The sequence below is a fragment of the Amblyomma maculatum genome, chromosome 6, assembly GCF_055883805.1.
Source record: "Amblyomma maculatum isolate TAMU_Amacu chromosome 6, ASM5588380v1, whole genome shotgun sequence".
Lineage (NCBI taxonomy): Eukaryota > Metazoa > Arthropoda > Arachnida > Ixodida > Ixodidae > Amblyomma > Amblyomma maculatum.
The window spans coordinates 149,106,277-149,228,172 of record NC_139349.1 but is presented as its reverse complement, the minus strand read 5'-3'; the positions used below and the strand labels follow the sequence as shown (position 1 = coordinate 149,228,172).

The 121,896-nt window shown below is 45.9% G+C and overlaps 2 protein-coding genes across 2 annotated transcripts; one reads left to right on the top strand and one right to left on the bottom strand.

The window, feature by feature from the left end:
* Positions 1-13,260: 13,260 nt before the first annotated feature.
* Positions 13,261-25,287, bottom strand: LOC146187001 (uncharacterized). Its single transcript, XM_084607540.1, has 2 exons — positions 24,840-25,287; positions 13,261-19,643 (listed from the first exon to the last, which is right to left on the bottom strand). Exons 1-2 carry the CDS (start codon positions 25,260-25,262, stop codon positions 19,164-19,166), a joined length of 903 nt encoding a protein of 300 aa, XP_084463666.1. The 5' UTR covers positions 25,263-25,287; the 3' UTR covers positions 13,261-19,163.
* Positions 25,288-25,406: 119 nt separating this feature from the next.
* LOC146187000 (endoplasmic reticulum aminopeptidase 1-like) lies at positions 25,407-98,207 on the top strand. The gene is made up of 14 exons (XM_084607539.1): positions 25,407-25,721; positions 43,494-43,939; positions 44,768-45,175; positions 46,881-47,001; positions 49,632-50,035; positions 56,092-56,223; positions 65,416-65,647; positions 71,724-72,058; positions 80,262-80,335; positions 85,480-85,584; positions 90,712-90,882; positions 94,931-95,071; positions 95,167-95,248; positions 95,779-98,207. Exons 1-14 carry the CDS (start codon positions 25,682-25,684, stop codon positions 95,941-95,943), a joined length of 2,856 nt encoding a protein of 951 aa, XP_084463665.1. The 5' UTR covers positions 25,407-25,681; the 3' UTR covers positions 95,944-98,207.
* The last annotated feature ends 23,689 nt before the right edge of the window (positions 98,208-121,896 follow it).

Genomic DNA, 121,896 nt, shown 5'->3' with positions numbered 1-121,896 from the left:
GCAAAATTGTAGAAAATGTTTTCTTAATTTCTCGCGTCTGGTGCATATGAAAGTAACATATGGTTTATTGCTAGTTATTGCTTTCTTTATTGCTTTCTATGGTTTATTGCTTTCATAACTATGAAGCTCTGTGTCAGGTGTGGGTGTGTCTTTTGCGAAGACGACCTAAAATGTCCTCCATGATGTGTTTTTGATGACAGCATGATTTCCATTCCTCGATGATAGGTTTGACAAAGTTTAGTTTGTTGTTTATTTCAATGTTCCAATCATTCTGCAATTTCACTCTCAAATTTCTTTGTAAAAGCTTCTTGGTATTTTTACGCAGTATATTCAACCTCTGTAATTTAGCATTGCAGCTAGGTTAACCGGTTATTTCTCTTCAGCACCTTTGAAGACAGCTGTCCAGCGTTCATAAAGTGTACGGCTTCTGACGACAGGAACTTCTTTCAAGTCATAGAAATAAATGAGACTCACAACCATTAGCTATCTAAGGTATGCATATATATATATATTGATCGCACAGTGGAATGGTGTCAGCACACTGTTAGAAGAGGTCTTGTAACAACAATCGCTCCCTGAGGTAGTCGTGCCATGTAACCACAAGCACTGACAGAACTCTTGATCATGTTATGTGATGATGCTGCCCTTGCAAAAATAAAGGTACACATTTAAAAACATCCAGTGCACCACTTGACTATTTGCCACCAATGTTTGTGCAAAAATGTCTTTTTCATGCATGCTAACCAGCATAATTAACAAACAGACCTTGTGCACAAGCCAAAAGTGCCACGAGGCCACACAATATGGCAGGAGCTGCTAACTCGAGCTTGCAAAGTTACATCTTGAAATTTGTTCTGAGACGTTTCAGCTCCAAGTAAGAAAGGTTACTCCTAGGCCATGTAGGCATATTTGTACAGTTTGGTTAACACAAGCCTTACAGAGGTCTCCGTCAAGTTGTCTTTCACATAACATGGCAGCCTATGACTGCATGCTAATGAGTATGTGTGAGATAACAGAGACATGAATTAAGGAATTAGTGATTAAGTGTGTAGCAAAGGGCATATACAGTTGTGAGCAAAAGTGGTATACTCCACACGCTGCAAGAAAACTGCCCACCAGATTTTTCCGACAGAGAAGCAGTTATTTCTGAGATATGCATTACGTATCCTCCTTGATATACTTGCCATCTTGCCCAAGCAATTTTGTGTGGCACATTTTGTTATACTGAAAAAAATGAATCGTTACGGTTTGCGTGGAGTATACCACTTTTGCTCACGGGTGTACATTAATAGGAATCCACAGTGGCATCCGCAGACAAGAGTCATTAACACTGGCACATCATACCCTTACAGGTGGAGGTTAGGAATCTCCCTAATTTTTGTCTACTCAAAGCTTAAGTCATTTTCTTCGTTCTTCTAGGTAAGGAGGATGTCAAAATAATAGCATCAAGAATGCCTAAGACCATCAATTACGAGGAGGTTGATCTCGTAAATAAATATTTCACAAAATATGGGTGACTAGCAGTGCTAGCAAAAGTCGAATCTTAGCGGAAAGGCATGAAATTGAAATGCAACGAATGCAGGGATGTGTTGCGAGACGATAAGCTGTCGTGTGCGACATCTGTCTCCGTTAGTTTGATCAAGTGATTGGCCAAAGTTGATGGAGCTTGTGGTCTTGTGAGAAGTGCAGTGTAGTAGCATAGATGCAACCTTGCCCATTAACAATTTGAGTGCCGTAAGTGCATCATATTGCTTTTGTAAGATGTTCATAGTTTCCATGCAAACATTGTGAGAAATTTCCTTTTAGTGAATGTTTGCTGAAATGTGAATATAATGTGCAATAAAACTAGTGTTTTTTTGCTATTTCCTTTTTCATGTATACATTAGTTCTGTAAAGAACTCCACAGGCTTGAAGGAAATGTAATGGCATGCTTTTTGTTACTAGACCCCATCTTGTTGGCTCAGTAGTTAAGAGCGCTCGGCTGTTGAACCCATGGATGCAGATTTGATTCCAGCCGCAGTAGGCATTTCCGTAGAGGCAAAACAATAGGCTATCATGCACCGTGTGGTGCCATTGCTTGTAAAAGAACCCCAGGTGGTTAAAATTATACCTGAGCCCTCAAATATTGCGTCCCTTATAGCCATAGTTGTTTTGGGATGCTAAACCATATATTATATATTACATCACTGTCTGAGTAAGACGCTATTCATAGTCAATTAATCATACACAAAACGACCAGTTTTTTCTGCATGGGACCATGGGACAGCATGTGTTCTACAATTTTATTTTAGCCTTCATGAAGAATGCCACATTGGCTCCACACGGCCTTCTTGGCCTTCTGTCAACCCTTGGTATGTGTCACAATCCCACGCCCGATTATGTATTTGTCTAAGGGCACCTATGCATGCATGGAGGGGACCATTATATGTTCCATTTGTCAGAACTGAAATACATCCTTTACATCACTCCTGTAATTCAACTGCTTGCTATTTGAACTGTCCAGCATTGATGCAAGCTTCAAAGAAGTGCTATTAGCAAATTAATCCAAGAACTGCTTCGGTTTTATCTTCAACAACTGTTCCAGAACCATAATTAGCCAAATGTTGCACAACATGAATGAGAGGTTACAAAACCTAAATAAATGCACATCCTACAAATGGTATGGGTGTCACATCCTAAAGTGACATATATGAAGAATACTGCAGTGGAGGGTTCCAGATTAACTGCTTGGGCTTTGTACCTTGCATTGACATATCGCAGCAAATAGATGTGTTTGCATTTCGCCTCCACCAAAGTGCGGCTGCCATCACTGGGGTTAAATATCACGATGTTGGGGTAAGAACGCAATGCTAAGACGTCGCAGCATGTAACCTTTCCAGCATTACAGCTGTCACATGCAAGGCAGATATTCATGTTCATCTTTGGACTGACAAGCGTAAACGTGTACCATTTGCGTTTGCCTAGCTTGACAAAGCAAGAAAAAAAAATTAAGGAAAAGCTAAAAAAAAAAAAAAACACAATACAGGACTAGTCATTAACACATATAAAGCACATTTGTTCCTTTATTAATGATGAAGTGGCCTTCAATAACAGCACAAAGCCTGAAGGAAGGTGCTGTGCCTGGCAGGTAATATTTTCACCTGTAGTAATGCGCATCTTGGGGGTGCTGAGCACTTATTTTTCTGTCCACTCCAACATGCGAAAACTACATCATGTGCATTCCCAACTTTGTGCAACGCCAGGTTAAAGTATTGCCGTTCAATGCTTTTTGCAAGCTTCAAAACAATAGGCGTGTACTTTGTAGAAATAGCCCATTTTCCGAGTTTTAAGCTCCGTAGTGCAGTCTGATAAATTGTCGATCACTTATTTTGGTCTGACTGTTGCACAGCGCGCGTCAATAAGTTTACGACGCTCTCTTTACGCGACATTTTCGGACTTACCACTGAATAAACACTGACATGCACGTGGAACATCGGCGATCATAAGTGAACACCATCTATGTGAATACCACGACCTACTGTATAATACAGTAGGTCGTGGTGAATACGCTCAGCGCACGTTCATCACAGCACTCTCGCAGGACGTAGTCCGGACCGTGGTCCGAACATCACGCATCTCACGAAAAGCACAAACCGGCGCCTATACCTCCAGCCATACAGCAAACAAAAATGACGCGATGCTTGTATTAGATCACGGTGGACTAGAGACAAGCAGGCGGTACCCAGCAGCTTTTTCAGCGCCGCGCTTGTCTGTAACAACTTGCAGCACCGCAAAGCATCAGCAGCATTTGATCACTGATGGAAATGAGGAAACTTTGAAGAATCGAAACTACAAAACTACCATTGTAGAATCCACAGGATAACCAACCAAATGAGCAGGCGTGCGGGTCTCGGGCTGGGCCGTCATCGATACCATATAGCCTCAACGATTACATATGCGCTTGTGCTTCTCTGCCACGGCCCAAAACACGTAAACCTATCAGGCCATCACGTATATCACCCATTGCTACAATCACACATCCGAGGACCTCGGATCCGTCCTGGTTTTCCGACGTATCTCGGAGAAAAAACGCATCGTGTCCGCCGGACGTAAACACCACCGATCGGGTCCGTGAGATATATTTCCCGGATCTGTCAGGCTTTTCCGACGATCCCGAAGAAAAAAACACCGAGTACGTCGGATGTAGTACCTTTAAAGCCATTGATCGGGTCCGTCCGACGTACCTTTAGCCACAGCCTTTTTATATTGACTGCACAGCTACAGCAAATGTATGTTGAATCTGTTTGAGGTCTAGAGAATTCCCCGCCCGTCGCGCCTGCCGAGGCAAAGGTGTGCTCCGCTGCAACAGGGATGTTTGAGGAAGACTAGATAACTACCGAGCCTGAATTTCTCCTTACGAGAGTACTTTCGTGAGTTCTAGATTAGCGCCAAGAGTGCGGGCACTTCTATAAGCGGTCACCATGTGCAAACAGATGCGAACCAGAAATGAACCTGAAAAAATTCTGTCATTTCACGGTCAGTGTCAATATATGGTTCACGTGTACATAATCATATTTATTTTTTCAAGTGTCACCATAAATCTACTTAGTACCACGCAAACAGGGCTTTGCTTGGTAAACCTCAGCCTCACAGCTGTGCATCAGTACAAGGCACAACCATATCCACACTGGCAGTGCTGCTTCCAATGTGCAGGTCCTGATAATTAAACAGCAAATTATTATTCCACGCCCACTATTCTGATTTTCACTATGATATGCATGAGATAATTACAAGGGCTCTGTAGGCTCTTGTTCAAAAGAGAAGTTTGAGCCAGAAAACCATTGACAGATTTCATTGAAAACATCAAAGAATAACTGCTTTCAGATGTAGATAAATGCTGCACTCAACATTAATCACCATTACTCTGTCAGGCAGCATCTCCAGTGTATAATTATTCTAGTAGCATTTTGTAGGAAAGCAAGCAATCATTAGCATTCATCCATTAATTCACTTCTCAAAGCAAAGAAAAAAAAAATCTTTGGACACCACCGAACCTAAATTACATGTCGACTTTGTTATTCGAGATGGTTTGATTTGTAGCACTGCACTGCTAACCTATGGAAATATTGTATAATGCAGAAATACCTCCTCCCTCTAGCAATGCACCACATGGATAAAGCAGAAGCATAAGAACAGCAATGGAACAGCCATTAGCAAGATAAAAAATAGAACTGCTGCCAATTGTAGATGCAGTTTCAGCTTGAATTGTCTAGGTACTGCATAAAGGATTGTAACTGTTAATAATTTCACAATTAAGAAATAAAATCTGCACCTGTTTCAAACCAAAACTTTTTGTGCATAAATTGAATGCACTGCATAGAGAAAAGGTGTACCAACTAAGTTTGTTCTACGGCATGAACAGCTTCTTTGTTTCAAAACAGAAAATCTTACAAAACATACTGCACAACTCCTGAAAGAATGCTTGTGTCCAGGACTTAATTTAGAGTGGTTAGGGTGCTCGACTTCTGTGGCCAAGGATGCAGGATCAAATCACAGCCACGGCGGCCCCTTTTCGAGAGGCAAAAAGCAAGGCGCCCATAGGCTGTGTGATGTCAGTGACGCTAAAAAACCCCAAATGGTCTAAATTTTCTGATTCCTCCACTACAGCATCTTGTACAGCTTGAGTCGCTTTGGGACGTTAAATCCCACAAACCAACCAACAAACTCAGAAAGCACACAATTAAATGTGGTGCAAACCGTAAACAGCATGGTTTTGTGATTTGCATTCTGGCACAAAAAGGAATTTTCCCCTTAATAATATCAGGGTATACAAATAAAATGGTCTATTTAATTAGCTGATATGGATTAGAAACATTATACTGTTTGATTTTAATGAGTGCCAAAAAACTTATGGTCATGAAATTCAGTAGCTTTAAAAGCTCCATGATAAAATCTTACCTACAGACATTGCGTTTCAAAAGAAGCAGAGTTTTTATGTGCTGCAAAATGCTAGTAACACATATTCAAAAACCCTAGATGGTCGAAATTATTTCGAATCAAACACAAACTGCGTCGCAAAACCTGTATGCAAGTTATAGAGATAAGTGCGACATGCCGTGTTGTCCCATATCATTTCATATTGCTCTGTTTCAACATGAAAAAGTAGACCAAAAGTTAGAAAGAGAAGGCGTGTCCCTGTGATCATTTAAATTGGCTTGCTGCATTACAAAAAGTCACCCTGTGTACCAAGCTTCTGCAACTTAGTAGCAAAACTGCAAATACTCTTCCAAGGATGCCAAGCTGGATGCACTTCACAAAAAACTAACCAGCAATTCTCGCACCTAGTTTGTGCACACCACTGCATGTGTTGTACATAGGTGCACTCTTTGACACGGTCAATATACCTTCAGAGCCAATTTACTGCTGTGTGCCCAGGATAACGCAACCTTTACATTCACCACTGTTCCCAAGTTTGGACATCGGTCATAATCATCATAATTAGCCAGACTATACCCACTGCAGGGCGAAGACCTCTCCCCTATTCCTCCAATTTACCCGGTCATGTGCTAACTGCATCCACTTAACCCATGCGAACTTCCTTAACCACTTCCACCCACCAAACTTCCTGTTGCCACCTGCTACGCTTTCTTTCCCTTGGAATCCAATCTGTTACCCTCAACGACCATCGGTTATCCTCTTTTAGCACAACCTGCCCTGCCCATGCTCTTTTCTTCATTACTTCCTCTAGAATGTCATTAACTCGAGTTATTTCTCTGACCCACTGTACGTGCTTCCTTTCTCTTAACGTTACACCTATCATTTTTCGTTCCATAGCCCCCTGCGTTGTCCTCAACTTAAGAAGAAGCTTTTTACAGGGTATTCTGTGCAACACAAACACACACAAGAAAGAGGACACCATGGGCGCCCATGTTGAACTCTTTCTTGTGTGTATTTGTATTGCACTCGATACCTTGTAATTATGTGTGACAGCCAACTAGCTCAGCAGTTAACTCTCTTAAAGAACCCTTTTCATTAGCCTCCACATTTCAGCCGCAAAAGTGAGTAAGGTAAAATGCAGCTGTTGTATACTTCCTGGGTGATACCGCGGTAAGCTGCTAGTCATAATCTGCGAATATTTGCCAAATGCGCTCCATCCCAATCTTATTCTCCTAGTTATTTCCCTTCCATGGTCTGGATGCGGTTACTACCTGTCCTAAGTAGATATATTTCAGAAGGGTAGATACTTGGGCTTGTTGGTACATGATCGAAGGGAACAAAATGTAGCGCACCAAGACAAGGACAGCGCTGCGTGTGTCTTCTTTCTCTGTCCTTGTCTTGGTGCGCTACATTTTGTTCCCTTAGATATATTTGCCTACTACTTCCAGTGCTTCGCTACCTATTGTGAACCTACCTTCCCGAGGCTGTTGAACATTACCTTAGTCTTCTGCATATTGATTTTGAAGCCTACCTTTCTGCTTTTCCTGTCTCGGTCATCATCCTTCTTTGCAGTTCATCCCGTGAGCTACTTCGCAGATTACCGAGATTCGAGAATTGCAGATTACTGACATCCGCCCTTATCAACTGCTCCCATTCCAAATCTCTGAATACTTCCTCTTAGTAAGCTGTGAAAAGTACTGGGTAGGTCGTGTCTCTTGCGTAGTACCTTTTTATATGGGAATTTTGTTACTTTTTTTTATGCAGAACTATGGTTACTGATTGAACAGGTAAAACTGCGTCTGCGCCTGTCCCGGAAGTTTGACAAATTAACCTCCTCGGGTTTATGGCTCACATTCTTTTTTTTCTTAGTGTGATAGCATGCCTTGCAATACAAAATGCTTACTTACAAAAATAGGTACATGCCAGATTTTTAAAAGAAATATACTAAGTGCCGGTGATAGATGGCCCTTTGTGAATTTCCTTTGGATCACATTCATACTGTCGATGTTCACATCTTTTCATTTTTTTGTGCCGAGAGTAATGTTTCCTCCCTGTTTAATGGCTCCAAAACTTCATGCTGCTGCTAAGTGCAGTTTATTTCCGTTCAGCTGCTCCAAATATGGATATTACTACTCCAAAAATTAAGATTTTGCTGCTCTTAAAATTGTTACAAATCCTATTTCAGCTGTTACATCCCTGCATTTCTGTACTCTATTCTTAATTTTTACCCAAAATTAATTTTTCTCCAAAAAAGGCACACTTCACTATGTAGTGAATAAAGGGGGACGGAATGGAATCCAGTCTTCAGGCCACGAAACGCTTGTAATTGTTTCAAGATTTTTTTTTTGTCTTCCTCCACTTGCGAATGCACAACTCTTCGACGTCATTTTGTTTTGCTGCAGCTTTGTTGCAAATTTCCAGTGGCTATAGACCAGATTTATAGCTGCTTCCGGGCGCGGCCATTTTTTGCCGGCGCGCCGCCACGTGGACACTTCCTTGGGGACTGCGGGACCGTGCCTGTTCAGTAGCCACGTTCAGCTAGCGTTCGGGAGCTAGACAAAATTGCCAAAAATATTTTCATGGCATGATTGTGTTGGAGCAAGTTTATTTTCATTGTCGTAGAGTTAAAATCGACTAGTTATTAGTGGGATTTAGTACTACATTCACGTTAACTGTGTTTGATGCTCAGCATGCAACTGTGCTATAATGCTGTCATTTTGGTGCTTTACTGATGACAAAATGTCTGAACAATTGCAAGCATTACTCTTGCACCCCGCTGGGGTGGCGCAGTGGTTATGGCGCTCGAATACTGTTCCCAAGGATGCGAGATCGTATCCCGGCCGTCAACGGCCGCTTTTCGATAGAGGCGAAAAGCAAGGCGCCCGTTGTGCTGTGCGATGTCAGTGCACGTTAAAGAACCTTTAGGTGCTCTAAATTTCCGGAGTACTCCACTGCGGCGTCTCTCATAGCCTGAGTCGCTTTGGGACGTTAAACCCCACGAACCAAACCAAACCATTACTCTTGCGTAAGAATCGCATATAATTTCACTTCCAGTGAGCTCTTCCTTCATACCAAGAATTTCGAACCTCACCAATTGCGCTGTGCTGTTGTTAGCGCGGTGTGTGCCATTAACACCAACAAATTATCGCGGTGTGCGCATCTGAGTCGACAGGCTAACAGCAGGCAAGTTTTTTTGTGCTTTATACATACCACCACATTAGGATCGTTTCATTTTATCCCTGGAAAACCTAGTGCCTATCAAACCATAATGCCTGCGTTTCAAGCATTTTTGTACATGCCAAAGGAAGAAACTGCAGCAAAGAAATGCTAGCTGGAGCATGAACTCGGTTATCAGTGGTATATGGAGTTTAGCATCCAAAAGTGGCATCGGCAATGAGGTATGCCGTAGTGAAGTGCTCCGGAAATTTAGCAAATACCTGGGGTTCTTTCACACATCACATGACATCACAAGCGCCTTCATCTTCATCGAAGAGCGGCCATAGCTTCCGTGATCGAACCCATGTCTTCTGGCTCGGCAGTGAAGAGCCCTATCCACAGAGCCACCGCTAGAGGACACAACACAGTTTCTCTATTTCTTTCAAGTTTTGAACAAATATTAACACAGTAGCAGCTGAATACAAGTATATTCTATTTCAGTGCTTTCAGTGTGTGTGAAAGAGCTGTTTAGCCATTTGGGCCAGGTCAAAGCATGTAATGAAATTGTGTTGTGTCTCGGGCAGATGCTGACAGCAAAAAGCTATTGCGCTCAAATGTTTTGCACGCATACTTTTCTCTGTAATAAGGAAATGACAATTTGTATTGCTTACAGTCAAATTGCACACAGCACCATAAAAAAAAAAATCTTTTGTGCTAGTATTTTTTTTTTTTTTTTGTGCTGTCTGCACTCTCTTGGATTACCAACTCGCCCATGGTCAGACTTACACTGCTGTTAAGGTACGGCAAACGAAAGCCAAAGACAAACCACTGGTGGCCGAAAACATGCGTTTTGCTTAAGCAACCTTCAGCGCGAAGCTCTCAGATCTGGTTACATCTCACATCATGGAGTCCGGTCCGAAATTTTACATTCTCATTCGCAGAACCAAAAAAGTAAAAAGCGAAACATGTGAATTATGCGAAGGGCAGTCTCAGAAAAAAACGCCGCCACTGCGCATAAACGGCGATTTACAGTTTTCAACCTGCATGGTCGACTACCTTCGTATATTGCTTCAAAAAAAGAACAGTGCGCTTTAAAATGCTGTTGTACTCTCTGGAACAGGGACAGGTATGAGTAGCGAGACACAGCATACACCTCCATGCATAAGCGGTACAGTGCGTTGACAGCATTGAAGAATGATCGCTCACAAACACTTATTCAACGCGGGGCATCCGCATGGCCCACAGTCCTGCAGTCCCCTGTCACGCGCGCCTGACAGATGTTGCCTAGTGTCGAGAGCAGGAGCGCGCTAGCAGTCTGCGCGTGAGGGTTAAAAAAAACTGGTTCGTAACCTTTAGCTTGTTTTTCGCTGTGAAAGACTGCTGACGAGTCGCACTCATGGCACCAAAACAAAGGCTATCAGTGCAAACTGTGTTGATAGGGTGTTGAAACAGCACCTTGCAAAAGGCCTAACAACTGCTGGCAGAACAAAGCGACCAATGGCATGGAGAATAAAGACTATGCTATGGATGTGGATTTGCCTCTGCCTTCTGTTGGCTCCTTATCTGTTTGACAAGCGTTGATGGCTATGGGAATGGCGGACTACATGGGGAGACTGCGCATTGTTGTGCAGTGACCACTGCCTCCTCCTTCCCCCTGGAAAAAATTTGCAGTTAACCTGCACCCCCAAACCTACTTTATAGTTAAGGTAGGTTCTAGAGCTGTGCACGGGCTGGGGCTGCTCAGAAGCCCTTGGGCTTGGTCTGGGCCCAGGTATATTTATCTTGGGTGGGCCGGGCCGGATACCCTGATCACGAACACATGCAACATCTGCAAAAGTGCGAATACAGCCATAGTGCGATAAGTGTCTAGAATGCACAGCATTTTCCCGTGCCAAGCTGGATGGGGAATGTTATTGAAGCAATATTAAGCCATTTAAAGGAGCTAACATTTAAGTCGTAACCATGTGAAGCGACAATCCTTGGCGATGCGTCGTGCCATCACTACGCTAACTCCTGTCGTTGCCACTGGTGCACACCGCACAAACAACGGGACTGCAACAGAGCAGCGCATTTTCAGCGTTGCTCTGTTACTGCTGCCTCGCGGTTTGGTCTAGGGAAGTACAGTTAGGCTAATACTCCATTTCTAACACTTAACAGCATGAAGTACGATATAACACTGATGAAATTTAATGTAACACATCTGGTTTCTAATGGAAACACCACATTGGTGTGTGGCGTGCTCCTGCACATCGATGCAGACTTCCATTGCAAGCAGTGACTTCCTCCAGCTCCTTTCGAAAGTAAACAATATCTAGCCACTCTATAACCTTTGTTTTCCCTTATTACTCTATCAATCAACCGACTCGATGCCCTCGTATGCGCATGGACGAAATGAAGTGATCTTCCTTCGTCCAAAACGGATTATAGAAAAACTTGTCGCAAAAAAGGCCAAAACGGAAGTTGAATACCTCAAAGCCTTCTGCAATTGGCTGTCCGCGATCTGATTCCGGGCAACGACTGCTGAACTCAAGGATGCAGGATCGAATTCTGGCGGCAGTGGGCACTTTTCAAAGTTCGTGAAAAGGAAGGCGCCACTGTGCTGTTGCGATGCCTTGCATGTGGAAGAACCCTAGGTGGTATAAATTTCTGGAGCCTTCCACTGTGGCGTCTCTTATAGCCTGAGTCATTTTGTGATGTTAAACCACATAAATAACCACTGAAGTACTTTTTGAACTCATCTTAGTGTTGCAAATTCTCATTATGGATGACTGTGCCTCTTTTTTCCACCCTCTATATATACATATTTTATGTGTGCCAATTTTGTGCTTGCAGGTTCACTTTGGGTCGAATCTGTACATCAACGAGAGAAAAGTTCAATTTATCACAAGCAAGGAAAATGAGACAAAAGTGGAGCGGGAATTGGTGATGGTATTTCTGGACACCTGCGGAGTTGAGAGAGAAGCCTCACGGGCCAGCATTGCAGAAGGACTGCAGGCAGTGTTCCAGAGATGCCGGCAACCCCTGAGAAAGTGATGGTAATCATGACTAGGTTTCGTTTTATGCTTGTTGCTGAAATCAATGCTGCAACAGCTGTGCCAATTGTGCCATTTTGATACAGCAGCATAATTCTGCGTGCGCAAAACTTGCTGAATTTGCACCAAAATGCGCCGAACGGCCGCAAAAATTTGCCATGCTCGGAGACAACTTTCTGCGACCGTGATATAGCCAGTCGTGACGTTTAAGACACTCCAGCATGTCACTGGCCTTTTATTTTTATTTTGAGATGGCTTCATGCCGTTCTAACGCCTACCCATGTTTTCCTTTCTAGCATTCACGTGCTTCCTCCACTTTGAGTACGCTGAACTGTTGCGGTTTGAGGATGCTTCAACGCACGGGTCACAGTTCGTGCGGTGAAGTATCCTTTTAATGCATAGAGGCCATTTGTAACGAGGCACCACTGCTACTGCGTTGCACTGCTAAAAGGGGCGTGGTAGTATTTTTGATTTTGCAGTAATACTTCCATGCTTTGTTTTAAGCACCGCATGCTTTTAATGGGTGTATCTAGCATTTTTTTATGTCGCTTCTGGAAGTTTTCTGTATTTTGTTGGGCTATTCATGTGCAGTAAGGTTGTTTTTATGCAGTCTAGTTGATAGACTCAAGACTCACTTTCCCGTCAGATAGTGTAGGAGATGCATCAGTTATGGCTTCTGTTGGTGATAATAAATTGGGGGGGGGGGGGGGGGGGGGGGGGGGTGGAGGTGGAGGGGAGAGGCATCGGCATGTCGGGAAATGCGCAGCAGCCAAATTTTGAATTCCATAACACCACAATGTAGCCCAAGACTGTCAGAATTAACATTTATGTATGCCGGAACATCTAAATTGCTCTGTGCACAAAATATATAGCCTTGCTTATACGAATATATACGACTTGCTTTCCTATCTGCTTTTGGCATTTGCCCTTTCGCCTTTGGGTTGCTTTTTTCTTTTTTTTGCTTTTGAATGAAGATTTTTGTTTTTGGCACTGCGCTCGCATTTAAGCACAGGCTGATAGCAGGCTGATGGCTTTGAATCTCGACTGGAGCTGTCGTCGCGCGACACAAGCTATGAATTTTGCAGACAGTAAAATATTGTTTTAAGAGTCTTGCAAGCAAGAATCTCTGAATGAGATTGTCAAACCGCGCTAGATGCAAAAAAAGCACATTCTTTAGCTTTTTGTATCTTTTTTTTTTTTTGAAAAATTAACCTTGGTTGTATGGCTAACATTCTTTTTTTGTTTGATGCCACGCCTTGCGATACAAAATGCTTACAGAAAGAGGTGCACGCCAGATTCCAGAACGAAATATGCCAAGCGCCTGTAATAGGTGGCCCTTGCTAGATTTCCTTTGGATCACATCCATACGGTCCGATATTCACATATTTTTTGTTTGTTTGCCCCGAAGGTAAGGTTTCTTCTCTGGTTAATGGCTTCAAAATTTAAATTCATTCTGCAAAGCGCAGGTTTTTTTTTCTCCTGTGAGCTGCTTCAAATATGGATTTTGCTGCTCCAAAAATTGCTACAAATCCTATTTCTTCTATTGCACCCCTCTGAAATGAATGTTAAAATTAGTGGCAGATCAACAGTGTAATTCTGAACCATGACCTTAAACACCATTTTTCTTCCGTTACTTATGCATATCTTCTCTTTTTTTTTAGATCTAATACAAAAGGTGGTCACTGAAAACCCAAGTGACGTCGACTGCCAAAAGGATCTCGGACCGAAAGGCCATTGATGATATGTTTGCAGAAGTCAGTCGTGTGGGCCGTCAGAAGGAAATGTGTGAAAATAAAATTGCATATATCATGCGAAGCTCTACGTTACAGTCAATGGGAACAGGGCATCACCCGCTTCTGTGCAGGGTGTATTCTGTCCTGCATGCTAGTATCACGTGTGGTCTGTATGCTGGCTAGCTACTGCCAGTGTGCCAGCACAGTGTCACCCAGTGCGCCAGTGTAGGTCAGCATGCCAGTGTAGTCCAGCATGCCAGTGTAGTCCATAGTCCAGCATGCCAGTGTAGGCCAGTGTGCCAGTATGCAGTGCCACACTGGTCCGATAATCAGGTGTGGCACTGGCCCAGTGTCTCCCAGTGGCACTGCGTTTTCCAATAGGGATAGTCTAGCCTTTGACATTCTAAGATCGTCTGCTGCGCAAAATCCGTCCCGCAAGTGAAGCTGATTTGGGTGCCGGTGCACTCCGGGAACCCCGGAAAGGAGGCTGCCAACTTTTTAGCCCGAGGCACCATACACCGGGCACAGGAAGCCTCCGACCTGGGATTCACGAGGGAGCGCATGCACACTTTCAGCGAGCTGACCGAAGCCTATAGAGCTACTCGGCGGCTATACCCTCCGCCTCACTCATCCCTAGATAATAGACGTGCCACTCTTTGGAGACAACGCACACCTTAACATCCCCTCAATCTCTTTCTTACTATCATCCCCTCTATCCTACACTCGCATGCCCCCTCTGTCCCGAATCACACGCTAACGCCCTTCACACCTTAACTCTCTGCCCGGCGGACCCTCCCCCGCGGGGAGGACTGGGAGATGACCAAGCGTTCTTCTTATTCTTCCTCAGCCCATATATAAAGCCCCGCTTTAACCAAGCCCTATGAACGTGCCTTAGTGGCCTATAAGGGTAACGTGAATGCCAGGGTCCTAGCAGGCTGATTCCGACATAACCGTCCCATGTGAAACGAGAGACCCAAGTTGGCAGCTCCTGCCGACCGCTTGAATTGGTAGCCCAACTCTCACCCTAGTGTCACGTGGGGTGTGACGTCACAGCGCCCCGTGGGTAAGACGTGACTACCGGCCGCGCTACGCTGAAGGCTCGAAACCTAGAGTAGTATTGCTTTCGCAATACTATGGAGAACTGAGCCGGATTGGCAGGGTGACACTTTTGTGACCATAGTGTGGGACCAGTCTTTGATTTATATTTCTTGCCTTGCACAACGTAAGAGTTAAGAGGATGCAGAGGCCATTTTTAACCAACAATATCCCTGATGCCACGTATCGGAAATTATGGAAGGTTGATAGGCTATTCCATATCTGCCTGCATTTTGGATTTCCTTATCCTCAATGGACACCATTTCAGTGCCCCTTTAAAAGGAGAGCTCTACCAGAATTTCAATGTCAGCAAAATCCAATAGTACGCATTTTGTGACTTCATTGCCACTTGTCTGGAAGCAAAATATGCATTTATAGTTGAGATTTCTGTTTTAAGGTTTTTTTTCCCACCAGTGATTCAAGCTGTTTTCTTATTGCATAAATGGGAAAAATGATGCCCCTTAAGTGTGAACTCTGTGATTGGAGAGCTGAAATTAAACCAACCTCTGGCCGGATTCGTCGTTTTTTTGCGTCAGCCATAGGTCCCGTTCCTGAGCTTGACCTCGACAATGAAGTTCTCGCATGAAATGTCGGCCCACATTTCAGCGACCTAGGCACCCGCAATGTGTGCAATGCTTTTTATAGCCGAGGCAGCTCGGCTAGCAGGATATCAAGGAAGTCCAGTACTAAAGAGGTGGCAGTGTAAACAGCAAACGAATCTGTGGCTGCAGCAACTGACATCGTCAAGCAACCGTCACAACTAATGAGAAAAGATTGCTACATACAGATGTTTTTGTATAGTAGCAAGGGGCAAACCATGCATTGTGACAGAAAATAACACAGAGCCTGTTCTGTGCAATTTCTTCATTTCCTTTGCTGTTGTACAGTCGAACCCGGATATATCGAATTTTGGTTATATTGAACTCACAGAATATCCCCTTGAATATCCCATGTAAAAGTATAGGAAAGCCGCGTCATATATCGAACTCAATTTCCCTGGTCGTTCGATATATTGAACTCCGCACCATGCCCTGGAAAGTGTGCCTTCTCCAAAGACGATCGCATCACCCTCGGCCGTTTGCCGAGTGAACTTCAGGTTCCTGAATGGGGGTGGGGGAATTTAAGAAATGTGAAGAATTGGAGGGCACAGCCTATGTCTCCTAGTAGAACTTAGGGACCACCGCAACGGGGCTGTGCAGGGGAGGAGTAAGTGGGGAGAAGTGAAAAATAGTGTGGGAGGAGGGAGGGATGGGCAGGTAGGGGGATGAGATGTCGCGGTGACGCCGGAAGTACACACCCGCGGTGTTTAGAGGCGGGGCGGAGACGGGAGTCCTCCAGAAACCCCAGGAGCCCGAGGGCGGCAGTTGGCTGGTCTAGGCAGCGTCGCCCGCGCCCATTCCCTAAAGGTGCGCGCATCTGCCGTTATCGTTTCCCGCGCGCCAGCACGTGACGTTTGCAAGCCATGTGCGTGAATGAATCAGAGAACCGATGGGAACGAGAAGGGAAAAACGCAATAGAGCAAAGCGCAAGGGTGTGCCCATTATTTTGCCGAGCTATCTCCTTCCTCTCTCCCGGCCTTCGTTCGCAATAGCACGAGCTACGCATGCGCCAAGCCAGCTCACCCAGTTTTCAGACAGAACGTCGGACGCTTTCTCCAGCCTGTGTTGCGAACCATCTGCACGAGGCGGCTGGCGTGGCTATGGCACCTGCGGACGTTAAGAAGCGGCAGAAGTTTTTTTTTTTGCTAGTCGTTCATTTTTATCGTCGTGCTGTACGCGCGGCGTAGCGTAAGATATGGCGGCTGCGGACGTTAAGAAGCGGCAGTTTTTTTTTTTTGCGGGAGTCGTTTATTCTTGCACTTAAGATTCGACGAAAGCACGCGGTCAGCTGCGATCATGACACCGGCATTTAGCATTTTTCGCTTCAAACAGCATTTGCAGCTATCACGCTTTCCAATGATTTTGTGGCAGTGGACTACGCCAGTCCCAAGCACGGCGAGATAAATCGAACCAGGCTTGTGCAATCAAGCCATAACTACTCCTGCATCATCACTCTGCCAAGTTCGCTCCCCGCCACCGCAGGAGCTATCAAAAGATAAACACACCGCGATGTTATCGCTGCGCAGCATCTTGGCACGCTGCCAAGAAATGAGCTGTGGATGAGACGACCGAAACGGAGTGGCGCGTGCCATCGACATGTAAGCGAAAACGCTCGCGATTTCTGCCGCGGCGACGCGGAAACCTTGTTTTGAGCTGCCGCAGTGGCTCGAGCAGCAAGAGGGACCCAGTTCCAACAAGTTTGAAATTTTTCGCTCTGTCGCTGCCGCTCGTCGCTGAGATCGCTCAATCGCTTCCATGTAAGCGAGCTGGCCTTAATGCTTTTTTTTTTTTTAAATTCTCTGGTGCAAACGTGGAGGGTGGTTTCATTATGCGGGTGGGTTGATTAGGCGACAAATACGGTATCGCTTTTTCGCATCGTAAGTGCCGTCACAAGCCAATTTCTGTATATCAAATTATCGATATATCGAACTATTTCGCGATCCCCTTCGAGTTCGATATATCCGGCATCGACTGTATATCTTTTAATATTAACCAACCAAGCTGCCCTTTTTTCAATGCTTCCTTGGTGTTTACCATTTAAGTGGCTTACTCAAAAGTTGTCAGCGTTACTGCTTTGCTGGGCACACGTGAAGTTGAAGTACATGTCATGACAAAAACTGATGCACCAGAAGCTCTGTGCATGCGTTCCGAGACGACAACAGAACAGTGAGCATTGAGATATTAAAATATTCTGAAATACATCACCAAGCTCCAATGCTTATTATATATCCGGTACATCGATGCCACCATCTAACAACCAGCCATAATATTCAGCACGTTTAGGATGCAATCATTTAACAGCAATGGCAATTTTCACACCAGAGAAAAATATGCAAAAAAAAAAAAAAAATGCATCATGCTACAATGATAACAATGCGAAACATCTTTGCAGGAGCATGGAAAAATTGTTAAGGCACTCAGGTAGAGCTCTGAAGAGCTTAGGTTCAATTCCTAATTGGTGCAAGTTTTATTCTGCCCAATAAGGCAATGCACACACTTCTGCATACATTTCTTGCCAGATTTTTCATTGGGGAAGTGCTTGCCCAGGCATAAACTTCAACAAGTTCCTTTGCTGCCCCGTGCTTAACTGTAAATTGAGGAACACCAAAAAAGAAACCACAGGGGCATGCAAAGTGCACAGCCATGATTGTGAAGTGTCAAAACTGAAACGTACCGAAATGAAACTAGCTGCCTCGGGTATCACGAATTTGGCCTGCCATTTTTAGTTTTCTTTGCGAGATAAAAGCAAACATGCAGTTTGAAAACAACAGTAACTTAACAATTCAGACATGAAATTGTAGTTTGTATTAGTTGGCCTGTAAGACTCCTTGCGCATCATGGTATTTTTACTTGGGAGAATGGGCTGTGGCGGTGATACCTGTGCTTCTGTTCTCACTTTTTTCTACCTTATAAGAGCTTTGTCTTCAGTAAAAGTTGTGTTTTTGTGATAAGGAGCTATTACTCTATTGATACAGGTCAGGTTCATTATTCTCTCCAGTGTCCATTTAAGACTAGGATGCCAATTTTGTGAGAAATGCAAATAGAAAAGGTAGAAATAGAAAGTATTTTCTGAACAGACCTTTGAGACAAGCATTTAACGTTTATAAAAGTTGGGTCTTGCGACAAAAATAAGGCACAGTAGGTGCTTCGCGATCTTTTGCTTAGCAGCCACAATTGACGAGAGCATGCTGAGCTCCCAATCCGCCTCAACACTCATTCAGTGGGAGCACTTGAGAATCTCAATACAGAGCATTATGCGGTATTCTCACAGTAGCATAGGAAAACTTGTACTCCATTTCACTCTTGCTATGCAACACTCTATAGGCAAAAAAAGTGTAGGTTCGCTGCCACTGGAAACATAACCTGAGGGTTTGGTGACTGACTGCCTTGACTGCGACTTCTGATGTCTGGCATGTCGTTCCGCGTTTTCGTCCAAACCCAACGAATGCAATTGAGTGATATGCTCTTGCAAGCGCAGTACTTGTATACTTTAACAGCACTGCACGGTAAGCGTGAAACACAGCACAGAAAGGCCAGGAACGACATTTCCCTCAGCATGAGGCTAAGGCACTTGGCTTGGGCACTTGACACACACAAAGCATCACAGATGTTGCAAGACGATTTCATGCAGCTCAGTCCAGGCCAAAAATGCTGAGCGCTGTGTAGGTGGTGCGCAGCGCCAGCTCCTGGGCGCCCAGCGGTAGCACGGCTGCCGTTAGCTGCAGCACAGCAGGCAGGCAGCATGGCTCATTGCGCTGGAAGGAGCAGTAGCGCTCAAGGAGCCGCACGGCACTGGGCAGCAGCGCAGAGCGCAGGGCAGCTGGCAGTGCGCGTGCATTGGGCCACAGGAAGGGACTGTCGCTCTCGAGCAGCAGCCGGTCGGCTGGCAGACCCCGTAGCACCTCTGGCTCCTTCCACAGATGGCCACCCACACCCAGGTAGCAGCCACGCTCCACGTACGCGGCCGCCTGCTCGGCGCTGCCCGCAAAGCAATGAAGGACTACATGTGCCGGCAGCCGTCCCGCATGACGCGACAGCACCTCCGCCATGGTGTCGAAGGCGGCACGCTCTCGCAGCACCAGCGGCTTCTGCAGCTCATACGCTAAGGCGATCTGAAAACAAGAGCATCATGGAGCACAGGGACACTCAATAAATGTCCATGGTTGGCACACCAAGAAAAAGAACAAGGAAGCGACAGAGGCGAGGACTGGCTAGCAACCAACTTTTAAGGTGAAGCTGCCGGGGACTCACTTGTGGCATGTGCGGCGGTGGTGTTGGCATTATACATCGAACAAAGATGAAGACGCCCTCATGTAACTTATGATGTCACTACTAGCCCACTCCACTCAGGAGGAGACTTCTTGCTGCATCGTGAATAGCAAAGGCCCCAACAGTTGCATTGGTGAAAAGCAATAATGAGAAAGCATAATCTCTGGGGCATTCTCAATCAAGAAAAATTTGCATATATATGTGTTCTCTACTAACAATTCAGTTGCAGGTCAGTGCTCATCGGTGGTGCCTCCTTGTCCTTTCTTTTGGTTCATACTGTTTAGTCCAGGTGCAACCACAAGGACTGCTCTTGCACAAAGTAATGCCTGCACATGAAATATGGTAAAGGGCTTGTTGTGACTGAAGGAAGAATGGAAATGAATGGGCCTGTTCACTAGTGCCAGTTGAACTACCACCACTGCACAGGCAAATAAATCAGAGATGCGACAGAAAAGATTCAAAGACAAGATGTGCGCTCATCCTCGCACCAAACACGAATACAATGACCTTAGCAAGAGGTACCAGGGCCCGTATTCAGAGTTTGCGTCATTATCGTGAGTGTCGCTATCTCCCTGACCTCGAGTCACCTGATTGGTCGAAACGCTAAAAAATGATGTTGACTCCTCTTCCGGTTCAGCAGTGGCAACACCCAGTTCTGGCGTTTCAACCAATCAGATGACTCGAGGTCACATGAGATAGCGACAATTCGATAACGATGCAAATTTGAAACACTGGCCCAGAGTGACAAGGAGCCTCCAGTACAGCTGGCAAAAGCCTTTATCTCCCTGCCCCTAAGGTCCAGTCAGGTAGCGAAATGCCTAAATGGGCACAGGCCGGAAAAAAATAACTTTAGAGGTATATTGAAGAAGTCACAGAATTCAGCAGCACCTACATGTTGGCTTCTGTCATCACTGCACATCTATGTGGCTTGGCTTTGATACTTTGCAGTTCCAATACCTTAATGAGTGGCAATACACATCTGCTGCAAGCCACTGGTGCTTACCGAGCCTATTTCCAAACATCACCAAAGGTGCAATAGTCACTCAGTCAGTGACTTGGGACCAAAATAATTATGTGTCATGAGGTGCACTCAGCGGGAAGTACACAACAGGTAGAGCTGTGACAGTGATTCCTTGCAGTGCACTCTAAACAGGGACAGGGAGCGAGTGATTGGAAACTGTGACCACTCCACACAGCATTCAGCAAGCCTCCTATATAGGCCAGAACTGGGCATCACTTTCAAATGGTGGCAAGTGCTGACCCCTCAAACTGCTCTTTTCGTCACACTACTGAGAATGCTGTGGACCATGTAATTGTGGTATGCCTGATAGATGCACAAGAAAGACTGGTGATAGAAGCTTCATAGGTAAGTTTTGAGGGAAGGCTACTCTTGAAGCCCTTTGCACACGGCACACTTCAGTGGAGACTTTGAAAGCACTATAGGCAATGTGGTGCGCTCTTTTCTCTTTTACTCAAAACGAGTCTCAACTTGTGACTGTGATTAGGTGTGTATTTGTAGTTATTGATTTTTCCCTCACGCTAAAACCCACATAGTCCCCCTCTTCAGTTTTTCCAGCATGAAGTAGCAGGCCTGATAATGATAACTTTTCTCTTGGTAACATCTCATTACTGAACAGATCTCAATACAAAGGGCAGAAAGTACCGCCCTACCTGTTCACCTTATTTTGTATGTGCACAGTCCTTTGTCCACATTATGATGCTAGTGACCAAGCTCCACTGCCCAACTGTTGGCCCAGCTCACACTTCCTCTACCACATCTTCCCTCAACCGCACCCATCATTCAAACTGGAACAATCACATATCTTCTGTAAAATTCGCCCTAACACTCTCCTCACCCAAATGTAATGCTCTGGTTTCTGGTTTGGTTTATGTAGTTTAAAAGTCCCAAAGTGACTCAGGTTATGAGAGGCACCGCAGTGGAGAGCTCCGGAAAGTTCGGCCACCTGGGGTTCTTTGATGTGCACTGAAAACGCACAGCACACGGGCGCCATGCTTTTCGATAGAGCCCCCACAATTCGATCCCGCATCTTCCGGCACATTAGTCGAGCGGCCTAGCCACTGAACCACTGCAGTGGGCAATTCCCTTTTCTCCTAGAGTTCTTGGCTTCTCTCAGACTTGGTCGATGAGCAATGGGCCTCAGCAGAGCAAGCACATCTTTTCTTCCATGGGGATTTAGTGCTGCCCCTAAAGTTTCTTCCTCCTGGACAAAACAGCGCTGACAGACAGGATGGGAGAGAAAACAGACATGTACGCTGGCTAACAACCAAATTATTTGTAGCGAAATACAGGGCAGCAGTATAAAGAAGCAGGGCAAGCAGAAGCACAATGAGGGAGAAGTCAGTTCAAGCACAATCATGACTGGGACATCAACTGCGAGCTATCACAAACTTCAGCTGATTGACCGTTTCACTGCAGAAATTTTTTTCTGACTGCCCTTCATTCCTTGCCGGTTTTCTTTCTTTTATTTGCATGCTAGTTACATGCAACTCTCATGCTAGTAATGCACTACAATGGTCTGGACGACATGTAAATATTCTTAAACATTCTTAGTCCACTCATTAGGTTTCAGATTTCTTGCTTGGGTTCTTAGGCGGCAGAAGCTCTTCCGAGCTGTCTTTGCTCGATAAGCCATTTAGTTGGGCTGCTTTATCATTGTCACTTCCATTTGAGTCAAAATTCATCAGCAGGCCCTGAATCTCTTTGCTCGTCACAGTGGGGACGCACATTGCAAACTACCCCGCCATGGCCATGCTGCTCAGATGCGCTGCATTGCACTGATTTTGATGTGGACATCGAAACGACCACTCCATTTGTTGTTTAAAACTTACCCTACAAGTTCTAAGTGTTTATGTGGCACAAAAACATCCACTGTATCTGTTGTCTAAAACTTACCCTACAAGTGTTAAGTGTTTATGTGGCCTCTCTATAGGTGATGCGACATGCCCACATTATCTTTTTAGACGAGCAGTATCAGGAGCAGCAGGGAGTGAGTTAAAAAAAACAACACGAGTATACTTGGTAGAAGCAGGGGATCTGTGCGTGTGGTCTCCCAAATAATCTCTGGAGCAGCAGTGAAAGGGTTAACAAAAGCCAGTTCCAGTGGGGTTAGAGCCATCGTTGGCAGGATAATGTATCAGTCACTGGAGCCCTTTATTTCGTAATAAACCATTTCCCTGCTAGTTAGCACATGCACCTGTTTTCTTTCCCTTCCCATGTGTCAGCACTGTTTTGTCATTCTACCCAAGATGAACCACGACTCAGCCGTCCTTTTCTTCCATCTTTCCTTCCTCCTCCTCTGTCTGCTCCAGCACAGCACTGTTGTGAACGGGTACCAGTAAACGAGACAGTGGCAGAAAGTGTTATCAAGGCACACGCGTATGCATTCGGTGAATTTCGCATCACTGCTGAATCCAGTCGGAGGTTTAACATTCTCTTCAGGTGTTGCAATGAAAAAGGTTTGTGTACTGGTTTAGTTTTGGGGTTTAACGTCCAAAGTGACTGAGGCTATGAGAGACGCTGTAGTGAAGGACGCCGGTAATTTCGACGACCTGGGGTTCTTTAGCGTGCACTGATATCCCACAGTACATGGGTGCCTAGCTTTTCGCCTCCATCAAAGAGCGGCCAGCGAGGCTGGGATTTGATCCCGCATCCTTGGGCACAGTAGTCAAGCGCCCTAACCAATGCGCCACTTCGGCGGAGTAAAAGTGTGACTACTGAGTTCAGAACTACGACGCTGTGCAGCTAAAAACCAAGCATAGGCATGCACAAATCTGAGTGTCCAAATTAACTTTTAACACGCTCAGCAATTTCAGAGAACAAAATTAATGTCAGGGTAACAACAACACATAAGTAATTGGGAATTCATCTACAGTTGTGCACAACTCGAAAGTCCTGATGCTTGGAAATCCTCTCGCAGAGCAGAAAATAGTAATGCTACGAGATCATTGCAGAACATCAGATAATCACGCACAGAGCAAGTACAAAGAAATGGATGGTCCTAGAATGACTTGTGCAATACCTTCGTGGCATTCAATCTTGGCTGCCACTTTCTTATGACACCTTGTTATAGCTTGAGCGGTGCACACTGTGGGGCCTTGATGGTGAAGCCGCCTCGCCTCTATCACCATTGGTGGCATGCAGTGTGGAGTCCTGACGTGTTAGCAGCTTTCCCTGGATTGAGCATGTTGCAATACTTTTCTGTAGCAGGAAATCATGGAAAAGGGAAAGGCGTTGTAAACCTATTTTGATGCACTTTATATCGACCGACGTACTGACTGAGATAAAAGTAAGGGAGGGGACTGTGTGGGTGGTGGTCCCTATGGTCTAAGACTAACAGCTGCCGCTGCTGTCGCTGCTCGAATTACAACGGTCCTTTGATCCTAGCATCCACTGGGCTACCAGATTGAAAAGGCTGGAATTCGCAAGCGCCGGCCAAGGGGAAACGTTTTTCCCTTTCCTCTCCCAACCGCGCGCGTTTTTCCTAGAAAAACTGGCGATGGTCTGTTCGCGCAAGATATCTGAAGCACTGCGAAGGGCAGAGGAGCCCTTGCAATTGTGCTCCTAAGTGCCTCTCACCCCTGAGCACTATAATAGAGAATTGTGCTCCTACTGTCACCACCGCCAATTTGGGGGTGAGAGGCGCGTAGGAGCACAACTGCCTAAGTGCGCGTGATCCTGATTGGACCGGGGTGCCCCTGCCTTTCGCAGTGCTGCTAACATCTTGTGAGACGAAGTATACAGCATTTGCGTTACGACCTTGGTGTGCGACAGGCGGAATGCTGGAAGAGAGGGCAACAAAGTTGGTGACTTTGCAGGGCAACATGCTGCAACGACGTCAGTGGATTTGCGTGCATGGACCCCGCAGGCGTGACCTCCACGAACTAACTATTTTATTATTAAACTCTAGACGGTGCGGCACACTGGACGGAACTATTCAGGAAACTGCGTACTACAAGCGTGGAGCACCTGTGAGTGGACACCGAGCGCAAGAACTAAATCAACAACAGCGTAGTGGTACCTGTTTCTCCAGCACCTCGACCTGGCACTCCGGGGTGGAGAAGTTCTTGCTGAAGTCGAGACCACACTCGCCGATGCCGACGCACTCGGGATTGGAAGCGACGGTGCGCAGAACGTCCAGTGTGTCCTCGTCCCATGACTTGGCGTCATGTGGGTGGATGCCCGCGGTGCAGTACACGGTGCCCGGGTGCATCCGCGTCAGACGCAGGGCCTCTTTGGTCGTGTGCGCCGACGTGCCCAACACTATCATCTTCTTGACGCCTGCGTCTTTCGCCCGCTGGATTACGCTGTCCAGATCTCTGCTGAACTTCTTGTTGACAAGGTTGGCGCATATGTCCACCAATATGTAATTCTCATCGTCTTTCCACTCATTTTTCGTTCCCAATCCCAACAGCTGATCGCATCCTGCATTGCCCGACGCCATGTTACTGACGTCACGAAATGTATCATTGTATTATTAGATTTGATTTTAACAAACAGGAATGTGGCACCCTATTATACGATTTAAAAAAAGTAACATATATTTTAAATGCTTAAGTTTATTTTATCCTCGTTCGAATAATTTAAAAACCACGTGATCGACCGATCCCGATGCCGGTCCCATCGTCTTTCCCATCATCAGCTGGAAGAAGAGAAGGGTAGCTTTGCGCTCGCAGGTCAGATTAGATTAGGAACATATTCATTAGTACTGTACTGTTATCCCCGTCCGCCCTGAGGACTGCAGAGGTTACAAGTTGTGGAACGTTCGCTGCGCGCGCACTCGTGTGGGACGAGCGCGTGAGCTGTTGCGCGCGCGACATCTTCCTCCATCCGCATCAGTAAGCGCGGGGAGCGCGGGCGACGATGAAGGAGGGAGACGTCGACTACGTCGCATTCCTCACCGGTGAGGGTCGTCTCCTTGCTGTTGGACTCATTGTGCACTTGCACTGCATTCATGCCCGAACAGAGGACGACGGGAAGCTAATAATCAGTACAAAAATAAGTCCTAAACTGTTTTGAATAATAATAATATTTGGTTCGCAGGAAGGGAAAGGCGCAGTATCTGTCTCACTTGCTCTGTGGACACCTGACCCGCACCGTAAAGGAAGATAGGAAGGTGGGAGTGAAAGTGGAAAGAGAGATAGGGGAGCCGTAGTGGAGGGCTTCGGAGTAATTTCGACCACCTGGGGATCTTTAACGTCTACTGACATCGCACAGAACAGGGACGCCAGTTCGTTTCTCGTCCATCGAAACGCACCCGCCGTGGTCGGGTTCAAACCCGGGAACTCCGGCACAGTAGTCGGGCGTCTTACCACACCACCCCGGTTTCGCACTAAACGAAAATTGCACACTATGCATTCTGTGCACTGCCTACCTGAGGAAAAAAAAAAAAGAAAAGAAACCTGTTGTGCATACCTCTATGTGCCAAAAGTTTATTCACACTGAAATGAAAATCTGCTCTAGCGATTAATTAATTTATCAGCGCACATTATCTCAATGTTTTCGAGATTTCCGGTGTTCTACTAATGCAGAGATAATCAAATATTGCATAGTGCAATTGCCATGCAGTGGTCAATTAAAGGCGTGATAGTTGACACTGTTTTCTTTTAGCGTGATCAATTAATTCCGTGTGCAATTCCTTTCCCTTAGCACGGCAGCAGTACGTATTTTCCATCTCGTGATCGCAGTTGTAATTGCAGTCCACTGAAACTGTTGTCAACAGGGCGTTCATCAGTGTGCCATTTAGCAGCTCTTCACAGTTGTGAATGGTGTGCTCTAATTTACAAAACTCGGGTTACTGTATCTGGTTTGTATTAGGTTTTGGTTTCCCACTACTTAGGTGATATTGCATTATTTAACAATGCTTGTCTTGGTTTTCAGCAATGGGACACAGAAAAACAGCCACATCCATTGACTAAAAAAAAAAAAAAAAAAAAAAAAAAAAAAAAAAAAAAAAAAAAAAACTTTTAAAAATGTGGGGCTTCTAATGAAACCGCTGTTGAATTCAGCACTTACGATGCAAAGCTTATTTCCATCACGGAAACGATATACTTGAGTTCTCAAAACTCAGTTGTCAGTCCCTTTAACAATAGAATGGGATTCATCAGCCAAGCTCTGTGACAGTTTGCAATGAAGTCGATATATATGATGCATTCTTTGTTTTTACATGCTAGAAATATAACATATTAATCGTGCTTGAATGTGTGTCTAGCTGACATTTGTTCTACCCGTAGTACAAAAATGAAGAAATGGCTGGTATTGTTAATAGGACAAGTGGAATCATCACTTGTGTTGCTGTGCAACCACTGCATCATATCTTGAGCATTTAAGGAACCAAGCACTGGATTTTAAGCATGAAAATTTTTTTGCAAACAAGAATGCTGGGCACTTAAGGAAGTCGATAATATTTTAGCAAGGTTGTGTGGGAAGCTGCATTGATAGTAATTTTTTATCTCAAGACAGCAGTTCAGTTTGTTTTATGGAACTTTCAGTGCCAGATTAGAATTATAAATTCTAATTTTTTAGATATTACAGTGCTCACTCTGTACAGACTGAAGCAGCTTGTATTAGATATATGAGCACTATATATATTGGTCAATGTTTGGTCCCTTTCAAAAAAGTGGCTTCCAGCCAACTTTTATGAACAGGGTATCTCTTGGCAAAACTTTGTTTAATCAGTGACAACAAATTATTGGCTATACACTTGCTGCATTTGAGTTGTTATCAATGCAAAAGTGTTAATTGTGGTGTCAAGATTTGGATTTGTCGTAAAAGTGGAAAAAATGGAGTGCTGTTATGCTTTCATCAATCATGCTGTTCTGAATGGCAGTAATGTGAAAGAAGTTAGGCAAGCAGGGGTTAAGGCGCTGCTCCAATTGCTCCAAACTCCTCTCCCTGCTCCGTCCTGCTCCAAGGCATGATATTGCTCCAAAACTGCTCCTTATTGCTGCAATTTTTTACTATCAAATTTAGCTAACATAGGAATGAAAGCAGTGTGCCGGTGGTTGAGGTATAACATCTCTTGCACGCGGCTCAATATAACAAAATTTTCGCAAGCTACGGAAGTGTAAAGCACAATTTAAAATTTTTTGCGAGTAAATTTAATATGACCCATAAGCGATTTGAGGCAATTGTGAAAAACAAAAAGCGCTTTGCATGTGACATAGCACATCCTCCCAGGCTTTTAAATCACCGGGGTGGAGAGGAAAGTGAGAGCAGCAAGTGAAAGAGGTAGCACTGACTACCACGTTAGCATGGCAGGAACTATTAGGAAACTTGTTAGATGGTAAAAAGTACAAAAGTTCTTCTAATGCTCTTGCTTTAAGAACAAGCAGGTACTTCACCATTGAGCGTCTTTGTCAATGATGAGTGTGTCAGGCCTATGTCAGACAAAAGCATACTTGAAGTGTTGCAGGGTGCTAAAGGTGCCAATCACTACAAAAATTTCCAAGGATGCTGGAAGGCCACACAGGGCCTATCGCAAACTTGTTAAAACTTAAACTCCAGCACTGCTTAAGCAAAAACATGAGGAGCTACTGGCAGGAGGCAGTTAAATAAAGAAGCTGAAGGAGGAAAAGGCTACCCTTTAGTACCATATCCTCCCTGAAGGCAGTGCAGGCCAGTGCTCGGTAATTTATCAGCACAGGCGTAGGATCAAAGAATATGCAAAAGGTAGCGGAAATATGCCCATTGATGCAAATGGCCATACTAGTAGCGCTGCTTGAGCGCATCACAGTGTTAGGCTCCACTTTTGAATGTATCAAGTCGAAATAGCAAAAGCTTTAGATCAAACTTGGTGTTCGGTTAGGAAGTACATAAGCAAGCATTCCGTTTGCTGCAAGTCTGTTCTGAATTGTCGCTTAGGTCAGCCTGTGCTGTTTTAAACATCATTACATGTTTTGGACATTTGTCATGTCAGAGATGCGTAAATAGTCTGCAAAAGCACTCAACGTTGCATAAATGGGGATAAAAAAAGGGATTTTATATGTCAAGAATAGAAAACTGAAATTATCAAAGGCGTTTCAGTGTAGACACATGCTTCAAAACTCTTGTTTGATTGCTCCAAAGCTACTCCAAAATGCCGTTATGACTGCTCCCTGAGCTGCTCCAAGATGCTCAAGCCTGCTTCCACCCCTGGGTAAGCACTGAGAATAATACAGGAACTGGGAAGTACATTCGTTCTGAAGATTTAGATTTCCTGGAAAGGTTGCTAACTTTAGACGAAAGTTCTGTTAAATCTCCAAATAGGAGATTTATTAGATTTAATCTTGCCGATATCTTTTGTATGCTGCAGAATGTGGATTGTCAGGCGAAGGGTCACACTAAAGGAAGAAGCTGACACAAACTATGTCAACAATAGCAGAAATCGCTTAATTTTACAGTGTACATTCCAAAAGTTGTTTGTCTGTTGTAAGTTGCCATAATCAGTGCAAAAATAGTGCAAACTACAGCAACAACAGCAGAAATCGCTTAATATTGCAGCTTACATTCTAAAAGTAGCCCATGTCTACTGTAAAGTTCCTATGATTAGTGCAAAAACACTGCAAACTACATCAACGATAGCAGAAATCAATATTGCAGTGTACATTCCAAAAGTTGTTTATGTCTATTGTAAAGTTGCCATGATTAGTGCAAAAATAGTGCAAACGCATCAATGATAGCAGAAATCTCATTCCAAAAGTTGTCTATGTCTATTGTAAAGTAGCCGTGATAAGTGCAAAAATAGTGTAAACTACATCAACAATAGCAGAAATCAATATTGCAGTGTACATTCCAAAAGTTGTTTATGTCTATTGTAAAGTTGCCATGATTAGTGCAAAAATAGTGCAAACGCATCAATGATAGCAGAAATCTCATTCCAAAAGTTGTCTATGTCTGTTGTAAAGTAGCCGTGATAAGTGCAAAAATAGTGTAAACTACATCAACGATAGCACAAATCACTTAATATTGCAGTGTACATTCCAAAAGTTGTCTATGTCTATTGTAAAGTTGCCATGAATAGTGCAAAAATTGTGCAACTACATCAATGGTAGCAGAAATCACATTCCAAAAGTTGTCTATGTCTGTTGTAAAGTTGCCATGATTAGTGCAAAAATAGGGCAAAGCACATCAATGATAGCAGAAATCGCATTCCAAAAGTTGTCTATGTTTGCTGTAAAGTTGCCATAGTGAAAAAATAGTGCAAACTACATCAACGATAGCAGAAATCTCTTAATATTGCAGTGTGCATTCCAGAAGTTGTCTATGTCTATTGTAAAGTTGCCATGCCATGATTAGTGCAAAAATAGTGCAAACTACATCAACAATATAGCAGAAATCACTTAATATTGCAGTGTACATTCTAAAAGTGGTCTATGTTTATTGTAAAGTTGTCATAATTAGTGCAAAAATGGTGCAAACTACATCGATAGCAAAAATAATTTAAGATGGCGGTCCCACTCCAGCGGAGAAGAGACGACATTTTTGGTGATATTCGTACATCTACTACGTCTCACTAGTTTAGTTTATTAATGTGGTTTTAATATCTTCGTAAAGATTATTTTCTCTGCTTTCGAATGGCACATTTAGTTTATAAATAGCTGCAAAGATTTTTAAGCTGTAAAGGAAAACACAAAGGCAAGAAACGGCTTTTCAGCCCTACTTGTCTCAGGAAAGGCAAAATTGTGCAGATCCTTTTGCACCTAAAGAAAAACCGTTTGAGATGTTATGATTAGATGCTAGTGAACAAAGTTAAGCATTTTTATTAGTGTGTATAGCTGTTTATTAGCCACACACCTTTGAAAAGTGTAAGAAACAGGAAACTATTTACACAATAACTTTCAAGATATACATCGTGCTGCGGAGATTTATTGCACAGTTGGAGGTCGTGCAGGGTTTGCTTTTTCCTGAAAATGTCATCTATCTGCTCCATTTAGTGAAAAAGTTTGTGATCAAAGTTAGCGTTTTTTATAAAATGGCTAAAAGAAAATGCTAAACTGTTCAAGTAACAAGCTTTTAGCGATGCTGAGGTTTCGGGTGGAAAAACTTTACACTTTGCTGTCAGAGGATAAGCATCGGTTTTGCTCTACGACTCTCGAGGAATGTGCACAGTCAGGGCGATTTCAGTTAATTTTTTCGTGGTTCGCTAGAAGTGCACAAGCTCTCCGTGAAATATTTTAAGCAAGATTGAAATGCTTCATGGCTTATTTTCTTCTGGCGAATATAACTTAAAGTTTCGGGCTTTCGTTTCTTTATTCAACTGGCAACAATTATCAACTACAAAGTGTATAAAAAACAAGTAATAGTGGAATAGCAGAGCCATGTACGATGGATGAATGGATGGAATGGATGGAATGGATGGAATGGAATATAGGAGCACCCCTTTTGAAACGGGGTGGTAGCAGTAGCTATCATTCTCATTTTTTTCCTATATCTTAATTATTGTTTTAGATTGGTTAATTATGCCATCATTCTGTTTATCAAATTTTTGTTTCTACATTACTAGCATTATGTCACTTTTCTGCTTTTATGCCACCAATCTTCCAGTCGTTTTTTGCTAGCTTTCACCGCCAGTTTATTCACCCGGCCGCTGGTATCTCTACATCCCAGAGCTTCAGGAACAGTGATTGCGCCTGCATCAACTTCCGGATGGATACCATTACATTCAAGTATAATATGGTCAATTGTTTCACTGGAGTTTCCACATTCAGCACATGCGTCATCTCCATTGTTAAATTTCTTTTTGTAGCTGCGTGTTCTAAGGCACCCTGATCTAGCTTCAAAAAGTAGGGCACTGCCTCTTGAGTTATCAAAGAAAGCTTCCTTCCTGATCTGCCTTTTCCACTTTCGGTATAATTCCACACTCTGTTTCTTTTCCATCAAATTTTTCTAATTTTTACCTTCTGTGTTTTTCACCTGTTGCTTAACACTCTTTATTTCTTCGTCGATAAATGTAGTAGGTAGCGCCATCTACAAAATGTATGTGCACTAAGAATGTCAGTTCAGAAATATTACTAGGGTGGCACTAGAAACACCCTGAATCGAGGGGTATTTACGAGAGGGTACAATATTTCTATGTTTTCACTCTGCTCTTTTCTTTTCATTGAGTGAGGGACGTAAACACTGGCGGGTCGGGTCGAGTGGTCGAGTCGAACTCCGGGGCAGGAGTGGGTTGACTCGGCTCAACCCCGCTGTAGAAAGCATATAAACGCGTTCGAGTTGAGTCGGGGCACAGTGGAACGTTGTGCGATGGATTAGATTTGCCACTGAGGGGGGCATCCGGATAATTGCTGGGGTATTATTCGGTTCTCCCCCTCCGTGATGAATTGAGTCTCACGACCTCCGCGAATGGACCTTTTTCGAATAGCGCACCCTTCTTGTGGGCGTCAGGTGAAGTACTATTGACGGGACAGGTTGCCAAGAATTTGTGCAGAAATTCCTTCCTATACTTCCTCTCACAAGATATCTGCAGCACTGCAAAAGGCAGACAAGACCTTGCAATTGCGCTTCTTAGTGCCTCTCGCCCCTACGCACTATAATAGAGAATTGTGCTCCTACTGTCACCCCGGCCAATTTGGGGGGCGACATGCCCATAGGAGCACAATCGCCTATTGTAGTGTGCGTGATCCTGATTGGACCAGGATGCCTCTGCCTTTTGCAGTGCTGCAAACACCTTGTGAGACCTAAGTATAGTAGTGGGGCGAGCTTATCTTCCAAACAGTAGTTGAGTGTAGGGCTAGTCTCGTCTCGCCTGTGCGGAGATGTGTGAGTCATCTGTGATCATACATTTGATACACTACCCCACCCTCCTCCCCTGTTAAACCATGACAATGACAACAGGAAGCTGGCGAACCTGGGGAGGCGGGGAAATTACAGTGCATGCATTCGGAAGGCCTTGAAGATGCTTGCACTGCAAGCAATTATTGTGCAGCAGTTCGTGGCGTTGATGAAGTGAGGGACATCGTTTTCTGGAAAAGGATGGGCAGGGAAGTCCTCCCCCTATTTTCGAGTGGCATCCCGGCGGAAATGGCGTTCGAGGAGGCTGCGCGCATGCGCAGTAGCGATACTTGGAAAAGGTTCATTGCAGTGTACACTTGCTTGCTTTGCGATTTATTTATAGCCTCCCGTTCAGTGTATCATACTGTTTGTGTGCCAAGTCCGTCTTCGAACAAAATGCCGCCAGCTAAAGCTCCCGCGCGTGCAGCTGAGGTGAGCGCCAGCTACAGCCAACACTGTACCCCGGCGAACGAAACGTGCTGTCGGTCCAGTACAAGTAGAGGTTTTCGTTACTCGTTTTTAGTTTTTTTTAGTAACACACATGATGTATTCTTGTGTTTGGCAAAAGCAGGTATCTCGCTTCTCATGAGGCTGCCTCGCACGAGAAGCGAATAACCGCTAGCACACTCAATACGGGGAAACCGACACAGAGAGAGGTCTCTTTCCTTCCACAGAAAAGACTAAGCGGAATCAGCTATTGAAAGAACAGTGCTGTCGTAATTTTAACTTGGCAGCTAGAGTTAGATCCAGACAACGTGGAATCTCTCTGCATTCTTATTATCGAGTCAGCTTACACTGAAAGTGAGGTGTTGACGTCTTGTGCATTAGAGGGTCTGTATCATGCAAACTCTCAAAGGAAAAATAAAACTTGATGCTATGGAAATTATCGAATGAGGAGAAGAGGTTGTTACGTGCCGCATACATTTGTTGCACGATATGAAGATTTTACGAGTTAACAACAAAGGAAAAAGTGATAAAAGAAATACTAAAATCCTGCTTAGCTCAGCAAACACGATAAAGAATGCATCGAATCATTTATCAGCCCAAATACATTGTTGTTTGTTTATTTTCTGCATCTTAGGCAGGACAGGAAAACGTGTTATAAAAGTGTGAATAAACTTTGCTTTGACTTTGCCGCTGCACTTCCGTTCATTCGTCGTCGACAACTCATGCAAGCTAGTCCAGCCGAAGTAGGAAATAACCCCCCCCCCCAACACACGCGCGGGCACGCACGCATGCACAAATAAAATGAGGACTCCGTGGAGCATCCAATTGGGAGAGAGGAGGAGGACGCCATAAGTACCTACAAAAATGGCCTCGTTCGGACCTTCTTCTGGCAACTTTCCTGTACAACCCCCTCCCCCCCCACCATTTCCTTTATAGTTCAGTGTGAATCCGCTTCTTCAGTGCCGAAGAGAACATAAATACATGCCTGCATCTTGCGTGGCACATAGCTAACATAGCCTTTTGGTGGATTTCATGTCTCTTTCGCAATATCGATTCTTCTGAAAAGGACAAAAGAAACTGGCAATCATCCACTTATCTGCACTTTGAAACCTACCAGCTCTAGTTTCCAAGGTTGGACAAGCACAAACTAAAAACAAACAAGGAAGACTGTTGATTGAAGTTCAGCTAATTATAGCTGCATTATCATATATGTAATAACGTTCTATAAAACGTTTTTTTGTTGAGCACAAGAGGTTGCAGTTTACACTCCAGTCCAGGAGTGTTCTGGTCCTGGTATATCTATAGCATCAACAATAGGGAGCATTAGAATAGGGGGCTCCTACCGCTTAGGGGAATGGGGTAATAACACGGTAACAATGCGCACGCGCGGAGTGCTGCGATGAACAGGTGGGGTGTGGTAATCACTCTGGGTATGCGCACTTGCGCTCCGCTTTTACCCTATCCCCCTAACCTATAGGATAGTATTCTAAATCTGGCTAATGATCACGTGATTACACAGCGTTAAAGACGATCAAAAGAAACAAGGCAGATGCCGACTACAACTAAGGTTCATCGACAAAGCCTGCAGAAATATATGCATGAGACACAAACAAATAATTTGCATGATATCACCACTTTTCTCTTTTTGGCATCCACTTTTCCTTTTCTCTAGTACTAAATTTTCACTGTGCAATCATGTTGACACCCTGTTTTGTGTTTAGGCAAGCTAGCTTACTGCAGACCAGTCCAACCTCCTCATACACGACTGGGAGCTCTCAGCGGAAACTAGGCAGGAGAAGGAAGGCTCTTGTCACATTGCTGGTGCGTGTATTGTTCTAAGTAGCAGTGGGGTGAAGAGGGGAGTTGAATGAGGCAGCCCGTGCTGCGCAGAACGGCGACAAACGACAAAAGCCCTTCCCTTCTTTGCTGGATTTTCCTGTGGAGCCACAAAAAAGTTCGAAAACCTTCACAGCAACAAAAGAGAAGCCTTCAGGCAGCGCAAGACAAGAGGACTGGGCCACTGGGCACACAATTCCTCAGTCATTTCAGTCATTGATTGTGGCATAGCCTGGTGGCAGAATCTGAACTATTCTCAAGATGGCGACTGTGGAACTGCCATTGCAGTGTACATTCCAAAAGTTGTCTATGTCTATTGTAAAGTTGCCATGATTAGTGCAAAAATAGTGCAGCCGACATCAACGATATAGCAGAAATCACTTAATATTGCAGTGTAGTCTTTGTCAAAAATATATGGCCCAAGGATTTCGCTTCTAAGCCCTGTAACGAGGCTCTTGGAAGCAATATAGGAATATAATAGGTAAGCTAGAGAAGAGTGAGGACAAGATTTGTCATCTGCGAGATTTAGAACGCTGGAGATGCGCAACGAGCCCAGTTATAGGACTTAGAAGCAAAACCCTTGGGCCGTATACTTTTGAAAAAGACTGTACATTCCAAAAGTTGTCTATGTCTATTGTAAAGCTGCCCTGGTTAGTGCAAAAATAGTGCAGTTAACAAGTTGACTTGCATTATTTTTATTGAGCATTGGCCTAGATCCCGATGATGAATTTTTTTTGTTGCAGGGCATGTGTTATTATTACGCAGGTTTTCGACACAACTCTTGCTCCCCAATAAGCTTGCATTTTTCTCTTGGAAGCAGGCCATGCATATGAGCAATGCCTTTGTGGTACTACTGACTGAAGATACCTGGTAGATAAAAAATACCTAGTGATCAATGAGTCAATTCTACGGTAATGCATGAGCATGGCTTGTTGCCTCGCTATAGGTCATCACACACGCTTTCTTACATTGTTTAATTTGGACACGGTCAGCTACAGCTTCTGCAGACCAACAGCTCTCATGTGTAGAGATATGCTCCTGAAGCCCATGCCCACCCACTGAGAAATGAAATTAACACCAGCACATACCGTGAATTGTACTGACTGGTTGGGATTATGATACAGGGCACACAGGCGTTTGTTAGTTGATGGTATGACTCCTGGCCGATGGCTGACACAATAAGTTGTGACTGGCACAATTGTGTTGGATCTCGCGCAGATTCGAACACAACAGGTCCTGCACTTATGTGGCATTTTGGGACCACATAATCTTTGATCAGGGACCACTTCACTTAGCAAGATTGTTGGTCCCTTTTGAGGATATATATATATATATATATATATATTGTAGTGTGGTAATCTTCATCGTTATTGCCGCTGACATGCATCGCGTGCTGGCGCTCTCGAGGACGAAGAAGTTGGTCATTGTCTTCGTGATTCGATACGCCTGACGCTCCGCTGCGAATTCATCCTGAACAGCTGAATCTCTCTGCGTGGACTGAGTAAACACACCCCCTACAATTGGTGCAGGTGCTTCTGGGTACGTTTCCGTCCACCCTGGAACTAAGAAGCTGCAAATTGCCATCTGCGTCCACCATGCCGGATGATACTGCCTCGACATCGCCACCCCTCCCAACCACGGTCCTCTGTTCTGGAGCTCTACGGCAGCGTGACCCATGCCTCTTCAGTGGCACGGCCGATCAAGACGTCGACGATTGGTTGTCGACGTACGAGCGTGTCAGTAGCTACAACAGATGGGACGATACTACCAAACTAAGTAATGTAATCTTTTATCTGACTGACGTGGCGAACCTCTGGTTTCGCAACCATGAGGCAGACCTGCCATCTTGGTCTGCATTTAAGAAGAATTTTTCGGAAGTGTTCGGCCGCCCTACAGTTCGCAAGCTCCGAGCAGAACAACGCTTGCGCGAGCGCACTCAGCAGGCCGAAGAGTCGTTCACGAGTTATATAGATGACATCGTTGACCTCTGCAAACGTGTCGACCCCCTAATGTCCGAAGCAGATAAGATCGAAAACATCCTAAAGGGCATTTCTCAGGACGCGTGCCAGATGCTGTGGGTAAAAAGTCCTGCAACGGTCAGTGACGTGATCAGACTTTGCCAGAGCTATGACGAGCTTCGTAAAAAGCGCGCTTCTACCCTGTGGTCCAGTGGTAGAGACGATGCCATCTCTGCACTAGCGCTGGGCGATTCTACTTCATCAGAGGACAGCCCTTTGCTTCAACAAATCAAGGCGTTCGTTCGAGAAGAGGTCGCCCGCCAGCTATCACTGATCCCTCAGTTACAGGATACTGGCCGCCTTTTTCCTGACATGGCTCCGTCTTTGGCCCCTACCATACGGCGTGCCGTGCCAGATCACATTGCTGATGTTCTTCCGCCCAGCTCCATGCTCCCGCCCAGCCTCGTGCTGCCGCCCAGCCCCGTGCCGACGCAAGTAACAGCACCACTGACTTACGCCCAAGTTGCGGCCAGGCCGCTAATGCCATCAACATCTCTTTCCTACCAGGCCGCTCCTTCCAACCTTCCTTCGCCTTTGCCTGGATCTGCATTCCATGTCCCTATTCCAAGGGTACGCCAACGCCCTACGAACCCTTGGCGAACCGCCGACAACCGGCCAATTTGCTACTCTTGCGGGCTGCCGGGCCATGTCGCACGCCTTTGCCGCCAACGCCTTCCACCATCTCGAGCTGACCTCTGGAACTACTCCTACGATACGGACCAGCCCTCATCGAGAACTCCGCCCGGTTCTGACTTTGCATCTCGCGGCAATCAAATCTATACCACTCGCCGATCACCTTCCCCTCGTCGCCGTTCCCCGTCCCCACTTCTACGTTCTACTGGCACTGGTGAGGGAAACTAACAGTCGCAGTTCCTGGGGCAAGAACTGCGCTTGGTTCAAACTCTTCAAGTCCTCGGTGTTCTCCCACTAACGTAATACAAGTGTTTGTCGACGGCGTCGCAACACTCGCGCTTGTCGACACGGGCGCTGCCGTATCCGTCATGAGTGAAGCTCTTTGCCGTTGTCTTCGTAAAGTGACCACCGCGTTTTCAGACTTTTCGCTTCGCACCGCCTCATCACAGCGCATTCATCCCTCAGCGGCGTGCATGGCCCGTGTTCTCATCGAAGACGTCTTATACACCATCGAGTTTATTGTACTGTCTCGCTGCTCACACGACATCATCCTGGGCTACGATTTCCTTTCCACTCATCATGCCGTTATTGACTGCGCCCGCGCGGAAGTTTCCTTTTTACCTCTTTGTGATACCGTCTTGTGTGACGTCCCTACCTGGCCTGCAAAACTCCTTGTCGCCAATGACACAGACATTCCTCCATTTTCTGCTACCCTCGTTCCACTCTCCTGTGAAAGCGTTATTAGTTCGACTGTCTTCTTCACATCTTCCGACGCCGCTTCACGGCATTACTGCCTCCTGCTTCCATTTGCTGTCCTCAAGTTCGAAGATGGCCTTAGTGCAATGTACGTCTCAAATCCATTTTCATGCCCGTCCGTCCTGCTATGCGGCGAGTGTCTCGGTCGTATTGAAGAACTTGATCCCGCGCTTGTAAATACTCTTCCTGCCATGCCTACTTCATTAGACGTTAATGTTCTCAGCTCTTGCGATATAGCGACCGCTTCGACACCACCCGATGTTCTTCAGCAAGCTATTGACGCAGATCTTCCACCCGCACAACGCGATCAGCTCGCTGCTCTTCTACAGAACTTCACTTCTACCTTTGATCTTCCTCACACTGCTCCGGGTCGCACGTCTGTCGTTACGCACACAATCGACACTGGTACAAACGCACCTTTACGACAGCGTCCTTATCGCGTGTCAGCCTCTGAGCGCCAGGTCATTGCTGATAACCTGGACGACATGCTTCGCCGGGGCGTCATACAGTCATCTAACAGTCCATGGCCTTCTCCGGTTGTTTTGGTCACCAAGAAAGATGGTTCCATCCGGTTTTGCGTCGGTTACCGTAGACTAAAAAAGATCACACGCAAAGATGTCTATCCTCTGCCGCGAATCGACGACGCCTTGGACTGTTTACAGGGAGCCGAGTATTTCTCCTCATTGGATTTGCGCTCTGGCTACTGGCAGGTACCGATGGCTGATGATGACCGCTCAAAAACTGCCTTTATAACACCGGACGGCTTATACGAGTTCAACGTTATGCCCTTTGGCCTTTGCAATGCCCCAGCTACTTTCGAGCGCCTGATGGACACTGTTCTTCGTGGACTCAAGTGGCAGACCTGTCTTTGTTATCTGGATGACATCATAGTTTTTTCCACCGACTTTTCTTCTCACCTTCTCCGCCTAAAGCATGTCCTCACGTGTCTCGCCGACGCTGGGCTTCAGTTGAATTTGAAGAAGTGCCACTTTGCCGCTCGAAAACTCACAATTCTAGGCCACGTAGTCTCTAAGGACGGCATTCTTCCTGATCCCACCAAACTTCGCGCAGTTGCAGAGTTTCCGAAGCCAACCTCCCTGAAGCAGCTCCGGAGCTTTATCGGCCTCTGCTCCTACTTTCGACGCTTCATCTTGAACTTCGCCTCTATCATCGCTCCTCTGACCCAGCTCCTTGCCGGTAGCTCCGACCTTTCCTCCTGGACTCCAGCCTGCGACAAAGCCTTTAACACTTTACGCCGCCTTTTGGTTTCACCTCCCATTCTACGCCACTTTGATCCGACTGCGCCTACAGAAATCAGACTGACGCCAGCGGTATTGGGCTTGGTGCCGTTTTTACCCAACGCAAGCCTGGTTTCAGCGAGTATGTTGTGGCATACGCCAGCCGAACATTGACGAAAGCAGAGTCTAATTATTCAGTCACAGAAAGGGAATGTTTGGCCATTATTTGGGCCATCGGGAAATTTCGTCCCTATGTGTATGGCCGACCGTTTTATGTTGTGATCGATCACCATGCTTTGTGCTGGCTCGCCTCTCTGAAAGACCCGTGTGGTCGCCTTGCTCGCTGGGCTCTCCGTCTCCAGGAGTATGACATTCATGTCATTTATCGGTCAGGTCTGAAGCATACGGACGCGGATGCTTTTTCCCGCTCGTCATTGCCAAGTGATACCACGTCGGTGCTTACGATTTGTCTACTCTTGCCACTATCGACATGGCTACCGAACAGCGGAATGACCCCTGGATCAGGGCACTTTTGGATTTTCTCTCAAGTCCTACTCCCGGTCATTCATCCAAAGCGCTCGTCCGGCAAGCCCACCACTTCTCCATTCGTGACGGTCTTCTCTATCGCCGCAATTATTTGCTTGATGGACGGAAGTGGCTTCTAGTCATCCCGCGTCATCTCCGCGCCGAAATTTGTGCTGCGTACCATGAAGACCCACAGTGTGCTCACGGTGTTGATTGAAAACCTACACGCGCCTACGTCTGCGATTTTACTGGCGTGGAATGCACCGCTTTGTACGACATTTCGTGCGCGCTTGCGAATCATGTCAACGCCGAAAAACTCCTCAGAAGTCTCCTGTTTCATTGCAGCCGTTACTCTGTCCTGCTCGTCCGTTTGACCGCGTTGGCATAGATCTCTATGGCCCTCTTCCTACTACTGCCGCTGGAAACCGGTGGATTATCGTGGCAGTAGACCATCTTACTCGCTACGCTGAAACATCACCGTTACCCTCTGCCTCAGCAAGAGACGTTGCTTTGTTCCTTCTCCACAACTTGATTCTTCGCCACGGGACTCCGAAGGAGCTACTCAGTGACCGCGGACGCGTTTTCTTGTCCGACGCTCTTGAAGCCCTACTGAAAGAATGCCGCATCATTCATCGCACCGCTACTTCTTACCACCCTCAAATGAATGGCCTGACAGAACGTTTCAACTATACTCTGAGTGACATGTTGGCCATGTACGTTAACGACGCTCATTCCAACTGGGACTAGGTTCTTCCCTTCGTAACTTACGCGTATAACACTGTGATACAGACCACCACTGGATTCTCTCCCTTTCTTCTTTACGGGCGCGAGCCAACCTGCACAATGGACGCGCTTTTGCCCTACCGCCCTGATGTTTCTGAATCAATGCCACTCTCGGACGCCGCCCAGTACGCAGAAGAATGCCGCCAGCTAGCTCGCTCGCTTACAAAGGAAAACCAGTGGCAACAAAAACACCATTGTGACACTGGCGAGGCTCCTTCTTATGCACCCAACTCCTTGGTGTGGCTCTGGGTTCCTGCCACAACCGCCGGCCTTTCAAAGAAGCTTCTTGCTCGGTATCACGGTCCATACCGAGTCCTTCAAAAAAACATCTCCCGTCAACTACGTAGTTGAGCTCGTTACGACCTCTGCGGACTTGCGTCGCCGTGGACGCGAAATAGTTCATGTGAACCGAATCAAGCCATACTACGATCCGTCTGTCCTTTCGGCTCCATGAGTCGCCAGGATGGCTCCTTCTCTGCCCGGGGGGAAACTGTAGTGTGGTAATCTTCATCGTTATTGTCGCTGACATGCATCGCGTGCTGGCGCTCTCGAGGACGAAGAAGTTGGTCGTTGTCTTCGTGATTCGATATGCCTGACGCTCCGCTGCGAATTCATCCTGAACAGCTGAATCCCTCTGTGTGGACTGAATAAACACCCCCCCTACAATATATAATAGGACAAGTATTTGATCAGGGAGATTTTCAGTTCAGTCTAATTACATTTCTGTTCCAGTTCTGTTCTTTTTTTCTTACTCTCCCCTCGCTTCCTTAATTGTTTACCTTTTCTTCCCGATGAGAACTTTGCTGACAGGTAGCAGTCAGCGCACTTCTTCTTTTTAAAGCTTGTAACATTTGTGAATTAATTTAAAGCACAGTTCACTAAAGTGAGCTGCTGTATGAATAAAACAAATTAAAATTGGGTATTCCAAGAAACAATTATACTGCTGTAGGATGAAATGTGGATGTAGAGCTTGTAACTTTTTTTTTTATATTTCATACCTGCTGCGGCAAACCCTTGCAGCATGTAACATCAGGTTGAAGGTGACACCACCAGGATTTTGGAAGCGCAATTACCCATAGAGCTGGAGTTCAACATATCTTCATTATTTTGCGCTTCTTAGGCTCACCCGCTGTAGTGCCCACCATGATGCATGTCATGTGTGTTCCATGACCTCCACTCTCTGGTCATCTCTGGAGCGGTGGCGAGCACTACAATTTAGGTGGGAGGGAAAAGGCCACGTGCAACGGGCTTGACAGAGTGGTGTGCACAGAGGGGCATTGCAGCGCAAAATTTTTTAAACAATAGTGTGGAAGGGTAATTGCACTTCTGAAGTTATGAACACTAATATGTCTGTCACTATGGCCTGCTAATTGCAATCCTGCAAGGAGCAAACTGTAAAGGTTAAAAAGGTCACTAGTAGTTGGCCAGGTTGGTTAGTGTACCAGCATGTTATTTTTAATCTGTCTGAACGGCCTAGTGGGTGTTGTTGAAAAGGATGTAGTATCTGTGGGAGTTTCTGATGACTGCAGTGTTTTCAAAGAAATAGTAAGTGATTATGATCACAACTGTCACTGCAGAAATCCACTGTGATGTGGATATTAACCAAGACAAAACCATATGGTTACTGATCACAAGAAGAAGTGCCTAGACTACACAGTTATGTACTTTGCAACTGTCCTATTGTAGAAGTAGAGTGCTATAAATCAGTTCAGTTCAGTCGTGTCCAACTTTTCGTGACCCTATGGACCATATCACGCCACGCTTTCCGGTCTCTCACTATCTTCCTAACATCACATAACTTCATCTGCAGCACCTCGAGGATGCCATCTAACCATCGCGTTCGCTGCCTACTCCTTCTCCGGTGACCCTCAACCTTTCCCAACATCAAATACCTTGGAGTAATCTGCACTAACAAGCTTACTTGGCTCTCATGCAGTAAATAATGGTTTATCAAAAGGAAACATAGAAACATTTCCATCAGGACCAGTATCAGTGTGTACAACGCCTGCATGAGGCCTTAACTTGAATGTGCGACAGCTGTGTGGAATACACATAAAATAAAAAAGACATAGCTCAACTGGAGCCTGTTAAAAATCGGTTGATTTTATTTGTGGCAAATATAGAACAGGTTCTCCCAGGTTCTAATTATAAGAAATAGCCTACAGTATTTAGCAATAAGAAGAAAAGTTAGCTATTTAACATTGCTTCGTGGTTGCATCTCTGGAAATCTGAAGGCAGATATTCTCAATTATGTGAAATTGGCTAACACTAGAACATGGCATGTACATGAGCATTCACAAGCCCCAATTTTTATGCAAATCAAACAGGTTTAAGCATTTTTCCCGAATACTCCTGTGGAGTGGAATTGTCTTCACTTGGGCTTATGTAAGTCCAAGTGTTTCGTGAAGGAGTTGGAGGTTGATTGCATGGCTCCCCTGTATCGTTGCTGCGGTGACTGCCGGTTTTGATGCCCTGCATTATGACTTTGTGGCTGGGGGTTTCATAGTTTTTATATTTTAGTTTGGGTGCCCCTCTATTTTGGGTCAATGCTAGGGCTCGTAGCATGTACAAGGAAACATTATAAATTAACCCGTTTCCTGAGGTCAGTTGGCATTGGTAGACAGAAGGCACCTTTATGCCTACGAGACCCTCTTGCAAAGGCATGCAAGCGAGACGCACGTGCAGACAACAAGGTGCTGGGCCGCACATACACCAGCTGCCCTCGGCACCGGGCGTTGCTGTTGGTGGCGGGGACACTGGCAGTGCTGGTGCTGGTGGCTCTGATTGCTGCCCTGGCCCGACCCACGGCGCGTTGCCCGCCACCAGCTGCTCGGATGGGGGGAGGGGAGCCTCCGAGCACTTGGGCCCCCCGCCGCCCCACGGCCGAAGACCAGCCGTGGCCACATGTCCGGCTGCCAGACTTTGCCTCACCCATCCACTACGAGATTCTGCTGCAGCCCAACTTGACCCTGGCGACGAGCCAAGGTCGGGTCAACATCAGTCTGCGGCTACTGCGTGCCTCTAACTTCCTGGTGCTGCATGCCAAGAACCTGAGCCTGTCCCAGGTCACCCTGCACGGTGCACAGGGCGTGCAGGTGGTGCGCTGGGAGCAGCTGCTTCTCCACGACCAGGTGGGTCACTTGTCGTTTTGATTGGTTCAAAACATTTTTCAGAACAGTGAAGCTCTTCAAGGCAACTGACTACATCATCTACATGAAAGGAACTTGTGTGTTTCACTCACATAAGACCTATATATCTGCATAGAATAGGGCCCCCAATTTGCTTGCTATCTAATATGCCTTGATGCCTCCAGAACAATGCTGCAAGATTTCTGCGTGGGGAGTACAACTTTATAACTGGTGTCATGCCACTTAACAATCATTTGGGCTTGAAGTCCTTAACTGTTCACTGAAAACAGTTTAGGTAAAAAGTGATCATCTGCTTTCAAAGTTGAGCATTATTAAGCCCATACTTGCACCAGCCTCATTTCTTATCCAGGCAGCTTGATCATCAGAGAAAAATCCACGGGACTAAGTATCGGACAATGGACTCCCATTAGTCAAACTCGGTTACCCACCCACCGATAAAAATGGGTACGAGTGTCCTCGGGCCTGGTGTTTCTCTTTTGTCAGGTGGAAAATAGTAATGTGGAAAATAGGTGCTAGCTCAGGGTGTCATAATGGTTACGGACAGCCCATATAGGGTGCCCATGTGGGGCGCTTGCTGCCCTCCTTCCCTCTTGTCATGGCCATCTGTCCCAATGTGACTACTACGATGATGATGACACACTTGCCCAAGAATCTTTATAGTAAGATCTAGTGCTGCAACAGTTTCGATATATGTCTGGAGTTTGAAAATGCGACTTCCAACTACTCCAGCTGGAAAAGTGTTTTCTCAGTAGGTGTGAGTGTCTTCATTTCCATTAAACACCACACTTCGGCTCTCACCACTCCGTGCAGGTGTACGTGTCCCTGAGTGGCCCTGTGCCGGGCAGCAGCCAGGTGAACCTGTCTGTGGAGTTCTCCAGTAGCTTGGACCGGGACTTAGTGGGGCTCTACCTGAGCTCTTACGTGACCGGTGCCAATGAGACACGGCGCTTGGCCGCCACACAGTTTGAGCCAACATCAGCCCGGCGCGCATTTCCCTGCCTGGACGAGCCCGCCCTGAAGGCAACCTTCGACCTCACCCTGGTGCACGACCCTGGGCACAGAGCCTATGCCAACACACGCCGCCGAGACCTCCGCCCCTATGGTGGTGGGGGTCTGGTGGAAAGCCGCTTTGAGCCCACGCTGCGCATGAGCACCTACCTGGTGGCTTTCGTGATCTGTGACTATGATGCTCTGACCAGTCAGCTGGGAGACGTGCAGGTGTGATTTCCTTTTCTTGGTGAATGCTGTACTGCCTACTACCTCTGCAGCAGAGATGGCTAGTCAAGAAGTAGGCGGGACAAGAGCTGCTCAAATGCTCATTTCTGCTTCTGATTTTTTTATACATGAAAGAGGAATGTTTGTGTTGCTCAAACAGTAAAAATAACTGAAGTAAATTTTTCAATGCTTCTGTCTCCTTACAGAGTTGATCTGAATCAAGGTGAAAAAAGCAGCCACTATTCTGTAGATTTTGTAAACTTCACGGGACTCCAAATAACTTTTTAAATCATAGCTTTTGGTTGGCTGTTATTACTGAAACAGCATAAGAGGAAAAAAATTCAATGGCGATCCATTTACCACCTTTTGGTGCAGTCCACATGGCTGTCCATGTTATCTAGTGTGCTGTGCATCACTGCAAGTAATAAAGAGCACATAACTAATATTTGATGCCCGTACTCCTTAAATTAGCCCATCAGTCACTCTAGTGTACTTGGAAAATTACAAATAGCTCTATTAGGTAGTGATGAGGTAACGAACCTTATACAGTAGAACCTCGCTGATACGCTTCCGGTTTACACGATTTCCTGTTTCATATAGAGGAACACTGTTTTTCTTTCGGTTAATACATTTCCGGATAACACCATTTCCAGGTTACTATGTTTAAAATTTAGACAAATTGTGGTTCTATAATATGTTTTCCCGATCAAAAGTGCCTGTTCTAACGAGCATTCGTCACATGAAAAAATATCAGCAGTGCTCACTCGCCGCAGTTGCTTTCTTGCATTGCTTAGGTGCGATGGGGTGAAGCATCAAAGGAAGCCAACAAGCCAACATACGGTGGCAGGGGCATAGGGGTGAATAATTTGACGACTTCAATCATTCGCTTGCATTCGAGCGGGCTGGGCCTGGGGGACGCGGTATGAATAAAAATGCGGCGACAGTAAGCCATCGCAATGGCTTCGCCACATGTCACTGGTGTAAAAGGGCGAAGCATCCAGAACTAACCAAGGAAGCGATTCTGGTTCTTCATTGCCATCCGGAAACCAGATTTATTAATAATCTCTTCCGCGCCTAGGACTGCGCAAATGCAGACGGAATTCTAGTAGAGCTAAAAGAAGAGCTGTGCGTATCAGATGTCTGTAAATGCTAATCTACACTTTTACACGGTGAAAATCTCAATTTTAAATTCCTTTGTGCCTCATTCAACAGTTGAAATTTTCACAATGGGGAAGTTCAAATCGTACGTTTCCCTGGATAATACGTTCTTCTCCGCATTAAAATTTTTATTTTTTACGAGGTTTTATTGTATATATGGCTAGCTGCATCTTCCTAGGGGCATACCTTCCATTTCTTATGAGGTTTGAATGTGTGGACGCTGTTTGAATGTTATCTGTTTTGAACTGTACACTTCAGAAACCACAAGAAGCAGCACTTGAATATCCTTCTCCACTGAGACATGTAACAAAGTTTTCAGGTCTGTGGGCCTTGCCCTCAGGTGTGAATGTATTTCACACTGGAAATGCTGGTAGTTGAATGTGGCGCTTGCACAATGGCAGAAATCGGAAAGCAAGAGCAAATTTCCACCTGTTGATGAAATGTATCCTCTCCCCTCTGCTTTGTCTATGCCACTTGTAGCTAGCATAGTTGCTGCCCTCATTTAGAAGGGAATCCTTTATTAATTAGACAGACCCGTGTTCTGACGCAGCTGCGGGTGCTAGTGCCAACGGAGCAGCGTGCCCAGGGTAGCTTTGCTCTGGACATGATGAAGAGCTCGCTGCAGTTCTTCAACGACTTCTTCAACATCCCTTACCCGATGAACAAGCTAGGTGAGCTCATTTTTTAGTTCCCATTTCACAAGTTCTTTGGCTTGAAGGAAATCCGAGTTTCGCATGGCACTGTTTTGTTTGTGTCAGTGACTGGCACTGCATCAAATACAGCGTGAGCTATGGTAACCCCTCTCAAGCTTATAAAGGTGTGAAAGGTGGAAACAATTTGAGACAAATTTTTTTAATGAGCAAAGTACCAAAATTTGCAATTTGGTAGTTGTGCACTGCAGTAACTACATTATTTTACGACACAAACTGTGCTACAAAAACTGAGCGCCTCATTGCAGTGATAACAGCCCCACCTAGTGACATAACAGCGCATAAAATGCAGCAACAAAGATGAGCGCACAAGCTTGGAGCATGCAGTTACTGATAGCAGTGGTCAGTGCCATTGCCGCTGCTTGTTACTTCCTGTGAGCTGCGATGGAATTCAAATCTTCTTGGGCATCCTCTCTCTCTCTCTCTTAGTATATCTGTTTTCTCACATGCTGCTTTGTATTCCTTAGCCTTCTTCTGACCTCAGCTTTAAAAACAAGCCACTTCACTTCAGCCATGTATGTGCGCATTATTTTAGCCGCAGGCACAAACATTAGGTGGCAATAGCTTCAAACTGTGGCATGCAGCAGCAGCTTCATGTGTTGGGCTGTGGCAGCCACGTTTAAATTTCACCTCCATCGAAACGTGGTTGCCACAGCCCAACACATGAAGTTGCTGCTGCATGCCACAGTAATGTTGTGTAATCTCATTGCATGTTAAAGATCCTCATGTGGTCAAAATTACTGTGTAGCCTTCCACTGCGGCACCTCTTTCTCTCTTTCCGCCTTCCCTTCGCTTATGGCTTTGTCAGGTGTCCACTGAGAACTGTGACGGTCACGGAGCAAAATCTGAGCCTTCCCTTATAAACTGAGCATTTCCTTCCTATAAACTAATTTTGGGTGCAATCTGCCTCATGGAGGTGGATTTTGCCTACAGCAAAATCCACCTTTGTTTTCAAGCAGTTTTCTGTGTAGTTGGCGATTCAGCTCTCAGCCATGTCATCTGCCAGGGCACCTGCCAAGTCAATCACACCACCTTGTCTCGCAACGTCACATACCCTGGCGACCAAATGCTTAGCCATGTCACCTGCTAACTTGACCACAAATTCCTTGATTGGTTGAGAGGTTTATGACGTCACATACCTTCGCTGGATCATGGAAAAAGCAAGAGAGTTTCAGAAACCCATCTACTTCTGCTTTATTGATTATGCAAAAGCGTTTGACTGCGTAGATCACAGCAGATTGTGGCAAGCTCTCCAAGAGATGGGAGTTCCAATTCACCTCACCTGTCTCCTCAGGAACCTGTATGAAGGGCAAGAGGCCACAGTCAGAACTGGGCATGGTCTTACTGATTGGTTTCCGATCGAGAAAGGAGTGAGGCAAGGCTGCATACTGTCGCCCTGCCTATTTAACCTATATGCAGAGTGCATCATGAGGAAGGCCGGTCTGGACGAGTCTTCAGCTGGAGTGAAGATTGCTGGAAAACGTATCAACAACCTTAGATATGCGGATGATACCACTTTAATGGCAGAAAGTGAAGTGGAACTCAAGAGACTTCTCATGCGCGCACAAGAAGAGAGTGAGAAGTTTGGGCTTAAACTGAACATTAAAAAGACAAAGATCATGGCGTCTTGCCCTATCAAGTCCTGGAGCATCAATGGACAAGAAGTGGAAGCTGTGACAGATTTTCTCTTCTTGGGCTCCAAGATTACCTCGGAAGGAGACTGCAGCCATGAAATTAGGAGACGCCTGCTTCTGGGAAAGAGAGCAATGGTTAGCCTTGACCGCCTTGTAAAGAGCAGAGACATTAGTCTGCCAACCAAGATCCGTATAACTCGTGCTATGGTCTTTCCAGTTGGGATGTATGGATGCGAGAGTTGGACTGTGAAAAAGGCTGACGGCCAAAGAATTGACGCATTTGAATTGTGGTGCTGGTGAAGACTCTTGAGAGTTCCTTGGACTGCCAGAAGATCAAATCAGTCGATATTGTCGACCATAAACCCTGACTGCTCATTGGAGGGTCAAATTCTAAAGTTAAAGCTCAGCTACTTTGGTCATCTGATGAGAAGAGAGGAGTCGCTGGAGAAAGATTTGATGTTGGGAAAGTTTGAGGGTCGCCGGAGAAGGGGTAGGCGGCGAACGCGATGGTTAGATGGCATCCTCGGGGCACTGCAGATGAAGTTATGTGATGTTAGGAAGATGGTGAGAGACCGGAAAGCGTGGCGTGACATGGTCCATAGGGTCACGAAGAGTCAGACACGACTGAACGACTAAACTGAACTGAACTGAGTCTTGTGATGTTGTCACACACCTGGCCGAGCATTCAGCAATAAGCCATGTTAAGTGATCTTGTGACTTTGTCAACCTCTTGGTCAATGGCATTTTTTTTTATGACCCAGTTGGTGGTGTTTCTATGAATGGTACCTTTAGTGCTGTCACATTAATAAACAAGAGAGGGCGCTAGGCATGAGACAGTGTGGAAAAGGATGGATTAGGCAAACACACTTGAACAAGTGTTGTCGGCGGCGAAGCCATATGTGTTGCCGCTTTGTCGCTGCCGAAGTGTGACAGTGGAAACGTGATGTATTCCTGCAGACTTGGTGGGTGTGCCAGACTTTGGGCCAGGTGCCATGGAGAACTGGGGGCTCATCACATTCCGCATGAGCTCGCTGCTGTACGATGAGGCGGTGACGCCCGTGCGCAGCCAGGAGCGGGTGGCCTCCACGGTGGCGCACGAGATGGCCCACCAGTGGTTCGGTAACCTCGTGACCATGCGTTGGTGGGACGATCTTTGGCTCAATGAGGGGCTGGCCACTTTCCTGGAGGGGCGCTGCCTGCAGCGGTTGCGGCCCGAGTGGCGGTCCACCGAGCTGTTTCCCTACTCGACCACGCAGCCCGCCCTGGAGCTGGACGCCCTGGACACCAGCCACCCGGTGTCAGCCACCGTGCGCGACCCAGCTGACATCGATGCGCTCTTTGACTCCATTTCCTACAACAAGGCATGCTCTCTGGCCGTTTGTGATGGGCGCACTTCTTTCGAAGTAGCACTCTTGCATAGCATTCACTGCACACTTTGTGCAGCATGATCCCAAGGGCATACTAATTTCATAGGTGGATAGATAGATGGGCAGGCAGGTAGGCACATGAGAAAATGAGCAAGCAGGTGGGTGAAGGGTGTTGATAATTGTCATCTAGCTATTAATTCGTTGTATGCTGGCTGTTCCTAAACACCAGTGCACCTCAGGCCTCTGCGGTGGCTTCATGCACTGAAGGCCTTACACTGAGATGAGAGTAAATTCTATAATTTCTCTCTTTCATGCAGCAACAAATGTCATCCATAGTATTTGCAAAAGTCTTTGCCAGTAATAGTTCATCTGCAGGTAATGTAGCCCTAGATTTGAAAACTGAAGGGTTCCTTAAAAATTGTTGAAAATTTTTTCTATTTTTATTGTTGTTTTGGTCATCTTGCATTTGTCTAGCCTAGCTTGCCAAGCATGCCCTTTTGGCATTGAGTACTTCCCGAGGTTCATATTGTGTGTTCTTAGGTTAGCCTGCTGTTCTGTTTATCTCCCAGCGACATATGTATTTATTAGTAAGCCATCAAATTCTCCTTCGTTCCAAGTCATAGGCTAAGCTGCACCATCCTTCTCTTTAAAATGGCAATCACAGAGTCATTTTTGGTTTGTTTGTTTGCTTATTTCTTTGTAATAGATGCTACTATCTCACACTGGAATTTCAGCTGGGTGGGAGAAAATCATGATCAAAACCATAATAAAATAGCAGACTTAAATAATTAGTGGTAGGTTAAAGAAAAACAAGGAACAAAAGGAAGCTTAGTCTCTATCAGACAGCATTACCAAATGAGGGAAGCAAAGGATGTCAGGTCTTAATAAAACAAAGTGACAAACGAGCGTCGAAGCCTTAACTGCCATCTGCATTTAAGGACTTGCCGACGTTAATTGGATGGTTTCCGAATGTCGGAAGTGGGCAAGGTTAGTTTTTAATGGGGGTGAGCTAAGTTTTGGAATTTCAATTTCGAGGTGGCAGTGGTAAATTTCAATAGCAAAAACTCATCATCATCATCAGCCAGATTATATACCCACTGCAGGGTGAAGGCCTCTTCCATATTCCTCCAATTAACCTGGTCATGTGCTAGCTGCATCCACTTGTCAACCCTGCAAACTTCGTTACCTTATCCGCTCGCCTGACTTTCCGACGCTGCCTGCTACACTTTCCTTTCCTTCGTAGGGTTACCCTCTGTTCATACTACATGCCCTGGTCATGCCCATTTCTTCTTGATTTCCTCTACAGTGCCATTAACTGGAGTTATTTCCCTGACCTACTCTGCACACTTCCTATCTCTTAACGTTACAGCTATCATTTTCTGTTTCATGTCTCTCTGCATTGTACTCAGCTGATGTAGAATACTTTTCGTTAGCCTCCATGTTTCAGACCCATGGTGAGTGCAGGTAAGATGCAACTGTTATATACTTTGCTCTTGAGCGATGCCGGTACACCGCTAGTCATAATCTGCGAGTTCTCGCCAATTGCGTTCCATCCCAATCTTATTCTCCTGGTTATTTCCCTTTCATATTCCCAATCTGCGGGTAATACATGTCCGAAGTAGATTTATTCCCTTACCACTTAGAGACCTTTGGCACCTTTTGTAAACTGCTGTTCATTTCCGAGGTTGCTGAACATCACCTGCGCCTTATAGATACTAATTTAAGGTTTGTCATTCTAGTTTGCTGTCTAGATTATTAAGCATTCTTTGAAATTTGTCTCCTGAGCTAGTAGCAAGGCAATATCGGCAGTAGGTATATTTGCCTACCACTTTTTATGCTTCGCTACCTATTGTATAGGTAGCAGTTTACAGTAGGTAGCCGAGCCATACCTCCCTTTGAACTGACCTTAAGGAGGCCGTGCAATTGCTGTGTGTGTTCAATTGCAAAAGAATGAAAGTTGATAAGGATGACTGCATATAACGCTCAGCGCGAGGGAGCGGCAGTAATAAAAGCGTCGATATGCTGTGGCGAAAACTACTGGGTTGGAGTCCGCTACCCTTGTACGGTTTTCTTTTTTGCGAAAACACTAATATGTATATGACTAGAGCTGGAAACCCTGAGTGGGTTGTTAGGCATGACCTTTAAATGATCCAGTCAGCCTAGCGTAGCAATAGTATAGCAAGAGTCAAAAAAGAAAAAAAAACTGTCAGAGCGCAGCGCAATCTAGCGTAGGTATTCTTAATGGCAAATCAGTACAGAACCCAGTAGCTGTTGCCAAAGTCTATCACATTGCGTATTTTTGCACACAGTGTCACTGCAGCATTACATGTCGTTTTATTCATAACCTTCCATCTGCGCACAATGGATTTAAACGTAATGTCGCGATGCAAATATTGCTGGACGTGGGAAAACGTGGCAAAACTGCGTTCGCGCTGCCTAACGGTGCATGCCCGCTCCCGTATCCCTCGCACCTATCTCTGTACGCTCACTTCTACCTTACGCATGCCGGACGCAGGTTGTAACCGGCACCAGGCGTCGCTCTGATCACTAGCTAGCATCCGCTCCAGCAGATGTTATAAGTGAAGCAGATTGAGCGTTGGCTTTCGCGGCGAAGCTAGTCTGTGTGACGCGTCGTCCAATTATGTTTTCTCTTTTTTTTATTCGAGTGTTTTTCGCAGGCATTTTCTACGGGTTTCAACATGCGCACGGTGAGCGGACTGATAGCACAGACAGAATGCTAGGTTAACCAACTGCTCTCGGTCACGAAGAACATAGGAATACCACTACCTTCATGAAACGTGCCATGATGCTGAACACTGATAGAAAAGAAATATGTATGCAATTTATTTCTAGTGTGAAAGAAAACGTACAATCATAATAATTCTCGGAAACAATTTCATCAGATGTGTTCCGTGTCTGCAGCACTCTGCGATGCTAATGCTCAGTCAGCTTGTCAACGGCACTGTCTGTTTGAAGTTGCTCTGGCGTCAATCGGAGCGCGCTAGGCATATTGAGGCCATGCCTGTGCGTAAAAGTTGTGTGCCAGACATGAAGGCAGAAAAAAAGGCAATTCGGCAAGGAGAGCGTGATGCAACGTCAGCATGTCATTAGCACTTGCTCCAAAAGAAAACAAATACAAGCACGCATACAGGCTGCTAAAACCGACGAACAAGTACTGGTTGTTCCCCTAGTGCAGACTCGCGTTGCTAAGGCCTCGTGAAATTGCCTTCCACGACGGTAATCTCTTATAGGCGCCAAGTTACAGAATGGTACAGAGCTGTCACCAATTCAGTATCAGCAGTTACACAAGTTTGTGGCACAAGCTCTTCGCAACATTCGACAGCAATTACTACAGCAGTTGTCCTTAGCCCTCTGCTTTGCTGTTAGCCAGCAATTTCTAGTAGAAGGTATACAAACGGGTAGCGTTACCAAATCAGAAAATAAGGAGGCTTGAAACATGTATATTTCTTGACTTAAAGGGAGTTATTGTTAAAAGCATTCCAGACAAGCGGAGGATCATTAATGCCACAATGTTAAAGGCATTGTTTTCTGGAAAATCTGGTGCTAGAGTTGTGAGCAAGAAATCATGGCCATGCCTCTGGCAGGTGGTAGTTTGCAGGTGACATGGCCGGGCACTTATTGGCCAGCAGGGAAGCCACTGATGGGACTCATTAATGCTATTGCATGGTAATGGGGCAGTGCAAGCGAGAGGACATAGGGAACAAAACAATGTTTCGTTCTGGGACTCTCAAGTGCACTGTAACCTGCCAAGTCGCTCTTCTAAAATGCTATTGCATCATGCCTTTAAAGGCCGCTCAAATTTTTCAGAAAGATCAGTTTTATGCCTTTAATTGATTGGAATATGAACTCAACCCAGGTAAATTTTCAAGAAACTTGTTTGGAGGCTTGCCAGCTCTTGTTAACAAGTCAGTAATTGAGGCTCGTTTAAACCTGTTACCGATCTATAAACCTGTCCGCATTCTGTGTACTCTTTCTGCCTAACTAATGTGAGCTTTAGTGTAGGTGTCCCATGTAATAAATATATTGTTTAGAGTTGGAAGGACAATTGGTACCACGCGATAAGGTGAACGGGAGGAGTAGCAAGTTTTGGAGTGTGCCTCCAAGAGAGCAGTTGGTAACTGTTTTTCTGTTGGGTGTTTTTGGCCGTGATGTACCCCCAGTGTCGGCTTGGTTTCAGCGATTGAGCATATCAGGGAATGGGCATAGCAATTTATTTTTTATTATGATTTCTATGCAAATAGCATAGTCAATGGATTATGCACATTTCAGTCTTCTGCAGGCATTGTTAATTTACATCATCGTCATCATCAGCCTGATTATAGTTGAGAGAAATGAGGATAATACAAGAAAAAACACTGCTCGATACTTCTTGAGAGTCCGAATTCGAGCTCGGCTCGTATTCATGATCAGAAGAGCCATCGCTCTAGTCCGCAGTCGAAGGCCCCGCGTGCTCAGCCATCCGAAAGTAACCGCGCACACAGGGGTGCACTTTCGGTGGCCCTCAGAGCGAAGAAAAATGGCACGTTGTGAAATCAAAATGACATGGGAAGATGGAAAGAGGCTAAAATAATCTCTTTTTCTGCTGCTAGCCGCAAGCAAGGGTGCGGGGAGATAGAGCGAAAGCAGCGATCGAGTCATGTGTCGACCTATTGGAGAGGCTACGGTGTCTGCCCCTGAACTTATCGCGTCGTAGCAGACACACGAACAAAATAAAAATAAAAAAACCTACAAACCTGCTGCAGATAGCAGAACAACCCTTGAACCCGAAACCGCATGTTGAGCCGCGAAACAAGTGCGCCGCATAATTGCTTAGCGCGATAGAGTAGCACGAGGAGTGACAGCGCCCCCCAGCAAAGAAGGTGGCGAGGGTGGGCACGGTCACTCCGTACTCTTCAATATATACGTACCAATACAGCGCGGGGTGAAAATAGGAACTTGTAGAAAGATTTGACAGATGGGACAGCCAGTCCAAGCTGCCAGCTTTGTGCTCAGGCGTGAAGTTTTGAACATACAATAAAGAACTTGAGCAGGGGGGGGGGGGGGGGGGGGGGCGAAAGTGTACCGATACATTCGTTACGGCAAGAAGGTTAATTTGCGGCTGGAGTTGCACTGTCCCTCTCTTTATCCGACTACGGTGATCCACTCTCCGAGGTATTTATACGTGCATACTTCAGACTTGTGGCTTTAATTGTGCGCTCAAACTTAGAAGGATTGCTTTAATGTTTGATTGCCATAAATACTAATGTTTTCTCTTATTTGCTCATTCCTCAATTTCACACTGCCTGTGGCATCTGCAGCACATCTGCCAGGTGGTGAAGGTTGGCAGGTGTAAAGTGGAGAGAAATTCTCCTTTCCACTTTTTATGGGAAAGGGAGATGTGGGAAGCAATGGGTAGCTTGGTAGAATAGGCATCTGCTTCTGCTACAGGAGTTGGTTCAAAATCCACCCTACGGACAAGGAGGGCTGCAAGCATCCGCTGCCATGGTGCCCGACTTTCTTAGAGATATGCACTTGGAAGGAGGCCCCTAAAACCCCGCTGTGCCTTTTCAGGGGTAAACTCAGTTCCCAACACTTCAGCCTGCAAAGGTGTTTTATATAACTGTGTTTGCAATTTTGTATGCTTTAACCATCATGTCGAAAGGTGCGTAAAGGTAACTGTGACCAGGGCTTCTATTGGTGGCTACTTTGTGCTGAATTGGCTACTTTGCAGCCCTCTCTGGCAACAAAAAGTTCAGATTGGCTCCCTGTTTACTCTCTGGCTACTTGGAACATTAATTTTGGCACATTTTCTATTTGTTAGCCATTTATTTTCTAAGTGCAGGTACAGTAGCAAGCAAACATAAAGCTGATCTGCCATTTACAAGCTTTTCTCTTGTGGTGGCTGATGTGCGTGCCTCACTTGGAGTCCGCTTCACTGGGAGACCGGATGGGGCTGCAATGGCAGCATGGTAGCCCAGCCTTCGTACTAGGGGCCTGGTGTTGCCACCCTGTGGATCAGGCATGAGACAGCGTGTGTGCCTCCTGTGCAGGGGGCAGCCCTGGTGGCCATGCTGGAGGGCTTCCTGGGCCCGGATAAGCTGCGGCGAGGGCTGACCCAGTACCTGAATGCGTACCGCTACCAGAGTGCAGACACTGCCGACCTCTGGGACACCTTCACCAATGTGCGTGCTGCCATAAGTGAGATCATTTGCGAACTGAACTTGTTCCTGTGTTGACCTGGTTACAATTCTCATCGTTTGTAGTGTGGCATAAGCTAAAGTGTAGGTTCTGCTCTAGTGTGAGAATTCATCTTTGTTGTAAGGTACTAGTTAAAATCAGGTCATTTTCTTTTTCTGATGCGGGCATCTGGTGCATGTGCATTGAGCAGTTGCAAAGTACTTTCGTGTTCTGCTATGTTGTGTGAGTACCGTAAAAATCCATGTATAACACGAGGTTTTCTTCCCCTATTTCTTTATATCAGCTTTCTGCCTCATCTTGTATGCAGATCCAAACAAATTTCAGCCTAAATTCACAGTTCCAGCCTGATTATTAATCGGCGCTCTCAGCATCAGGCTTCCGGCGAGAGGTGATGCTTTCTAGGTGCACAGTTGGCTGACTTTTTCGATGGTTTCATTTTTCACCACGATGACTCCGTGATCCTCGTGAGCATGGTGCCCATGATGCACATGCAACCGGAAAAAAGTCGATTGCACCTCGCATGATGTAGGGATGACCAAAGGATCACTCGGCACCTAGCACAGGCCTCTCCAGTTGTCCTGGCGATGCCCTACAGCTGAATCATGGACGCCTGACTAGTATTCCCAAGGAGTGCGTTGGTCACGCTTTCGAGAAATGCAGGATACTGAACGCATTTAGAGGTACAGAAGACCTTATACAGAAAGACTTCACTAGCAAAAGACTCTTGGCAGACAATACACATACCAGACAACAACAATCGCAGAAACCTCGAATCCGAAAACATTTCCTAGATGCAGATGCCACGCGTCTATGTGTGGCGCATGATGACCGGCAGCTTGTGGGCTGCCGTCCCGCACCTGAGCTGGTAGCGGGCTACTGGTTTGAGAACAACCGGAGGCTTCTGCGACTGCCAGGATGTGTGTGAGCTGCTCTGCTCTCTATGGTGCGCATGTGCTCACGTCGGCGGGAGAAGGGAAGTGAACCGGCACCGGCACATGAAGATTCACGACACTGTTCAGTACTTGGTACGGCGTGGCGTTGGACGTGTATTTGTAGAACACGTACGCCACGGGGGGCGACCACAAAATGGGATGCAAATAAATATGTTTACTGATCTTTTTCTTGCTCGCATTATCTGCGGATGAAAACTATTTATTTTTTCCTTTTTTGCTATCCCGAAATTATGTTAGATAAGGCGGATTGGGTTAACTGGCCATATTGAGGTCCTCCGTAACATCTTGATGGATGCTGCAATTCGATCCCTGTACCCCACACTGGATCTCTGCAGTGGTCGCCACATTGAACCCATCAACATGTCCACTGCCGCCTACCCAGCAGTTACCGAATCTTCTTCAATGGCCCCACAAGCCGACGTTATGGTCCAGCCCCGTGACACTGGCCCATTCTGTGGCACTGATGACAATGTCGATGTAGACAATTGGCTCGACCTGTAAGAGTACCCCAGCGCGAATAATCGTTGAGATGCCACTCTGATGGTAGCCAGCCTTATCTTCTTTTTTACTGGCATTGCATGCAATTGGTACATCACACACGAGCCCGAACTAACTTCATGGCAAATATGTAAACAAAAGATGCATGATCTCTTTGGTAAGCCCATTGGGGTCCTGCTCGCTGCCAAGAAAGACCTGGCGTCATACGCACAAACGGCCACGGACCATATGTGGCTTACATACAAGATGTTCTCGCTTTGTGCCGCAAGGTTGACAAGGACATGACTGAAGAAGACAAAATTGGCCATATCCTCTAAGGTATTGCCGACAATGCCTTCAATCTTCTCCTCTGTAAAGAGTGTACAAGTGTAGATGCCATTTTACAGACATGTCAGCTCTTCGAACAAGCTAAATTTCGTCAAATATCGCATCGTTTCGATCGGCTGCCAAACAGCACTGCTATTTCCACGTGCGCTGTTTCAGCGACTTTAAGGTAGCCGTCTGCAACAGATAACCTCACCCGCATCGTGCACCGATAATTAGAGGCACTGCCACCTGTGGTTCCCCCTGCTCCTCCAGTACCTTCTAACTACACTGCCACAGTTTCCTAATAAAATAAGTTGTCCGTCAAGAGGTTGCTAACATGGGGTTCTCCACAGGCCAAATCATGACCGAATACCGCACTATTCTGGAACCTCCTGTTATTGCCGCTACCACTCCCCAAAATAGTTTCTAGCCTCGATATGGCTCTCAATATCCAGCGGACTGGCGCACTCGTGACGATCATCTCATGTTTTTTCTGTCATCGTGTAGGCCATATCTCCTGCCACTCCCGTAACGCAAGCCATTGGCACTCAGCACCCTGCTTCTTCAACAATCGGTATGACTTTTATCCACCACCCCATTATGCATCACATTTTCCGTCTCAAGCATCCGGCCAAGTGCCCCCTGAACCATCCCGAAGTCGCTCACCATCCCCGCAAACCCGTCACTCCCGATCTCCTGTTCCTCACCGCAGCTCATCACCTTCCTACACTGGCCACTTCGCGGGAAACTAGAAAATGCAGCTCCCAGAGGTGACGCTGCATTCTTGACCCAGACTGCAAATCCTGTACCGTCCTCTCCTGTCCCAAATAACCTGATCATTATTTCTGTGGATGGTGTTTCAGTTCCTGCCCTTATTGACACTGGTGCCCAAATATCTGTTATGAGCTCTTCTTTTCACTGTCGCCTAAAGAAATTAATGACCCCAGCTGCGACATGCACCGTCTGCGTAGCCGACGGCAGTTGTGCTGCTCTAACTGTCATGTGTACTGCCTGTGTAAATGTTGCCGATCACCATACTTCTGTCCTTTTCACTGTTCTGCACAGCTGTCCTCGAGACATAATTCTTTGGCTCGACTTGTTTGCTCATTCCGCCCTCATTGACTTCTACTGGTCTTCTGCGCCTCAACCTGCCTATCTACTCTGAGGACCTATCAAGCCCACCTCTCCTTCGCTCCGCCACATTCTGTCACCTGCCACTGGAAGCTGCCATTTATGTCCCTTTAGTGCCCTATTCAGCCGTTCCTGACGGGGACTATCTTGCCTTCCCTGTCACCGATGTCGTTCTGCAGCGTAATGTTGCTCTTCCTCATCTCATCGTCCATGTCTGTCAAAATCAAGCCACTCTGCCTGTCCTCAATTTCAACTTAACGCCACAGGTTCTCCCCGAAGGCATTGCACTTGCTGAACACTCCTCGCTGAGTGAATGCATAGTGTCTGTTCTCAAGCGTGAGTCTCTGCCTGAAGTTCCTAGTGGCCCCACCCAGTCCAGCTCCAGTTCTGGTGTCATATCTGGGATGATTACGGCAGATCTACCACACGATCTCGCACTAGATCTGCACAACCTTCTGCTTACTTACAGCGATTAGCTTCGATATTGGTCGCCGTGTGCTGAGTCAGACAGCAGCTGTTACTCATCGCATAGACACCGATTACGTCATTCCTGTCCACCAGTGCCCATACCGTGTGTCCCATTCAGAACGTCAAGTAATATAAAGCGAGGTCAACAAGATGCTGGCCAATGACATCATTGAGCCTTCGAGTCGCCCATGGGCATCTCTTGTGGTGCTCATTAAAAAAAAAAGAAAGGCAACGCGTGCATCTTTGCGTTGATTACCGCCGCCTCAACAAGATAACCAAGAAAGATGTCTATCCTCATCCTTGAATAGGTGATGCCCTCGACTGTTTACATGGAGCCTAGTACTTTTCGTCGATTGATCTAAGTTTGGGCTACTGGCAGATTACCGTCGACGAGTGCGGCCGAGAGGAAGCAGTGTTCATCACACCTAATGGCCTCTACCAGTTCAAGATGATGCCATTCGGCCTTTGTAATGCTCCTGTGACCTTCGAACGGATGATGGACCCGTTGTTTCGGGGTCTCAAGTGGACAACTTGCCTGTGTTACTTAGATGATGTTATTATTTTTTCGTCCACGTTTGAAAGCCACTTGAATCGTCCTTCTAGAACCCTCGCCATTTTCTGCCGAGCTAGCCTTCAGCTCAACGCCAAGGAATGCCGCTTCGGTCACCGCGAAATTAAGGTTCTTGGCCACTTGATCAAGTCAATACTGAGGGCGTCCAGCCCGACCCAGATAAAGTCTGTGCCATCAGTTCATTCCCAGCCCATCTGAAATTTCATCAGTTCGTGCTTCTATTTCCGTCCGTTTGTGCCCAGCTTTGCAGTCATCGCCCGTCCTCTCACCAACCTGTAGAAAAAGGACGTGTCCTTCTGCTGGGGCCCGGATCAGGCGAACATTTTCACAGGACTTATTGCCGCACTCACCACACCACCAGTCTTAGCCAATTTCTGCCTGTCCGCTCCAACAGAACTACGCACCAACGCAAGTGTCCGTTGCATTGGAGCAATCCTTGCTCAGCGGCAGAGTGCTCATTACCGAGTTATCACTTATGCAAGTCGTCTCCTGTCCGACCCAGAATGAAATATTTTTATTATTGAGCATGAATACCTTGCTCTTGTGTGGGTCGTTGCCATATTTCGTCCTTACGTATTTGGGTGACATTTTACTATTGTTACAGACTACCATGCGCTTTGCTGACTTTATCCTTTTAAATATCCTGCTGGCCATCTTGGCGGATGGGCATTACGACTTCAGGAGTACACCTTCTCGATAACTTAGAAACCCGGTTGACATCATCGTGATGCAGACTGCTTGACCCATTACCCAGTTGATTCCCCTTCTTCTGAGTGCGGAGTTGCCAATTGCGTCTTCTCAATTTCCAATTTTTCTAATATCGCCCATAAACACCGCTCAGATGCTTCCCTTGCCAGAATCATCGTCCCACTCACCACCAACCCAACGCATCCTTCTGTCGCGCAGTTTGTGCTCCAAGAGAATATCCTGTACCACCGCAATCTGCACCCGGATGGTTTAGAGTTCTTGTTAGTTGTGTCCACTACCTTCGCTCTGCCGTTCTAGAGCAGCTGCATGATGCACGCACAGCTGGCCACCTTGGTGTTATCCGTTTCTATGACATTTGTACGTCGACGTTTTTTTTTTGTGGCCTAAACTTTACCGATCTGTGCAATGCTATATAGCAGGTTGTGAGCTGTGTCAATGCAGGAAGAAGCTTTCTGTACTTCTCTCTGGCACTCTTTAACCAATTCCCATCCTGTCCACTCCATTTTTGTGCATTGGTGTTGACCTGCTCAGACTGTTTCCAGTTTCTTTATCAGGAAACAAATGGATTGCTGTTGTGACAATATATGACTTGCTACGCCATCACCCGAGCCATACCAAAAAGCTGTGCGACAGACGTCGCGGACTTCCTGCTGAATGACGTCCTACTGCACCATGGCGCTCCCCAACAGCTGATAACCAACCGTGGTCCCTGTTTTCTGGCAAGAGTGGTCAACGAAATCTTTCATTCATGCTCTGTTCATCATAAATTCAGTACTACTTACCATCCCCAGACTAGCGGTCTGACGGAACACTTCAACCATACTCTTATGGAGAGGCTCTCTATGTACGTCTCAGATGATTATCGCGATTGGGATGTGAGCCTACCTTTTGTGGCCTTCGCCTATAACTCTACCTATCACAGCATTGCTGGATACTCTCCTTTCTATCTTCTTTTTGGGCGAGATATAGTGCTTCCCTTTGACATGGTCTTCCCTGCTCCCGATGTCATCAGCCGTTACACCCAAGACACGATTGTCCGAGCTGACGCTGGCCGTAAAATTGCCCGCAGCCGGCTTTCTGCCTCTCAGGAAGCTCAGAAAAGCCATTATGACAGCCACCATCTTGATGTTCAATATGCATCCGGCTCTCTTATTTTGCTGTGGCTCCCGTCCCGTCGTGTCGGCCTAAGTGAAAAGCTGTTGCTGCGGTACAAAGGACCTTACCGTGTCGTTCGCAAAGTCACAGATGCTACTTACGAGATCGAACCCTTGGTGCCCAACTCCTTGCCCCCCGCACCACCATCTGAGATCGTCCACGTGACCCTGCTCAAGCCTTACGAGCTGTCTTCTTCTCTCCCGCCATAGCAAGCACTGGGACTGTGCTTCCAAGAAGGTGGGGTCATGTGATGAAGAAGAATTAAGGAATTGGACTGAGAGACAACGACGCTGAAGTGTACGTAGTCAACTGGGCGGTACTGTATTTCCTGCTGTGATAGATAAGGCGGACTGGATTAACTGGCCATATCTAGGTCCTCCATAACAGAATTATGCGCGGGTTTTTACGATAATTTGTATTTTGAATTTACAGCGAAAGGAAGTGAGGGCTGATGATGACTGTGCAGTGCATTCGAACTTTGTCGCTCTCATAGTAGGCTAAGAAAGAAGACTGAGCAGGGGTTGTAGGGAAGCCTCCGTTCACAAGCAAAGCCAACGTTTCGACAAGGGGACCAGCATGACCATCACTGACAGGGTTTAAGTTCACTTTTGTTTCCGAAGAAGACAAGCAGCAAATGGGGGGAGGAGAGAGAGATGGAGCAGGGCAACGAGTGAAAGAATGTTTCCATAGGTATGAATTTCAGTGAACCTAGAACCAATGGTCCCATCGCATGAAAAAGGGAATAAAGTGGCTGCAACAGCAGGAAAAACTACAATGAGAGGTGGATGATGAGTCAGCACCTAAAGCAGGTTTGGTGCTGGCAGGTGTTTCTTGAAAGGAGACAATCATTTCAAAGGGACCTGAGGAGCAATACAGCTGCAGGGGAGGGGAATAGTTGTCAAGAGGTTTGAAGTATCAGCATAGACTAAGAATGTTAGACATGAAAAATAAATGAAACAAGGGTGACAGAAGGACAGTTAAAAAAAAAAAAAAAATTAGAGCAAGCCATAAATGCCAAGTGGGGCATTATTCGAAGAAAAGGATTTCTATTTATTTTTTTTTATTTGAACATGCTGCAGCCTCGATGAGGCTATGGCAGGAGTGGGAAAACAAAGAAAAGTGTATCAAGAAAATACAAACATATAGATCAAAGAAACAAAATAAAAATGGCACTAGGTAGCAATGACGTGTATCAAGAAAATACTAACATATAAAATCAAAGAAAAATAAAATGAAATAAAATATAAAAAATGGCACTAGGAAGCAATGGCTGTCAAAAATTCGTTTCCAGGCAGCGAATTTAAGAGTTCAATGGTCAGAGGAAAGAAGCTGTGTTTGAATGTCCCAGTGCGGGAAAAGAAAGGGATGAGATTCAGGCTGTGGGAACTTCTAGTTATGGAAGGCTTGCTAATGTTCAAATAATTATTTAGTGATGGAAGGCACTGAGAGTGAACCAGTATGTGCAAAAACTTCGAACATTCTATTTGACGGCGAGATGATAGGGCTGTGAGACCTAAATCTGAATAATGGGCAGGAGGGGAAAAATCTCTGCCGTAGTTGTGAAAGATGAAGCGTACTGATTTCTTTTGAACTGATTCTAATTTTTTGATATCGGATTTCGTATAACGGTTCCATACAATACAGCCAATTAAGAATGGGGCAGACAAGTGTTTTATATGTGAGCAGTTTGGTATCCTTTGGGGCTTTATGCAGTGTACGATGGAGGTATCCGAGACGTTTAAAAGCTTTGTTACATATGATAGTGTGTTTGGGCCATGAGATGTCATGAGAGAAATGAAGGCCGAGGTATTTATATTTCGTGACTCGTTCTAAATCCTGACCGTGAAAACTGTACGTGAAATGTGAAGGAGATGGGTGTCTAGAAAATGACATGGAAATGGTTTTAGAGAAATTAATATTCATTTGTCATTCCTTGCACCATCTACAAAAATTTGCAAATGAGTCAAGTATTTCATGGTCAAGTGGTGTATTAATGTCGTGATATAAGACACAGTCATCAGCGTAAAGACGAATGTTTACAGACACACAATATGCAAGGTCGTTAATATATAATAAGAAAAGAAGCGGGCCTAAAACAGAACCTTTCGGAACGCTGGATGAAACACTAACAGGAGTGGAAATAGATGAGTTAAAGTGTACAGCCTGCGAATGCTAATTTAAGAAACTCAATATCCAACCAACCAGGGAAGGGTTTTTTAGAACAGAGTTAAGTTTGTGTAGGAGTTTAGGGTGTGGGACAGTGTCGAAAGCTTTGGATAAATCAACAAAAATGCTGTCGACCTGTCTGCCTAACCTAATGACTGAGAAATGTCGTGCTCAAATTCAATTAGTTGGGTAGTGGTGCTCAGGCCTTGACGGAAACCATGCTGGTAAATGTTTAGGATGTTGTGGGTTTCAAAAAATTCAATGATATGTTTGAAAATAACATGGTTGAGTAACTTGCATGAATGGGCTGTTAAGGAGATAGGTCTGTAGTTCTGCAGTAGTTGAGTACTACTGGATTTGTACAATGGAATTACCTTGGCAAGCTTCCAGGAGAGGGGAACAGTGCTGGTGGATAATGATTTACGGAAGATTGTGGTAAGATATTAGCTTGTTCAAAGTGAGTAGCGCACAAGGAAGGAGTTAGGTATGTCATCTGGGCCACAGCTCTTTTTAGTATCTAATTGGAGGATCATATTGAGCACACCTGTACCAGAGATGACGACATCTTTGATGGGAGGGTAAGTCACAGCTAAAAGAAGGAACGATAGAGTTATCAGTGTGAATACAGAATGATAATAGGAATTAAATGCAGAAGCAATTGTCAGTGAATCTGAAACAGGAACGCCGTTAACTATAAAACTGTTGCAAGTACTGTTACTGGGTAGTATCGATTTCCAGAATTTGCGAGGGTTTGTTTTCATTAATTTTGGCAATGTAACAGAATAGTAAAAATCCTTGGCAGACTTTAACCTGAAGCGTAGTTCCTCCTTGGCATCACTGAACTCTGCAATTTTGACAGGATTGCCATTTCTTTTCGACTTGCGCAATCTTGCAACACAACGCGATAAATGCAGTAAGTTTCTTGTTATCCATGGTAAATCTCTATTTTTCTTTTTTGTTTTCAGTGGAACAAAGCGATTAATACATGCTTTAACAAAATGTTCAAAAAGCCCCACAACAGCATCAACATCACTGGTCAGAAATAATTCTTCAAACATTTCAAAGGATTCACTTAATGCTATGATGGCCCTCATAGATCACACGTTGTATCAGGGATTTAAACCCCACAATTTGACAATTTGCTTTATTGGTCGGTAGATGCCTTTTGGGAAGGGGCCCTTCAAATGTTTGACTCAATGGAGACAATGTGTGTGCAACAGGTGACCTCCGGACAGGTGGGTGTGTCGGAGGTCATGGAGACGTGGACGCGCCAGAAAGGCTTCCCGCTGGTGCGGCTCTCAGTCAGCGGGGACGGCCAGTTGCGCGCCACCCAGCGGCGCTTTCAGCTGCTCCCGGCCGACCTGGTGACGGATGTGGCACGCTGGCACGTGCCACTCACCTTCATCACGGATGATGGTCGGCAACGCCTGCTGTGGATGAACCGCACAGATTGTGAGCAGTATTTGCTCACTTAGTCTTTTGTGTGTGTGCTCATGGTAATATTATTATGTCTGTTAATATTTCAGGTAGAGCAAATATTGCATGTACAGCAATGCGTTTAGCACATCCATTTGCATATGCATTGGCTAGGGCCAAGTTAGTATCTGAGTGTTTCATTGCGGTCGAGGTGCGCCTGTTGCAAATGAAAACAGAACCCAATCGGTTCGTGGCTACTGACAGAGCAAGCACCACAGCACTAAGTGAGGAGTTTTATTCACAATGAAGAGAAAAATCGGTGAATTACTTTGTAGGGCTTTGTTGAAAACTTCCCATATTAGCTTTGCCTAAAACAATTAGAACTGCAGCTTTTTTTAGTTTATTGCGAAAGCTATACTACGCCAGGTTTCGGCCTGTCGCGTAGTCCTTGGCCGCAGTCACGAATGACCTTGAACAGCCGCGAAGAAGAAGAAGAAGGAGGAGGAGAAGAACAACGCTCGGTTACCCGCAGCTAATGCTTTCGCTCCATATTCGGTTCAGCAGTGTTTGATACTTCTCATTCGTTTTTTTGCTTAAATAAGCAGAAGCCAGCGTTTTCAATTTTTGAGTTTAGTTTTGGATGTATAAAGCCTTGGACCTCTGTAATATGCCTGCAGGCTAGATGCATCAGCAAATGGGCCTCTGTCCACTCTGGGCCTGCTAAAAAATGGCTGCAACTTAGTTCGGCTAAACCCAGTTATACATGCAAAAGCCTTGCGATCCTTGGTTATTTTGTGTTCCTAAGCTAGGTTAGACTCATAGTTAAACTAGTTTACTGAGCGGAAGCTCGATTAAGCATGGTCAGACACGATTCGCTGTGGTTGAATTTCTCCAAGGAAACGTCAAAGAAATGCAGCCGAAGCACTGGTTCTGGCTCCTTGGTGGATGTCTGCGAACCTCAAGGACACCACTGACAGGTCTAGACGCAGTGAAGATGTCGAGAGAATTTTGAAGGGGAAGATCCCAGGAGGTGAGCCAGATGGCCAGTGGTGCAGGGAAAGGGTACGCAGGGGACTGGAAGGTTGGTTTCTCCTAGGCTAGTAAAGCTTTCAGTTTAAAATTTACCTGGTATGGCTAGGATTTCAGTGATGTATCAAAGTATCAACGATACAGTACTGAGTATCTGCATCAAAACTCGATTTCAATCCTGTATCTTGTATCAGCATCGGAAATACAATTTTTCCGAGTATCAAGTATCGGTATCGAAGATACTTTTTTGAAGTATCTTACCCAGCCCTGGTCATTACGATGGCAACAAGAGAGGAGCAGCAGGGGTGGCGTGCGCTTCACCAATACCACGACTGCCCGCTCTACCATTGGAGCCGCGCATGATGTCACGCAGATGAACAGTAGTGCGCATGCACTGATACCATGGTAACCAGAGAGACCCCAGAGGTGCATCACGCGCTTCTTCTCCGCACGCCACTTATCACCCGAACCATGCATTGCATGCGCAGCATTCCATGTAAACAACGGAGATTAAATAAGCTGCTGTATCGCAACGTTTGGCATGGATGCAGAGAAGGAGAGTCCAGCCGCTGATAAATGGCGAAGATGAACTTTTCCGGTCCTGAGGTTGTTGCCTGGCTTTCATTGCTAAACATAAAATGACTACAACAAGCTCAGTCAGGGAAACATACCACTCGCATACTGCTCACAACTCCCACATTGGTTGTCAAAAATTTAAATATTTTTTCCTCGTATAATCATCGCATCACCAAAACTACCACCGTGAGAGTCGTCTGATGATGATGATGATGAGTCTGTGGTCATTCCCTTCGTATCGGGAGATCAACGGGGTCCCCCGAATCAGACCAAAAAATTGTAAAAAAAAAAAAAAATATTCAAAACACGCATACACATTGTCGCACAAACACACACTGGCACAAATTCACGCACTGGCACACACACACGCACTGTGGCAGTCACTGAGTGCGATGTTCAGTCGTTTGACGGTCATCGCAGAGTTATTTGCCACCACTGTTGTAGCCTACGCTTTGTGGTGGAAACACTGCTACTTGCGACAGCGTTCGTTTCGTCGCTTTTGTCGCCCGCCTTGAAGCCCAATGTGCGCAAAAGGGTGGCGCCATCTGCGTGTCGAGGAGACAACCCGTCGCAGTGGAGCACCAGGTGTTCTAGGAGCTCCTCATGTCTCCCGCAGGCTCTGCAGGTGGCGGCTTGTGCCTCGGCGGAATCATCGAAGCGCCCGCGGTACACGAGTGTGCGCAGAGCTCCGGCGCGCGCCGCGAGTAGAAAGGCACTACCCCCGCTGTTGTCGTACAGGAGTTCTGGTGCAATTGCTTGCTTGTGAGTGCAGTACATCTGGAGCGTTGATTTGGTCTCCATAGCAGATTGCCAGCGGCCGGTCTCTGCTGCTTGCACCCGGGTCTGCACCGCGCGTCCGCTCTTCCGTTCAGTTAGCTTGTTCTCTTGGGTGGAATTTTCAAAGAGACTGTACTTGCAGCGCAACCGCTGTACCCGGGAGCACCATCGCGTTCTGGTCCCCTTAAAGTTGAGGTACAGAAACACTCGTCGTGCCCATTGTCAGTTGGGTAATATGCGAAGCCGTTCCTCGAATGCAATTTTGCTGCTTGCCTCTCTAGCTTCGAACGACGACCAGCCGAGGTCACCCTGGATTGCCTCAATGGCCACTCGCCCATGACACCCCAGGGCTACTCGGCCAACTTCGTGTTGTCCGCGCTCCAGCCAAGCACGCGTGGAGGCCGATATGCACACTACAGCATTCGCGAATGTCAGGGCCGGAACGTGCACAGCCTTCCACAATTCGCGGACTATTACATATCGGCTGCATCCCCACAGGCACCGTTTGCATAAAATACAGCACGCTCGCTGGGAGGAACGTCGCACGTGTTCTTCGTGTGCTGCATATACGTCTCCTTGGGCACTGATGTTAATGCCGAGGTACCTGTAGGTGGTGGTCTGAGGTATAGGCTCTCCGCTTGGCAGACGCAGCATGGAGAGTGAGGTGCTGGGGCCCACAAAGTACAGCACAACTGATTTCCTTGCATTGAAGGCTAGCCCCAGTTTTCCGAGATGTTCGGCAGAGATGGAGACAAGCTTCTGCAGCTGTGCTTCCTCCGCGGCTAGAAGCACAATGTCATCTGCAAACACCAAGCCCGGTAGTGTCCAGGACTCTGGAATGCCATTGTGCAAGTACGGAAGGGCAAATCCGACGCCAGAGCGGATCAAGTGGCGTTCGAGCTCTGCTGTGTAGAGCATGTACAGGATTGGTGACATTGGGCATCCTTGATTCAGTCCTACCCGTACAAGGACAGGGTCGGAGCAGGCATCGGCGAAGTATCCCACCACGGTGTTGTCGCTATATAGGCGCTGTAGCAGTTCAATCCATCTTGTTGGCAACCCGATAGCAGCCATTCGATGGAGTAGAAGCTCGTGGGGAACACTATCATACGCCCTACTTACGTCCAGGAAGCATGCCACAAGCCCTCAATTTTCTTTGCGCGCTATTTCAGTGCATTGCGTCTGTATACAAAGATGTTGTCTTCCAGGCGACGACCCTGTCGGTACCCATTTTGCAGCTCCGAAAGCAGGCCCTTCACCTCTGCCCATGATACTATCCAGGTCTTCAGTACCTGGGCGAACGCCCTGTAGAATACACTAGAGATGGTCAGCGGCCTGTAGTCCCTGATAGAGCCTCGATCCCCGCCTTTTTTCGGGAGGAGGCATACCTTTCTGCCAGTAAAGCCTCTCAATAAACTAAAAGTAGCGCCATCTCCTCTCTTCTCCTCCGGCGGCGCCGCTCCTCCTCTCGCATTTCGACCGTGGCTCCACCTACGGGGTGCGCGACTAGCGCGCGCTCTCCGGAGCAGGCGCCCTTCACAGCCGTCTCGATCAGCGCCGCGCGCGCGCCGATCGAGGCGCCCGTGCACCGGGTCTCACCAGAGCCTTGCATTTTGTCGCAATGTGTTCAGGTTAAAATATTACTCACTGCTGAGACATAATTGCCGAATGTTGACAGGGATTTCCCGCCAGAATAGTTTCAGCTGTGAGTGTCATACACCACATATACGCGATTTCGGCGTTGGTTCAACTCGCCGTCATCTCCGTAGTTCGTCACATTTGGCCACTCAGCGGCATGCTTTATAAAATTTGTAACTAGGCGGCGGACAGGAACAATTTTGGAACAATCTGTGTATGGTTTCTTTGCAGTGTTGACTGGATTGCGAGCTGCCGGTAAACTTGAGAAGTGTGGCAGCAGCTGTCTTCCATGTATTTTCAACTTCAGCTGCAGATCAAATTAACTATAGGCGGCGGAAGCTGCAGTCTGTGTGGAGTCTTTGCAGCTTTGATTGACTTGTGAGCTACCGGTAAACTTGGGGAGGGAGTTAGCAGTTATTTTTTTTTTATATTTGGCGTTGAGACGGTGCCGTGTTCAGCTGCCATGGTGTGTCACCATACGTACACGATTTTGGCGTCGATTTAACTCGCCTTCACCTCCTTGAGTCCGTCAGCCGTTGACAAAAGTGCGCAACATGCTTGAAAAAAAAATTAACTAGGCTGCGGAAGCTGCAGTCTGTGTGGTTTCTTTGCAGGTTGGACTGAATTGTAAGCTACCGTGAAACTTGAGAAGCGTGGTAGCAGTTTTTTTTTTATATTTTGCGCTGAAATGGTTTCGTTTTCAACTGTCAGTGCGTGACACCATTTGTACGCGATGTCTGCGTTGGTTGAACTCGCCTTCACCACCGTGCTTCTATCAGCCGCCTGCCAAAGAGCGCAACATGCTTGAAAAAAAAATTAAATAGCCAGCGGGAACGATTTAGTAGCAGTCCGCGTGGCAGCAAAACACACGGCGATATGTGCCGCGCGCGCGCCGCCCGCCCCGCTGGAAAGGAGGAAGCTGCACGCCCAGCAAAAAAAAAAGCGCGCGCGCACGTGACGCCGCTCGGCCAGTGAGAGGGTCGAACGACGAAGGAGAGCGCAGGAGAGGAGGCGGGCGGCAAACTTCACATGTTGGCGCTACTTTTAGTTTATTGAGGGGCTTTATCTGCCAGTAGTAGCAAGCGCCATCTTTGAAGCGCTACTGAGGCTGGCTGGCCTAGTTGTGTGCGCGCACTACTAGGTGGCGATAGCGTGCTTGGGGTTATGCTCGTTGAGCTGTTGTGTGTTTTCTTCTTTTTTTTTTTAATTTGCTCACAGGAAAGGAAAGGTGCAGTACCTGTCACACTCCTTCTGTGGACACAAACACCTGAATCGCACCATAAGGGAAGGGAGGAAGGTGGGAATGAAAATGGAAAGAAACGTTCCACTATTTTGAGAAGTGTCTCCGTGTCTTGCTGTCATTGTTCTTTCGATTCATCCGTGTTACTTGTTTTGTTCTACTGTCTACAGTGTTCTTGGTGCCCCACCGCGATGGGACGGTACGCAAGCTGTACAGCTGCTTTTAAGCTGATATTGAGTATGCGCTAAAACATGGCAACCGTACTGGCAACAGGCACTTTGGCATCAAAGAATGTGGCCAGTAACACACGCATTTGGCATGCGTTACTGGAGGTAGTGGTTGCAATGTCGGCATAGACACAGAGCAAGGCTGAGCAAGAGTAAAACTGTGTTGTCTGCTGTGAACATTATACCACGAAATACAGTGGAGTGATGGTTAGGCTGTGTGCGGCAAATAAAGTGCTTTAGTAATTAGTGCTTTGGGCGACGCTGTACATTTAAAACAAAGGTAAGTTCTGTTTGAAAGTAATTTTTTGGTTTATATTTACAATAGCTGGCCTAAGAGTCACAATTCACACCTTTTAAATTTGTTTTAGCGCTCCAAAACAATTACACAAAAAATTTCCCTGCATAATTATCGCACTCCCTAACTTCGCATTAATTTTTCGCGAAAAAAGTGCGAGCAATATGGAAGTAAATATGGTATCCTGGCATAGCCGAGCTAAGCCACGGCAATTTTGTTTTTCTATGTTGGAGTTGCCGGTACAGCAACACTAGATATTGGCCTGGGTGTTTATGCTCGTGCCCAAAGTCCTGTTTGAGTGTGGCATATAATTATGCTGGTGTTTGGCAGTGGATGTGCCCCTGGGTGGACCTGCGCCTGTCTGGATCAAGGCCAACGTGAACCAGACGGGCTTCTACCGTGTCAACTATGATGCCTCCAACTGGGACGCCCTGAGGGTGCAGTTGCATCATGACCATCAGGCCCTGCCGGCAGCTGACCGGGCCAGCCTGCTGGATGATGCTTTCACCTTGGCCAGGGCTGGGGAGCTGAACCTGTCCGTAGCCATGGACCTTGCGGGGTACCTGCGCAGGGAGCGGGACTTTGGGCCCTGGGCAACCGCCCTACCTCACCTGCTCGACCTGCAACGCATGGGTAGTGATGCCAGCTGGTTACCCTCTCTCCAGGTACTACATCGAGGGGACGAGCTGAAGTGGGCCCATATCGATGGACCACCGCATCCTAGTAATACGAAAGGCATTTCTTCCATGGAAAACAACGGTTATGTTAGGAAAGGCCAAAAAATGAAGTAGACTCTCATCGATTTTAACTTCAGAGGACTGGAGATCTTTGTCTGAATTGTCAGAAGTGCACCTTAGTATCCAAGTGTCATCCAATCCAGTGCCTGATCCAGTGTCATCCAAGGCTGAGTTTGTTTTTCCTTTTTTTTTTTTAATGGAGATATCTTTGCATGCAAACAACTTGTCCCCCCCCCCCCCCCCCCCCCCCCTTTTTTTTAATCATTGCTACGAGCAAGTGTAGCAATGCAGGAGGTAGGGCACTGACATGCCTACTCGACCGGCAGTCTCCAACTGGCTGTATGGTTGACAAAAAAAAGTTATCTTTAGCATACTAGTTTCTGAGTATGGTAGAACCTCAATTATTTGTACCTTGAGGAACTGTAACGAATATTCAAATTATCTGAAGGTCACATCATCCGGTGGTTATAAAAAGTTTCAAAGAGCTGTTTTCCACCACAGCAAAAAATGACTGCTGGAAGTGAGAAACAAACACCTTGCGGGCAGCTTTCTATCTTGTGGACAAAGCTTCTGGGAATCCTGAGAAAAATTGGATGCAGTACTTGAGCCACCTTTGGGGCTGAAAGTGTAATGTGCCCAGTGACTTGCTGACAGTGGCCCTTATTGGCATTTAGCTGGCAAGCTCAGTCATAACACTGCTGTCGACTTACAGCTGCATGTGCACATTGCATTGACTCAGTAGCATCAAAGGCCCCATTCTCGAGGAAAACTGGCATCGGTCTTGTCAAAAAATTACAAGCACGCCCCTGAGAGGTGACCTGACCAGGCATTAATTGGTAAGAGGGTTGTGCGATGTCATAAGACCACGTGACATGGCCAAATTGGCAGGAGCTGCCTACTCAGGTAGCTTCTTCGAGATGTCAGGGTCCAATCAGAATCAAACCCCATGGTAACTGGATCCTCCGTTAGACACACTGTCCTTACGCCACACGAACACATTTGTACGACTTTGTGAAAGCCGGCTTTATCTATACATTGGGTGACCTTTCACATAATGTGGTAGATTACAACTGTATGCTAATGAATATGTGTGAGGTAACAGAAGCACAAATTGAGCAGTTAATGATTAAGCAAGCAGCAGAGTGCAGGTATGCTTGAGTAAAACAGGCTTTTTGTGCAAGTTGGCGACAATAATAGCAGCAAAGCAACACGAACACAAAAGGAGAAACACATGGACGATGCATGTATGCTAAAAATGATCTGCAAAGGAGATAGTAGGGATCCATTAAAGCTTTTGTTTCATTTCCTTAAAGGCAGAGCTTATTTGTCTGTTTCACTGGAATAGTGTGTGAGACAGTACTGTCACTGTCGGGAACTCACTTACGCCAGCTAAATAATTTATGTTAATTTTCTCATGGAGTTCCAGTTTCAAGCTTTAAACAGTGGCTTTGAAAGCACGAGTAAATTGGTCATGGGCATCATAAAATATTGCGATATAATTGATGCATAATGATTTCTTGACATTGGTTAGAATTTTGATTGGTACAAAGAAAAACTGAAGAGAGAACTGGTTGAAGCATATTTTATTTCAAGGGACATTAAGTGCGTCAGCAAGACTTCTCTTGCTGATAAACCCAGGGGTGTTTCACGCGAAAGCTTTGTTTTCGTCACATTTGTTTTTGTCTGGGCTTTGGATTAAAGGCCGAGGCTGAGTTGTGAGTCAGTGCTTGTCCTGTAGCTTCCTTTTATCTTGTCTTGTGTCTACCTGTTTGCGCTGTTTTTATTAACAATGGATGTTTACCAACTCGCCCGACAAAGTATCTTGGTTGGTTGGTTTGTGGGGTTTAACGTCCCAAAGCGACTAAGGCTATGAGAGACGCCGTAGTGGAGGACTCCGCAAATTTCGACCACCTGGGGTTCTTTAACGTGCACTGACATCGCACAGCACACGGACGCCACTCCGTTTCGCCTCCATCGAAACGCAGCCACCGAGGTCGGGTTCGAACCCGGGTACTCCGGCACAGTATCTTGATAACCCACTGTAGTGGCCTAGTAGTTAGTGCACTTGACTACTGATTTGGGGATCCGGGTTCAGTCCTGGCCATGACAGCCTCATCTTGATACAGGTGAAACACAATAAGGCTCCTTTGTACTGTGCAGTGTTAGTCAACTCCACGGGTTGAAATTATTCAAAGCCCTCCACTATGTCATCCCACTTAGCCTGAGTTTTTATCGCATGAACTATAGATCCAAAGGCAGCATCCTTCTTCAGTTTACCATGCAGCTGCTACCCTGAGTGGTTGCCGTCTTTGGGAGACAATGAATTGGAAGGTCACGAATGTGTAGGGATTGGTTATACAGTCGAACCCGGATATATCGAACTCGAAGGGGATCGCGAAATAGTTCAATATATCGATAATTCGATATACAGAAATCGGCTTGTGACGGCACTTACGATGCAAAAAAAGCAATACCGTATTTGTCGCGTAATCAACCCCCACTCGCATAATGAACCCACTCTCCACTTTTGCACCCGAGAATTTGAAAAAAAAAAAAAGAAAAAGCGTTAAGGCCAGCTCACTTACATGCAAGCGACTGTGCGATCTCAGCGACGAGCGGCAGCGACAGAGTGAAATATTTCAAACTTGTTGGAACTGCATCCCTCTCGCCACTCGAGCCATCGCGGCTGCTCAAAACAAGGTTTCTGTGTCGCCGAGCGTTTTCGCCTGCATGTCAATGGCGCGCGTCACTCCATTTCAGTCGTCTCATCCACAGCTCATTTCTTGGCAGCGTGCCAAGATGCTACGCAGCGATAACGTCGCGGCGTGTTCATCTTTTGATAGACCTCGATCAGAACGGCGGAAGAGACAGCCATAGCCTTCGCCATCCGATACATCTCATCCAACCCCCTGGACAAACATTTGAAAACCTGCACTATTGTCACAGACTCACAGGCAGCATGCCGAGCCTTCTCAACCGGTCTGCTGTCTTCCAAAACCCACCAAATCCTTCGTCAGTGCGAAGAAAAGATGCACACGCCGCTTATTCGAATACTTTGGGCACCAGGTCACGCATTTCTTTCTGGCAACGAGCGCGCCCACGCGCTCGCTCGCGAACTAACTTGCCGGGTACCAGGAGGGAAGGCTGAAGACAGCCGATTACCAGCTAATACGGAAACCGGAGAGGAAGATGCTCCGTGGCCATCATCAAGCTCTCAGCTATCAACCACCACAGAACCACTCACGTACACACTCACCCTCAAATACTACAGACAATAATGAAGAACACTTCCTGCACTGCACAAATCCCTCTCCAGAGCGGATGCCACTACCTGGCAACAACTTCAAACGCACACATTCCCGAACCTCTACAACAAACACCTTTTCTTTCCCTCGCGGTACCCTTCGATCTGCCAATCATGCGCCAGCATTAAACCAACACTATACGACTCCATATGGGCGTGTCCAAAGCCACAAGGCTTCCCGCCCATTCCCCACCCCACCGTCTCCTCTTGGGAAGCTGCTCTGTCTAGCTCACACCGGCAAGATCAGCAACGGCTGATCGAGCGGGCGCACGGGATAGCAGCAGCTTCCGGCATCCTGGACTGGTGGCAGGGAGCGAACTTGGCAGTGCCCGTGATGGCTTGATTGCACAAGCCTGGTTCGATTTATCGCGCCACGCTTGGGACGGGCGTCATGATCGCAGCAGCTGACCGCATGCATTCGTTGATTCATAAATGCAAGGATAAACGACTCCCGCAAAAAAAAAGCCTGTTGCTTCTTAACGTCCGCAGCCGCCATATCTTACGCTACACCGCGCATATAGCACAACGATAAGAATAAATGACTCTCGCAAAAAAAGAAAAAGAATCACAGAAAGAGAGAGAGATCTGCTGCTTCTTAACGTCCGCAAGCACCACAGCCACGTCAGCCGCCGCGCGCAGAGGGTTCGCAACACACGCTGGAGAAAGCGTCCGACGTATGTCTGAAATTGGACTGAGCTGGCTTGGCGCATGCGTAGCGCGTGCTGAAGGAGAGAGATAGCTCGGCAAAAGAATGGGCACACCCACGCACATGGCTTGCAAATGTCATGTGCTGGCATGCGGGAAACAATAACAGCAGATGCGCGCGCCTTTGGGGAATGGGCACGGCGCTGCCCAGATCAGCCATCGCCGAACTGTCCCCTCTCATTCCTTCCGCGCGTGGCTTGAAAACGTCACGCGGCAAACGGCCAAGGGTGATGCAATCATCTTTGGAGAAGGCACACTTTCCAGTGCGTGGTGCGGAGTTCGATATATCGAACAACCATTAAATTTGAGTTCGATATATGACGCGGCTTTCCTATACTTTTACATGGGATATTTAAGGGGCTATTCCATGAGTTTGATATAACCAAAATTCGATATATCCGGGTTCGATATAACTGGGTTCGGCTGTATTCTGCACATATCTCAATCTCCTTACTAGGGGTGTGTGAATACTGAAATTTTGGAATATGAATCGAATATGGGCACAAAACGCCTTGGAATACATCAAATAAAATATCTGTTTCTTGGAGTGTCAAGCAGAGTTCTCCCCAGAAAGTTTTGAGAGGTGGACATTTGAGGACTGATGGGAGGAGATTGAGGGGAGGTGTGGCTGTGCAAACGGTCCGTTGCATTTTGAATAGGGGTGTGCTAGGGGTGTGAATCGAAAATGAATATGGCAAAAAAATGCCTTCAAATATCTGATCAGTGAAAAAAAAATAGTAAATTAAAATATAGCAACACTGCTCGCCTTATTTATTTTACAATTCACTTGCTATTTGCAAATAAAATAAACTAGAATGGCACAGGAGGGTATATCCTAAAGAAAAATTCAGTATAAAGGCTATATAGGATTCCGTATAGCATTGATTTTTTTTTGTTCAGGAAAGACCTGCATGAGACCACGTGGAGCTGCTGAATCACTGATGAATACAGTAACTTCTCGTCAATTCAGTTTTTAGGGACCAGAAAAAGTCTGAATTTATTTAGAGCTCAAATTATCGAATGGGCCTGAAAAGCTGCCAGAAAATAATTTGCATCATAGTTATTTTATCTGATGAACCTGTACGATGAATGTCTGCATTTGAGATCAGACCGAAGAAAGAACGACATTCTTTTTTTTTTTCCAGTTTCGTCGCTTTGTGCGCACTGTCGGGAAGGCCCCCTTCACAAACGGGAAGGTCTCTCTACACAAAACAGCCCCTTCACGTTTTGCGGATGGTTCACTGCACAGCCCATATGGCAAAACATTGCGGTGAAGCGTGCAGTGCGGGGGGAGACCGCGGTGAATTTAAAATGTTTTTTTGTATATTCGGAAATTTCTAATATCAGTTTTTCGAATACGAATTGAATAACTCACATATTCGATTCATATTGGAAGTTGCGAATATTCGCGCACCTCCCTGGGTGTGCAGATGCTTCACCACACAATCGGTAACCAGTGCAGTGAAGCATCCTTGAAACACCACGGCTCCACTGAATTTGGTTTACTTGAAGAGCACATGGCAGCACATGGATGTAAAAGAGAAAAAATGTGATTAAGTGTTAGAACAGCTTGATGCCATCCTGAAATGAAATGAAATGGTCAGTGATGCGCACTGAATTGTCTCAAATGGCGTGACTGGTCACATCAGTCACAGAAAGTTGTTCCTGAGTATAGCAGACTTGAAGCCCCAGAGGTGGGCAGTGGTGGGCGTATGGTTGGAGAGGCAGGCGGCGAAACCACTGCCATCCACCATTAAGAGAGCTTAATTTCTGTGCATGATGGCATGTGGCACTTTTAAGGTGAAAGCCTTTAATGGCTCATGCTTGCGGCCACGATCGTGTCCTTCCATCTGTAATGCTTTAGTTTGATGACGTCATCAGTGGTGTAGTATGTCGTACTTTGAAATAAATATGACATCATCAGTGGTGTAGTACGTCATACCTTGAAATTATAGATGACGGCATCAGTGATGTAGTATGTCGTGCCTTGAAATTAATGATGACGTCACCAGCTGATTTATGCCTATACGAAGCTGACCCTGCCGGGCGTTCGATCCAGGCGTCCGTGTGGCACCTTTGATTTGGCACTTCCTCGAATGCCACACGAGAACGGCATATAGAAGCAGATGAAGTGGCATTTCAGATTGGTTTACAGGGAAGAAAAGGCACAGTATCTGTCACAATATTCTGCAGACACCTTAACCGAGCTGTAAGGAAAAGAAGGACGAGAAAGAGGTGCCATGGAGGGCTTCGGACCACCATGCAACAGATGCGTCGCCTCATCACACTTTAGTGGTCCAAAGTGCCCCCTAGAATTTTTATTGTTTTTTAATGACCTTCCTTCTGTTAGCAGGAGCCAGATGCTTATAGTGTGTGTTTTTTTTCATATGCACCTCTTCTCTTTATAATAATGGTTGGTTCACAAGAAAGGAAAGGCACTGTATTTGTCACACCTGTTTTGTGCAGACACGTGAACCCTGTGGTTTGGGAAGGGAGTAAGGGGGGGTGAAAGTGGATAGAGAGAAAGAGGAGCCGTAGTGGAGGGATAGGGATATAATTTCGACTACCTGGGGATCTTTAACATGCACTGGTATCGCACAGCACTTTCATTTCGCCTCCATCGAAACGCAGCCGCCGGAGGTCGGGTTTGAACCCGGGTACCCCGGCACAGTAGTCGAGCATCTTAAGCACTGCACAACCATGGCGGAGCTTGTCTTTGTCGAAGTTGTTGCTCGAACTTCATCTACATATATGCTCCTGTTCAGCAATAAATACTCTGTGTTGAAAGTTAGCGCTTTTCCATCTTGTCATTGTTATTTGTTCTTTCTATGTTATGCTTCCCTAGTTACACGAACTACCAACCTGCTTATTCCCTTATCAAATATTAGATCAGCGAAAAAAAATATACAGAAAAGTAAGAAACAGCAAACGTTGTTTGTTTTGTTTATTTTTGAGTGCGCGTAGTACTTGAAAACAAAATTATACCACATTTGCACAGAAGTTTATACCCTACTGAAAAATCCAATATAAATTTTATGCAGAATTTCACATACTGGTAGACGAAGGATCTACGTGAAATTGGGTGGAGCTTTCTTATCTCTGCTAAATACTGTAAACTCTCGTCAGTTCAGCCTTCAAGGGACCAAAATTAATTTTTCCAATTAACTGAAACCTTGAATTATTGAACGGGCTTGAAAAAATTGCTTTGTTTTGTGCCCACTGTTGCGAAGGCCTCCAGCAGGATACGGTAGCAGTGGTCCCTCCACAAAACGGCCCCATCACGTATTAAGGAGTGAAGCATGCGGTGTGGGGAAATAGACGATTTTCTGTGTGTTCGGTAATTTTAAAGCGTTCAGAACACTCCGAATACCATCTTTTTGAATTGAACAACAAAAAAATATTTGATTCGTATTCAAAATTTTAAATATTTGCACACTCCTACTTCTTAACTAATTTTGTTAGTATGGTAATTTTGTGAGTAGCCTTTGCGAGAGCCTCTCTGGTTCTTCAGTTGACTAATGCCTAAAGTTGTGCTGTCTCTATTGGAAATTACTTCAGTAAATACTTTTCAGGCAGCAAAGATTAATTTGGTTGATGTGTAATTTGCTAAGTCTGTGACATTGTCTTTGTTATGGATTGAAATTATGCTAGCATTCTTCAAAGCTTTTGGTGTGAAGGTATATGGTGTGAGATGCTAGCCCTTTGAAGCAGTAACTTTCCCTGGAGCTCCTAAATATCTTTGGAGGAGGAGCTTGCTCATTTGAAAGCATCTAGGAAAGTTCACTCACACACATGATGACGCCCTCATGCCCACTGATGACCATACCCCATGGATGGGTGCCTCCCTGGCACACATTCGGTGCTGCACCTTTGGCTTATGCAGTTTTCATCTGCATGGCATGGTATTACTACATAGTCTGCATGGGGGTGGGGGATCAATAGTCGGCAGTTGTTTTCGCTTGTCTCAGTGGGCACAGCTACCTGGCAGCCTCTGATTGCAGTCCTGCACGTAACAAGGCTGCTGCCTCATATCTCACATAATCTTTTTGTCTGATCGTGATGGTTGGTGGCCAGCCATTGCATGAGCGCATTGCCTTGAATTGAGCTGTTGTCTCTTTGCAGGAGCACCTGCTGTCTCTGCTGCGTCCAGTACTGGCCGACCTGGGCTGGCAGGACACGGGCTCCCACCTGGACAGGTCAGTGCTGGCCCACCCTTGGGTTGGGCTTTGCTTGACTCACACAGGGCAGGCTCGAGGCCAGGCTTCATTGTGCGCGCATTATCTCTCTGCAGTAGAGAGAATCAAGGGGTCTGACAAAGCCCCTTCTCTGGTTGGCGCCAGTTAACGCTGCCGCAGACACCACAGGATGGCCAGCTCAGATGTTTTATTTGCCCTCCAGAAAGAAATGGGATGACGGTCTGATAAAAAAAGATACATATACGTATATATATCAGGATAACCTTAGACTGCCACCAAGCAAAGGAGGATTAATCAGGTTTTCGGAAACGGTACTCTACTATCGATCATATCCATACCATCAATCAGGTGACAGAAAAATGCTCGGAATATAACCAGCCCTTATACATAGCATTCATTGATTACGAAAAAGCATTTGACTCAGTTGAAACATCGGCGCTGATGCAGGCATTACGAAATCAGGGGGTAGACGAGCCGTACGTGAAAGTGCTGGAATATATATATAGTGGCTGCACAGCAACCATAGTTCTGCATAAAGAAAGTAACAAAAATTCCCGTAAAGAAAGGTGTTAGGCAAGGAGACACAATCTCCCCAGTACTATTCACAGCTTGCTTAGAGGAAGTATTCAGAGACTTGGAATGGGAGCAGTTAGGGATAAGGGTAGATGGAGAATACCTCAACAATCAGCGATTTGCTGATGACATTGCCTTGCTAAGCAACTCGGGGGATGAACTGCAAATAATGATTGATGACCTAGACAGGAAAAGTAGAAAGATAGGCTTGAAAATCAATATGCAGAAGACTAAGGTAATGTTCAACAGCCCCGGGAAGGAACAGCAGTTTACATTAGGTAGCGAAGTACTGGAAGTAGTAGGCGATTATGTCTACTTAGGACAGGTAGTAACCGCAGATCCGGACCATGAAAAGGAAATAACAAGAAGAATAAGATTGGGATGGAGCGTATTTGGCAAGCACTCGCAGATTATGACTAGCAGCTTACCGGTATCCCTCAAGAGGAAAGTATACAACAGTTGCATATTACCTGTACTCACCTATGGGGCTGAAACGTGGAGGCTAACTAAGAAAGTTCTACTTATGTTGAGGACAACCCAGAGGGCTATGGAACGCAAAATGGTAGGGGTAACATTAAGAGATAGGAAGCGTGCAGAGTAGGTCAGAGAAATAACTCAAGTTACCGACATTCTAGTGGAAATTAAGAAGAAGAAATGGGCATGGGCGGGACATGTAGTGCGAAGAGAGGATAACCGATGGTCGCTTAGGGTAACAAACTGGATTCCAAGAGAAGGAAAGCGTAGCAGGGGGTGGCAGAAAGTTAGGTGGGCGGATGGGGTTAAGAAGTTCGCGGGGGTCAAGTGGATGCAGCTAGCACAAAACCGGGTTAAGTGGAGAAATATGGGAGAGGCCTTCGCCCTGCAGTGGATATAGTCAGGCTGCTGCTGCTGCTGCTGCTGCTGCTGCTGCTGATGATGATGATGATGATGATGATGATAGGACAGTGATATGAAACGGTCCACGGGCATCATGAAAATATATAATTGTCTGGCTACTGCATTGGTTAAGCAGAACTTCCATCGCTGCCACCAACGTGCAGAGCATGTGATGCCCAATTTCCCTCTCACCCAACCCAGATCAACTGATAATGTGTCATCCTAGTTCTTAGAATCAAAATTCCACTAATGTTTCTTTTTTTTTTTTTTTCTGCTGGCTGGCTAACCTAATATGCATTGCATTTTCAATGACAATAAAAATTTCTCATGCAAGCCCAGCTCTGTGTACTGCGAATTTGCATATACTAATTACTGGTCAATACATTGTTTGTGCTAACTAAAAGGTCAGGTCAGAAATAACCTGCAACCAGCAGGATTGCTGCATAAAATCATCAAAAAAAGCCAGTAGTTCATTTTTTGAAAATATAAAAAAGGAAAACGAAGTTTTCATTCAAAGTAAATAGCTGAAAAAGTGAGCTCAATTTAAAGAAAATAAAACTGAAAAGTCTAACCTCCTACTTGTGTTAGAGGAGTACAAGACGCCTTATTTTGGTTGCATGCTTTCCTCTTTGCAATTAAGCATATATGTACTAGATGGATTGCAAGGTTGTAAACAGCTAAAAAGTTTGTAATTGAATTGCTTTTCTTCCACTGTTTTAGTTTTGACTTCAACAGCCAAGCAGTGGTTGCGCTGTCCAGGTTTAATATAGGTCATGTAAGGCATGACAGAAACTGACATATTGTCGCGTAGCGGTGACAAGTGCAGTAGCCACAAATGAAGACACTGGCATTGCACTTGAATGAAACTCTTTTTTGGGGCTATCTGCACTTGTAGGTGATCCATCGTAGGGGCTTCCATGGACCGCTTCAAGTGGTTGACTGTATTGGCACATGCGGGTCTCAATAGTCCTCTCAATTTACGACGCTTCTTTTTCGAATTTGGCCACTGTTGTTGGTGAATTCCTAGCAAGGCCTGCAAAAAGCGGTTCCTTCACACCTTTCATTGACAGTTTCAGTATGGTCGCTGCTTTTTCGTTATTGCCTTTCTGATGCTTGAGGCATGCTGGCTTTAGCACTTCAGTCGTGTAAAATGATGAAACAGCAGGCACTATATTGCCATTTTTTTTTTTTTTTACATGTCACATGACTTGCACTAAACTTTGATATAACAGTCATCGCTTGGCTCCTGAAACAGAAACTATAATGATGTGAGGAGAAAAAAAGCTTTTACTGGAGAGGAAATCTAATTACAAATTACATAGCATCAACTGCAGGTGCATATTGCGTGGTGGTCCATGTATGGGGGGTGCTATGAGTCATCACAAAGAAAACGTGCAACAAAAATTCTATGTGTATTAACCTTATATAACTGTGGGACACATTTGTCCCATGAGCTTGAGCAGCTTCCAAATCTCAGTGCTGAACCTGTATGCCATATTTTTGCATGTTGAATACTACCATACTATTAAACAATCCACGCAGTGCATTTTTATGTTTCGCAAATAGGCCTGCTTGGTGTTCTTCACATGAGCGGCTATAAAGTTTAACTTGCACCATGTTCGTGGGAGAACATGAATTTGGAAAATTGTTCAGCTTTTTGCCTTTATTCCCATAATACTCATTGAAGAAAATTTCAGTTCTTTTGCAAGGTTTTTTGCATATAAAAAAGACAGGTGCCCATGCCACCACTCGGGTCTTTTTACAAAATTACTGGTATCAGTATTTAGCTTGTGGAGATCGCCAGGCAGTGGCGACCACGGCCACATTTATTTGAGAAGAAGCTGAAGAAGCAGCGGTGGCAGCGTCCGGCCAAAGTGAAGGTTCCGAGCATTCCGATGCTCTTGTGCCAGCGCTGCTTCCTTCCCTTCAGCACATGCCGGGCGCCTCTTTTTCTCAGGTGCCAGCACATGTGGTTGCTCCGGCACCTGTGGGATCCACTTCGTCTTTCGGCGTGCGGTGGACGCATGCCACATGAGTTGCTATGAGCTCCTTCAGTGCAGTGGTCCAATTTCAAATTCTGCCGGAGGTCCAGTGCTGTCAGTGTTGTGAGTGAAAAACCATGAGCATGGCTCTGGCAGGTGCCACCTGGTAGGTAGTCATTGACAGGTGACATAGACAAGCACTGACTGGTTGGTGGGTTTCATGACGTTACGAGTTCACATGACATGGCCAAGTGGGCAGGAGCTCTGTACGGATGACAAAATGGGAATTGAACTCTGGGCCTTTGCATCCTGAGCCAAGGGTTAAAGTGGGACTCTACATCTATGTTGGGTGGTCTTTCACATAACATAGTGGCTTCCGAATGTATGCTAATGAATGTGTGCGAGATAATAGAATGGCATCTACACATATGAGAATCCTTGAGGGGAGCCACGGACAAGAGCTATTAGCATTAATGGTGTCATGTCACATCCTTAAAAGCGAACTTAAGTGTCTCCTAAATATTTTCTACAGAACCAGTAGTGAAAATGACTTAAAAGTGATGTCACTCAGTTTCTGGAGCTATCCTGGGTCCAGTTTTGCTTTTTATATGCATTTGAGGCACAGTTCTGCATAAAGAAAGTAACAAAATTCCCATAAAGAAAGGTGTTAGGCAAGGAGACACAATCTCCCCAGTACTATTCACAGCTTGTTTACAGGAAGTATTCAGAGACTTGGAATGGGAGCAGTTAGGGATAAGGGTAGATGGAGAATACCTCAGTAATCTGCGATTTGCTGATGACATTGCCTTGCTAAGCAACTCGGGGGATGAACTGCAAATAATGATTGATGGCCTAGACAGAAAAAGTAGAAAGGTAGGCTTGAAAATCAATATGCAGAAGACTAAGGTAATGTTCAACAGCCTCGGGAAGGAACAGCAGTTTACATTAGGTAGCGAAATACTAGAAGTAGTAGGCGAATATGTCTACTTAGGACAGGTAGTAACCGCAGATCCGGACCATGAAAAGGAAATAACAAGAAGAATAAGATTGGGGTGGAGCGCATTTGGCAAGCACTCGCAGATTATGACTAGCAGCTTACCGGTATCGCTCAAGAGGAAAGTATACAACAGTTGCATCTTGCCTGTACTCACCTATGGGGCTGAAACGTGGAGGCTAACCAAGAGAGTTCTACTTAAGTTGAGGACAACCCAGAGGGCTATGGAACGAAAAATGGTAGGGGTAACATTAAGAGATAGAAAGCGTGCAGAGTGGGTCAGAGAAATAACTCAAGTTACCGACATTCTAGTGGAAATTAAGAAGAAGAAATGGACATGGGCAGGACATGTAGTGCGAAGAGAGGATAACCGATGGTCGCTGAGGGTAACAAACTGGATTCCAAGGGAAGGAAAGCGTAGCAGGGGGCGGCAGAAAGTTAGGTGGGCGGATGAGATTAAGAAGTTCGCAGGGGTCAAGTGGATGCAGCTAGCACAGAACCGGGTTAAGTGGAGAAATATGGGAGAGGCCTTCGCCCTGCAGTGGGTATAATCAGGCTGATGATGATGATGATGATGAGGCACATGTGCAGCATGGGACATATAAGGATTAAAAATGAAGGTATACATCTGCCTTCTTGAGTGAGGCCACTCCTCGAGCTTGTTGTCTGCTCAGTCTAGAGGGAGCACACATGTTATGTTCATCCCACACTTGCTGCAGAAAACTACGAGCTGAGGTCCTGAATGCTGCCCTCGAGCTGGAGGATGAGCAGGTGCTGCAGGAGGCCAGCCGACTCTTCAGTCTCTGGATGAATGGTCAGCACAGGTGAGAGGGGATTGGTGGAAGTCTCTCATCAGGGCAGTTTTTTGGAGAGTTTTCAGGAAGATTTATTTCTGTCGCCCATTAGGCACAAAGTAATCTACAGCAGAGAGGCTGAATAGAATAAATGCAGGATTTAAAAGAAAAATTGTTGCCGATCTGCATGGCTACAATGAAATCTGAAGTAGCTGTGCTGGCACTGCTTCCCCGGGTTAAGTAAAACCAAATGAACATGCTTCATCCATGGTGACACTGTGGTGAGGTGTTGGCTCCATAATCTCTGCCCAGCCTTTGCCGTACGCAAGATGAGGGGTTGCGTGGTTTGCGGCCATAGTGAATGGGGCGCAGCCATTCCTCCTCCCCTCTACAATGCCACGGAGAGAGAACTGGGCAGAGAAGTATTGGCAAAATGCGGGAGATGGGGTCTTGAGGGAAACAGAGTGTGCATTGTCTCTGGTTGCCTGCACATGGAGCCTCCTTGATGAGCTTCCTCTTTTATTGCCAGAAGAGAGAAACAAAGTGGATCACGTAGCCAATGCAGACTTTGCTACATTTGTGGGTCAGGTTGCGAGCGGCATGCAGGTGTTGCTCGGCAGGCTTCATACCCTGTACAGCATTGTTTTTTTTGAGAGTCTGATTGTCGTACACAAGAAGAAAATACCCGGTTATAGGTGTAAGAAACACAAATGCAGCATAAGAATATAACACGGTAGAATGAGAAATGTGCGGTAAAAAGAAAACGAAGGAAAATACAATGTGTAAAATGATGACTAAAGTCAAGATAGGGAATCATAAATTTGGTGTAATTGCCGAGACAGGCCTACCGGTGATGGCAAGTTAATCTAAGTCAGAAAAGTTTGGGGGTGAGGATGACTTATCTTCCAAGTAGTCGGTGATGTGTTGTAGTTCAAGATCTGCACGCTGATGTTGTGTAAAGCCACTGCTGCTTATGGGTCCCATTGGGTCTTCTTCTGGCAGCTTATGGACAGAGGCTCGCAATAGGCAGTCTGCACCAGTGTGCTTGCGTCCACACTTGTAGATGATGGAAATGTCAAACTCCTGAAGACACAGGCTCCGTTGCACGAAGGGACTGGAGGGGTCCTTCAAACTAACAAGCCAGCACAGTGTGTGGTGATTGCTCACAGCCTTGAATGCTCATCTGTACAGGTATTTATTTCTCCGTCATGGAATAGTTAGCCTTGGCTTACAATAGGGAACAGCTGGCATAGGCAGTCACTTTCTCCAGCCCACCGCCTTTCTATACGAGAACAGTGCCTAGGCTTTCACTGCTTGCGTTGGCATGAATTTCAGTCGTTTAAGTGCCCGAGGACTCGAGGCGACCATAAATGACACTGCGGTTCCTTGGAGGTTTCTACATCGGGCACTTACTATTAAAGTCGCATATCTGCCTTCGCCAGCTGGGTCAAAGGTTTGACAAAAGGGCCAAGAAAACTTTGTGGCAAAGTTATGTGTCATTTATGAACAGTTTAACCACACCAAAACAAAGGTGGGAGAAGGTTCAAAAGCGAAATGACTGCTACTCCTCATTCACAGTTCCCCTTCTGACAGTCCCTGGTATGAAGGCAAGTAAAGAGGAACAGGCAGACATTTTGAGTGAATATTTTCTGCAATTTCTAATTCATTGCAGTATGCAAGATTATATCTAAAATATAGAAAGACTGAGAAGCGGCAGTACGAATGAGTATTTGAATAACCTTACTACACTTGAGGTGCTCTGTGCACTACTGTCCACTGTTAAGCGGACTGCAGCCGTCCCTGACAGAATTCATTATCAAATGCTAGCCCATCTCCCTGAACCTTCCGTAGAGGCACTTTTAAGGTCTACTAATTGGGTATCAGGGAAAATACCCGAAGCATGGAAGAAAGACCTTATTGTTGCATTTTTAAAGCAAGGAACACAAATAACGTCTCCTAGTTATAGGTACATGGGCCTCACCAGCTGTCGAGAAATGCTTCGAAAATGTCTTGAATATCAGGTAACCATTCGTGCTAGAAGCCCGAGAGATCCTGCATGCTTATTAGTTTGGATTTAAAAAGCACACTTTACGACTGACCATTTAGTTCATCCTGAAAATTTTGCCAGAGGGGCCTTTGTACACAAAATAGCATTGTATGCTGTCTTTTTTGGTTAGGGAAGATATATAATTCAATGTGAAGGCTCAGGATTCTTTGAGACCTGACCATGCTTGGCATACACAGGACGATGTTGAACTGCCTAGGCGACTTCTTGTCAAACCCTTTTATTTCGTATATAGCTAGGCTTAACCCTTTCAAGACATTTCATTCAGAAAAATGGAGTGCCTCAAAAATGTGTTTTAAGCTCGCTACCACTTTTGTTCTAAGAACGAATTCCACGAGCAAAATTCCAGATCTGTTATGTATTTAGGCTTTGTTGACAGTCTTCAGATAGCTTCATCACCAAGAGGATTTATTTTTTTATTCAGGAAAAATATGTACAAGATATTTGGACCGACAGCCTACATGCCTAGTACAAAATATAGTGTTTAGGCAACCATACAAGTGACGTGCAAAAAAGTGAACAAATTGTCAACACTTAAATAAAGATAAAATGCCAAAAGTGATGTAAGACGGCCATATACCCCTGTGCCTGGTCTAATACAAAACAAGACATGCAGAAAACCACATTAGAAATGTGCGCGTTAGAAATGTGCAAAACAACATTTCAACAAAGAAGGACAACACGTTCAGACAAAATGAAAACTATATTTCGAAGTAATATCCTAGCATGATTGTGCATATATATTTTTGAATAAAGGTTAAAATTTCAGGCAAGTTATAATTTTATTGGAAGCATATTCCAGACTTTCACACTAATGGATTCTCCCCATATGCCTTGTTATGACTTGGAAGATTAAAACTACCATTAGGAGCATGCCTTGTGTTTCGAACAAGCAAAATAAATAAGCTCAGCAGGAGGGGAGTGTTAGTTGTTATTATATTGTTTAGTAAAACAGAGATTTTAGAGACTTAGCGATTAGACAAAATTTTTGTATACAAAGTTTTCAAGCAAATTGTTGCTTGGACAATTTTGGGGAGAAAAGATGACTCGCTGCAATAACTTATGTGATAGTGAATAACAAAAAATACAAACTGTAATTTGTTTCGAGGGAAGTGTGGTCTAGCCTAATAAGGGTGTAACAGCCATATTCAGTTTTGCCACAAACACTGTAAACATGATTCTTCGAATTTAAATTGCTATCAAAAATAACACAAGATATTTGAAAGAAGCCACGGATTCAATCACATTGTGGTTTAAAGAAACTGTGGTTTGATTACTGCCCACATTTCTTTTTGTGTGAAAGAAAATATATTTAGTTTTTGCAGTATTTGTTGTTAATTTATTGGCGTGAACCAGTTACAAACGTTCTTTTATGTCCTTCTTGTCCTTCTACATATCAACACGTGAAAGGCTAGTACAGGGAACACTAAACGAACTGACAACATGGGCAGACAGAAATGGCCTCGGATTTTGTCCGCAAAAAGCAGTAGCCACTCTTTTCTCACTAAAGCGAGGCTTGCATAGAGATTTTGCTCTGCACCTAAGCAAAACAAAATTACCTTTAAAAAAATGAACTCAAGTTTGTAAGTATTACTTTTGGCAAAAAGGTCTCTTTTCTGCTTTACATAAATATGCTGAAAGAGAAAGCTTCCCGGTCTCCGAACATAATTGGAGTCCTTTCGAGCAAACACTGGAGTTCTGATAGGGCATGCCGTCTACAAATTTATCACTCTGTTGAACATTGCTGCTTAAACTATCATTGTATATAGTGTGTGGTTCAGCAAGGTTGTCATACTTAAAACAACTGCAGCCAGTACACAATTTACGTTTGCATCTTCCAGCTGGTGCATACAGGATGTCTCCCAGAAGCAGCCTGTATGTATAAGCCTTTATTGAACCACCACTTGTATACCGAAGAACGATACTCATTCTAAAAGTTCGTTCACCTCAAAAGCATCTCGTATCCTGTAGTGCTCATATTGAACACTGTTTGCCAACAAACCACGAGACTAATCCTTCTCTGCTTTGAATAGAAATGCCAAGAATAAGATGTAATGGACACACTGTTAAGTATTGCATGGAGACCTGATTCACTTCTGCCTTAGTACTACCTGCCCTTTATGTGTAACTTTGCAATTACACAATTTCAGAAAAAAAAAAAGAACAAGCAGTTCATAGACTTATATTACAAGAATGTTTAGCAGTAAGCAAAAAATACTGGTAATATAGAGCATTTTATACCCATGGTTCAATATCAGAACTATGTTTGAAGTGCCATGGTACAAAGCAATTGGGAAAAGAACAGTGTAAGTAGCTCAATGTGCATCTATTTTCACTGCTGAATATTATGCAGTCTCTGTGGCTGTAGAACATGTAATACGTAAATGGAAACATCGAGAACAGTGTCCTTTAAACTGATTCTCCAACCATAGTCGCCTAGCTCACTTCATCTGAGAAATTGTTGACATTATATGCAACATGACCAGAGCCACGCTACAACTTAAAATATTGCTGGGCTTAGAGCCATGTTAGAATCATGACAATAAAAAAGCCAATGCAAGCTTGACACCAGAAATGTAGAGAAGTAAGCATTCTATACGAAAACAGCTCGAAGTTAGGGCATTGTAAGCTGAGAGAAAAATGGTAGTCAGGTGTTGAAGTAAATATTAAGCTACACCTATTAAAACCTATCATAGCAGAATGTAAGTCATGCTCACACTGAGATTGATTCATCAAATTACTATTTTATGTCACCTTTTCACCTTTAAATTTGACGCTCACACTTCAAATGCTTTTATCCTTGCAAAACAAAAGAGACACCAACCTGCGAGCTGTGCAGAGAAGTGCTCATCCTAATTCACATTTCCTGTTCATGCACAGAGCTGAAATAAGCTGAGGAAAAAATGTTCTGCAGTTTAATTCTGAATGTATACCCCTCCATCCTTGTTTACTCATAGAAGGAAGTTCACGTGTGAACAGTCTCGTATTTTTTAATTTTTGAAAGAAGCCAAGCTTACTAGTATGCGGTTGGTGCACTTGTGTGCCATAGAGCACAGCTCACTCCAGATGCTGGGTCACTCTTTGGCAAGCAGGGTGGTGGGCGCCAACCTGAAGGACGTGGTCTACCGAGCGGGTGTGCGGCGAGGGGGCCGGCGGGAGTGGCAGTACTGCTGGCAGCGCTACCTGTCCTCCCAGGTGCCCGCCGAGAAGGCCCTACTGCTCCAGGCGCTGGGTGCCTCCACTAGCCGCTGGCAGCTTCTACAGTGAGTGTTCCTTGATTGATTGCCTCGTGTTGGAGCCTCATTTGGCTCATGATGAAAATGTCACATGGGCGAGATCGGTCCGCAAGATATGTTTGCGAGATTCTGCGGAATATTTGCGGGGTTCTGCTTAACCTTTAAAGGGCCTCTGGAATGCTACTGGTGGTTGACTGCATATTTTTGGATTTTCAGAAAGCTTTTGATTCTGTCGCACATAATTTATTATTACTGAAACTGGCTACCCTCAAAGTTTCACCCACCCTGCTGAAATGGCTTGAAGCATATCTCGTCGGTAGAAAGCAACGCATTATTCTTGAAGGCGCCAGCTCATCAGATACAGTCGAACCCGGATGTATCGAATTTTGGTTATATCGAACTCACGGAATATCCCCTTGAAAGTGACCTTGACTCTGTCTTAGTATGGTGCATGACACATAACATTAAATTTTTCAAAATGTAAAGTTCTGTAGTTTACAAATAAAAAGCAACTTTTAACTACCCAGTATTCTCTAGGCGACAGAAACCTGTCATTTGTTAAGAATTATAAGTAGTACTTAGGTGTTATATTCGCACAGAACCTTTCTTGGAACGACCACGTAAACCATATTGCTGCCAAAGCTAGCCGTGTGTTAAGCTTTTTAAAACGCAATTTCAAGCGGGCACCTGCTGATTTGAAGGAGACATTCTACTTGACAAACGTGCGTCCCATCTTAGAATATAGTTGTGTGACTTGGGATCCTGAAAGATACTTATTAGCGAACTTGAACGAATTCAAAAACGAGCAGCAAGGTTTGTGTCCGCAAACTATGATTTCACTAAAAGCTCCTCTCAGATGTGCAAAAATTTAGGGTGGCCTCTATTGCAAGCCAGACACAAATATCTTAGACTTAAGCTATTTCATAATATTTTTAAAGGCGCAACAGGTTTGTCTAGAGATTTATACATGAAAGTTCCTAGCTATATATCCTCCCATTTAGATCATTCTTTAAAGGTTCAAGAATACCAGTGCCGTATAAATGTCTTTAAAAACTCATTTTTTCCTAAAACAGTGCATGACTGGAATAAATTGCCAGAAGAGTTGTCTTAGCCCTGCAATCTTCGTTTGAAAATGCTCTGTCGCGTCTTTTGTTGAATTAACCCTTTTTTTTTTTCATGTGCTGTGCTGCTGTGCATTTTCAAAATAATTTTGTTTTTGTATACGATTGTTTATTATTCAATACGTCATTTTTTGCATCTTTCTTGATTTCATAATTCTTTTGTTATAGGTTTGCTCAGTAATGGAATGCGTTGTATTTTTTATCATTTTTATGTTTTTTTTTTTTTGCAAGTTGTCATCTGCATGACGATGTATGGTTTTATACTGTATCCCCCCTACAAAAATGCCCTCAACGGGCGCTGTAGGTATATGTATAAATAAATAAATAAATAAAAAATAAAGCAATCTAATGCAGAACACTCATTGAGGTGGTCCTTGTGAGTATTCGAGCCAAGCTTGAAAGCCTTGCATGGAGCGTATAATTCACGAATAATGGATAAGGGGTGCTCCTGGCGACAGCTCGCTGCCTATTGAGGCAATGCATCCCCACGCGCACCACATGCAAACTTCCCATGTGACGTCGCATAGGCTTGCTGGGAGCGTCCACTCATTGGACGCTGCCAAGTTAGGCGGGCGGGATGGGGCATGTTAGGTTGTCATCATGGCTTGTTTACTTCTTTTCTTTTTTTTGTGCACCAGTATGGGCTAAGTTGAGGGGGGACAGAAGGAGTTTCATTTTCAGTTGTCCAATCTTCAGGGCTAATAAAGGTAGCCTAAAACTTTATGCTTTGCACGGACGATTGATGGGAAGCCCATTGCTCTTGCACGTTTTTTAGTTTTTGTAATTAGCTTTTCATCGGCCTTGCAAAGAAAAAAGTAATCATCCTCCATCGGGAATCGAACTCCTACCCATCCTATCACCATTGGAACGAACTAACCAACTATGCCACATCAGGCACGGGAGAAGCATGTCTTTGTTCTCGTTGTTTTGTATTCCTGCTGTCTCCATGGCAACATAGGTGCGCGGCAATGATGCCTTTACTCCCGTCTCCAGAAGGGAGCGTGGCGTACTTGCTATCTGCTGCTAGATAAGAAGTCCAGGTGCTGCAATGAGTGCACGCTATTGCCGCCGAGTGGAGCTACTCACCACGAATGTGGCATGGCAGAAACCGCTCTCCTGCGCTGTGTCATAGGTAGGGTTCTGTCAAATAAATACAACAGAACCAGCCTCAAAGGCTTTCGCTTTATCACTCTTAAGGGGCCTCAAGAAAGTTTTGCAAAGGTTGCGCAGTGTTTGGCCAGGTGTGTGCTGATGGTGAGTTGCCTGCGGGTATACAGTCGAACCCGGATATATCGAACTCAAAGAGGATCGCGAAATTGTTCGATATATCGATAATTCTATATACAGAAATCAGCTTGGAACGGCACTTACGATGCGAAAAAAACTATACTCACTCTCATAATGAACCCACCCTCCACTTTTGCACTCAAGAATTTAAAAAAAAAAAGAGCGTTAAGGCCAGCTCGCTCACATGCAAGTGATTAAGCGATCTCAGCAATGAGCGGCAACGACAGAGCAAAAAATTTCCAACTTGTTACCAACTGTGTCCGTCCCTCTGCTGTTCGAGCCACTGCGGCAGCTCAAAACAAAGTTTCTGTGTCGCCGCGGCAGATATCGCCAGCGTTTTCGCTTGCATGGCGCACTCCGTTTTGGGTCCTCTCATCCACAGCTCATTTCTTGGCAGCGTGCCAAGATGCTGTGCAGCGATAACGTCGTGGCGAGTTTATCTTTTTATTTTTTGATAGCTCCTGCGGCGGTGGGGAGCGAACTTGGCAGACTGCCCATGTTGGCTTGATTGCACAAGCCTGGTTCGATTTATCACGCCGCGCTTGGGGCGGGCGTAGTTCACTGCCACAAAATCATTGGAAAGCGTGATACAGTAGCTGCAAATGCTGTTTGAAGCGCAAAATGCTAAAAGCCGGTGTCATGATCGCAGCTGACCGCGTGCTTTCGTTGATTCATACATGCAAGATTAAACGACTCCTGCCAAAAAAAAAATAAAAATGCCGCTTCGTAACGCCATATCTTAAGCTACGCCGCGCATACAGCACAACGATAAAAATAGACGACTCTCGCAAAAAAAAAAATAGATCTGCTGCTTCTTAACTTCCGCAGGCGCCATAGCCACGTCAGCCGCCGCGCGCAGAGGGTTCGCAACACACGCTGGAGAAAACATCCGACGTTCTGTCTGAGAATGGGCTGAGCTGGCTTGGCGCATGCGTAGCGCGTGCTACTGCAAGCGAAGGCCAGGAAAGAGGAAGGAGAGAGATAGCTCGGCAAAAGAATGGGCACACCCTTGCGCTTCACTCTATCGCGTTTTTCCCCTCTTGTTCCCAGCAATTCTCTCTGGTTCACTCACGTACATGGCTTGCAAACGTCACGTGCTGGCGCGCGGGAAACGATAATCGCAGATGCGCGCACCTTTGGGGAATGGGCGCGGCGCTGCCCTAGACCAGCCGTCGCCGAACTGTCCCCTCTCATTCCTTCCACGCGTGGCTTGACAACGTCACGCGGCAAACGGCCGAGGGTGATGCGATCGTCTTTGAGGAAGGCACACTTTCCAGTGCATGGTGCGGAGTTCGATATATCGAACGACCGGTGAAATTGAGTTCGATATATGACGCGTCTTTCCTATACTTTTACATGTGATTTTCAAGGGGATATTCCGTGAGTTCGATATAACCAAAATTCGATATATCCGGGTTCGACTGTATTGTGAAGTGCTTGCTTACTCTACAGAGGGTGTGGGCTCTTGCACCTGTACCCCATTAATTGCTGGCAAGATTGCAAGATACAGCTTTCTTTGATGGGGCTGACAGGTACCGCCAGTGCTTGTTCGTAACAGACATTAAAGGTGCTGTACAGTTAGTTCTCAACTCGGTCTGTGCCTACAGTATCTGTCTCCTGTGTTCCTAGGAGAGTGGAATGAAGAGGGTTCCTTGTGGGGCGTGCAGGTACCTGCAGTTCTCTCTGGAGCCAGACAAGGTGCGTGCCCAGGACACCCACACGGTGCTGGGTGTGGTGGCTGCCAACAGTGCGGGCCACCTGCTCACCTGGCACTTCCTCAAGAGCCACTGGGACGCCATCTACAGCCTGTGAGCAGCTTCCTCCTTGTCCCTAGCTGTACTTTACCATTCTCGACGTTGCAAAGGGCCTTTTTCAAGAGAGTGCTTCCTCTGTCTCACTACAGCTTCAAGGAGACCACATTCTCACTAGACAGCATCCTCTCGGCCCTGCTGCCCAGCTTCCACACAGAGTACGACTACCAAGAGGTTAGTGGCATCCGGCTGCTGCATTTCACTCACTGGTCCATTGTATTTAATGAGGGAACAGAAAAGAATGCCTACAGTATCAAATAAGTACCACTCAGCAGCCTCTGAAGGGATGCAGCACTTGAGTTACCTTACGTACAGCAAGGCGAAAGCCTTTTGGCTGCCCTGCTGTGATCCTTGGAGCGCCCCCGATTGCTCGAGATAGAGAGGGATAATTCTCATTCATAGAGAGAGAGTCTCTCTCTCTTCCTTGAAACAGAGAGGCTGTCTTTCTTTCTCATCGCTATCACTGTCTATCACTATAAGTCAGTATATGCCGTTGACAGAGCCCTACTGATATCATCCTAAATTTCGTGGACAGATCTCGTCCACACAAGATTTTTCACTATGAAACAAGTTAGGCTTTCACCTTGATAGAGACTAATTTAATTGCCAGATACCTCTATTTTGAGAGGCGCAGTTCTAACATCCACTGGGTGCAGGCTTCCTTTGTAGTGACATAGGGCCTGCCTTGGTGTGTGCATGTGCAGGTGAAGCAGTTCTTTGGCCAGGTGGAGCTCCAGTCTGGTCGGCTGGCCCTGGACCAGGCCCTGGAGCGGATTCGTTCAAACATATTCTGGGTAGAGCATGTAGAGCCACAGCTGCGCCACTGGCTGGAGCAGAACACGCAGTTGCCACCGCGATCCACGAGATAGGCCACAAGAAACCAAGGACTATGGGAAATATTTCTTGATTGCCATGACGCAGATTTTTTTTTTTTGTGTGTGTGGAATATCCTTCACCAAACTATAATCCCTCTGTCACAAGAACACTTCCGATCCTCATTGAGCTCGATCTGCATTCAAGTTTTGAAGAAGGATTGAAGCATCCGATGCTACACCGGCATCTTGAATGACCATTGAGAACTTCCCTTTGTGTGCACTAGGTGGCGCAGAGCGTGGTGTCGAGATTACAAAACTACCGTAATATGAAACACACAATGTTCTAACAATGTTAATTGTGTCATGCCTTTTAATACATTTCTATGTTAATACTTGATGTTGTAATGGCATTCATTTGCTTTTATTTTTAGAGCTCGGTGATGACAAGGGCTGATTGGTCTGCAATTTTGAAGGTCCTTAAAGTCCCCTTTCTTATGAATGAGGATAATGTTTGCATTCTTCCATGGTTCTGGTACCATCGATGACACCAGGCACTGCGTATACAGGTTGGTCAGTTTTTCTAGCTCAATATCCCCCCTGTCCTTCAGCAAATCTGTAGTTATCTGATCCTCTCCAGCTGATTTCCCCCTTTTCATAGTTTCTAATGCTTTCTTGACCTCGTCCATCACTCTGATGGAACGTCTGACTGTTTTTCCCTACCGCCAATCTCATTACGGTCCTGACTACTTTGGCTACTGTAGAGATCTATATAGAACTCCTCGGCTACTTTGACTATCTTGTCCATATTCGTGATGACGTTGCCCGCCTTGTCCCTTATCGCATACATCTGGTTTTTGCCTATGCCCAATTTCTTCTTTACCTCTTCAAGGTTTCCCCCGTTCTTTACAGCATGCTCAATATTCTCTATGTTATACTTCCTTATATCGGCCACCTTGCGCTTATTGATTAGCTTAGATATCTCGGCCAATTCGATCTGGTCTGTTGGATTGGAAGCTTTCATACTCTGGCGTTTCTTAATCAAATCTTTCGTCTCCTTAGACAGCTTACCGGTATCATCTCTAACTATCCTACCGCCTACTTCTACCGTGCACTCAGTAATGATATCTCTGAAATTATTGTTCATTGCTTCTAGGGTAATGTCGCCATCCTTGGTTAGAGCTGAATATTTATTCTGTAGCAAGATCCTGAACTCTACTGCCCTCCCCCTCACTGCTAATTCGTTGATTGGTTTCTTTCTTACTAATCTGTTGCGTTCCTTCTTCAGATTTAGGCTAATTCGGGACCTCACCATCCTGTGGTCACTGCATCGCACTTGTCTTATTACCTCTACATCTTGCATAATGGCGGGGGTTGAACACATTATGAAGTCAATTTCATTTTTAGTCTCCCCGTTAGGACTTTTCTATGTCCATTTCCGGTTCTTTCGTTTGCTGAAGAAGGTATTCATGACTCTTAAGTTATTGCGCTCTGCAAACTCAACTAGTAACTCCCCCCTGTTATTTCTAGAACCAATGCCATAGTCACCTACTGCCTAGTCTCCTGCCTGCTTTTTCCATACCTTGGCATTGAAGTCGCCCTTTAGTACAGTATACTGCGTCTTTACTTTTCGCATTGCCGATTCTACATCTTCGTAGAAGCTTTCAACTGCCTGGTCATCATAACTACATGTAGGTGCATAGGCCTGTACAACTTTCAATTTATACCGCTTATTAAGCCTAATTACGATGCCTGCCACCCTCTCATTAATACTATAGAATTCATCTATATTGCCAGCTATATACTTATTTACAAGGAAACCTACTCCTAGTTGTCGCCTCTCTGGTAAACCTCGATAACACAGTACATGCCCATCCTTCAGTACAGTATATGCCTCATTCGGCCTCCTAACCTCACTAAGCCCTATGACATCCCATTTCATGCCCTCTAGTTCCTCTAACAGCACTGCTAAACTAGCTTCACTAGCTAGGGTTCTAGCGTTAAACGTTGCAGGGTACTGTCTGTTACGTATAACGTATTTACTAAGGTAATCACTAATAGAATCAGGACAACCTTAGGCTGCAATCAAGCAAAGGATCAAGCAGGTTTTTGGAAATGGTACTCTACTATCAATCATATCCATACCATCAATCAGGTGATAGAAAAATGCTCGGAATATAATCAGCCCTTATACATCGCATTCATTGATTACGAAAAAGCATTTGACTCGGTTGAAACCTCGGCGGTGATGCAGGCATTGCAAAATCAGGGGGTAGACGAGCCGTACGTGAAAGTGCTGGAAGATATATATATATATATATATATATATATATATATATATATATATATATATATATTCACAGCTTGCTTAGAGGAAGTATTCAGAGACTTGGAATGGGAGCAGTTAGGGATAAGGGTAGATGGAGAATACCTCAGTAATCTGCGATTTGCTGATGACATTGCCTCGCTATGCAACTCGGGGGATGAACTGCAAATAGGTAATGATTGATGACCTGGACAGGAAAGGTAGAAAAGTAGGCTTGAAAATCAATATGCAGAAGACTGAGGTAATGTTCAACAGCCTCGGGAAGGAACGGCAGTTTACATTAGGCAGCAAAGTACTGGAAGTAGTAGGCAAATATGTCTACTTAGGACAGGTAGTAACCACAGATCCGGACCATGAAAAGGAAATAACAAGAAGAATAAGATTGGGATGGAGCGCATTTGGCAAGCACTCGCAGATTATGACTAGCAGCTTACCGGTATCCCTCAAGAGGAAAGTATACAACAGTTGCATATTACCTGTACTCACATATGGGGCTGAAACGTGGAGGCTAACCAAGAAAGTTCTACTCAATTTGAGGACAACTCAGAGGGCTATGGAACGAAAAATGGTAGGGGGTAACATTAAGAGATAGGAAGCGTGCAGAGTGGGTCAAAGAAATAACTCAAGTTACTGACATTCTAGTGGAAATTAAGAAGAAGAAATGGGCATGGGCAGGACATGTAGTGCGAAGAGAAGATAACCAATGGTCGCTTAGGGTAACAAACTGGATTCCAAGGGAAGGAAAGCGTAGCAGGGGGCGGTAGAAAGTTAGGTGGGTGGATGAGGTTAAGAAGTTCGCAGGAGTCAAGTGGATGCAGCTAGCACAGAACCGGGTTAAGTGGAGAAATATGGGAGAGGCCTTCGCCCTGCAGTGGGTATAGTCAGGCTGATGATGATGATAATGATGATGACAAGGGTGTCGACACCTGCTCTCGAATATGCTTGAACACTCGAGAGCGCTTGAGCAAGTGGCTTTGAGCCAAGCAGGCTTAGGCTTCATTTTACTTGAAAGCTGCTGTGTGACAACCACAATCTGTATTTAGTCCACTGCAATGTGCAGTCAATGAAGGTCAAAAGTGTTTTTGTAACAGAGGTATAAAAGCTTATTAATAAAGCCACTCAGAATTCGCTTCCCACCATGCACCAAACCTGGAGGAGTGTTGTGCAACTTGACAGTGCCACTGTGCATGCAGTGTTTGGAAAATGTGAATGGATATTAAGCATGAGTGCATTGGAGTATGCCATGTTTGCCAGCGTTTTGTTGAGTATTTGGTCCATAAGTGATGTTTTTCAGAGCACAGAATTACCATCCCGCTTGCTAACAAATCTGTCTTTGATCAGCTTGCTTCTGTGATGGCTTCTAGCTGCAGCACACTAGACAGACTATAGCTTGTGTTTTTAGCAATTTGTAAGTCGTAAATTTTTGCGCTGCATGTTTGTTGTTGTCAAATTAGCTATGGTAAAGCTAGCTAAGCTGCTCTCCGTCATCTGGCAGCAAGCAATCATTTCTGGGCTCCATTGGGAGGGGCATGAGAGTGTCCATTACTGTGAGAAGTTGTCAAAAGCCTCCACCAGGCACCTGTGCTTCCCAGCCAGTAGATGAGTATGTTTTATAGAGCGTCGCAGATTGACTCAGCTTATTCGGGACATCGTAGTGGAGAGCTCAGAAAAGTTCACTCACCTGGGGTTCTTTAATGTGCAATGGGCGCCTCGCTTTTGGCCTTTATCGAAAGGGGGCAGCCGTGGCTTAGATTTGATCTTGCATCCCTGGGTTCTTCAGTTGAGAGCACTAACCACTCAGTCACTGTGCAGGGTAGACAATTAAGTGCTAGTTCTGCTGTCCTGCTATAATCTCTGCCACAGTGGATCAGTGCCAAATTGCTGAGCTCATAGACACAGGTTCAGACCCAGCCATGGTGGCTAAGTTTCAATTGAGGCAGAATTCAAGGCGCCAGTGTACAGTGCGATGTCATTCTATGTTAAACAACTCCAGGTGGTCGAAAGTTTCATAGACCTTCACTATTGTGGCCCTCTTGGTCCGAGTCGTTTTGGTGCATTAAATCTTATAAATTAAACCTGGGCTGCTATAACTTGGCACAACTAACAGGTAGCCTTCTGACAGACAACGGATCAACATTCTGAACATAATGTGGAGTACTGATTAGAAATGACAGGACTTTGCTGCTGCCATTTTGCCAGTGTAAGCTGCTACCCACCCCTATGAAAATAGACAACTGGTAGACTTTCTTAGGCATACTCATTTCAGCTGGAAAATCACATTTCCAGCTTAATTTCTAGCTGGAAGGAGATGAAATTCCAGCTGGATTTATTCCAGCAGGAAATTTTCCAGCTGGAGCTTGACTGGAGGTGTCAATTTCCCAGCCGGAAACCGAAACATTCCAGCTGGACAGGATTTCCAGTTCCATAATCCAGCAGGAAATAATAATAATATAACAATAATAATAATAATAATAATAATAATAATAATAATAATAATAATAATAATAATAATAATAATAATAATGGTTTGCAGGAAAGGAAGGCGCAGTATTTGTCACACTTGTTCCATGGACACTTGAACCGTGCCATAAGGGAAGGAAGGAAGGTGGGAGTGAAAGTGGAAAGGGAGAAAGAGGAGCCGTAGTGGAGGACTACAGTCTTATTTCGACCACCTGGGGATCTTTAACGTGCACTGACCGCACAGCAAAGTGTTGTAGATTTAGCAGGCTGTACATAGACATGAAAACTGAACAGCAGCAACCAATCATTGAGCTGCATATTAAATGTGCAGGGCTGCGCAGCATGTCCTTGTTGGAAACCTGAAGCCCATGGACTCGACATTTCAAGTACCTGTGGCCTCCATCTCACTCTGCTTTCTTTCCAGCTCAGTTGAGATGCAGGCAGGGATTATATGCAACATGGGGTATGCCATATTAAGGGCCGCCCATTTGCATCGAGACATTTTGTCAGGTCAGAATTGGTTAAGCACCATAATTGACTGCAATGGAGTGCATGCCAAACAAAAGCCTGCAGTGGTCATGTGAAGTAAACCTGTTGGTTAACAGTACCTGGCATGAGCTTTATTCTTGCATTGTTATAGATGTTGTGAGTTGGTTAAGCATCATAACTGATTTTACTCCACACCAAATAAAAACCTGAATTAAGTGATCATGTGAAATAAACCAGTTGCTTAAATGTACCTGGAATGTGTTTTCTTCTTGCATTGTCATAGCCTAACATGATTCATGTATTCGTACCTCGATATAACAAACTTGAGAAATCAACAAATGTTACAGCTTGGAGCTGCATCTGTTAACATTAACGCACCTGCACCTGCTACCGGGGCGTTCTGGGACAACCATTTACTAATGCCCAGTGCTTAAAGACTGGCTCCATCACAGGAGGGTTTAGTGATTTTAGCACAAGTGGAAAGGGAAATAAAGAGGGAGAGTGAAAAGGTGGCTTGTGGCCTAGCTGCTTCGCAGATCATATTGAGCAAAGGGGAAAGACTATCTTTCCCCATAAGGTTTTTGGAAAATATTAAAACTGCAAATTGCAGAAATAGAAAGGTCCTGAAAACCACTGACAAAAATAAAAACGCAGCTGTTTCTTATTTATGCAGTCTTTATACATTTGAATGTGGGGGGTCTCAGACACCCCGGACTTTAAGCCCTGCTAATGCTAAATAAATTTAGCCTGACCGCTGAAAACCCTTCAGAGCTAGAGTGGAGTGCCAGCCCAGAAGGACATGTATCGTTTCAACTATTGACTCGGGAGCAGTATGAAACAAGCCCTGCAGAGCAAATTTATTGCTTCCATTTCGCCAAGGCGTGAGCCAGGGGTTGGGGTGCAGGCGCTTCGGCATTTCACTTTGTCGATAGGTGGAAAAATATAGAAAAAATTGCCCAGGCACATTTCTAAGCGAGAAGAAAGGGCATATAAAACCGCCAAAGCATTTGCAGACTCCCGTTTCCCTCCGCGCACGCTGACAACTGCATGACCGCTAGCTAGAGTCTGCACTGCGGTCATTTACTGCTTCGTTCTCCAGAGTGAGGAAAGGTGTAAACTCCCCCCTTCCACCCGCGCGTCCCATGACCACTGCACTACCGCTAGGCAAAGGCTGCACTGCGGATGTTTACTGCTAAAGCTGTCACATGCATGGCAGATATTCATGTTCAGCTTTGGACTGACAAGTTTAAAAGTGTACCATTTGTGTTTGTCTAGCATGAAAAACAAAGGAAACTAAGAAAAAACGAAAAAAAAAAATGAGCATATGTTGAAAAAGCACTAGTCATTAACACATTAAAGCATATTCGTTCCTTTATTAATGATAAAGTGGCCTTCAACAATAATACAAAGCCTGAAAATTTAGGAAGGTGCTGCTATTTACAGGCAGCTATTTTACAGAATTCTGAACCATTTCACCTGTAGTAATGCGCATTTCGGTGGTGTGGGCTGGGCACTTATTTTTCGGTCCACTCCAACATGCGAAAACTGCATCATGTGCATTCCCATTTTCCGAGTTTTGAGCTCTGTAGTGCAGTCTAACAAATTGTCGATGACTTATTTTCGTCTGATTGTTGCACAGCGCGTGTAAATAAATTACCACTGCACCTAATAAACACTGACATGCACGTGCAACATCGCCGATCTTAAACGGACGCACTGATGCCCGTCCGGACATCGGCGCACTCATCACAGCACTCTTCGTAGTCTCACCCAGCACTCGCATAGACGTAATCCATGTCATCATAGCATCTCACAAACACACCTCCAGTTGTACAACAAACACGAATGACGCGATGCTTGGGCTAGAGACACGCCGGCGGTACCCAACTTTTTCAGTGCCGCTTGTATATGTACTACGTAGAACTTGCGCCAAACCTCAATGCGAGCAGAAAGCGATGCGTTACGTGACGCATCTCATCACAGATGGAAGTGAGGAAACTTTGAATAATCAAAACTACATAACGACCGTCGTAGACGTTAATCCACATGATAACAAGGACCAAATGAGCGGGCGTGCGGGCCGCGGGCTTGCGCTCTGGTCGTGCTTGCTACCCTGCCGCGGTCCAACTCACGTAAACCTATCATCATGCCATCACGTAGTTTATCGCCCATTCTAGGCACTATCCTTGCCACTGTACTATTCTTTGTAATTTCACATTTCACGCATGCAGTATGTAGTACCACGGCCGGTCTCGAGGGAGAGGGCGCGCGCTCTTTCTTACGGCCTTCTCAATCGCTCCGGGAACAATGGGAACTTTTCTCCTTGAGCTACGATCTCCGCCACCGCAAGGGGCGCGACCTGCTCACTGTTCGCTCCGCGTCTGCTTCAGCGGCGGCGAGTGGTTTTTGCCTGGTTTCGTGTTGTCGCTCGCGAGTTTCGTGGTGAGTGCAGCCCCGAAATTAAAGAGCACAGAAGGTAGATGCTGCAGCGGCCTGTCGTCAACGTACCACACGTGAACGGATATAAAAAACACTGTCGTTCAGCAAACGTTCGACAAGCATGGCATTCATTGCGGCACGGCTACTTTTGTTCATTTTAATCCGAATTTTTCCCAAGCCTGTACACGAATGGGAACAAAAAGAAAACTGAATGAGCAGTGATCTCATCGAAGCTTCTTCAAGGCTAACATGACAGCAACTCGTCTGCAACAGCAAAACCGTCTTTCAGCGCTAGATGCGAAACCATTCATATAGCACCGAAGATGAAAATAATTTCATAAAAATGTAATGTAAATTGCAAAATGCTTGCATGATATAAAGTATTAGTATAACAGTCAAAGTAAACGTTGTAGGGTTGAGTTTTAAGTGTTATTACAATTCATATACTTGGCAATGTGTGGTATTAATTATAAACAATATTTTAATTTTGCAAATTTTAATGAACTTTTTACATGATATTATGCTTAATATGAAAACAAAAAATGGTTGATATTCATGACACCACTTGTGCTCGAAGTGGTAAAAAAAGGCCAATAAATGATGAAGGTGGTACTCGATGCAGTGACTTACAAATGAGTTCACCTGCTATATCGAAAGTATGCAAGAAACTTCTAAAGCGTTAAAGAAGGACACTCTCACTGAAGACTCATTTCAAGCCTATATATAGCGACCCATTGAGGCTCTCTTCGGGAAAGTAAGGTTAATGTGCAGAAGGGAATGACATATGCCAGATGCGAGGGCCGTAACAGCTAGCGGCACATGACTACATTGTCAAGACGGACGTTTCATCTGAGAGCAAGATCAAGGCACGGAAGGAAGTGATGGCATCTCCTACCATCCCATTTTCCACTGTCACAAATTCCGGTTCACCTTACGTCGCTGGATATATCGTTTAGTTAATCAACTTCGGGTCTTACGCTTGCGTTATTCTTCTTGAAACTAACGAAAGAAGCAGCTCCATGTAGTACGCTCTTCTACGAGGACAGTTTTCTAGTGGACTGCATTATCCGAAACCAGAGCTTGCTGCCCTATTGGACAAACCTTTTTTTTTTTTTGAAAAAGCTGCCGTGCACCTACAACACACAAATGTTCTCGAAGTGCTTAAGATCCTGATTCTGTCAGCATTTCAGAACTCAACACTGAGTTGCCAGAAAGGAATTGACAACAGCTATGTTATTAGGTCCGTTTCTTTGATATTTGAAAAATTTCTCAGAATTCTTCTTCTCAATTAATTATACCAGGAAAGTGACAGAGAAGACCGAGAGGCCAACTCCTTATGTGCACAAGCCATGCAGGAAGATTTTGAGCCTGAATTTTCTAGACGCAGGTCGCATTTTGATGAATTGATGAATATATACTGCAATGTGTAACTTTGAAGGAAATTTTTTTATTGTTTGCTGCTCTTTTCGATTCTGCTTAACTGTTTATGCCCATTTCATTGATTAAAAGTAGTCGCGAGACTACATATACATCTTCGGTCTTTCAACCGACTGATACGTTTTGAACGAAGCTAGAACAGCCCAGTCCACTAGACAAGTGAAATTTTTACTATATGAGTAAATTTTTGTTATTTACTCTGAATCTGAGACGCGCCATGAATTTTTGCCGGTGCCTCTTCTGATCTAAACGAAAACGGTAGCGGTTGACAGAATCTCCACCCAACAGTTCACCATGCACTCACGTCAGGTTGCGCTACACCTGCTTAAAACATTCAAAGGCAGATTGCATAGCCTGGTAAATTTATTTTTGTACAAAACTTAGAGGTAGAAAATGTTGAAGTGTACCAGAAGCTTCATTCGACCGTGCACGGCCGCACTGACGAAGGAGCGCGCGCGTGAGCGGATTGTTGACTGTATTTTATTCCTCGTACACGATAAATGTTCGATGTTGATGACGGACTTTGTATAAACCATGAGGGGCGAAATGTCAGGACCTGCCAGTTGCAACTGACGCGGGCGAAGCGAAAAGCGAGCGCGCGTTTCCCTTGCGCGTGAACGGCTGTAGCGGAGGAGCAGCAGTGGGGCGGTGGCGACCCCACCGAGGCGCGGCGGGCGGTTGAAACAGACCCCATTGGAGAGGCCGTAAGAGAAGAGAAACGCGCTCTCCCTCGAGACCGGCCGTGGTAGTACATATAGGAGGTATTCACTGAGGTCGTACTACCAGATGGCGCGAGCATCGTCCCGCCTCGTCCGCCATGTCGGAGGTCGCCGGTGGCATCGGCGCGCGTCGGCTCGCGTTGTTTCAGGTTCGCTGTCAGGTGCCCGCCGTATATTGGAAGTGATCCGCAAAGTTTTATCAAGCTGGTAAATACGTCCACATACACTTTTCTTTGTTGAGCCCTTTATGGGCACGGAGTTTGCAGCGATATTTTGATGCTCCGGGACATAACACGCTGTTCAGTGTTGCACCAGGCATCACCCGTGCAACAGCTCGACAGCAAAAGTGGCCGGTTACCCATTTAGCGAAAAACGACTTGCAGCTCGTTAAACCTGTTGTTGGCTGCCACTGAGGCAGAACACATCGTGAAAAGACAGCGAGCGCATTAAATTCTCCAATTCCAAAGCTGGCATGGCAGCGAAACATACACTTTTAGTGGCGGTAGTCGGCAAACTGGCGAAGCTTCCACAGGCGCTGTGCCAGTAAAGCGAATCAATGCAGTTGCTTAATTTGGGTGACAGAAGGTCGAGAAAAAAAAGTACTGTCATGTCCTCGCAGGATAAACGGCCCACCCAGAGAGCATGTTTTAGAAATTTAGTATCGGCTACGTAGCTCTGCTCGAAATGCACATAACCCATGGAACCTAGGTTCGCAACAACGCGATGTACAGCGATAACGCTTGACAAAGTTGTAACTTGTTACTTGCAAGTCGGAGGAGGACAGACACGTCGCAATGTGCTCACCTCTAAAAACGACACGCCGGTCATCGACACCCTCACGCACGTGTGGCTCTTGGCCTCGCTTTCTTGCCAAAAATTAAAACACATTCGTGGCTTAGTACGTTTTAATTTCTTCACCTGTCGCAAAACTTCAGACCGCACATCACGTGGCAGGCACCGATGTCAGGGAATTCAACGCGAAGCAGTGGTCTTGTAGTACACGACACACCTCGACGAAGTTACCGCGGTCGTACGAGCCGGTGTTTTCACGAAGTCAAACATTTTGTCCAGACAGTCGTTTTTCTTGTTCCACGAAGTCCACGGGTGTATCCACTCGCTCGCATGGTTTTCGCTGGCGCACGCAGAAATTCTGTAAAGGCGCGAAAGGCTTACCCCACGGATCAGAACGAGTTGAATACTGCGGCTTGGTGCGGCGCCCACACACACGACCCATGCACGACCACGCGTATGGCGAATTCTGCGCTGGCCGCTAGCGCCCCTAGCGGATGACGTCACGTGAATACCTCCTATACTTCTTGCACCTTGCATCATGGCTACATATGGCTACCATGTTGTTGCTACACCACATCTGGTAATGCGTTGGGCCAGTCGGACGAACCCCACCGATCGGGTCCGTCCGCCGTACCTCTGAAAATATTTCCCGGATCCGTCCGACGTACCCCGAAGAAAAACGCACCGGGTCCGTCGGACGTACCTTTAAGACCATTGATCGGGTTCGTCCGACGTACCTTTAGCCACAGCCTTACTTCTATTCATTCCAGAGCGGGAAGCCTCCGGCTCCCCATGCTCTCCCCTTCCACCCGCGCTTTCCATGACAACTGCACGACAGCGAGACCGAGGCTGTATTGCGGACGTTGACTGTTTTGCGCTCCAAAGTGAGGGAAGGCGTCAGCTCTCCCCCTGACGACTGCACGACCGCTAGGCAAAGGCTGCATTGCGGATGTTTACTGCTAATCATTCCAGAGAGGGAAGGCTGCAGCTCCCCACGCTCTCCCCTTCGAGCCGCGCTTCCCATGACAACTGCACGACTGTGAGACCGAGGTAGCATTGTGGACGTTGACTGCTTCGAGCTCCAGAGTGAGGGAAGGTGTGAGCTCTTCCCCTTCCATCCGCGCGCCCCTGACGACAGCACGACCGCTAGGCAGAGGCTGCACTGCGGACGTTTACTGCTATTTATTCCAGAGAGGAATGGCTCCAGGTCCCCACGCTCTCCCCTAGCAAAAAAAAATCCAAAAGAAAACTAATAGCCTATCAGATTATTGATATTGGTTTTGTAGGTCTGCCAGAGTATTGGTCGTATGGGTATCCCAGCCTATTGGTTTTACAGGTCTGCTGGAGTGTTGGTTTTATAGGTCTTGTTTATTGGTTGTATAGGTTATGGTTTTATCGGTCCTATGGCATCTAGTAAAACAGATAGGTCTGTAATGCCAATGCACCCATAGCTGTCAATAATCTGATAGACCTACAAAACCAGTAAGCTTCTTATTGGTTTTGCAGGTCTTATTGAATATTGGTCTCATCGAGTACCTGCGTGTATTTACCTCTCTGGACACCTGAAGGGAGAGGGCAGCTATGTTCCATTTTCTGGGTTTGAGTTACGCAGCAGGTGCATGTATGCACATTTTATTCCACAGTGACAGCGGCAACGTATACTGGCACATAGTCCAAACATTGACTGCATCGAGGTAGCCCTCGATTCCAAGATTGCGGACTTCGGCCCGATGATGTAGTCTCTCCAATACTAAGGCACCTGAAAGAAATCAAAAATTGCGTTACAGCTTGTAAAATAAGCAATTTCAAGAGAGCGACAGCACCGCGACTTCAAGAAATCGGCGCAAATATATACCGGCAACAGCGATTGCGCGCGTATTCATGCGGAGGCAGTTAGGGGAGGCGCCGCCATTATTGAACGCCGAGGTAACCGCTGAACCAACATTCCGTCTTGCGCCTCACCACAGGTTCTGCCACTTGAACACAGTGCGCACGACATTCGAAAACAGATTAACGCTAAAATGTTTCATCAATATTTTCGAGAAATCGTGCCGACAACTTTCAAACTAGGCGATGGGTTATATCACACCGCGCGATTCAAATTCCTTTGTTGGTAGCGTCAGCCCGTGACGTCAGTGGAGGTGCGGCGGCGCTGGCGACAGCAGTGACTTTCGTGGTGTAGGCAAAAGCTCGGGTCGTCTGCATTGGATGCGCGGCGCTTCCTGTGTTTTCGGGCATAATTCCCAATATTCCTGCAAGCTGTGGTGTAGTTGGTTTCGCCACGAGGTACAAAAAGGAAAATAGCACCTGTTTTCACATGTTTCTTGCGGTCGGACAAATATGAGAGCGATGGGCAGCAGCGTTGAGCGCGACAAGTAGACGGATTGCCTTTGCGGCTAACGTGCGTTGCACAATTCTGCACTGAAACTCCATCAGTTCGTTTGCAACTCTCTATTGCCGTGACTGCTTTTCGGCCGCACGATGAATAGCGCAATAACAAATGACTGCAGCTCGTGCACGTTTTGTTCTACATAATATATCAAGTTAAGACACCGCCCGCCCTGTGAGGAATTCCATTCACATGTGCCCGTGCATATATTCGTACAGAAAAGGACACAAAAGTTGCTGCGAAGGTAACTGCTGTTAGTTTGACCGGTCACTCCAGCGCGATATTGCCGAAACAGACCTGAACTTGTGAAGCAGCCTTTCTCTTGTATCACTTTCGCGAGTTTCTACGATGTGACTTAATTCATCACCGGTCCTATAGAAAGCAAGTAAACATTGTTAGGATCCGGGCAAAGTCACGCAGCGTCATTTCTCAAAACTTTCTTTCTTAAGGTCATTAAGATTTTGACGAACGAATTAAATATCCACGTACAACGTAGCTCTGATCAAGCAGGATATATTTAAGCATGGCATATATGGTACATGCAGTTTAATGTCCCAAAGAGTAATCGGCAATGTGGAGTGCAAAATAAGCAGATAAGAGGACGCACTTTTGAATAAACAGTTTCAAAGTATATTAAAAAAAAAAAACGAAGTGTCTAAAGGTACCGTCTTTGCCAAAAGTAACCAGGCTGCTCCGAAGGCTGGCGGAGCAAGCACGCGGCCGTGTGGCGGCGTAGCGCTCGCTGTGGCTTATCGGTGCTCGTCAGCTCCGAGGGTGCAACAGCTGACGTAACTTCGCACCCTCACTCTCGGGCGTTGGATGATAAAAAACTAGGCGCGTATGATGTGCCGGCTGCGGTTTCTCGCGTGCGAAGCTTGGTTGTGCCCAGCGAGGGCGCTCAGTATAGCTACGGGGCTATTCGCTCTTCTCGGCAACTTCCCTGAAGCTGATATTATGTCGCGTTTTTTGCTATATAATTATACGTGCTTGTGTTCTGCAATCAGTTACTCTGCGTGTTTGATGCGTCTGTGCATTAAAGAATGATAACGCACTTCAAAATTTCAATATGCTTTCTCTGAGGTGCTTTGCGTAGTGCCACATCACGGGTCGTAACTCTGGTACAAAGATATGGGAAAGCTTGTGAACCCTTTCAAACCACCTTATCTCTCTTTTAGGCTCGCAAAATTGTGTTAACCCCTTGGGGAGGCTGTTTAAAAATAAATGCAATGATTGGTTCTAACAATTTTTTGCATTTGCCTATAGGTAAGTTTTGGTTTAAGTAAAGAACTAAAATGAAACCTTCCTCACGCTTAGCCATCCTATGCACATGATTGCTTTCTCGCTCACGGTACCCTAATTTCAGGGCGACACTGTCTGGCAAACCTAGCACATATTCGTCCTAGAAATGAACAACAAGAGCTCACCGTGTTTACTATCATCTTTTCTGTTTTCCGCAGTTGCTGAGAAGATCGAATAGCTCCGTCGCTATACTGAGCGCCCTCGCTGGGCACAACCAGGCTTCGCACGCGTGAAACCGCAACCCGCACATCATACGCGCCTAGTTTTTATCATCCAACTGGCGAGACTGAGGGTGCGAAGTTACGTCAGCTGTTGCACCCTCGGAGCTGACGAGCACCGATAAGCCACAGAGAGCGCAACGCCGCCACACGGCCGCGCGCTTGCTCCGCCAGCCTCCGAAGCAGCCTGGTTACTTTTGGCAAAGACGGTACGTCCGACGTATCCATTCGATTCTCGTAAAGATACGGCGGACGTCGATATACAGGCTCTTGGCTATATGCACGTCGAACGCGGCCACATTCCGCTTGCTACGCGTGAATGAATCTTATCCTCTGTGATATCAGCTAGCCGCGACTCTCGATGAGGTGCTACGAAGAGTGCATCCGTTCTAACATAGATCACGGTCTTCACTTAGGGTCGTGTGCGGCAAGCATCGCTGTCACGCACATAGGTGCAGGCGATGCTACGTACTGCACCAGCTCCACCAGCTGGCATCGAGATACGCACATTCACGAGCAGCTTTCGCTTGGCACTAAACTATCACCTCGATCTGCCCGTAATGCGAGCGAGCTATTCCTAGCATTTACGCTGTATTAGGTCCTGCATCGACCTCCGAAGATCTAGCGTCGGCAGAACACACACACACCTCGCCGTGCAGAACATTCGGCAGTCCAAAGTATGTATGTGAAATGGCATTATGCTCGTTCCTCACATGCAGACCGAGGAAACAGGATGTTTCTAGCTAAATTCTTCGGTTAAATTCTACCTCAGAGCCATGGCACAAGACTTGCCGAATCTACTAGAGGCCTGCGCTGCTACTGCGGCGAGCTGCACATCGACTCGTCGAGGCGAAGACCTACTCCGCAAGAGTGCACAACCGGAAAGCCGGAAGCGCGAATGATCCGAATTCTCTGTGGACAGCAATGTTATTTGGTATTTAGGGGAAGACTAGACTAAAGTGCTTAGCCTGCATCTTTTTCTTGTCGTTGAATTTTGCGTACATGTAGTTTAAACCCCCGCATGCTCGAGGTTAGCGTGACCCGACTGAACGGCCGCGCAGCTTTGAAACGATCGGGATCGATATGCATGCATCGCCGGACTTAGGTACGCGGTAGAAAATGTGCGCTGCACCTTTCGTTGCAAAAGCTGACTCTTGGAATTTTGCAGAGTGTGCCATGCAAGTGATCGTTGCTACAATCACGCATCCATGTTCCAACGGCTGGCCTACACCGAGGCGCATAAATGTTCAACCGTGGACATATCAATGATCGAAGAGAGGACAGATTTTCACAATATTGGGCGCGAAATCGATAGCTACCAGTGCTCAGTGTTAGAGAAATTCTGCCTTGATCATGCGCAATTCAGTGTTTCAGGTGTGGTCAGTAGCTATAAGTTTGAACAGTTCGCCTGTCGAGTCAGCGGTGCCAGCGATGGACCGGCGGAGCGATTTTCCACGCTTTTCCACTCTCACTTTTCTTTGTACAAGCTTCTTGGCATCTTCATGCAGCATACTCAACCTGTGTAATTTAGCATTGCATCAAGGTAACCTGGTTATTTCTTTTCATCACCTTTCAAGACAACTGTCCCGATTTCATAGTGTAGGGTTTCTGACGACTGGGACTCCTTGGAAGTCATAGAAATAAATGAAATCCATAATCATGAGCTATCTAGGGTATGCATATACATGTCCATCGCTCAGTGGAATGGTGTCAGTACGCTGTTAGAACAGGTCTTGTGGTAACAACAACCATTGTCTGAGGTGGTCCTTTAATGGGCATTGAAATGCTATGTAACTACAGGTACTGATAGAACTCTTGATCATGTTATATGATGCGATCCTTGCATGCATATAGGTATACATTTCAGAATCTGCAGTGCACCACTTGACCATTTGCCACTTGACCAGTTTGTGTGAAAACATATTTTTCATGCATGTTAACCAGTATTTAACAGATGACCCCTGTGCACAAGCCAAAAGTGCCACGAGGCAAATGTCACGAGGCCACACGACATGGCAGGAGCTGTTAAGTCAGGCTTACAAAGTTATATTTGAAATATGTTCTGGGACGTTTCAGCTCCAATTAAGAAAAGTTGAGGCTTACAGAGGTCTATGTCAGGTTGTCTATCACCTAACAGGGCAGCCTACGACCGTATGCTAATGAGTATATCTGAGATAACAGAGACATGAATTAAGGAATTAGTAATTATGTTTGTAGCAAAGGGCATGTAAATTAATGGGAATCCACTGTGGGATCTGCAGACAAGAACCATTAACGCTGGCACACCATACCCCTACAGGTGGAGATTTGGAGTCTCTCTAATTTTTTTTTTTTCTGCTCAAAGCTTGTCATTTCCTTCGTTCTTCCAGATGAGGAAGATGTGAAAATGATAGCATCGAAAATTCCAGAGACCATCGTTAACAAGGATGCTGATCCCAACAGCGTAAAAAGGAACTTCAGAAAAGATGGGTGACTAGTAATGCTGGCAACAGTTGAAGCTAAGTGGAAAGGCATGAAATTGAAATGCAACATATGCAGAGATATGTTGCGAGACGACCAGTCTGTGGTGTGCGACATCTGTCTCCGTTAGTTTCATCAAGTGATTGGCCAAAGCAGATGGGGCTTGTGGTTTTGTGATAAGTGCAGTGTAGTAGCATAGATGCAACCTTGCCCATTAATAATTGGAGTGGAGTAAGTGCATTGTTTTGTTTTTGTAAGATGTTCATGGTTTCCATGCAAACATTATGAGAAATTTTTTCCTAGAGAATGTTTGCTGAAATGTGAATATAATGTGCAATAAAACTAGTGTTTTCTTGCTGTTTACTTTTCCTTGTATACATTAGTTCTGTGAAGAAAACCACCGGCTAGAAGGAAATGTAATGGCATACATTTTGATACTTGGCCCCGTTGTGCTGGCTCAGTAGTTGTGCTTGGCTGCTGAACCGAAAGATGCAGATTTGGTTCCAGCCACAGCAGGGGCATTTCGATAGAGGCGAAACAATAGGCCATCATGCACCGTGCGGTGTCAGTGCATGTAAAACAACCCCAGGTGGTCGAAATTATACCGGAGCCCTCAACTATTGTGTTCCTCATAGCCGTAGTTATTTTGGGATGCTAAACCAGATATATATTACATCATACTCTGAGTAAGATGCTATTTATGGTAAGTTAATCATACACTAAATGATCAATTTTTTTCTGCATGGTACAGCAGCTGTTGTACAATTTCACTTTAGTCTTCATGAAGAATATCACACTGGCTCCACATGGCCTTCTGTTGACCCTTGATATGCGTCACAATCACACACCCGAGTATGTATTTGTCTAAGGGCACCTATGCATGCAAGAAAGGGACCGTTACTTTCCATTTGTCAGAACTGAAATGCACGATCCACATCATTTCTGTAATTCAACTGCCTGCTATTTGAACTGTCCAGCATTGATGCAAGTTTCAAAGAACTGCAATTAGCAAATTAATCCAAGCAGGAAACCATGCCAAGAACTGCTTCGGTTTCATCTTAAACTGTTTGAGAACTAAAATTAGCCAAATGTTGCAAAACATAGATGAGAGGTTACAAAATCTAAAAAACAATGCAGCCTACCTGTGGCATGTAGGGTTTCACATCCTAAAGTGACATATGTAGCTATGAAAAATACCGTAGTGGAGAGCTCCAGACTAATTTGACTGCCCGGGCTTTGTACTTTGCGTTGACATCTTGCAGGAAACAGAAGCATTTGCATTTCACCTGCACCAAAGTGCGACTGCCATCACTGGCATTAAACATCACGAACTTGGGGCAAGTAGCCGAACGTGCCACTAAGATGTTGCAGCGTCTACGTACATGCTATACACGTCAACCTTTCTAGCATTAAAGCTGTCACATGCATGGCAGATATTCATGTTCAGCTTTGGACTGACAAGTTTAAAAGTGTACTATTTGTTTTTGTCTAGCATGAAAAACAAAGGAAACTAAGGAAAAACGAAAAAAAAATGAACATATGTTGAAAAAGCACTGGTCATTAACACATAAAGCATATTCGTTCCTTTATTAATGATAAAGTGGCCTTCAACAATAGTACAAAGCCTGAACATTTAGGAAGGTGCTGTGCCAGGCAGCTATTTTACAGAAACCTGAACCATTTTACCTGTAGTAATGCGCATCCCGGCGGTGTGGGCTGGGCACTTATTTTTCGGTCCACTCCAACGTGCGAAAACTGCATCATGTGCTTTCCCATTTTCCGAGTTTTGAGCTCTGTAGTGCAGGCTAACAAATTGTCGATGACTTATTTTCGTCTGATTGTTGCACAGCGCGTGTAAATAAATTACCACTGCACCTAATAAACACTGACATGCACGTGCAACATCGCCGATCATAAACGGACACACTGATGTCCGTCCGGACATCGGCGTACTCATCACAGCACTCTTCGTAGTCTCACACAGCACTCTAGTAGGACGTAATCCGTACATCACAGCATCTCACGGTAAGCACAAACCACACCTCCAACAAACACGAATGACGCGATGCTTGGGCTAGAGACACTCCGGCGGCACCCAGCTTTTTCAGCGCCGCTTGTATATGTACTACGTAGAACTTGCAGCACCAATTACCTCAATGCGAGCAGAAAGCGATGCGTTACGTGACGCATCTCATCACAGATGGAAGTGACGAAACTTTGAAGAATCAAAACTACACAACTACATAACGACCGTCATAGACGTTAAGCCACATGATAACGATGACCAAATGAGCGGGCATGCGGGCCGCGGGCTGGCCGTCAACACCGCGATTACATGCGCTTGCGCTTTGGTCGTGCTTGCCACCCTGCCGCGGTCCAACTCACGTAAACCTATCATCATGCCATCACGTAGTATATCACCCATTCTAGGCACTATTCTTGCCACTGTACTATTCTTTGTAATTTCACATTTCACGTATGCAGTATGTACTACACCTCGCACCTTGCACCTCGCACGTACACCTCATACCAACTTCGATTTGGCTACATATGGCTACCATGTTGTTGCCAAGGGATCTAAAAACGTTGGTTGTTGCTACAACCACATCTGGGGATCTCGGATCCGTCCGGCTTTCCCGACGGATCCCAAGACCCATATCGGTGAAAAATGCGTTGGGTCCGTCGGAAGAACCCTACCGATCGGGTCCGTCCGCCGTACCTCTGAAAAATATTTCCCGGATCCGTCCGTCGTATCCCGAAGAAAAACGCACCGGATCCGTCGGACGTACCTTTAAGACCATCGATCGGGTCCGTCCGACGTACCTTTAGCCACAGCCAAAAAAAAAAGCTTAACAGATCGTGCAAAGTTCGCTGCAAGCGATCGTGGAGAACGTTGCATTTCCGTTCGTGCACCTCTCCTAAAGATTCCCCCCCCCCCACACAAAAAAAAAAAAAAAAAATAGAACATTCTTACGGGCCTTCATGTATCTATTAACCTTTGAATGACCGTGGCTACGTATGTACGATGAAACAGACGTCAAACGTCTTTTTATCGAGCAGGATAAAACATTGGCAGCACGCACTAAAGGCGAATATGTTACAAAGAACTTAAAGATTGAGTTCTTATTCAGTGAAATTCTGATTTAAGTTGCCGGTACAGTGAGCTAGAAATATGATTTCTAGTTCACTATAGTTGTCGGTAATATATTGTTCTTTAGAGCGAAGGTGAGCATCAGAAAGCCAATTAAGAGTTGTCATATGAAAAACACACTCCAGTCATTCATGCATCGTCTTTGAATGCGCTAACAGTAGGCACGGGATTTGAACAACGTTGGCTGTTAGTTTTTCATATACAATTGCGCTTTCTAGTTTTCATTTGTCGCCCACCGTAGCCGCGCGCTGCTGAAGCCACGGAGAAGAAAGCCAGTTCAGCGCTCTTCGCCAGGTAATTCCCGAAGTAATCGGCTGATAAAGTGCCGAAACAAAACTATTTCTAGGCACAAGCGAAGCTTACGCTTCAGAATATTAGCACGCGCGAACTGGTTTCGAAGGCGGCGTCGCTTGGCTCTGTGTAGACACGCTGCGTTTTTGCCTACACCCCATGTCGCTGCCGATCGCAGCTCCACCTTTGTTTACAAACATGACGCTTGTAACGTCAGTCCGAATTAAGTAGCAAGTGATGTACACGCACCTGATCAAAAGCTGAACGTGCGCTGGAACGTGCATATCCTCGAGAAGCACCCCGAAAAACGGCGAAAACTTGAAAACACACAGAGCACCGCAGTGACCGAACTGCCGCCGTCCCCCGTCCAACTTGCACCACCCTTACTGTTATCCAAACTCCCTCATCACACCGGACTCTGTCATCACATGGCTTAAACATGAGCGGAAGGGTTTGTTGCGGGACCTTGTCGATCGCGTATTTGGGTTTGCTCGGTATGGTGGCTCCGCAAGGGACAAAACGACAGGAGAGGCAAAGAAAGCGGGCTGTTCCTACTAGCATCTACTGCCCCCAGGAGCCGAGCAGCCTAGCGATTAGCGGCGCATGCTTTTTCAATGGGCGTCATGTTAGACGCGTCACTAGCTTGAGAGAGCCTATAATACTACTACTACTACTACTACTACTACTACTACTACTACTACTACTACTACTACTACTACTACCACTACTACTAAATAATAATACACAAAGTAATATTTCTCTGCTAATGATTATTAATATTATTATTATTATTATTAGTAGTAGTAGTATAGAGGAAGACTCGTTTCACGAAGTTGGCACTGAATTGTCTGCAGGTAACGGCCGAATTAACTGGCTAAATATTATCTTCACAGTTTTAATTAATAATAATAATAATAATTGGTTCACAGGAAGGGAAAGGCGCAGTATCTGTCACACTTATGTCTGTGGACACCCCAACTATCCGTACCCCTCCACTATGGCTCCTCTTTCTCTCTTTCCACGTTAACTCCCACCTTCATCCCTTCCCTTACGGCGCGGTTCAGGTGTCCACAGACACAAGTGCGACAGATACTGCGCCTTTCCCTCCCTGTGAATAAATTACTATTATTAGGAATAATTAAAACTGTGAAGATAATATTTAGCCAATTAATTCGCCCGTTATATACAGACAATTCAGTGCCAACTTCGTGAAACGAGTCTTCCTCTATACTACTACTACTACTACTACTACTACTACTACTACGACTAATAATAATAATAATAATAATAATAATAATAATAATAATAATAATAATAATAATAATAATAATAATAATAATAGTAGTAGCAATAGTAGTAGTAGTAGTATAGGCTTTCTCAAGATAGTGCCGTGTCCAGCATGACGCCCATTGAAAAAGCATGCGCCGCTAATCGCTAGGCTGCTCGGCTCCTGGGGGCGGTAGATGCTAGTCGGAACAGCCCGCTTTCTTCGTCTCTTCTGTCGTTCTGTCTCTTGCGGAGCCACCGTACCGAGCAAACCCAAATACGCGTCCCGATCGGCGATCGCGCCAGCGCCAATGCCGCTACGGAGCTGCGCATGCGCGCCCAAAGGAGAGGTGGAAAAGAGGATGAGAGAGGCCTGCACGGGAAGGTGGTGGTGGTGGTGGTGAAAACGTTTAATAAAATATGGAGTTACATGAAGGTTGATCTGGGGTCAGGCTTAGTGCCCTTCCCCTCACAAACACTAGGTGGAGTCCCTAGTCCTTAGTACGGGACCCCGGTGGCTTCCGCTGCCGCCACATGCTCTTTTGACCAAGGCCTTTTGGGCTTTCAGGTCGGAGCAGGCGAGTAGGGTCGCCTCCCAGTCCTCCCGGGTGGTGTTTTGGTTAGGTGCAAAGGCAGGGTTGGAGGGGCACGCCCACACCATGTGGAAAAGGCCCGAGGACATTTCCCCGCAGTGCGGGCACTCCCCGGAGAAGGCACTGTCAAAGTGTTTGACGCCGGGCACATCATGGTATTCGTAAGGAGGCGAAGAAACACGCGTTCCTCCGCTCTTGTTAACCCTTTACACGGGTGGGGGTAAATATTGTGTCTGTTTTGGTACAGCTGCGTAATTTCTCTGAAAGTGTAGGCTGGTGTAAATTCTTCTGAGGAGGAAGGAGACGAGGTTGCCCGGTTAGAAAGCGCGCGGGCGGCGGCATCTTCTGCCTCGTTTCCTTCTAGCCCAGAATGGGCCGGAGCCCAGATTATGAAGCGGCGGGATGGACTTTCCACGTACGAGCTGTTTTGCAGTAGTCGGTAGGCCAGGTCCGAGCTGTTTCTTAGTAGCCGGTAGGCCAGGTACGGGACCCAGCCCTGTTGAAAGTTCCTACACGCCCCTCGCGAATCCGTTCTGATTGTTTTGGAATCAGAGTGTGTTGCTGCTAACGCGATGGCGACCTCTTCTGCCTGTGTTACGCTTCGGGCTTTAAATGTGAGCCCGTTTACCGTTTTGGACTCGTGGATCACTGCCGCCGTGTACCACCCGCCTTGGTGCGGGCCGGACGCGTCCACATAGTACACTCCGGGTTTCCCTTCGTAGTGATGAGAAGGCCTCTGTCCTGGCCATGCGCCTACCTTCGTGGTCGTCCTTGGGCATATTAGTGGGGAGTGGTTTTACGTGCAGGGCGTATCGCCACTCCTGGGGAAGCCTTACTCTTTCCTCGGTTACAGTCTTGTGCTGTATGTGTAGACGGGTTAATAGACGACGCCCCGACGGTGTCTGAGATAGTCGCGTGTATTGACTCGTGAGGTGGGCTTCTCTCAGCTCCTCGAACGAGTTCGTCATACCCAGACCTTGGAGTCTCAGGTTCGACGTGGTTATAGGGAGGTCGAGGGCCTTCTTCGCTATTTTGCGCGTGATCACCTCGAAGATGTTCTCGTCGTGTTTCTTGAGGTGGAGATAGGGGGTCGAGTACAGGATTCTGCTTGTTACAAAGGCATTGGTCAGCCGTAGAGCATCTTTGCTTCTCAGTCCCCCTTTTTTGTTTGAGACTCTGCGGACCATTCGGCCCACCTGCTCTCCCACCTTTTTCAGCTTACGCTGGTGAATGAAAAGGCCCAGTACTCTAATTTCCTATCTCTCGGGTACTGGTTCTGATCCAAGTCGCAATTCTATCTTGTCTGTGCATTTTTTGGAGGGGCGAATATGGACGAACTCGGATTTTTTTGGTGAGCACTGAAGGCCGCATTTTTTCGCGTACTCATTTACAGCGGTGGCTGCCTCCTGCAAGCTGGCCCCCATTTCTCCGAGAGAGCCCTGCGTGGCCCATATGGAGATGTCGTCCGCGTACAGCGCGTACTGCACACCCGAGACTTTCTCCAGGTGGACCGGGAGATTTTTCATTGCCATGTTGAAAAGAAGCAGGGATAGCACCGCTCCCTGTAGTGTACCTCTCGTGCCTAATAGAATGAGACCGTGGTATGCGTTCTGGATCCTCACGTAGGCCTGTCTGTCTGAGAGGAAGCGTTTTATATACTCGAACGAGTTCTTTCCACACCCCGTCTCCGAAAGGTGTGTCAGGATGGCCTCGTGCGTCACATTATCGAAGGCTCCCTTCAGATCTAGGGCCAGCACTATCTTATCCCCGTTCGGATGTTCTATTGGATTTAATATTTCTCTGCTAAGCTGTAGCAGGACGTCCTGAGCCGATTTATTTGGCCTGAAGCCATACATCGAGTTGGCGAAGACTCGCTTATTTTCAAGATACTCGGAAAGTTTGTCTCTGACCATTGTTTCCATCAATTTGCCTACGCACGACGTGAGAGAAATGGGCCTGAGGTTGTCCGTATCTATGACTTTGCCTGCCTTTGGGATGAAAGTTATGAGTGCCGTCTTCCATTCGGTGGGAAGAGGAACTTCGCCCGTCCAGATCGAATTGAAGTGTTCTAGCAGGGATTGGTACGCGTGGTCTGGTAGGTTTGCTAGGAGTTTTACCGTGATCCCATCCCTTCCTGGCGCGGTCCCGCGTTTCATACTCGCTAGGGCTGCCTTGAGCTCGTATAGTTTGAAAGGTTCATCTAGCTCAACATTTTAGTCTCCACTGTACCTGTAAGCTTCTCTCCTTGGGCCTTGGGTCGTGCTCAAGTACTGGTCTCGGAGCTTCAGCGCTAACTGGGCCATATTTCCTTGAAACGCGTGTATTGCTCTCTGCAGGTGTTTCTGCGACTCGGTGCGCGTCTGGTTTGGATCTATGAGAGCTCGGAAGAGACGCCATGTGTTTTTGCCAGACATCTGCCTAGCTGCCGCGTTGCACCTCTCTACCCAGTTAGCGTCCGCGAGTTGCGCCGCGTATTCTGTCGCCTCTTTTGTTATCGCCGCGATCCGGGTTTTTAGCTTGCGGTTATGTTTCTGCCTGCGCCATCTTTTAACCATGCTGCGTCTGGCTTCCCAGAGGTGGAGGAGGTGGGTGTCCACATCCGTCACCGTCTCAGAGAGCTTTACCCGCGTTGCCGTCGAACGGAGACTGGTCAGCAGCTGTTTGGTCCAGGCTTGGTATCCCTGCTCCTGGATAGAACTAACATTATATTCTTTTCTAAATTTTGCCCAGTCCGGCATCCTAGTCTGCCCCGAAGGTCTGGTAAGGGGTTTAGTGCTGATCGTTATGTTTATCAGACAGTGATCACTTCCGAATGTTTCCTCCGTATTCGTCCACTCCACTCGCCTCGCGTTTTTTGAAGTCCGGACAAGTGTCCCTCTGCGCCGAGTTCCCAATTCGCGTGGGGTACGCCGGGTCGGTGTGTAGGGTTAGGCCCAATGTGGACGCTGACTCCGCTAGCTTCCGTCCTCGTATGTCCTCTCGGTTGTAGCCCCATGAGAGGCACTGCGATTGAAATCTCCTAACACTAGTAACGGATCTCGCCCCGCTTCCCTGACAGCCCTACTCAGGAGTGTGAAGGTTACATATTTTGCTTTAGGTGGGCAGTACACGTTCAGGATGTGGAGCGGCGGATCATCCTTTTTTATGGGCAGGAGGGTGACCATCACGAATGAAAAGCTGGCTTGTAATTCCAGATCTATCAGATTTGCTGTGAAATTTTTGTGCACGAAGATGCATGTTAGGGGGTCGAGTTGGAACGTTTTGTAGTTTTTGAGGCTCGCGTTCCCGCCTGGCTCCTGTGCGGCCACCACTGCCGGAGTATGCTCGTACGTGGAAAGGTGCATCCTAAGGTCCGCTCTTAGTCTTTGATTTAAAGCCTCGACTATTCCACTGTGTTAAAATTATAGGACTCTCCTTAGTTCGTCCCGCCATGTTGTGCCTGAAGATTGTTATTCTGGAGGGGGAGCTGCTGCAGCTTCTCACCCTCACTGATCACCCTACGCATCTTGTGAGTTACGGGATTCGTGGGTCTCCTTGTGTTAGCATACTTGCGAATCGTCATCGCTTTCGCTATCTGTCGTGATACTATGGAGGGAATGGATTCCTGTATCTTCCTCATCATAGCTTCTAGTTTGTTTTCCATGCTAGGCTCTGCGTCGCTTTCCATCGCCTCCTCTTGCT

Bases quoted from the DNA above. Each gene is read 5' to 3' on its own strand.
- LOC146187001 (XM_084607540.1), bottom strand. From the start codon at position 25,262: ATGGCGTCGGGCAATGCAGGATGCGATCAGCTGTTGGGATTGGGAACG. The intron at 19,644-24,839 runs GTACCACTACGC...TCTTGTTTTCAG, and splicing joins TCGAGGTGCTGGAGAAACAG to ATCGCCTTAGCGTATGAGCT.
- LOC146187000 (XM_084607539.1), top strand. From the start codon at position 25,682: ATGAAGGAGGGAGACGTCGACTACGTCGCATTCCTCACCG. The intron at 25,722-43,493 runs GTGAGGGTCGTC...ACGCACGTGCAG, and splicing joins CTACGTCGCATTCCTCACCG to ACAACAAGGTGCTGGGCCGC. The intron at 56,224-65,415 runs GTGCGTGCTGCC...TGTGTGCAACAG, and splicing joins TCTGGGACACCTTCACCAAT to GTGACCTCCGGACAGGTGGG.